The following is a 144,179-nucleotide window of genomic DNA, read 5'->3' as shown; positions in this document are numbered from 1 at the left end:
AGGGACACTTATCCGTATAATGCTCCGTCATTGCATAAATGTCGCATACCATCAATTGTTGACCACTTCCCACCACCATTTGACTTAGCACATTAGTCAAATATAAGGGCTTTGATTCTAAGTGTTGAGTGTTGCTAACTTCACCAACCATTTGTGGAGAACTTCTCTTGATTTCATTTCGAGTCCCAAAGTTCCTTTGATTTTGAGAAATGGTGCCAAAAAGTGATCGGATTGCATGAGGTGTCTTGTTGAAGATGTCACCACCACTTGAAGCGTCAATCATCCTTTGATCTTTTTCATTCATACCCTCATAAAATTCTTGAAGAAGTAGTTGTTCGGGTATGTTGTGTTGAGGACAACTTGTACATAAGTTGTTGAATCGCTCCCAAAAATCATGAAATGTCTCATTCTCCCCTTGACGAATCCCCAAAATGTCACTTCTTTGGCTTGATATTCGGGATGTGGGAAAGAACTTGCTATTGAAGGCCTTGAGTAACTCTTCCCATGTGTGAATAGATCCCAGTGGTAACTTGAATAACCACTCTCTAGCTTTATCTTCCAAGGTGAGCGGGAAGGCGGTTAACTTGAAATCATCCAATGTCACATTTTCGGGCAACATGCTAACACATATCATATGTAATGACTTCAAATGATTTTGAGGGTCTTCTCTATGCAAACCATGGAACTTGGTAAGTTGATGTATGAAACTTTACTTCAATTCAATTCTTCGGCAGTTTGCGGGATAAACAATAGCAAGAGGTGTATGAGTAACATTTGTTTCCATCATTTGTCTAAGTGTCAACTCTTGAGGGGGATTGAGTGGATTGGGGTTGTTGGGATATTGTTGCAAGTAATTGGGATGTTTTTGGTAAGGTGGATATGGGTATTGTTGGGGATTGTAGATTGGTGGTGGATAAGGTTAGTAGTTAGGGTATTGGTTGTAGAGAGGTTGTTGTTGTGGGTACATTGGGTTTTGGTACATTGGAGGGTGTTGGTAATTGGTTTGATTTGGGTAATGTACTTGTTGAAATTGAAAAGCATTGTTTTGAGGTTGGTTTTTTTGGTGGAAGTATGGGTTTTGTGGTTGTGGTGGTGGTTGATAATTGGGTTGGTTTTGAGGAGGGCTTGATTCCAAGGTGGCATATCAATGAGAGGTTCTTGTGGTTGTTGTCTTGGTTGATGGGGGTGGGGTATTAGCATCTTGATTATTTGGGTTTGGGTTGGGATTGTGAGGTGGAGTGTGATTCATGGATATGTAGTTTTCAAAAGGAATGTCTTCAAAGGATTGACCAACATTTGGAGAATTCGGCTCGGTGTCGGTATCACTTGAAGTATGAACTTGATCTTCTATGTTGATTAGTGGAGATGATGAATAAGCTTGAGCAAGTTGTTGTTGCTTTGCTTGTTTTGCTAACTTTTTCAACCTTTTTGCTTCTTTTTCAATTTCCGGATTGTAGAGTAGTTCACCGGTTCTTGTAGACCTAGGCATAAACAATTAAATAACAATAGCCAATCTCCCCGTCAATGGCGCCAAAACTTGATAGGATGTCAAGCTCACCAAGCAAATTACACCCTTTGTTTGCAAATAAAATGTAATATAATGGTAAAAAGGGGTATCGATCCTCGGGGAAATGGTTGTATTCAATCGCCAATGCAATCTAAAAGAACTATTGTAAATAAGCTAATTAACTACAATTAAACTAAAAGGGGGGGGGGGGTGTTTGATTACTTGAAAACTAAAAGACTTGAATAACTAAAAACTTGCAATTAAGCAAGATAGTGAGATGCTCAAATATTAGAGAGAGTTGGTTAACTAAGGCAATTCAACACAATGAAATTTGTGTGTTTATCATTAGGATTCAACATGAAGCTTATCATTCATCCCAAATTGGTTATAGCAATCATGAAGCATGATATGCCAAGATTCCTCTTAGGTAGTATGGAGGTTGGGGATGCCCACAACACACCTTCTTAATCAAGATCAAGGGTTTAATTGAAGCAATTGAACCCAAGAAGTTAATTAGCCTTAAGAAAGAAGGAGCTATGATTCATAAACTAGAGATGATTTTTCCCATCATAAAGCCTTTGTTCTAAGTTAATTCAATGATTCAATGCAAAACCAAAGAAATAAACTAACAATAGCTCATTCAAGTGCCAAGCTCATGATCAAAGCATTAAACAAGCATAAGAAATATGATCTCGAACCATAAACATAAGATAATTGATAATCTAGCATGAATCCTTCAAAAACCCACAAACATTCAAAGGTTTTAACCATAGTTAACCAATATAGAGAGTTTAGCCACTCATGGCAATAGAAAAACAATCACAAAAGTCTAATTGCATAAAGAAACTAGCAAGCTCTTGGAAAGGTGAAAAGAAATGAGTCTTGAGCTTCAAAATCGCCTCCTTCAGATCTCCAATGGCGAAAAATCGAGAATGTAGCTGATGGATCTCATCCCCCCAAGGTTATGGTGTGCCAAATGACCAAAATGCCCAAACTGGGCAGTTGCGCGGGTACCCGCGCGACAAAAATTTCACCCGCGCAAATGTTGCCATAATGCTATTGGTCCTTCATTCCTCCACTCCACCCTTCCACTACTAAAGATTCCTTTGGTCCCCTCCATATCCATGTGATTTAAACTAGCCAATCATCTTTTAGCTACAAAAAATGGATGCTCCAAGCCCAAATTAATTATCCAGGATCCATCTTCACAAGCCCACTTTATCCAAGCCTTTATCTTTTTAAGCCCAAATCTCCTTTTATGGATCCGCCAAACCCAACAATGCCTCGAGAGCCCACTAAGTCCGACTCCAATCAATTCGCAACCGCAACGAACATCAAAACCTGCAAAATACCTTATGCAAAATAAAAAAGCACCCGACACGATCCATAATAAAGAAAATAAAGAATATACAATGCATTAATAATTAAAAACGAGCTAAAAATCTAAAATAAACTAGTAAAAATAAGGAAATAAAATAAGCTATCAGAATTCTACACTATATATGTAATCCCTAAACCCTCAAATCATGACTTGTGTATTCCATGATGATTATAGCCGATTTTTGGTGTGCCTAACCTCTCTCTCTCTCTCTCTCTCAAAGTCCTCCATTTGTTCATGGTGTGTTGTGATTCCATTAGAGGTGCAACATTTGAGGCATTAAGCTCTTGAAAGGCAATGTTCTACATGGTACAACTGTGAGGTATTCTTCTAACTAGTTTTTTATGTTTCAAGTATCAAAGTTGTATGCTAAATATAGGTTTCATGCTTTGGATAACTTTTTGTTGCATGTATAACTAGAGAAAACTTAGATCCAAATCATTAGGATTGTATGTGCACCATAGGAGTGTTATAGTACATAAAACACAACAAATTAGACCTTGGCCTCGGGCCAAGTTAGATAAAGAGTAAAATGGTCTTTTACCTTAGTTATGAGCCTAGTAGCTTAGACTCTTAGTTATGGGTCAGAATCCAGTTATTAATTGGATGATATTTTGATAATGATAGTGTAGGGATTTCTGGACCAACAGTCAGAGATTTATTTGAGTGATTCAGCAGCTTGAGGTGAGTTTCCTCACTGTATTTAGCGGGACGAAGGCACTAATGCCGACCCATGGTTTATTATGTTAGGTTGCTAGATGTATGCGTGACTCTTTCATGTGTTATGTGCTTGTATGCTTACTGGGAAAGGCCCGATGTCGGGCGGGGCCCGATGACTATCATGTATCCTGTTATCTTTATGATTATCACATGTGTTGGTATGATTATATGATTATATGTTTATATGTATGTCGGGCGGGGCTCGATGCAAGGCGGGCCTGATAACTGACAAATCTATATACCAAGCGAGGCTCGATGATGGGCATGGCCCACTATGTGTTTATTATGTATGGTATGTGGTATTTTGGGGAACTCAGTAAGCTTTGTATTTACGGTTTAAAGTTTATGATTCATGTACTTCTGGTTCGAAAGAGAAGAGCCCGGGATGATTGCAGTACACATACCGCCTCGTTCCACATTTTTGTGACTACTCTGATGTTTCATGATGTATTTGATACACTTTAATCTATCTTGGTTTTATGATGATGTTTGGATTACAGTTTTATTAATTCAAAAATGAATGTTTTGGTCTTAATTTTTGGGACGTTACAAGTTGGTATCAAAGCCTTAGTTTGAGGGATGCGGACGTACGCTTGGGTATGTCTGAACTCAGACTGAGGGTTTGGTAAAACTTTTCAAAAGAAATGTGTTATAAAAAGAGTTTCTAATAAAAGAAAATGGTGTGGTGCATACAATCGAACGAGCTTAAGTAAGTTTTCTCAAAATACCCATATATGATTTATGATATGCTTTGATTTATGAATCTATGAATCGCATGCTAGTTAGGGCTAAGGATCTTCTCAGGATTTGCATGATAGAATGGTAGGAGCGATGCCTTTTTATGCCTACTGTATGAGCTTGTAGACTTGCATGCTAGTACTGATCATTCATTGATAGGCTGGCCTGATTAGTTTATGCTTGAATTCGATTACTCGATGCTCGAATGTTTCTTGCTTTGTGCTTTTTAGGAGTTCTTACTAACATCTGGTAACTTATAAACGAATATGTTAAGTTACATATTGCAGAAACTAAATAGTTTTAGAATTTAGGTTTTAACTTTATTGCGTAGCTCTTGTTTGAGTCCAACCTTTGTAGTGTGAGACCTTTCATTTGAAGAATTATCTGGTGCCAGTGATATATAATTGTACTTGTGAGCTAGTTAGAGGGTGCTGGTAGGAGTTCCTTCTGCAACTGATGGCAGAAAGTGGTGTGGCGGTTGTCATACGAAAACCTAGGAAGAGATCTTGTGTTAGGAGCCTTGTTTTGTGGAGATTATGTGTATGGGTAAGGAGTGACTTGGAGGAATCAAAGCTACATCGAGGAAACTACGAATAGATGTAGAAGGTAGTATCGGCCCGTACTACTGGAAGAAGAGGATTCGTACTCATTTCATGGAGAACTGCGATGAAACCAGGGAGCTAGTAAAGTATGAGACTCTGTGATATATATATATATATATATATATATATATATATATATATATATATATATATATATATATATTGATGCGTATTTTGATGGTTTATATGGTTTATTTTCAGTATGGTGAGTCTTTGAGGCATACCAGTTGGTGGTTCTGGTGATGGTGAGGGCTCAAGCTCAGGTTTTGGAGTCGGGCAGTTGGATGATCAGATGCGGGAGTTCATTTTGTTTGAGATTACCGGCATCATACTTAAGCAGACTCCTTTGATCTTTGGTACGATCAAGGAGGGTATCACGGAGGTGTTAGAGGAGCGTTTGGGCTCTTTCCATTCTGAGATAGTAGCTTTTATTGGGACACATTCACTGGCCTTTAGGGAGTTCCAGGCATGCGGGTTCCAGATTACTTTGGGGAGAAGGACCCGATTGCAAGCAGACGTTGGTTAGCGGATGTCGCTAACGCCTTCCGCACCAGCAGTTGTCCCGACAGGAGCAAAGGTCAAACTTGCTTCCTATCTTCTGAAAGACAGAGCTCGGTACTGGTGGGAGGAGGTTGGGCGCTCTGTTGGTGATGAGGTTGTTGATTCGATGACACGGGATGATTTTATGACCAAATTTCGAGCTATGTTCGCGCCAGTAATTGAGGTGCAACAGCTCGCGAGGGAGTTTTAGGACCTTCACCAGACTACTGAGTCGGTGGCAGAGATCACCGCAATGTTCTGTGAGAGGGCGCTACTGGTTCCACAGTATGTGGCAGATGAGGAGATGAAGAAGACGAGATACCATGAGATACTGAGGAGTGACATTCAGCAGTTTGTAATCCAATCCAGTTGTATGACACTTTAGGATATGATTGTGAGAGTTAGCGAGAGAGAGATTGATCGTGAGATGGAAAGGAAGAGGAAGCCAGATCAGGCTCAGTTTTCAGGGGGTTCAGGCAAGAGGGCCAAGGTATTTGATTCTAGATCGAGAGGTCAGCAGGGCCGTAGCCGCTGTGGCGAGTGTGGCAAGGCGCATGATAGGGCGTGATACATGAATTATAATCAATCTCTCAATCCTAGGTTTTTTTCTCGATTTTAGATTTATGAAAACAGATATCAGACTACTAATTGAACGCATCAATTCATTCCAGGCTTGCCCAAGCGCTTTAGATGTCATCATCAAATCATCAAGGGGCCCACATATATTGCTTTTCCCGTTAGAGCAAAAGGAACAGATAAACTTCGACTTATATGCTTGTGCTATTTACTCATTAAATCATGCACAACAATACATTTTATAACATCAAGTTATAGATGCATTTACGTTTTATCAATGCATAACTGGCTCGTAAACGAGAACTCATATATCTTTGTTTCAAGAATATAAGATTTATTGTCTTAAAATTACTCATAATAGAATCCATGAAGTAATTCTTTGAGTGTGGTTTAATCCAATACTTCAATCCCCATTTCAAAAGTACTCATGAATACTGAAGCAAACAATTACTATGTCTAACCCCTTATACAATCTACCGTCTGATTCATGACAGTCTTAATTCATTACTTACTTCCAAAAGTATGATCGACTATGGATGTTTGAATAATCCATTTATTCGGGATGTAAAACATGCGAAGTGAAACACAATAATAACCTATTAACTATGGTCTCAAAACTATTGAATATAAATAAAACAATTGTTATTTAATGACCATATTAATTAGACTTTGTTAATTGTATAATGTTTCGATTAATCAACTAAATACTTGAATTAAACATCAGTCATGCCATGTTATCAACATGCATATTATGTCTCTCTATGGTCCTTCCTTTGTGAATAGATCAATTGGACATAATTCCAATGATGCTTATATCACAATTCCAAATCCTTATTACAAGTGTAAGAATTCCAAATTCTTGTCACCACAAAATGTGTTAGATTCTAACCTTGCATGCAATATCCTTTTGTGATGATGTGGCGTCAATGTTACAGAGACTTAGCCAACGATGTCACAAAATGCTTCATTGAAACTTTGTTACTAAAACAATTTCATGGTAATGAAGTATCAAATTCAAGGTAACTCCTTGAACACCTTCTTTGCGTTAAGGTTTCTAACTCACATGTAGATTTCAATTCTGAACAAGAATCACCTCCACTCAGAATTATGTCAGCATGGTTTGTCCAAATACTATACTTCCAACTGTCCATAACCAACCAATCTTTTGGTAAACCTCAGACTCTTCTTAACAGTTGTTTAACAACTTTAGTCACATCTTGTTCTAGTCCTTTTTCCCTCTCAATACCCTAGGCATTTGGAAAAATCAAAACAAGTGAGTATTATAGCATATGTAATCGATCCTACATACGAAGCATATGGGATCCGATACATAATGTCTGACATAAACACCTGACAGTTTCTTGCTATAATATTTTCGTATATCGAATTTCCTTTGTTGAATTATTTCAACACGATATTCATATAGGACTAAGTTTTATTAAAACTTCAATATAAACTTTTAGATTTAAAATGAAGTAAAAGCGCTTTCTCCCCTAAATCTTTCTATAGCGAAACAATTTCCAAACTTTGCAACTTGCAAATTTGTAAACTTTGTTTCCTACAAATAGAATTGTCAACTTGCAACACTTAGCATAACAATTATGCTCCCACTAGTATAACAATTATGCTCACACTAGCTATGACATGTATCCAAAAATCAACTGGACTTCGAGAAATCAATACTATTGAGTTTCTTACTAAATTAGATTTCTGATACGTGGTGCTTCGATAAGTCTTCATCTAGACTTCTCAAGCTCATACACCTTCATTAGATAGCATATGTGTATGTTTAAACCCTTTCAGAACTTATAGCAATAAGTCCCGATTGTTCAAACTATTTCTTTCCATTTCTCACAATTTGAACTATGAAAAGGGATGTTGTAATCATATGCGAATTGGAGAACGCAATTACCACAACTGCTAAACATAATGATATTAATCAGATTTAAATTCTACTAGCAAAAGTGTTTCCTCATAATCAGTTTTATGAATTATCGAGAAACCTTTTCCCACTTAGATTTTATGGTGTATGTGTTCCTATCCATGCGAATTTGTCATTTCCAAACTACAATAAGAAGATAAGGTTGAGGACAAAACCAAAATCAAATTTAGGTTTCATGGACTGAACTTTTCTTATTCTTAATTTCTCGTCATCTGGTAGCACAAAGGCCTACCAGCACTTCCAAGTTGTCAAGCAGCTCACTTCCATTGACCAATGTACTATCATTGACCAACGTGATATACCTTTTGCAGTCACATGAGAACCATAGAACTTATAAGCATTGCCAACTCGATAGGAAGGTGCACAGAAAAAAGAGTATGCCAACTTAACACAACAGGTTATCAACCTCAGGTCGTGTGCTAGTGATAACTAAAAGGTTTATTCTTGATTGACTCTTAAAACTCTTCAAAATCAAAAAGACTTCCACTGACATCTTGACATATAAGTTTTTCTGTTACGGAACATTCCTCGACAAGCAAAAAAACAAGTATTCAAAAGTTAGTGTGGATTTCGACAAGAAAAACACTTCACTAAATTGGTCTTAGTTTATCCTTTGTTTTAACCAAAACATCACAACGGTAACGCCTATGTTTCCGGGCTTGCCATTTTTAGCAATGTAATAGTATAGGTTAACCTTTGTAACCCATTTTGAAATAATAGAAGTGTATTATTTGAGTATTATGTGTTTTGTGCTTAATTGCTTAATTATGTGGTTTGATTAATTAAGAATAAAAATAAGCGTCAAAATTTAAGTGTAAAATAAACTTGATATCTTTGGTTAATGTTGTAGTAGTTGAAACGAGGTTTCCGAATATATAAAGAACGCCCAAATCTGACTTCGTATGAGGAAGTTATGATTTATCGAAGTTTCGGCTAAGCGGTGTGCAGCCCGAAATACTCGATTTGAGATCGAGCGGTTTTGAGCCGAAGCAATCTAAACGAGGATCGAAGGTCTCGTTGTTGGTATCGAAGCGATAAAAAGTTAGGCGAGAACGGACGTCAAACGAAGAAGTTATGAATTTATAACGAAGTTTTTCTATCCCGACCTATTAAAAATAAATAATAAAAATAAAGTTAAAATTTGCTGACGGAGTCTAAACGAAAGTTGTAGAGCGTAGTCTCACCTTCGCGTGGATATAAAGAACATCGAAAACGGAGTTCGTATGAAGAAGATATGAAATTCCGAAGTTTATTAAATATTTTGTATTTAAATTTAATTGAAAAATCCGGTATTATCCGAAGGGGAGTCAGCAATCCGATCCGAAGTACGCCCCGCGTACACCAAAGATGTCGACACTCGCAGCAAGTGGCTTCAGATGCGTAAGCAGTGACGTTTTTCGGACCAGTACGTCCCGCGTACTCCGAGGCTCCAGCCTCCTATAAATAGGATCCGAGGGCAGCCAAATTCTTTTGCTATTTTCTCTCTTCTCTCTCCCGTTTTGCATCGATTTGCGTGCCAGAAATACCCCGAAGCCCCGGTATTATTCTCGAGCCCCGAGGCAAGTCCCGAGATCCCGAAGATCCCGAGAAGTGCGGTTCCCGAGCCAAAGCTCTGCCCGCGAGAAGTTCGATTTTTGTGAAGATCTTCCAGATCTGCTGAGGATTACTACTTCTGCAAGTCGTAGTGCTGTCCGATCATCTTCTGATCAAGTGAGTGTATACTACCTTTCATAAACACGATAATAATACAAGTATGGTTTGATTGTATTAAGTATATTGTTGTTTATATGTGTGAATGTGTATTCACTTTCTTCTATCTCATAGATATGATTTATTCTCTATGAAATACGTGTTATGTGTGTGTGTGCCTTATCTGTTATGTGGAATATGTATTGATTAAAGCATGCTATGCAGGTTTTTAAACTATGTATAAAAATGTATATTTTTATCTACTAATATGTTGGGTAGAACATGGGTAGATAGTTGGTGTGTAATAAACAGATGAGAGGCCTCGTTGTTGTTTGATTTAGTCATCTAGCGGAGTTTAGATGACGACCACGAACTTTTCTAGACAGTCTTGTGGAAACATTAGCAGGTTCGCCACCTGTAGGTGTTAATGAACTTGGGTGTTCATTCGTTGTACTCCATCCCCCTCATGGTTGCCTTATTTGACTTATATTGTTGAGGAACCCCCGAAGCATGTGTTGTCGCCCCGATGAAATATTCTTAGACTAGGTCCCTTATGTTAGTTGTTTTAGGGACATAAAGTGAGAATAACAGGAATGGGTAATTGGGTTATTGTTGGTTGGTGGAAATTAAATATAATTATTTATTGTGGGTTGAAAACCCTATATGCTCACCAGGCTCCCAAGCCTGACCCACTCAGTTTTATTTGTATTACAAGAAGTGGCGCGAGGGCATAAGATGGATGAACCATCAAGTTGTTTTGTTTACAAGTCTGTATATGTATATATTTGTTGAATGACTTGTAATGTTATCGTTTATGCTTATTGGTCTGTATCGGAACATGACACCCCGAGTTTTGATTATATAATGAAAAATACATTTCTTTTATGAAATGCTTTGGTAAACATTGTTTTATCATGTTTTGTTTTTGGGAACAAATTCCGCAACTCTTTCAAATCAAAAGGATTTACTCTGAAAATATTTTAAAAGCATAAATGAAAATCGGTCTTTTCTGGCCGAGATTTTGGGGATGTCACAACAACTACCAATTCCAAATGTGCTAGAGTAAGAAAACATTTCTACTCCACATTTCATGAGGTGTTATATACTTTCTTCGTTTGAAGTAATCCTCAAGATACAATTGGTAGTTACTAGAGTATTACTCTAAAACTTGATTGGAAATGAAGTATGACGCATCTCTCGATTAAAACATTTCAACAATATTTGATTCCTCTTCTTAGTCGAAACAATTTCACTAAGATGTTATTCGAGGATCAATTGTGACATGGTTCCATAATCATTAAGATGAGCATAAAACACGATACCAAAATATTCTCCTTTCCTTTCATATTGGAGAAACCTTTATCTTTCCACCTAATAGATTCTTCATATTCGTTTTGACACTCTTTGAAACTTTTCAAAGAATCAGAATTACACTTAATCTTTGTGACATCCCCAATTTCACGGCCAGAAAAGACCGATTTGTTTATGCTTTGTTTTATAAATCAGAGTAATCGTTTAAAGAAAACGGTTGCGGAATTTGTTCCCAAAACAAAATGTGATAAGAATTTATCAAAACATTTCTTTAAAGAAATGTATTTTCATTAAATAACAAAATCTCGGGATGTCATGTTCCGATACAGACCAAAAGCATAAACAGTATAAAATAGACCTTACAACAGTTATTTATAACTACTGATCTATAATCCAAAATCTCTCGTCAAGTCCACCAACTTATACTCTTGTGCCATTACCTGTAATGCAAAGAAAACTGAGTGGGTCAGGCTTGGGAGCCTGGTGAGCATATAAGGTTTTCAACCCACAATAATATATTTATTATATTTAATCATCAAACAATCAACCCAATTACCCATCCCAATTATCTCCATTTATCTTAAGGATCTACCCTAAGAATCATCTATCCTTCATTCTTAAGGATTGACCTGAGGTATAGGCACGAAGTCACATCGTTGCCAGGGTTTACTCAATAGGCGCTAACTCCATAGTCACCAAGGTTTATACAATAGGCACTAACTCCATAGTCACCAAGGTTTATACAATAGGCGCTAACTCCATAGTCACCAAGTCTTATACAATAGGCGCTAACTCCATAGTCACCAAGGCTTATACAATAGGCGCTAACTCCATAGTCACCAAGGCTTATACAATAGGCGCTAACTCCATATTCACCAAGGTTTATATAATAGGCGCTAACTCCATAGTCACCAAGGTTTACTTAATAGTAGGCGCTGACTCCATAGTCACCAAGGTTTATACAATAGGCGCTAACTCCATAGTCACCAACTATCCAATCTACCCATGTTCTACCCAACATTTTCGTAGATATAAATATACACTTTTATACATAGTTAAAACCTGTATAGCATGTTCATCCAATACACATTCCAAATAATAGATGAGACACATACACATAACACGTATCTCATAGAGAGTAACTCCTATCTATGAGTTAGAAGAAAGTAACTACACACTCACACAAAACATATACTTAATACATTCAAACAATACTTGTATTAAAAATGTGTTTGTGAAAGGGACTATACACTCACTTGATTAGACGATGCTCGGACAGCACTACGGCTTGTAAAAGTAGTATTCTTCGGTAGATCTGGATGATCTTCACAAAAACTGGGCTCCTCGCGGGCAGAGCTTCGGCTCGGGAATTTCACTTCTCAGGATCTTCAGGCTTCGGGACTCGCTTCAAGTCTCGGGATGATACCGGAGCTTCGGGGGTACTTCTTTACACGTAAATCGAGGTAATATGGATGGGAGATGAGAGAATGAGCAACCAAACTTGGCTGCCCCTTCAAATCTATTTATAGGGCAAAATTGGCCCTTGCCACGTCGTGGCACCTTTTTCCACGTCGTGGGCTTGGTTGTCAATGCATGCGTCATCGCAAGATGCATTTGAGGGAATCCCGGAGATGTCAGAAGACTGGCCACGTCGTGGCACTGCTTGCCACGTCGTGGTATCTAACAGTTTTGGGGTTTCGCACCCCGAACTTCAGAAATTCATAACTTTCGCATACGAACTCCGTTTTCGACGTTCTTTATATCGACGCGAAGGTGAGATTATGCTCTACAACTCTCGTTTAGATTCCATTGGCTTTTTCACTTTATTTTTAATATATTATAATTATATTACTTATATATTATTTTTAGTAGGCCGGGACAGGAAAACTCTGTTATAAACTCATAACTCCTACGTTTGACGTCCGTTTTCGTCTGTTTTTCCGTCGTTGCACTACTATCGATGAGATCTTCAATTCTCATTTAGATTGTTTTGGATAAATATCGCTCTAATGTAAATTCACTATTTACGTCGCGTTGTGTCGTGCCGGTTCTGTCGCGAAACTTCGACAGGTCATAACTTCTTCGTTATAACTCAGATTTCGACGTTCTTTATATATTCGGAAACCTCATAACATAAACTACATCTTAGTTAAGATTACTTCTTCTAAATAATCTTTCCCAAATAAGTCATTTTTGACGCTTATCGTCTCTAAATTAACTATCCCTGATCGACGGGCATTACAATCTTCTAAGTATAACCATATTTACTAAACCATCAGTAAATCATGATGAATATACTTATTGTCCTTAGTGGTGGATCTGACCGATGCATATCAGTATGTACTAGATCCATTTGTCCTTCAATTTGACTCACAGAAATATGTGATCAATGAATTAATTTTAATGTTTCAAAGATCAAGATTATCACACATCACACAATTCCAATTGTATGATTCCATGTTTTTATCCAACTGAAACTTGGCTGATGAGAATTCCTTTTCACTTGGTTAATCATGAAATTACCACAAACGATATAATTAAGAATCAATCCACATTTAACATTGCTAATAATAGAAATGTAACCACCAATTTTCATAAATTCCATTGTAAGGAAACATAAAGCAAACCAAATAAAAACAAAAATTCACTTTATTGATAATGAGCTGAAAATTTTGTCCTTACAGTACAAATATATGAAAACTAAGTTTCTAGATATTTCCTATGCAATCTATCATAATTCCTAAGCAGCAGCTCAAAAATCTGATCATCAAACTTTGCGACCGAAATCCATCTCTCACGATAAGATTCAACTTACTCTTCTTAAGCTTCCTTCTTTCTCTTAGATTCGGAAAAACATCAAGATGTAACTATCACATCATGTATTAAGAATCTATTAATAGGAACTTAATAAAATAATGGAGTTATATAGTGGATGTACCTAAAATAAAGTCACACAACTTAAGTTTACTATCTCTAAGATCTTTCAGGTAGTCTGGGCAGCTTCGCATCCAATGTGCCTTCAATTGGCAATAGAAACACATCTACCTTTTGGGAATAACACATAGAACTATCTCAGAATTAGCCTTTCTATTTACCATATGGTCAAACGGTTTGATCTTGGACAATCCTTTTCCATTGGGAAGAGAAACATTTTCTGGACTACGAATGTTGCCATTGTCAATGTCCATGGAAATTTTGGAGACAAATCCTTCAAAAAAAATTTGCTTGACTTGTGCTCTTAAGCATTTCTACATCAATAGCAATCAACATATATGTTAGATCAATTAGGGTCACGTCGTGGACCCTCATACAATAGTCTTTAATGAACTGACTATATGATTCAGGAAGCAAAACTAAAACCAAGTCAATGGCCAACTCACTTGGGAAAACGACACCCAACATCCCCAATCTTTCAATGTGCGATTTCATTTTCAGAACATGCGCACATATAGACTTTCCATCTTGATGTTTACATGCCAATATAGCTTGAGTAGTTTCGTACTTTTCAACTTGAAAAATACATGACTTAAGCAAAGTCACTGGAGGAGGTGGAGGAAGAGTTGGAGAAGCACGATTTCTAGTTCCACCATTGCTTGAAGAATGGAACATTCTTTCACCTTAATCAACATGTGGAAGATCATCTTCAGATAGAGAATGAAAAATATTTCCAAAAGAACAAGGAAGACCATTGTTGTCTGAACTTGACATCTATAAAGGGAGAATATAGAATTCAAGTTAGTTGATTTTAATCCTTAATTATTAACCCAGAAAATTAAATTAAAGCTAGGATCCATATTTTCGATTCGAATTCTAAAGAAGGATGTCGTTATCAAATTCGAATATATTTGAGCTAGGTAAAGCATTTACCAATTTCAATCTTATGAAACTCCTAGATCTTTTGAGATGCATTGAACAATTCAATGGCATGTTTAATCTCCATTATGCTCTCACTTTGTGACTAGGATGTCAAGGATCACAACCGAGATGTGAATAACCATGCAAATTAGTTTGGTACTCTCTATGTCATTTATCTTCTGAAATTAATGTGCCGGTTAACCACATGAGCTCCATTAATTCAATGATAATTTACGAGACACCCATTTCCAATAATATTAGTCCTATATTAGTGTGTCGGTTAACCACACACGCTCTACTAACAACCAATAAGGTGCAATGTATAATTTCATGGGTTAGCATCAAATTCACACATTTTCTAAAGTAACTAAGAATGCGGTTTTAGAAAATGGTTTAGTTACTTTATCATTATACTTTTAATGAGGATTAATTGTCATATTGAACCCATTCGGCTAACGACCCTCTGCCACACAAGAGAGCGGTGAGTAAGAATGGATACCCAATGACGGTCATTTTACAGCCACTTCCTAAAACTCTCATTATAATATTGTTGGAAGTGTGTCCAAGTTCATTAACTAGTTGGTGATATTTCTAATAATAGAAAGCTCCTCTTGGGTTGCCCTCAAGACTCAAAATTGAGTTGAATAAATAATAAGAGTACTTAGTTTATTAATTATTATGGTTTAATAATTAATTAGAAACTAATTAGAAAACAATTTGGGAATTAATTAACAGTTTAATTAATAGAAGGGTTGAATGTGAATTAATCAATAGTTGGTTAATTAGGGAACATTCCAGAACCCTAGAATGAAGGGGGTTGGACGAAAATTCCCTTTGGATAAAGGGAATTTCGTTCTTAGCCTATCCTATCCCACATGGATGGAAGGATAAAACCCTAGGAGGTATCCAAGGCTATAAATAAGGCCTTAGGGATTCATTCTTTCTTGCTCATTTGGCTTGAGTATTCACCACCTTCTTTCTCCCTCATTGTGGAAGAACTTTCTTTTAGTTCATCCCTCATAGTTTAATATTTGTTTCTACTCTTTTGGGTTCATTGGGTGTGAACCAAGAGAGGTATTCTAGTTTGGATCCTCATCATCCAAACAAGGTGGCACGCACAAGGAGTCAAGCTCGAAGATCATTAGCTGCTAAAGAAGTTAGTATTCTTCCTTGTATTTTCGGATTTCATAGGGTAGAAGTAATAGTATGAAACCATAGATCCATAGGTTGCGAGTACACTTAGGTAAATCGTTTTGTTGTTTCGATTCATTCGCTGCCTAATTATTAAGTGTATTTGATTCATATATTACCCAACAGCGACATCAGAGCCATTGGTTCATGGTTACTATCACCCTACATCAATATTTTCTAAAAATAAATGTTTGGAACTGAATGATGAAAGAGTAATTGAAAATTTCGTAATGTAAAAAAAACCCTAATTGTAGGTCACGACGTGAACCTGTTGTTCACGACATGAACTCAGCAGATTTGGGATTTTCAATTTTTTCTTCATTTTTCGAATTTGAAGTTTTGATAAATATGGATAAATGTCAAATTTTAATTGTGTAAATCTGAAAATAGATAAATATCATTTAAATTGTTTATTTGAATTTGAATATTTATTTATTCTTTAAATAGAGATTTAAATATTTTAATATTATTTATAATAGAGTTTTATATATTTGAATACTAACCCCTCATGTTTTATTAATTATTAAATTGCATCCTTGTAATTAATTTGAATTAATAAATAGACAACTAAACTTGTATATATGTAAGATCCATATCTATTATATGTATAAGAGAATTGCAATATGCATCCTTGCATATTTTAAATATTGACATTGTCAGTTTTATCTCGACTAGGCGCACCCGTTCTAATGTAGGGGTTTAAGGAGGTCTCTATGATTCCTAATGACGTCGGTTTTTAATATGCTTCATGCTTACCACCCTCACCGCCCTATTGCATTTTGAGAATGGAATTACCGAAAGGGTTTGATAGTGATGATGGACAATCTAAAAGTATTCTAAATACAAGTATAAAAAAAATCTCATTTTATTTAAATAAAAGTGAATCTTATGTTATCCATAAAAATTGCACATTCTCTTTATAACTTGTTGATGGAGCTCGTGTGGTTAACCGGCATGTCAATTTGAGAGTATAGGTAGAGAATGACGTGAGACTCGTGAATCTCAAGCGTAACTTGAGTCGGGGACCACGTAATTTTGTATGGGTGATTCACAATCTATTCAATGATCTGAGGCATCCCCATCATTGAATTTGAGATGAACATAATCCGAGATTAACATGCCTTTGATAGTCAACGAATCTCAAAGATCTAGGAATTTCATAGTGATTGAAACTGACAAAGAGTTTTGTCTACCTAAATAACTTCATGGTGTGTTTACGGCATCCCTTTACATATGATGGAGCCAAATATGGATCCTAGCCTTATTCTAGTAATTTGTTTTAGGGTAATTGCTAATTAAGGATTTGTATGAAACTAATTGGAATCTTATCTTTTGTAGATGTCGAACCAAGCCAACAACAACAACAACAATCTTCCTCCTCCTCTTACTTAAAACTCAAACTTCTCTCTAATGTCGGTTCTTAATACGGAGAAACTCAAGGAGGATGGATCCAACTATCTTGATTGGATCAGGACCTTGAGGATCATGTTAAGATATGAGAACAAAGAGTATGTTCTTGACGAAGATGTTCCCATACTTGGAGAGAACCCTGCCCCAGAAGAAGTTACTGCCTACAACAAGCATTACGATGAATCAACCAAAGTGGCTTGTCTAATGTGAGCGACCATGGCTTCTGGTCTCAAGAAGAACTTTGAAACATGGGGTGCATTTGACATAAACTAGCAACTCGAGGAGATGTTCCAAGAGCAAGCTAGGCAAGAATGATTCGAGATCGTTACGTCCCTCATGGCATGTAAACTATAAGAGGGAGCTTCTGTATGTGCGCACGTCCAAAAGATGAAGTCGTACATAGACAAACTTGGGAATCTAGGTGTCGAGCTACCTAAGGAGTTGGCCATAGATATGGTTTTGAACTCGCTTACTAGTTCATTTTTGCAGTTCATCATGAACTTCAATATGAATGGCCTTGACAAGACCTTGACGGAGTTGCATGGCATGCTCAAAACTGCTGAAGCGAGCATGAAGAAACCCAACAACTCTAACCCTACTACTCTAGTATTGGCTATTGATCGTAGTTCTGCTAAAAGGAAAAGGGCACCTCAACCTAAAGGAAAGGATAAGGCTAAGGTCGGTGTAGAGTTTAGATGTTGTAAAAGTCGAAGTGTTTGTTTTCTTTAGTTCTGCATGTTAGTTATTTTACTAAATCTTCATTTGTGCGAAGCGTATAGTTCAAGACTTAGCATAATTTTTGTACACTCAGGTTTCCTATAAATAGGGACTGAGGTTAGAAGTAGAGAGATCGAATACACGAGTGATTCATTAATCATTCGCAAGTTCTCTCTGCTTAAGTCTGTAATCAGTTTCTTCATCAATATAAGATCTGATTAATATTTACTTTCTGTGTTCTTACTTTTCATTCATATAATCATGATTGCTTTCTAAATCTCGATTACAATTCTCTTCAATTGGTATCAAAGCAGGATTCAAACTACATTGATCTGATTTTGGTTTTAGAATCATTTGCTTTTTGAGTAGTAACTTTACTCAAAATTTTCCGCGCATTTTGGTTTTGAAAATCTCTCTTGATCTTCAGATTTGAATCGATTATGCATTTGAATTGTTTAGTCGAGTGATCGATTAGCCATCGGTGATCAATTCATTTGATCAATTCACAAAATCATCAAGTTTTTCAAGCTTTCAAAAAATTATCGTCTTCATCAATGGCGAACTTCAACATGAATACCGTGACTTCTTTCTCTCACTTACTTGGTTCTTCAACCAAAATTCCAATGTTAATCCCTAAATACTATGATCAGTGGGCTGATAGGATGGATGATTACTTAAATGGAATTGATGAAGAGCTCTGGAATTGTATCAGTAGAAAAGGTCTACTTCCTGATAATGCTCAATCAATTGGACAATCTGCTTCTTCAGAAGAAGTTGCTGATCAACAGAATCGCATGAAGAAAAATGAGAAAAGGTGTATGAGAGAACTAAGAGGTGCTTTGCTTCCTGTGGTTTACAATTACATTCGTAGTTGTAAAACAGCCAAGGACATTTGGATCACACTAAAAGAGAAGCATCAAGGTAGCGAAAAGACGAAGATTAATTCTGTTGAGCAATGTCTTATTGAACTTAAGGAATTCAGACAAAAGGATGTTGAAACTCTTGAAAACTACTATGATCGTCTGAATGAGCTTGTTTATCGTTGCAACAGGTATGGAATCACAAGGTCTCTCATGGAATTCAATCTAACATTCATCATGGGTCTTCGCAAAGAATGGCGTAGTGTGAGTATGATGATAAAGAACCAACAAAGTTTTGATACACCCAACTTGAATGATCTCTACAACCAGCTGAAAACACACGAAAGCGAAGTTATAGAAATGTTTGAAGAATCAATACAGAGTCTAGGAGGTCCTTTGGCTTTGGTTTCAAAGATTTCTGAAATTGATACTGGTGAAAAGGAAGGATCAGACAATGAAGGTTTCTTAATGAATTCTGATGATGAAGCAGTTGCATTCTATTCAAAAAACAGAGTTAAGAAATTTTTCGAAAAGCCTTTCAATCCAAAAGGAAAGCCAAATGATGCAAAGAGTGGTTTTATAAAAGCTGGAGGTGAGGAAAAGAAGAAATTGGAAAAGGTTGAAGAAAAGCAGAAAGATGCGAAGGCAGAGAAGATATTAAAAGGTGACTCTGGAATTTATTGTCATTACTGCAATGGTGCAAATCACTTTGCAGCTGATTGTATGCTGAGAAAGAAAGAGGAGAAGAAAAAAAAAATCAAAGATGAAGCCTACTACTCAGAGAAGCTTGAGGAGGTATGTGCGAAGGCAAAAGGATTGTCATTAGTTGCGAAAGGAGAGTCTGATGAAGAAGAAAGTGGAACTTATCAGATCTAGTCTTCAGGATCTGATGATGAAGAAATGAGGCACCCAACTCATGGTGCAATGTTTGCAAGTTATGAAGATAATTGCGAAGAGAATGTTTCTGGACGATGCTTTGTGTCCAAGTCCACTGATAAGTGTCCAATGACAACCAAGGTACGTGCTATTCTTGAATCATTTAATATTCATTTATCTACTTGTGATGCTGAAATAACTTCATTTGATGATACTGTTGCTTATTTTGATTTTGTTATTGTGTCTGCTAGTATAGAAGCACAAAATCTAAAATTGCAACTAGTTGAGACAAGAAGACAATTAGAAATAAAATGAAGCAAAGTAGATAAACTTAAATTACAAATGAAAAATGTAAATTGTGATAGGAACAATCTAGATAAAGATGTTAAGTTGTTACTAGCACAAAGAAACATTTATTGTAACTCTGCTAAACGTTTATATGCGAAGTTAACAACTTTACATCATTCATCTGAAATAAGCAAAGAACAACATAGGAAATTGTTACCTTTTCTAGAATATGAACACGAAAAAGTTGATGTTGTTTCTTATGACTGTGAAAACAAAATTGCTCAATTTGACAAAATACCTGATGATAGATTCGCATATGGTATTGTCAAAATTGATGAATTCTTGAATGCTGATGAGTTATTTAGTATTGTTAATGAAAGTTTGACAAAGAATGAACAAGTGAAAATCTTAAAGAAAACTAAAACTTCAACTCTTGATTCTCAAGACAATTATGTTGATGTCGATGACAATTCGGATAATGTGAGTGAAATCAGTGAGATCGAAGAGGAAGAAGAGGTCGATTGTTCTAAATTGTCTATCATTAATATCACATCTAAGGTCAAAGGTAAAGAAATTATAGTTGATTCGATAGTAAAGGATGACAATGATAAACCCTCTACTTCGCAACATTGTGACTTTGATAATGTGGAAGTTGAAATCTGGAAGACTGATGACACTGATGAAGACAAAGAAGAAGTGAAGGATTCGCATGAAACACCTCAACGAGTTGTTGTTAATCAAGTGTTTGGTGATACAAAAGAATTCGACAAAATTCTTTATGACAAAGGTGCACATTATTTGGAAACTAATACTGTGGTTTATCCAAATTCTACATGTACAGATAACACAATTTTTCCAAATCAAGTCTTTGTCACAACTGGAAATGTTGAGAAAATTAAACCTGAATTCAACAAAATGGTTGAAAATGACAATCAAAGGTCAACTACTGAAGGTTTCTTTGCAAATCAAAATACAGTAGAAAACAATTTAACTCAAAATTCTTATGTTTTTCAAGGTCAAAAATCATCACAAAAATGGGTGGTTAAAAGTGAAAAAGAAAACAAAGTTTTTGAAAGAGATGAAAAATCAAAGATGGAAGTGAAATTAAATTCTCATGAATTTAAGTTGATGGTTGGATAGTATTCAACAGAAAACAATGTTTCAAAAAGAAAAGCAAGAAAAGCAATCTTTTGGCAAGTTGTGTCTAATGATAAACCAAAAGTTGAAAAAACAAAAATTTCAAAGACAAAATCATCAAAATTTTAGAGAATAAATAAACAAAAGGATACAAGTTTTTACAAACCAATATATTCTGTTGACAAATTTCCAATGAAAAATAACGATAAATTTGTTCGGAAATATGACAACATTAGAAAATTTGAGACTTCGCAAAAATTTGTGAATGATCATAAGTTTCAAAATGTTGGCAAATTAACGAATAATTCATCAACTTTGAATGTCAAAACTCAAGCAAAACCAAAATTTTCATCCAAACAACCAAATTTTCCAAATCCTTCAATCTCAAAACCGACCAAAGTTTCGTATACAAAAGGAAAATCTGATGTATATACGATCAACAATTGGCTTGAAGGGAAAGGAAAACAATACCAAAATGGGAAGTTTTCAAAGCAACAGATAAAGATTGCATTTGACAAGTTTGTGAATGAGTCTTCTACTAGTAGTTCATCATCTCATTATTCGCAAGTCCCGGTACAAAAGTAGAAACCAGTTATGAAAGTTTTGAATGTTGTGAAGGATGAGATGAAAGTCAATGGAAATCCAAAACTATCGAACAACAATATTTCAATATCTAGATCTGTTGATGTTGATTTAATTGATAGTGTCACAGAAAAAGTGAAAACATGGTTTTCAAATTCAAAGAATTTGTTCAATACTACTAATAAAGGACCCAATAAGTCTTGGGTTCCTAAATTCTTTCAATAAATGCAGGTGATATGTGACGAGCAATATGATGCGAAATGATATATTGATAGTGGTTGCTCTCGTCACACGACTAGAAGAAAGGAAAACTTGCGAGATTATAGAAGCTTGGAAAATGCTAGAGTAGTCAAATTTGGAAATAATCACAAGTGTCAAGTGAAAGGCTATGGAAAAGTCACAAATGGACAATTCACAGTTAATAGGGTTGCTTATGTCGAAGGTCTTCAACATAACTTGATTAGTGTTTCGCAACTTGTTGTGGGTAATGGAAATCAAGTTGTGTTTAATGAAGAAGGAAGTATCATTTCAAAAACAAAGACAAATGAAGTACTTCTCAAATCCAAAAGATATGGAGACATGTTTACACTAGATATCAAACCAATTGTGGGCAAACCTGTAGTGTATCTACTATCAAAGGTCTCTAATGATGTTAGTTGGCTCTGACATAGAAGATTGTCTCATTTGAACTTTCGCAATATTAACAAACTTGTCACTGAAGATTTGGTTCGAGGTTTACCTATACTAAAATTTGACAACGATACTTTGTGTGCAGCTTGCGAACAAGGAAAACAACATAGAAAAGGTCATCCAATTGTGATAGATTCAAAGATCGTGGAACCATTGGAACTTCTTCACATTAACTTATGTGGACCATCGACTGTTGCTACAATCAATAAAAAGCGGTACATTTTAGTTATTGTTGATGATTTTTCTCAATTTACATGGGTATTTTTTCTCAGGTTAAAATCTGAAGTTGCTCAGACGATGATTGATTTTATCAAAAAGATTGAGATTAGTCTTAAAAAGAGTGTTCGCAGAATTAAAAGTAACAATGGTTCTGAGTTTAAAAATCAAACACTGGATTTATTTCTCACAGGCAAAGGCATTTCGTATAATTTCTCATCACCATGTACTCCACAACAAAATGGTGTTGTTGAAAGAAGAAATAGGTCTCTATGCGAAGCAGCCAGACCCATGTTAACATATGCGAACTTACCTCAATATCTTTGGGCTGAAGCTGTATCGACTGCATGTTTTACTCAAAATCGTTCATTCATTCATCGAAGATTCAATGTCACTCCATATGAAATACTCAACAATTGAAAACCTAATGTAAAAATTTTTCATGTTTTTGGTTGCAGGTGTTTTATAATGAATCTAAAAGATAATTTGACCAAGTTTCAAGCTAAAGCTGATGAAGGCATATTCTTAGGATATTCGCAAAATTCAGTTGCATACAGAGTGTTAAACAAGCGAACAAGAAAAGTTGAAGAAACTTTTAATTTAACCTTCTATGATTACTATCTTAAACAAACGGATAGTAAATTTGAAAATAAATCATTTCTTGTTGATTCAGATACTCAAACTGAAAATTCAGATATAAATGATTTTGATTATGACTTAATTTTCGGAATTCCTGACAGGGCAATTGATGCGGAAGTTCATGCTCCTTATAATCAAACATCAGAATCCTCAAACCATACTGATGATTCAACAATAACTACAAAGTCAATATCTTGCAAAAGTGTGCCTGAAGTTCGTATGGAGGCGGAGCATACGATCACCAATATACAGAGAGAGCAAACTTTCGAGGGGGAGAATGAAACTCTGAATCATCAAGTTGAGTGGGAGCATTCGCAATTTCAACAGGAACATCATTTTGAGGGGGAGCATCAAGATGAACATCATGTTGAGGGGGAGCATGATGCAACATAGAGAATTAATCTTTATGAAAATAATGAATTTCATGAATTAAATGATAATTTTTCTGTTGCAGGATCTGAAAATGAAGATATGTACGAAGACGCACCATTGGAATTTCATCCTGATTTTCCACCACTTGAGAAATGGACAAGGAATCATCCCAAAGAACAGGTGATTGGGAATCCACAAGATGGTGTGTTAACAAGAGCTCAAATTCATGCGAAAAATGAGGTACTGAATGCGAACCAAGAATTATGTATGTTTAATGTTTTTATTTCGAAAATAGAGCCAATGACAGTAAAGAATGCTATGGAACACTCAGATTGGGTTGTTGCTATGCAATCTGAACTGGCTGAATTTGAACGAAATAAGGTTTGGAGATTAATTCCTAAACCTTCTGATGTTTCGATTGTCGGATTAAAATGGATTTTTAAAAATAAAACCGACAAAGATGGCAATATTATTCGAAATAAAGCTAGACTAGTTGTTAAAGGCTATTCACAACAAGAAGGAATAGACTATGAAGAAACATTTACTCCTGTCACAAGACTCGAAGCAGTTCACATATTTTTAGCTTATGCAGCTCACAAAGACTTCGACGTTTTTCAAATGGATGTTAAGTTTGCATTCTTAAATGGAGAACTAGAAGAAACAGTTTATGTTGAACAACCACCATGATTTACAAATGAGGATCATCCTGATCATGTCTACATACTAGACAAAGCAGTTTATGGGTTAAAACAAGCACCAAGAGTCTGGTATGCAACAGTTACAAATTTTTTGAAACAATCTAAATTTAAACAAGGATCAGTTGACCCCACATTATTTCGCAAGAAAGTTGGGAATCATCTTATGCTTGTTCAAATTTGTGTTGATGATATTATTTTTGGCTCAACTGACCCTACATTGTCGATTGAATTTGAAAACCTCATGAAGAGTCAATTTGAAATGAGCATGATGGGAAACATTAATAATTTTCTTGGTTTAAATATAAGACAGAACATGGATGGAATTTTAATCAACCAAGAAAAATACATAAAGAACCTGCTTGAAAAGTTTGGAATGACAAACAGCACGAAGCAGAGAGTACCAATGGCAGTGGGAACAAGACTAACTTCTTCATTAGATACTCCTGCAGTTGATTTAACTCTTTATCGAAGCATGATAGGGTCTTTATTGTACTTAACTGCAAGCAGACCTGATATTATGTTTTCAGTATGTAATTGTGCTAGGTATCAATCTAATCCCAGAGAACCTCATTTAACTGCAGTGAAAAATATTTTTCGCTATCTTAAGGGGACAATTTCGTTAGGACTTTGGTATCCTTCAAAATCGGGATTCTTCATTCAAGCTTTTTCAGATTTTGATCTAGGAGGATGTACTTTGGATAGAAAAAGTACAAGTGGTGGGTGTCAACTATTGGATGGGAACTTGGTGAGTTGGCAGTCGAAGAAGCAAACTTGTGTTGCTATATCAACGGCTAAAGTTGAATACATTTCAGCTGCCGCTTGCACTTCGCAAATCATTTGGATTCAGAGTCAACTTCGTGATTATGCTATAAATATGAAAAAGATTCCCTTGTATTGTGATTCTCAAAGTGCAATTCGCATTTTTCATAATCCAGTATAACACTCAAAGACAAAACACATTGCTCTTCGATATCATTTTATCAAAGATCACGTGGAAGATGGGAATATCGAAATACATTTTGTTAAAACCACTGAACAACTTGCTGATATTTTTACTAAACCTCTTCATGAAAAATCATTTGTAAGAATTTTAGCAGGTTTGGGGATGATTGATGCGAATTCAGTGCCAAAATCAATAACTCAAGAATGAAAGGTCCATTCAGCAGCTCTGAGTCAGAATCATTCAGAAGTTACTGTGCGTTAAGAGGCTTCGCATTGCTTCGCATTCGCACATTTGGTAACTAAGGTTCAATTTAATATTTTTTTTTTGTTTTTTGCTTTGCGAAAAACTTGAAAAATCAAAAATATTTTCATTTGTTTGTCTATTTTTGAAAAGTTTAAAAACAACAAAAAGATTTTCTTTTCTTTAGTCTTTAATTTTTGAAAAATACAAAATCACAAAAATATTTTTCTTTTTAACTTTTTTCTTTAAGTTTTGTGTGTTTTTAGTTTTAGTCAAGAGCATAATGCGAAGAGGTCATGCTTATATGTTTCTATGGGAAGGTATCATTTCTTTCAACTTTGTACTAGTTAGGATGTCCGTAGAAGCATGCTGCAGCATGTTGACACAAGCCTCATATGACTCTATGTGTGAGAAACGAAAGCCTTAATGAAATTATCTAATGAAACTTTCTTCCCAATCAGGCTTATATTCACATTAGTCAAAAGAGCTACCTTACTCTTCTCATATGAGTAAAGAGTTTTCTGTTTTGTCCACAAATAACAGAGGTACATTCGATCTTATAACCAATCTTTTTCATCACAAAATTTCTTAACACGATGCACAAACAAAGACACATGTCCAAGAGATCATTTGATCAAACCAATCGTGATTTAGACATGTCATCATTTTGTGTTAATGATCTTGTTTCATGAGTCTGTGAATTAAGTGAAACCCAAAAACTTCGCAAGTTAAGGAATTGACGGGGAACTATGTTCCAGACTTTTACGAAAACACTTGTTTCTGTAGCTGATATTTCATATACTCCAAATTATATTCATTCTTATGAGTGATCCTGATCAAATTTTCGGAACCCACGAATTTTGTTTCTCAACAAGATCCAGCACTTAATTTTTCTTTGAATATAATTTCCGAGTGAGTATATATCTGAAATTCTTGTCGCTTTTCAAAATAATTCAAAGCAATCTTGTTCCTGAACACAATGTTCAAACAAGTAATTTCGGTTACAATTACTCACATTATGTTTAGGATGATATGTAACGAAATTCGCAAACCACCATATTAAGCCGATAAAAGAATGTAACGCCTGTGTTTCCGGGCTTGCCATCTTTAGCAATGTAATAGTCTAGGTTAACCTTTGTAACCCATTTTGAAATAATAAGAATGTATTGTTTGAGTATTATGTGTTTTGTGCTTAGTTGCTTAATTATGTGGTCTGATTAATTAAGAATAAAAATAAGCGTCAGAATTTAAGTGTAAAATAAACTTAATATCTTTGGTTAATATTGTAGTAGTTGAAGCGAGGTTTCCGAATATATATATAGAACGCCCAAATCTGACTTCGTATGAGGAAGTTATGATTTATCGAAGTTTCGACTTAGCGGTGTGCAGCCTGAAATACTCGATTTGAGATCGAGTGGTTTTTAGCCGAAGCAATCTAAATGAGAATCGAAGATCTCATTGTTGGTATCGAAGCGATAAAAAGTTAGGCGAGAACGGACGTCAAACGAAGAAGTTATGAATTTATAACGAAGTTTTTCTGTCGCGGCCTATTAAAAATAAATAATAAAAATAAAGTCAAAATTAGCCGACGGATTATAAACGAAAGTTGTAGAGCGTAGTCTCACCTTTCCGTGGATATAAAGAACGTCGAAAACGGAGTTGGTATGAAGAATATATGAATTTCCGAAGTTTATTAATTATTTTGTAATTAAATTAAATCATTAATTCGGAAGCCTTATCCGAAGAGTAGTCACCGATCTGATCCGAGGTACGCGTTGCGTACTCGTGTACGCCCCGCGTACTCCGAAGGTGTCGACATCGCAGCAAGTGGCTTCGGATACGTAAGCAGTGACGTTTCTCGGACCAGTACGCCCCGCGTACTCCGAGGCTCCAACCTCCTATAAATAGGATGCGAAGGCAGCCGAGTCTTTTGCCAATTTCTTCTCTTCTCTCTCCCGTTTGGCATCGTTTTGCGTGCCAGAAATACCCCAAAGCCCCGGTATTATCCTCTAGCCCCGAGGCAAGTCCCGAGATCCCGAAGATCCCGAGAAGTGCGGTTCCCGAGCCGAAGCTCTGCCCGCGAGAAGTTCGATTTTTGTGGAGATCTTCCAGATCTGCTGTGGATTACTACTTCTACAAGTCGTAGTTCTGTCCGATCATCTTCTGATCAAGTGAGTGTATACTACGTTTCATAAACACGATAATAATACAAGTGCGGTTTGAGTGTATTAAGTAAATTGTGGTTTATATGTGTGAGGGTGCAGTTACTTTCTTCTAACGAGTAACTATGAATTATTTTATGCGATATACTTGTTATGTGTATATTTTGTGATTGTATGCGTGAATGGATATTCACTTTATTCCATCTCATAGATTTGAATTGCTTTCTATGAAATACGTGTTATGTGGTATGCCTCATCTGTATGTGGAATATATATATATATATATATATATATATATATATATATATATATATATATATATATATATATATATTGAATGAAAATGATATACAGGTTATTAACTATGTATGAAAATATATATTCTTATCTACTAATATGTTGGGTAGAACATGGGTAGATAGTTGGTGTGTAATAAACAGATGAGAGGCCTAGATGTTGTTGTTGTTGTTGTTGATCTAGTTATTCAGCGGAGTATGGATAACGACCACGGACTCCTTCTAGACAGTCTAGTGGAACGCTAGCAGGTTCATAACCTGTAGTTGTTGTGAACGATGTGTTCACCGGTGTACTCTATCCCCCTCATGGTTGCCTTTAGGATATCTATTGTTGAGGAAACCCCTTCGTAGTGATGTCCGTCCCAATGAAAATCCTAGATTAGGTCCCTTGAGATAGTTGTTGTTTTAGGGACGTAAAGTGAGGATAACGGGAATGGGTAATCGGGATAGTGATTGGTTGGTGAAATTAAATATAAATTATTTATTGTGGGTTGAAAACCCTATATGCTCACCAGGCTCCCAAGCCTGACCCACTCAGTTTTATTTGTATTACAGGAAGTGGCACAAGGGCGTAAGATGGATGGATCATCTTGTTGTTTTGTTTACAAGTCTGTATATGTGTATATTTGTTGAATGACTTGTAATGTTATCGTTTATGCTTTATGGTCTGTATCGGAACATGACATCCCGAGTTTTGATTATATAATGAAATGCATCTCTTGATGAAATGCTTTGATAAATATTATTTTATCATGTTTTGTTTTGGGAACAAATTCCGCAACTCTTTCAAATCAAAAGGATTTACTCTGAAATTATTTAAAAGCATAAATGAAAATCGGTCTTTTCTGGCCGAGATTTTGGGGATGTCACAAAGAAGCCCTTCGATACTTTTCTATAAGTATTCGATTGTATGTCACGGGAAAACACGAAAGTAGTTGATTATCTCTCTTGATAATTAATGAAGTAACCTTTGCCTGGGGTTTTACTGCTTTATGTCAATAAATTTTGACATCACAGAATTCCAAAAAAAATTTAACTTGCTTCTTATCTTATTTCTTTGACTCACATGCACTCACGAAATCCTTGAAGTTCTAAGTAATACCAACTTAGGCTGATGATTTTGCAAGTCTGGCAAATGACTTTGTTTAAAATCCCATGAACGAAAGAGCCCAACCTCGATACCGAAGGGTCCTTATTCACACAGTTGTACTCATGAACAGTCTCCAGTAACCGTTGGCCCTAGTTTCAAGGCACTTTATGGGGCATGATCATTACAACGGCTATTGATTGCAAGTTTCCAGGAACACGTAGCCTACTCTATTTTTGGAAACGGTTCATCTTTGAGATTAACATATAAAAGGGATAATCTTTTATGATAATCATTACGCGATTCAAATTTCTCAGACGAACAAAAAGCCCTAATTTTTCTTTCAAGAAATTTCTCAGAATAACAATGGCTGCTACTCAATCCAACACCGAAGAAGTTATCTCACAGTCTCTTATGAAGATTCAAAGCATAAACTACCAAGTTGATCCTAATGTCTCATCCTACCCAAAAGAATTGAAGATGTTGATCGTTGCACTGAAAAGGCCACCATTATCAACTGCTATGTTCAATTCTTTTCCTGTTCCTATGACTTGGTTGTCAATGGCGGCATCAACTGCGTCATACAAATATGCAACGGATGTCATTACTTTCAATCTGGTGAATAACAAGAGGGTTCGTCTTAACAAGAACATGTTCATTGACTTCCTGAACATTCCTCGTAACCCACCGTTCTTTAAACCCACCAATTCACAGATTATCTTCATGTTCAATGAGATGGGACATCAACCCACTCTTGAAAAGATAAGTGATTTCAGGAAATCCAGCTTACCATGTATTTGGAATTTCTTATTTGGTATCTTTCTAAGATGTTTGACCGGAAGGAGTGTAGGTCTAGACGGGGGACGAATGGAGGTTTATGCCATGGTTATGGGTCTTTACTATGATTTAAGTATTGATTATGGAACTCAACTTTGGAAGGAGTTCAACAAAAGCCTAGAAAATACAAGTGTTGATAAGGGGATTTCTTGTGCAAGGTACTGGAATTTGATTTTAGAAAAAGTATACCCAAAAGAAGGCATTCAAGTTCCTGAAGAAGGAGAAGTTGCAGAATTTTCTTTGTACCAGTTTCCCAAAGTTGTTGAAGATGATGAAAATATCTTCACAAGTGTCGCAAGAATTCCTGATGCAATGCTTCGCAAAGTTTCTTCTACTCACAAGGTGTTAGTTCGATACATGAAGACTTTTGATCCTAATGTGCGAACTGGAGTGTTATTTGAAGTCAGTGTTGAGTCATCAAAGAAGAAGAAGAAGACTCAGAAGGAAGAAAAATACGAATCTTCAAAAGTGTCAAAGGTTGAAGAGGTTGAGAAAGATGAGCTTTCTACTAAAACTATGAAGGAGATTATACCGACAAAGTCAAGGGTATTAAAGAAGCTTCGCAAATCATCACACATGACGACTACTTCTCCTACTATTCGCAAAACCGAGGTGAGTAGTAAGGGGGCTGTGTTTAGAGACGTTCTGGGATCCTGTTTCTCCAAGTTCAAAGAGAAGAAGAGCTCAAGAGGTTGCGAAGCATATTACTCAAAAGCAATACAAGAAACGGAAGATGATTATTCGCAATGAATCATCAAATGATGAAGCGGTTCCAGAGACTCCATCTGTTTCCCTTTCCACAATGGTAAATATTTCTCTTCCAATTACTTCGCAAATTTCCACTACCACATCCATTCCACTTGAAGTTGTTACAAACAAATCAGTTCATGAGGAGGAACTTATTTCTGATAAGGTTGTTAACGTATCTGATACGGGGACACCTATCACGAATATTGAACTTATAGTGCCAATCAACTTATCTACTTCATTACCACCATTTCCTCTTCCAAATACAAATACAACCACATCATCCATATTTGATCATCCTTTAAAACATCCCATTACTACATTGTTTCCATCTCAATCACCTGAAACACCACAACCTTTACCTTCGCAAGCTCCATCTGATGAATAAAATGAAGGAGGAGGTTTTGGAGGAATGTTTGAAACCTTACACTTTGATTCGGAGGAAGAGGAAATACCTTATCATATGCTTATGTCAGGTAAGCAATTTAAAATCCTGAATCGAAAGTTGAATGCAATTATTCAATCACAAGATGATTCTGGTACAAAGTCATCTATATCGGGTTTGGAGGTTGAATCCATGATCAAAGCTGCAGAGAAACGTATTACTGGCAAAGTTGATGATTCAGATAAGAATAACGAGCTTCGCATTCAAGCTCAAGGAAAATCTTTTGATGGCGTTATAAAAGATTTGCAAATTGTTACAAAAGAACGACATGTTCTTTTTGTACAAGATGTGAAGAAGGTCAAGGAAGATGTTAACTTCAAAATTGAGGAGTTAAAGAAAGAAATTGCAAAGGAGCTTCAAGAGCTTAATTCGCAAAATTTGGATGTACAAAAACGTGTTGATATTGTTGCTGAAGCACTGACCAAGCTTGCTACTGATTATCAACCGTTTGCTCTAATTATCGAAGCCAAGCATCAAGAGAATAAGGAGCAGTTTTCAAAATTAATTCAGTTGGTGACTGAATTAAAAAGTTGTGTTTTGCAGCCTTCTCAACAATCAATTCTTACTCCGGAATTTTTAACCCTTAAAGTCAACACTTTGGAGCAAGCTATTCAGAAAGCGTTGGCCCTGATTACCAATTTTACTTCCGTTTTGCCAAAGAATGCCCCGCCTGCTTTCACAGGGTGCAAGGGGAAGAAATAAAAGGAAGTAAAGGAGAGGATGCGAAAACTGTTGTGAAGATACATTCAACTCAGCTTAAAACAACTTTGCCTGTAATCATGAAACCAATTCCTTCAACAATAGTAACAACGAAGCCAATTTCTAAGGGAATTACAATTGGTTCAACAGAAGGAGGAAGTTCAAGTGCAAAACCTCAAACAGTGAATACTGGAAAAGGCAAATTGAAAAGTCAAAAGAAGAAAAGAAAGCTGAGGTTGAAGCTGAAATGGAAAAACAAAGACAAATTCAGAGCATACTAAGGCAAAGAGCAAGTGACCCACCAACTTTGAACAAGGCTGATCCTGCGAAGTTAAACTCGTTTGAAACCATTGAATCTAAAGTTTTGGGGAATCACTTGTACGAGTTTGATAAAAAGCCTAGAAGAAGTTATGATGTTGCGAACTCAGACAGATGCTAACTTGATTTTCCAAAAAACGAAATGATGTTTATTACGACGCAGTACAAGATCAGTGAAAAATTTGAAAATGCTGATGAATACACTTACTTGAAGATCATATTTCATGCTGTACTTGCGAAGGATCAAGAGGAAGTTTGGTCTTTAATGAAAATCAAGAAAGTTCTAACAATCAAGAAGGATGTAATGTTCGAGAACATGCTTCAAAACTTTCGATATTTCGTGGTTCGTGTAGATAACAAGGCATTTGATTTTACCATTGCTAATTTTCCCTTGATGAATGTAAATGATCTCATTCAAGTGGCATTTATCCTTAAAGACATGGAAGAAAACAAGCTAAAAGGATATGATATTAATGTGTTTCAGATTTGGTTTCACACATATCAAGATATTCATAGATAACTGCTATGATTGCTTGGCACTGACTGATGAAGAACTTGCATCAGGCCTTGGAAGAAAAGCTACAGTCTCTTGGGAATCAACTTTGCCTCAAACGGAATTAAAGAAGTATGCAGATGTAGAAATATGCCTTAAACCTTTTGGCATGGTTTTCTCAGGCAAAGATACGAAGGGGAAGCCTAAGAGGTTTTTGTTTAAAGTCTCAGAGATAGAAAGATACACCACTTCGCAATATACGAATTTCATTGTTCGTATGAATAATTGCACGAAGAATAATGAAGGAGACGGGAAGGAGCTTAAAAAGATAATCACTTGGTATTTAGAAATCCGAAGAAAAATGCACTCAGTTGTTCAGAATCACACAAACTGAATAGCTTCGACTGTTTACAAAGGGGGAGAATGTAGAGTTTAGATGTTGTAAAAGTCGAAGTGTTTGTTTTCTTTAGTTTCACATGTTAGTTATTTTACTAAGTCTTCATTTGTGCGAAGCGTATAGTTCAGGACTTAGTATATTTTTTGTACACTCAGGTTTCCTATAAATATGGACTGAGGTTAGAATTAGAGAGATCGAATACACGAGTGATTCATCAATCATTCGCAAGTTCTCTCTGCTTAAGTCTGTAATTAGTTTCTTCATCAATACAAGATCTGATTAATATTTACTTTCTGTGTTCTTACATTACCATTCATATAATCATGATTGCTTTCTAAATCTCGATTACAATTCTCTTCAGTCGGACACTCTGAACCTGCTCCCAAGAAAAGGGCTCAAGCTGAAATAGCTCCTTCTTCTGATCCAAGTGAAGCCATTTGTTTTTACTGCCAGGAAAAGGGACACTGGAAGCGTAGCTGCCCTAAATACCTCGAGGACCTTAAGAAGGGCAAAGTCAAGGTGGGTGGCACCTCAGGTATGTTCATGATAGAACTCCATAGCACATCTACTTCTAGTTCTTGGATTCTTGATACAGGGTGTGGTACTCACATTTGCTCTGATATGCAGCGACTAAGACAAAGTAAGAAGTTGAAGCATGGTGAGCTCAACCTAATCATGGGAAACAGTCACAAGTCAGTTGTTACAAGGATTAGGAACTATGAGCTCATGCTTAGTAGTGGTGTTTACCTTAGTTTATTAAATTTTTGCTACTCGCCTGATATGGCACGAAACATTATTTCCTTTCATGCACTTTATAAGGATGGTTGTCGTTTTTCTTATGATAATGATAATGGTAACATTTTGGTTTATAAGAATGGGTGTTTTATTTTTAAAGCTAGTCCTTGTAAAGGTGTGTATGAAAGTATTTGTGATGGTGATGTTGATAAACTAATAATAAATGTTGGTTCGTCTAATAGTGAATTAGATAAATCATGTTTGTGGCATTGTCGACTTGGCCATATAAACAAGAAACGCATTGCCAAGCTCCAATCTGATCAAATCTTGGAATCATTTGACCTCAAATCGGATGATGTATGCGAATCTTGCTTACTTGGCTAGATGACAAAAGCACCATTCATAGGTCATTGTGAAAGAGGAAAGGATTTGTTAGACCTCATCCACACAAATGTTTATGGACCCTTCAAATTTGCCACAAGACATGGAGAAAGATACTTCTTGACTTTTATTGACAATTTTAGTAGATATGGATATATCTATCTAATCAAGTATAAGTCAGAAACGTTTGAGGTGTTCAAAGAGCTTGAAAATAAAGTAGAGAACCAATTGGGCAGAAAGATGAAGATGCTCTGATCCGACAGGGGTGGAGAATATTTAAGTCTTTAATTCCATGATCATCTAAAGAATTGTGGAATAGTTTCACAATTTTCTCCTCCCAGAACACCGCAGTTGAATGGTGTGGATGAAAGGAGAAATCGAACTTTGTTAGACATGGTTCGATCTATGATGAGTCGAGCTACTGTAACGACCAAAATTTCAAAACAATTAAAACTTTTCAAAAACCACCCATTTTAATAACGTTGTTACAAAAAAGTTTTCAATACATTATTTAACAGAGTATTTTCCCAGGTTCATATCATAAAACGCCAACGCGAAGGACGGTACGATCACGCCTTTGCCTTGCCACAGACTCCTGAGAACCTGAAAACATAAAACCACAACTGTAAGCCCGAAATCTTAGTAAGATACCCCCAAAATACCAACCACATAAACGCCCTTCCAGGCCACGACCTTCCGGTCCAAAACATATCGCCTTCCGGCCCATAACATATTGCCTTCCGGCCCATAACATATTGCCTTCCGGCCCATAGCATATCGCCTTCCGGCCCATAGCATAAAATGCATACATAACATAACAGATCATAGAACAGCCATAAATATCGGGTCAAACCCCAGACCAAGCAACCTTGCACATAACATATAATCATATAACATATCACAGTCAGCAAATCGAGCAACAGATCACATAACATATCATCACCCTAACCAAGATACCGGCCTAACCGGTCACTAGCATAACATCACCCTACGAATCAATCAACATACTAATTACACACATACGCCTTTCCAGGCCATGACCTTCCGGTCCACATCGCAATGCCTTCCGGCCCACAACATGTAATGCCTTCCGGCCCACAACATATAATGCCTTCCGGCCCACAACATATAATGCCTTCCGGCCCATAACATAATTCCTTCCGGCCCATATTCCGCAATATCATAACAACAGACACTACCCGGATTTCCATCCGATAAAGGGTCGGCCTTGGTGCCGTAGACCCTGTCGATATAGTGAGGATAACTCACCTCGAAACTGCCGACTAAACAGATAACCCAAGCTGCTCCGATCACTGATACGATCTCCACCTCTGGACAGCCACCAATGCACTGAACTCAAACAATAATCAACAATTACCAAAATAGCCCTGGAAACCACTGGTCAACCCTTGGTCAAAGACAAGGTCAAAGTCAACCCCTGACTGACCCTACTCGCCGAGTCAACCCGATGACTCGCCTAGTTCCCATACTCAGAGCTCACTCAATCTGCGACCTAACTCGCCAAGTCACCCCGAGACTCGTCGAGTCCCACAACTTCTGAGTCCTCTCGCACACAACTCACCGAGTCATCCCTTGACTCACCGATTCTCGACTCAACCAGAGAATATCGGAACTCTTCGACAAGACTCGCCGAGTCTATGGCTATCTTCAACCTACTCGCCGAGTTTTTCATACAACTTGCCGAGTTCCAGGCCATCTTCATCCAACTCGCCGAGTCTCAGCTCATCTTCATACAACTCGTCGAGTACACCCATGTGACTCGCCGAGTACCACCGGTCTGAATCCATTCAGAAGCATTCCAAGCCATGCAATTGCTCCAAAACATAGATCTAGCCTCCTACCACTCATCCATCACGTAAAGTGGCAAACTTTACGTGAATCCAAAGAGATCTAGGCCATTTGCACATTGGTTTAGGGTTTGGGACATGTAAGCTTCACTAAACACTCCAACACAGGGACTTTCATGCTCTCTGATTCTTCTCCATTCCAGATCTGAGGTAGCAACCTCAGATCAAACCTCTAGACTTCTAATTACATCCATAGACAAGTTCCCACAAACCCCAAAATGAATAAACAACATAATAATATCCCAAGAACGAGATATTACCTCCAAGGAATGCCCCAACTGCAATGTAATTCGAATCCAAGCAAAGCCCCTTGCTCCAAGCCTTCAATCTCCCAAAATCCCTTCAATAATCATCTCCTTCAAGCTCCCAAATGAGATATGATCACTCACACACGAAGGCTAAGGGTTTCTGGACTTGGGGATGAATAAAGAGGCTGAGAGTGGGCTGTTATGTTCTTTATATAGGGCTCAACCCTGGGAATTAGGGTTTTCTCCACTCAGCGCCTACTCGCCGAGTCCTCCTTACTGACTCGCCGAGTCGGCTACTTAACACGCGACCCAGTCGCGACTCTACTCGCCGAGTCCATCCATGGACTCACCGAGTCACTTTTCCATAACTTACTCTTTTATCCCTTCAACTCTACTCTTGATATTTCGGGATGTTACAGCTACACTTCCGATATCTTTTTAGGGGTATGCCTTAGAGACAGTTGCCCATATCCTAAACCTCGTAACTACTAAGAACGTTGCTAAAACAACCTATGAAATGTGGAGTGGGAGACGTCCCTCTCTAGCACATATAAAGGTTTGGGGATGGGAAGCTTTTGTTCGTCGCGAGGCGAATGACAAGCTCGAACCCCGGTCAAAGAAGTGTTCATTGGTTATCCACAAAAGTAATTTGGATACTTGTTCTACAAGCCTTCGGAAAACAAAGTGTTTGTTGCTCTAAGGGGATTCTTCCTTGAGAGGGATCTCATTTCCAAAGAGGACAGTGGGAGCCACATAGACCTTGAAGAGCTTCAAGAGACAAATGAAGAAGAACCTTTAGTGCACACTAGCACACAGCTTGAGGTGCAACAACCCGTTGAGGAACCTCAACTCGGGGCTGAGCAACCTGTTGAGAAAAATGATATATCTCCACTACCCCTTCGCAGATCCAATAGAGATCGTTATCCTCCTGAGTTCTATGGTTTCCATATGAGCAAAAAATGAGACGTATTGATCAGTGATCATCACTACTAGAAAATAGACCTTTAATGACGCGCAATTTATGACACGCGGTGATTTATGATACGCAAAAGCACGTGACCTAAAAATAATGTCAGCTCTCTAGAAATTTTAAGGATTTAGAACGTGCAATTTTGCGTGCCCTAGAATAAGTGTTAGAAAAAAAACACGGAGGGCACTAATTATAAAACATGCGTCATCTAAACATGTCGCTTTATATTTTTTAATGAAACGCGCTCTTTAGTAATAAGCGGGAAAAAGAAAAACCCAAAAATTAGAAAAGCCCGCTTTCACTTCCCTCTTTACCTTAGCCCGCTTTCACTTCCCTCTTTACCCTAATCGGCGATACTTCTTTCCCCTTCCCACATCGACCGCTAACTACTTCCCCAATCGTTGACATCGTCGACCTAGCCTCTTACTTCTCCTAATTTCTCTAAGTCTTAGCTAGGGTTTTTTTATTGGAGACGTTGATCAGTGCCATATATTCCCTCGCCAATGATTTCAAAGAGTATTTGGGAATCAAACTTGGTATTTTATCAGCATCATATATTTTGCAATTTCAGAGATGATATAGAAGATGAACAATATTTATTAGAGGGTGTCAAGCTAACTGAAGCTGAACAACGTGAGCTAACGTAATCAATCTCCTCGAAAAATTTACATTAAAATCTTTACTTTTGTTTTGTACCTTACGTTTAAAAATCATATACTTGTGCAGATACAAGAAGCAAATATATGATCTAGTTAAGAAGCAATCTCAAGAGGATGATAATGTTAACTGATACTTATATCACCTGATATTACACAAAAGACTGATCTGAATTCTGAGGTATACACTTTTCTTGATTTTTCTTTTCGTCAATGTTGATTTGTTGAAACTCTATATATCGTAGATTACATATGGATCAGTATTGAATTTGATGCATGAAAAGACAATATTCCGACTTCATTCACATGATATGCCATATGGGTCAAGCAGTGGGTAGTAACCTGTTACAGGTTTTCCTAACGTAATGATGACAATAGCTACTGGGTATGTTAATGGTGTTTATAATTATAACTTTATATCCACATTTCACATGGTTAAAAAAATGACATAATTCTCGAGTATGCATGGAGACTCCAACCTCATAAAAAAGGGGCATGGGAATACATCCCATGTTCAATGACCACCAACTGTTCGATGAAATGCCCCACTCAACTATCATACCATTTCTAGTGAAATTTGTTACTTTTTGTGTAGGTTCAAAAGTGCTATGGACTTTCTGTTGAGTATGAAGGAAATCTTGCCCTAATAATTCGGATGAGCTTGGAAGTGTATTAACAAGTCAAGACTAAATCTTCAAGTGTTTATTTTTTAGAAATGCAATTGAATTTTTCTAATCTTCAATTGAAGTTTTAGTTATTTATGCCAAAAAACCTTGGAGTATATCACTACTCATGGTCGACCAAAATCCACCCTTGTAACCCGATTAATTCAAGGTTTTGAGACGGTGGCATTTAAGACTAATTTTGAGTCATGGCCATCAACAGCTGCACATCAAGCAGAGAATAAAGGAAAAGTAACTGGTAATAACAACCTACTTTCATTCATCGTTTGTATTTTTTTTTACTATAATTGGATGATTATTAACTTACTTTCAAGATGCATGCAGGCCTTGCCGACTTCAAATGAGATGGCGCAGGTGTATACATGTTGCGTCAATCATGAGTTGTCACCAGTTTTCTTGATCTTTATTCTAATACTGAAATGCTGATGCATGCAGGCCGTTTTTCGCTTCCTAGATTTAATGATTATCGATCTAACTTTTTGCAATTATTTCATTGTTTAAACTGTAGGTTATTACAGATTTTGACAAGACATTGACAAAGTTTTGGGTTGATGGATTTAAAGGACACTGTATTTTTGTGATTTATTAAAAAATTTGAATGAATAACACATTCGTTATTGTTAAGATTGTATCAAACCGGATGAAGTTTGACCAGAATGGTAACCTAGTAGCTTTTACAGGTAAATTCTTGATTCATGGTTTATATAATAAGATTGAATTGGTTTTGTTTCTTTAAAAGTATGAAAATTTATGGTTGTTTCAGAGAAGTTGATTCATAGTTTGAAAAAGAATGAGCATGCTCTTGATATTGCTTCTTCTTTACATGATAACTTGGGTGAAATTGATGAGCATGTGATCGATGGTGCCCCTGCGAAAAAGAGAACCAATGTGCTACTTCTTTGTGATCACATGGGAGTCAGGTGCTTCAATTGGTGTTTCCGTTATTGAAGGTTGCAGTCAGGTGCTTCAACCGATGGTTTGTCATTTTCTCAACTATTGTATCTTGGACAGAGACATCGTTCTAAAAAACGTGAGAAACGCACGCCTTAAGGCACGCCTTGAGGCGAAGCGACTGCTGATCGAACTAGAGGCGCCGCCTCTGTGGTAGGATTTGATATGTACGCCTCGTAATAGTGAAGCGTATAGGAATCGGTTGAGGCGGAACGATTTTCAGAAGCACACGCCTTCAAAATTTTAGTCTAATTTTTACTTATTTTGACTTAGTCTAATTTTGACGATCCCATCCCATGGCCAAATTCATTACTAGAACGTGTTTTTACCAAACAGAATTGCTTCAATTTGCAATTGGGATCGTCAATTTGGCTTTTGGAATGTTGAATTGGAGATTGACGGGAAATTGATTGTCGACTGAAATTCCAGTCTTATGCTTTGATACTTAGTCTTATGCTTTGATGCTTCGCCTAGTACTTTAATGGATTCAAGTGACATTCCAACTGAAATTCCTCTCTCTCTCTCTCTAGCTTTTTCAAAATCAAATTACCTTTTAGCATATTCATCCTTATATAGTTTCTATTTTTTGTAATTACAGACTGATCTGGTTGATGTTCGGATAACAATCCATCAGGGGAGGAATCCATTGCAGTTTTGTATAAGTAACTAGTTTATTCATATCTTGTTTCTCTCTCTCTCTCCCCCTCTCTCTCTCTCTCTCTCTCTTATGTCCAAATCACATTTCCTTTCTATAGTATCTCAAGTAGCAGCATAGTTTTAAGGAAAAAGCACAGCTGATGTGCTGTAGAAGAGATTCACAAACTTATATAATCTTTGGCTAAGCTCTCGTAATCTTTGGCTAAGTTCTCAAATTGTTAACTTGGAGTGGCTTCTTGTAATCTTTGGCTAAGTTGTCAAATTGTTAACAGGAGTTCCCAAATTTCTAATCTTGTTTTTCTATTCTCATCCAGATAATACTTGTCCACGAGAAGTCCTTTGAAGCTGATAAATATTCCTCGATGAAATCTATATTCTTTTCAGCTCAGGTAAGTTTTCTTATGGTAAAAAAATATGTTGCCTGGAAAAAAAAAATTGAAATCCATAAATACTGCAAAAACTTTTCTACCTTAGTAAATTACATAAATGGACCTTGTAGTTTGGTGGAATCCAATTTTGATTTTTGTTGCATGGCTCGTCCTTGTGGTTTCATTTTATGTGAAGCGTTGGTCCTTGAGTCATTGAATCGTTAAATCTAACTACTCAGCTGTTAATTTTATTAAATATTGCCATTTTGCCCTTGGGGCAAACTAATAAAAAACACACCATACGGTCCAAATTTGTAATTTACTATATGTATATGCATATGCATATCTATATATTTAATTATATCTACAAATAAAAAACACACCATTTTGGACCCTATGGTGCTTTGTTATTAGTTTGGTCCAAGGGCAAAATGGTCATGTTTAAAAAACTAACAACTGAATAGTTAGATTTAATGATTTAATGACTCAGGGACCAAGGATGCACATAAAATGAAACCACTAGGACGAGTTGTAATACCTTTTCTTAACGCACCTATGATAATATGTATTGGCTGTAGCTAAATGAGTTGTATTTGTTTGGATATAGGACATATGGTGGTCAAATGAAGTTGTGTACAAAATGTTATATGAAATGGATGTGGGAGTATTATGTGGATGCTACAACAGGTAGGTAAGCTTCAATTTCTACCTTTTAATTTCTCTCATAAGTTGAAAATTTGATTTCTAGTTTCCATGGATCCAACCTTAATGTTTTTCATCCTCAAAGGTAATACATGCTTGCTGAAGTACCAGACGACTACAAATAGATATAGACTCTACAAATGTTCAGGTGGGTATTTTTTTTCTGAAATTCACATAACTATATCTTTGATAGTCATGTTTGTTTGTTCGGTTGTGCAAGGACAATTAGATGGAGTTTGACAGCACATGCAGCTAGGGAAGTGGATTGGAGTGGGATAGCAAATAGAACAAATGTAGCTAGGGTAATTGTTTTCTGAATTTGGTGTGACTATATCTTTGATTTTGTTTTTCATCTTACCTTTTATGATTTGAGTATGAAATTTTATTTTATATTATGCAATGGATTGTATTTTTTGTATATGCTATTTTATTTCTATTATGAGAAATTAAATGCAAATTTAATTTGAAAATTAATAAATATATAAATTTATTTTTTTTAAACATTTAAATTTACGATACGCAAAAATGTGTGTCATCTTCATTTATGACATGACCTTTCTTGACAGGGGCTTTCTTGATACGCATTGCGTGTCATTAACACGCGCGTCGTAAGGTTACGACACGCGAATGCGTGTCATCTTCCTTTATGACAGGGCCTTCCTTGATACGCATTGCGTGTCGTAAACGCGCGTCGTAAATGAGCGTCGTAAATGCGCGCCGTCTCTCTTTATGACAGGGCCTTCCTTGACACACATTTGCGCGTCGTCTGAGCCTTTTACGACGCGCAATGAGCGTCGTAAAAGGCTGTTTTTCTAGTAGTGCATACACGGGTTGATATGGATGAACCATCCAACTATAAGGAAGCGATGGAAGGCATTGAGGATGCTAAGTGGGAGGAAAGCATGGAGAGCGAGATTCAGTCTATGCATGACAACCAATTTTGGAATTTGGTTGATCTTGCACCAAGCACTAAAATTGTTGGGTGCAAATGGATCTTCAAGGAGAAGACAGGCATGGATGGGAATGTGCACACGTTCAAGGCTAAGTTGGTAGCAAAGGGTTACACTCAGACTCAAGGAATTGATTATGAGGAAACTTTTTCACCAGTAGCCAAGATCAAGTCTATTAGGATATTACTTGCCATAACAACTTTTCATGATTATGAAGTATGTCAAATGGATGTGAAGACCGCTTTCCTTAATGGAAAACTCACAAAGGAAGTGTACATGGCACAACTTGAGGGTTTCATAGATCCAAAATATCCAAATAGAGTGTGTAAGCTTGAAAGGTCCATATATGGACTAAAACAAGCGTCTCACACCTGGAACCTTTGTTTTCATGAAAAGATCAACGAGTTTGGTCTTTCAAGAAGTGAAGGAGAGTCCTGCGTATATATCAAAGCTAGTGGGAGTAATGTAGTCTTCCTAGTGTTGTATGTGGATGACATACTCCTTATAGGAAACGATATCCCGACGTTGCAAGGTGTTAAGACGAGGCTTGGGAGTTGTTTCGCTATGAAAGATCTAGGAGAAGCTGCATACATACTTGGTATAAGGATCTATAGAGATAGATCAAAATGTCTAATAGGACTAAGCCAAAGTACATACTTGGATAAGATCTTGAAGAAATTCAAGATGCAGGACTCCAGGAAAGGTTATCTACCTATGCAACATGGCACGAAATTGAGTACGACTTAATTTCCTAGTTCTAGTGATGAACAAGAAAGAATGAGTCGAGTCTCGTATGCTTCTGCTATAGGATCGATCATGTATGCCATGACATGTACTCGTCTTGACGTCTCATTTGCTATGAGCATGGTGAGTCGTTTTCAAGACAACCCAAGAGAAAGTCATTGGACGGCAGTAAAGAACATTTCGAAATACCTAAAAAGAACAAAGGATATGTTCGTGGTATATGGGGTAAGGATGAGTTGAGAGTCACAGGTTATACAGATGCCAGTTTCCAGACTGATAGGACAACTCATGTTCGCATTCAAGATGGGTATTCTTGCTCAATGGAGGAGATGTCACTTGGAAAAGTTCCAAGCAGTCGACGGTGGCAGACTCTACGTGCGAGTCAGAGTATATAGTGGCTAGTGAAGATGAGAAAGAAGATACATGGCTGAAGAATTTCATTGATGATCTTGGTGTTGTTCCGAGCATCAAGGATCCCTTAGAAATCTTCTGTGACAATTAGGGTGCAGTGGCTTTGACTAAAGAACCCAAAGACCATGGTAACTCAAGACATATACTTAGAAAGTTCCACTATGTGATACATCAAGTCGAGGATGGGGATATTGTCGTGAGCAGAGTGTCGTCGGAGGTGAATCCATCCGAACCGTTCACTAAACCATTATCAAGGATCAAACATGATAGTCATACTAGATCTATAGGCATTAGATTTGCTGAAGATATGGTGTAATTGTTTAGTTATTTAGTTTGATAAAATATTGAAACATTTAGCAGTATGAATTTATAATAGAATTGGTGTTTATTTTGTGGAGACTTAATAAAGTGTTGGTGTTGCTATCATTTCTATTAATTAAATACTATGTTTCGCTTTTGCATGTTTAGAACCCACCACCCGAGTATTAATTTACTCAAACCTCCACAGTCGGTCATACTCTTGGAAGTAAGTAGTGATTCAAGATTGTCATGAGTTTTGGTAAATTGACCATTTTGATTGAGCATCACATAGTGATTGTGTCAACACTTATGAGTACTTAATAGTGATTTAAGTATTGGATCAACCCGCACTTAGAGATTACTTCATGGATTAAGTCATGAGTAATTCTAAGATGATAATATCTTCTATTCTTCAAACCGAGATACATGTGGGGCTTTACTCTAAGATTCTGTTATGCATTGGTATACTCCAATGCTATTCATAACTGGTGGATATAATGGGTGTATTCATGTGTGACATGATGAAATAGACAAAGACTATGTAGTCAAAGTTTATTCATCCCTTCCTCCTTAATAGGAGAAACGATATATATGGGCCCCTCGATGATTTGGTGCTGACATATTAAAAGCCTGGCCGGGTGCTGACTAGAATTGATGTGTTCGATTTAGTAGTCAAATGTAGTCGTCACAAATCTATATCGGTAAACATAATATTGAATTCTGAGATTGACCATTATCCATGTCTCAGAATTCACTTATCTGAGGGCTGAAACTGATTAGATCAGAGTTCGGCAGATGCATTGGATGGCATTCTCTCTATTGATTATTAAAAAAATATAGAACCATATATATACCTAGTTAATGACTTGTCCAAGTGGGAGACTGTTGGAAGTGTGTTGCCCTCAAGACTCAAAATTGAGTAGAATAAATAATAAAGTAATTAGTTTATTAAATATTATGGTTCAATAATTAATTAGAAACTAATTAGAAAACAATTTGGGAGTTAATTAACAGTTTAATTAATAGAAGGTTTGAATGTGAATTAATCAATAGTTGGTTAATCAGGGAACATTCCAGAACCTTAGAATGAAGGGGGTTGGACGAAAATTCGCTTTCGATAAAGGGAATTTCATTCTTAGCCTATCTTATCCCACATGGATGGAAGTATAAAACCCTAGGAGGTATCCAAGGCTATATATAGGGCCTTAGGGATTCATTCCTTCTTGCTCATTTGGCATGAGTATTCGCCACCTTCTTTCTCCCTCATTGTGGAAGAACTTTCTTTTAGTTCATCCCTCCTACTTTAATATTTGTTTCTACTCTTTTGAGTTCATTGGGTATGAACCAAGAGAGGGATTCTAGTTTGGATCCTCATCATCCAAACAAGGTGGCACGCACAAAGAGTCAAGCTCGAATATCATTAGCTGCTAAAGAGGTTAGTATTCTTCCTTGTATTTTCGGATTTCATAGGGTAGAAGTAATAGTATGAAGCCATAGATCCATAGGTTGCATGTACACTTAGGTAAATCATTTTTTTGTTTCGATTCTTCCGCTGCCTAGTTATTAAGTGTAGTTGATGCATGTTTCGTGAATGAAGCGTAGTAGCAGTTTGACTAACTATATATAAAGCAAATTAGTCATATCTTGAATTTTAAAAGGTACAAGATACAAAGCTTTTTGTACAAATCAATTATGCATAACAAAACCATTAATACTTACCAAAATTTTGAAGATTTGAATTAAGGAAGGTTATTAAAAAAAATTAATTTGGAGCAAAATAATAATTTTAAAATATTCAATATAAGTTAATTTATATTTCTTAAACTAGATATAGATAATTAATTTACATCAAATGTATAAACATACAATATAAATATAAGTTCTAAACATAAATATTTTAATTAAAATTGACATTTTTTATTATTACATAATAACTAATAACCAAATTTAATAATTATTTTCCTGTAAAAAACTATTGCTAAAAGAAATTATTTATCGTCGCTGTTTTGCGTGGACACACATCTAGTATGTATATATATATATATATATATATATATATATATATATATATATATATATATATATATATATATATATAGTATAAAATGGATTTTAAATATTTTGAAATTTTAAGGGTTTAATCTTTTAATAAATTAAATTTTTAATTTAATTAAATTTAAGCCATACATGGATTTATTCCATAAGAATGTAATTGAGGCTTTACATTTTAAATTTAAAAAATTAAACCTTTTAACTTAAATCTCAAACAACCCTAAAATTAACATTAATTATTAAGTCCAATTTATAATCAAATTAATTACTATTTAGTAACCAATTATGGATATATTAATTAACCTTTAATTAAACAATTAATTAAATTATTAATCATATCTATAATGATAATTATAATCAAATAAAATCAACATTATCCAATTCATAATTATCTTCTAACATTTAGGTTTTATTTAATTATCTAATATTACCAAAAATCGGATTATGGCAGATTTAATAAAAGATAATTACCAAATATTAACCAAATAAATCAAGTTAGGAAAGAAAATCCGAAATCAGGATCTGACACGCAAACATGCCGTGTTAAAGGACCAACACGGCGTGTTCCAGTCCAACATGTCGTGTTCGAAGAATAGAATGACGATTATGTTTTATCCTCCTTGTTCAAGTTCATATTAGTATCAATTCAATAGAAAACTAAACTTAGGCTCTGATACCACTGATGGGTTTTGAGCATAACATACAATCCTATGTGTGCATGCAACCCTGAATAAGATCTATATTTTCTCTAATTAAACATACAATATGAACAACCAAATGTAAACCCTAGATCTCTAAGGAATAATTGAAAATCATATAAGAAGGGTTATGATACATACCTTTAAGATTGTTATTCTAAACAATCTTGAATCCTTGCTTGAAAAACCTTTGGTAGCAAGCGCCACAAGTATCGCGCCTCTAATGGTTCACAAACAAACCTAGCAACCAAGGAAAACTATATATATATATATATATATATATATATATATATATATATATATATATATATATATATATATATATATATATATATATATATATATATATATATATATATATAGAGAGAGAGAGAGAGAGAGAGATGAGAAGACTAAATTTCGTCCAAGGCACTTAAAAAGAAGTCATGGCTGAAATTTTACCTTAAGGAGGGTTTATATGGGTGTTAGGAAGGTATTGGATTACACAAGTGTCTCCAAGATAACCTTAATCCCTTTACGTCCTTCCTAAGGCATCCAAGGCACTCTTAGAGCCCAAGGAAGCCCTAGGAGCACTCTAGATTTCGTTCCCCCATCTTTCGGGAGGTTCTAGAATTGCCCAATGCTCAACTATTGAACATTGTCACCTTTAGTCCCTGCACATTTAATTAATTCCTTTAACCTTAAAATTAATTCCAAATTAATTTCTAATTAAATATTAATTAGCCAATATGATTTCTAATTAATATATTATATCCATAATATATTAATAAATCATTTATTTTGATTTCTAGTTAATTTATTAACAAAGTAAAAAATTAATAAATCATTATTCTCTCTCTAAAAGCTATCATATTCAATTGTCAGGTTTGAAGGTAGCTCAAAAAGATTGTGCTACTATCAATTCAAGTATATACCAATTATAGTTATAAGCTTAGACACCTCATCCAACATATATGATTATATGTTTATATGTATACCGGGTGGGGCCCGATGCCAGGCGGGGCCTGATGACTGACAAATCTGTATACCAAGCAGGGCTCGATGTCGGGCGGGGCCCACTATGTGTTTATTATGTATGGTATGTGGTATTTTAGGAAACTCACTAAGTTGTGTGCTTACGATTTTAAGTTTATGTTTCAGGTACTTGTGGTTCGAAAGAGATGAGCACGAGATGATTGTAGTGCACACACCACCTCGTTCCATATTTTTGTGATTACTCTAATGTTTCATGATGTATTTGATACACTTTGATCTATCTTTGTTGTATGATGATGTTTGGATTACAATTTTATTAATTTAAAAACGAACTTTTTGGTCTTAATTTTTAGAACGTTATAAGATCGTCATGTTTATGTAGTTTTCAACCGAACCTATTAAATAAATGGTTAAACCTGAGTTAAGATATTTAAAAATTAAAAAGTGAATAATTTAATTAAATATTACACCATTTGAATTAGTTCCAAACTTAAATAAAATGTCAAAGTATAACAAAACCACTTAAATTAGTTTCTTACTTTAATTTCGAAGTAATTTTGGGAATGCGTAATACTCTCGGCGCCAAGAAAAAAAAAATGAGAATTCGGATTGCTTTTTTTAAGCATAAATAAAGGAGAAATCTCTTCAGAAAAATCTCAATATTTTGATCTAGATTATTAAGAAGTCATAAAATTTATTTTGTTAACAAAAAAGTTCCGATCATCGTATAAAAAATTCAAATAAACCCTTTTTTACATGTAAACTATCTTTTTAGCTCGTTATCTCCAGAAAAAAAATCACATTATTTTGGCAGAATTTATAAAAAACAGTCCCAAAATTTTATTTCAACTCTTTACTCTTTCATTAAAAATCTACAAATTTCTTGGTTCAAAGTATAAATAGGAATAAACGACATTAAGCTCTATAAAACTAAAGATAAAAATGCTCTATAACCAATTGCTAACCGCAAAACAATGAAGTTAACATCATTTTGAACTCATCATCATTTATATAATCCATTTCTCATACAAACTTATGTTACAAGTATTATAAAATATTCAAATTTCTATCGAACACCTTATTATAATCTACCTAAAAATAGGTTAAAGAAAAACCAACTATTATGTTCATATTAGAAATCATTTGACCGATGATAAACCAATCAATACAATAGTAGATTGGTGAGGTTTATGAATTCTAGAAAGAGCATGCGTTTTATCCTTAAATCTTAAGCATGTTGAACAATTTTTCCATAGATCAATTATTTCACATGTCATTAAATTTAAATTTTGAATATCCAAAACACCGAGACCATAAGAAACACAATGTTTGTTCCTTCCTGGATTCACTTCTATGATCACTTTTGGTTTGACATGTGAATGTTTAAAATGAAGGTATGTTTTAGATGTCGTACCAATATACAACATTGTGATTTTTATGCTATGACTATAACGTCCTAAATTTCAAACCAAAATTTTCTTTTCAAAATACATAATAATAGTTTGAACCATTTTGATAAAAGCTAAAGTATCAAATTGTTTCATCACCACAAAACCATATAATAAATATTGTATTAAAATCATCATAAAACAACGAAAGTCTAAAACAAATATCAGCCAAGTTGCATGTGCAGTACAGTTAAGTTGGGCTCTTCTGTTTGTCATAAAAACAACATCAATAGACATATAGGCACCAACCAATCATCCTACTGACCTGCAAGACTACCAACTCATAATCCACACCTTAGAGGGCCTATAGGTGCACAAAGAGGTGTCACATTGCGACCATGATCCTAGTCATGTTGCTACTTATTGGCCTAACTTGCGTCCCTAAGGTCAAGGCTTGCGTCGTGAATTCCCGAAAACCCAAAATCCTTAAAGTTGAACATGTAACCTAATAATTTATATCATGCCTAGAAAGTGGTGTTGCAATGGCAAGTGATGCAAATGGTTAGAACCATGCAAATAGTCCTGAAGGTATAACAAATGGTTAGAACCATGAAATTATTTAGAATCAATAAATTTCAAGATTTTTTGTGAAATAAGAAAAGAGAAGAAGTAAAATGAAAACTTAGAATGTTTTTTTATAAACCGACCAAAATAATGGAACTTTTCTAGAAGTAACCGAGTAAAAATAAGTTATCGGTAAAAATGACTAATTTGAAAATTTTATTCGGTAATCGTGACTTTTTTGTTAACAAGATAAAATTTATGACTTTTTCATAATATGGACCAAATATTAGAGATTTCCTAAATAATAATACAAAATATAATTTATAAATTAATATTTAGATTAACATACGATAATATTCAAATAATTATTATATCTAATATATAAAAGTTAAATTGGTTAAATTTTTTTTTACCAAACACACTATTTAAATAAATGGGTTAGAGGAATTGACCAATTTAAGTTAATGAGTTGGATATCTCAACTCATCCTGTTAAATTTGGGTTTGATTTCGGTTGGGTTAGCAGGTTTGATCGATTTTTACATGCTCTAATTATTATTATCGATTTTTTTGAAAGAATGATGATTTTGAAATTCCAAACATGTTAAAACATTTCCAAAATATCATGTTTTTATTGTATATTAAGGAAACATTTTTTTTCATTGGGGGTGGAAACACCACAACATGGATACGGTGAGGGTGTGATATTTCACAGCACGGTTCTTTTTCTCTTTTCTTTATAACTTTAATATTTGCACAATATAAACACCATGAGTATGCTGAGGGTATGATATTTTACCACAGAGTTCTTTTTCTCTTTTCTTTATAACTTTAACATTTGCACCATATAATATCCTCATGTTTGTATAATTGAGCGATCATCATTTTTTGGGTTTTGAAGAGTAAAAAGAAAGTGAGAGAAATATATAAGGTGAGATTGATGTGACATATAAAAAATGAACGGTGACACTCTCAGCCTAACGTTTTATCATAAACCTCTAATTAAACGGTTAAATAAAATAAACAACATATATGGCGACTTTAAACTTACGGGGATTTATAAAGTTAGTTGTTAGCTGAAAAGCTAGCTGATGGCTGAAAAGCTAACTATTAAATAAAAAACTAGCTGATAAAAAATAACATTTGAAAAAACTAGCGGAAATATATAAAATTACATAAAAGGACATGTAAAAATATGTGTTTCTATAATTAATTAAGGAGTGTATTTAGAAAATTTAAAAAAGCTCATAAAAAACTAGTCTAAGTAGCTTTTAAAAAAGCTAGTTTATAAGCTATTTTTTGGCTTACCAAACACAACAACATAAGAAAAACTTAAAAAATAAATTAACTTATCAGTTAGCTGTTACACGCCAAAAAATATTAATTATAAACCAAGTTAAAGTAAAAAGATTATTATTTTACAGAGCACCATGGAAACAATCGTAACTTTATTTACCGAGGAAAAGTGGAACAAAAAGAAAAACCACCTATCTAGGAAACACCAAAGAATAAAAACCAAACGCCCACAAATCTAGGAAACACCCAACACAAGATGGATGATTACACAATTTTTTTTTTTGAATATTATAGCATAGGGGGGATAACAGAAAGAACCCCTGCCACCTTCTACTAAAGCAAACCTTTATGTAAATTCACATCCATTTTCCAATAAATATTATACTATTATAATTATTATTATTATTACTATTATTAAAAAAGAACTATACTTTAAATTGTCAATAAAGTGCCAAGGAATAAAATGTCAATAAAGATGGTGAAAATAGAGGGTGAAAAGACTTTAAAACCCTAGCAAAAGTCAGTATCCCTCTTTTTCTTTCACAGATATCAAAGATGGTGTGTGATAAGCAATGCAACACAAAAAGCACTTCTCTTCTAAAAAAGCATCTTTTCCGTTGGTGATCCGTATATTTATAGATTATAGACAACTTTGTATTTTATATGTTCTCTTAAAGTGTGTATTGGTCAATACTCCTCACACCCCTAATCTTTTGCTGAAAGACAAAACGGTCCTTTAACTATGTTTTGTAAGAATCTATAGGCAATGTTAACATTCCATAGGTTTAAAATAAAGATTAGTCTTTTATCGAGCCCAACGCATTTTGCGCTTGATGTTACTGCTACACATGTTTGATACTTTGGAAATAGATGGATATATACTTTAGAAAATGAGAGATCGGTAGAACACATGTTTGATAATTGTGTGACTATTTGGGATAATGTTTGTTCCTACATATAATGTGCACCTAAGACAGCCGTGTTTTACTCATGTTTGTTATGATTCCAATCTTAATCTTAAAATCTTACAAGTCAAAATATTCCTAATCATACTAAAATCCATGAATCAAGATTTATTTGGGGATCTTCGAATCCAACTAGGAGTGACTTCATGATGACTTATGGTCTTCACATATTCTCGATGTAATAACTTTTTAGAATATAGTATTGCTTCATGATGACCTTCATGTTCTCATGCTCCTCTATATGTGCTAAGGAAGCTGGGGAAAGCTTGTGAAACATCAAATTGGAGGGAATGAGCTGAGGAAGTGTCTTAAATATTTTATATTTTCCAATTAAAAAAGACAAATGGATTTCAGATTTGTCTACCTCACGTACTTTTTCAATGTCCTTTATTTGAAATTGATTTATCTCCAAACTCTTAGGTTGCGTTTAGTTACGGAAAAACAGTTTTCATTTTCTGTTTTTCCTTTTTCCTTTTCAGCTTTTGTTTTTCGTTTTTAGTTTTCATTGGAAAATTTAGAAAACGCATTTAGTTAAAACTTATTCATTTTTCATTTTCGGTTTTAGAAAATTAGAAAACGCGTTTAAATGTGTATATTTCTATCGGTTTTTATTTTTAGAAAACGGTAGTTCTGGTAGGATGGGGATGGGGGGAGCAGCGGGGGGCAGTGGTGGTGTCGATGATAGCGATGGTGGTGGTGGTTGTGGCAACGGTGGTGATGACAGGCAGGTGGCGGTGGTGGTGGTGATTGTGGCGGCGGTAGTCATGCTGGTGATGGGGTGGTGGTGGTGGTGGTGATGGTAATGGTAGGTCAATGATTCTGATTGTGATAGTGGTGTTGGGTGTGTGTGTGTGTGTGTGTGTTTATAGGGGCAGGTGTGGGTCTGTTTTTGTGCGTATGTGTGTGGGTGTAGGTGTGAGTGGGGGTTGGGGTAGGTGTGTATTTGTAGGTGGGTGGGTGTATATGTGTGTAGGTGTAGGTGTGAGTGTGGGTTGGGGTGGGTGTATATTTGCCGGTGTGTGTGTGTGTGTTTGTGGGGGTGTGGGTATGGGTGTGGGTGGGGGTGGTTTGTGTTTGTGGGTGTGTCTGTGTGTTCGTGGGTGTGTGTAGGGGGTATGGGTGAGGGTTAGTGTAGGTGTGTGTTTGTGGAGGTGGGCTTGGGAGTGGGTGGGTGTGGACTGTGGGTATGTAGGGGTGTGGTAGATTGGAGGTGTAGAGGTAGGGGTAGGTAGCGGTGTGAGTGAGAGTGTTTATATTTTAGAAATTTTTTGGAATTAGAAAAATATGAAAAATAATAATTGTTGGGTTTCCAAAAATTTCCAACTTTTTTGTAATTTTAGAAAACGGAAAGTTTTCATTTTTCTGTGAAAAATTTAGAAAAATTGGCAAACTAAACGCTTTTTCAAAATTCTCATTTTTATGGAAAATTTTCAAAAAAAATGACCAATTTTTCTGCAACTAAACGCACCCTTAGTTATTTTATAAATGTTAAATCGCACCATTTGAGCTGCTCATGTCAGCCCACCCCAATACTCACGTAGAAGATCGATAGCGAAACACTAGCAAATACTTTGAATGTGCCATAGTTTGAACCATAGTTCTCATGTGTGACTCATGTATAAAATTTTACTCTTCAACCATTAGATTTTCATCATATCATGGGACAAAACTCTAGTTTTTATCAGCCTTCACTTTTGGTGGAACAAGTTGCCATCGATTAAAAATAATATATTGGCTTGGAGATTGGATTAATGTTTGATAAAAGAGGTATGGAATTATGTTTAGTTACTCTATCTAATACTATTTGATAGAGATTCTAAAAGTGGGGACCAAATTTTTGCTACAAGTCATGTGACAAATAAGATTTGGATGGACGCTTCCTCGTCTTTTCTTGAACTTTCGAAACATGTGAATTTGAAGAAGATTCAAAACAAATGTCTGGATATTGTGTTCAAAACTACATTTTGGATCATTAGAAAATTTCTGAATCACACAGTGGAAGACAATGCGAGATTCAGTGTTTGATTCTATGGTACCTTTAATTTTATTGACCAGCTGTTGGCTATTTTCTTGTATATATATGATTTTATTATGAAAAAAAATACAAGTTGATTAAATAATTTTTCATGTTTTGGAAAAGTAGAATATTTAAATGGATAAATAGATCACAGTCCCTTTTTCATATTTCATTTTCTGAAAGCTCTTCAATAATAACAAAAATGAAAGCATATATATCTACATCAAAGTAAATAGAAATCACATGTAATTTTGAATTTAGTTTACCAAACAGTTTAGGCATAAATTAGAAAGCGCGATATATAATTAAATATTAACAGAACTAGTAGAAGAAATTGAAAATCCATTGAACCATACAGTTTTTTTGGTTCATTTAGTAATTAAAACAAAGGTTGCAAACGACTAGCTTGTTTGTTTATTCACGTTCGTAAACATTCGTGATATTCATTTATATGTGTTTGTCTATATTCGTTTATTTGTATTTCTTTATCTTTTGTAGATATTTAGGTGCGACTAAGCTAAATTAGGGTGAATTTTTAGAAGGTATTTCCATAAACATAAAGATATTTTACCTTTACGATTAAATCATGAGAAAATACAAATTTAGCTATTTTTTTAATTTCTTTGCAGAAAATAGCAAAAAAAAAAAAAAAAAAAAAAAAAAAAAAAAAAAAACTCAATATTACAAAAATAATCATCAAAATTGCAGATGGATTATTGACATGTGATTTTGCCTATTCATCTCCAAAGATACAAACCTTTAAAACGTCTCTATGCATTAGTAGTTGTATGTTTGCGGAACCCTATAGAGAATGAAGAGGGGCCAAAGATCTTCTTCTCAAAAGTGGATTCTATCCATCTATGAACACCTGCAATTTCAACCTTGTCTGAATATGAATTACTAAATTTTTTTTGAAACCCTTATTTTTCTTGAATTTTTTTAGGAAAACTCTTTCAAGCCTTTCCGAGGAAGCTACGGATGAGTATTTAAAATCTCTCGAAAGAAGTAAATGTGAAACTTGTAATATTTTGCAATACCTTATATATGTATAATATGTTTGTTTCGTTGTCAAACCTATTATTTTCATAGTCAAAGTTATATAAAAAAAAAGAAATTATCACCGCAAAATCGTAGATGAAGTGAGATTAAATCGCAGATGAACTCACTTCATCTATGAATGTGTGTGGAAGGGAGATGTATTTATACCCGAAAAACTGGAAAAAAAAAAAATTAATTGCGAACGTACAAGCCTACAATGCACGACCATACTTTAAAATGTTGTACTTTTGCAGACGAACAGGTAAATCGTAGATGGTCTTAATCCATTTGAGATTCTGATGGTTATTTTTGTAATGTTGATTTTTTTTTTTTTTTTTGGCAAAAGATCAAGAAAATTGACTAAATTTATAATTTTCTCTTAAATTATTTATAGATTTTTAGATGTTTGTATTTGTGAATTTGCAAGTTGTTAATTAAGCAAACTAATGATTGATCATATTTGTTCATTTATGTTTTAACTCACAATTAAATCAAAAGTTAAATGAACAATTGTTCATGTTTATTTGTTTGTTTAAAAATATATGTTGATAATATTCTTCGTTAAGCGTTAAATGATCATAAATAAATATAAATGGACCAGAATAAACAAATATAAATTAACATAAATATATATTGACATCGAAACAAAGTAGCACGAAAATAAAACCATTGTACATAAATTCTACAATACAAAACATCTTAAAAATCCAAAAATATACAAATAAAGTCTTTTTTCCAAATATCTTCTCCAAAAGGAAGAGTTGCTTAACATGACATTTCACCTCAAAATATTTTAAGGGAAAATGACTCTTGAGGGTAATTAACTTTTGCGTTTGTACTCATTTGGTCCATTTTCTTTTTTTTGTATTCAATATATCATCGAACTTGTTGTTGGTGTTTACCATAGCCCTTTTGACCGGCTGTTGACCTGTGATAGCCGGTCAAAGGGTTATGGTGAACACAGACAACAAGTTCGATGGTATATTGAGTACAAAAAAAAAAAGAAAAGGGACCAAATGAGAACAAACGCAACAGTTGGTTACCCTCCTGATTCATTTTCCCTTTATTTATTTACAACAAATCCCACATCATTTCCTACTGATATTAATGACTTTTATGAGATTCATTCTTGCTTCTCTTCAAAACATAACCTACGAAAGGACATTATTCATATATGTACAACTTTGTAATGCACTTGAATATTTATTAGGGGAATCTTGACTAAGCAGGCGCATTTCATGACTACATTTACATTTCCAATCAAATGATTTATCGTATCATGGATTCTAGACAAGTCTACAAACGAGTGGAATCACAAGTGCTATGATTTTTGAGTTTACTTAGCTTTAAGATCGAACTCATGGGATAAGATACAACATCAGTATGTACAATACAATGGTGTATTGTACATACTGATGTTGTATCTTATCCCATGAGTTCGATCTTAAAGCTAAGTAAACTCAAAAATCATAGCACTTTTGATTCCACTCGTTTGTAGACTTGTCTAGAATCCATGATACGATAAATCATTTGATTGGAAATGTAAATGTAGTCATGAAATGCGCCTGCTTAGTCAAGATTCCCCTAATAAATATTCAAGTGCATTACAAAGTTGTACATGTATGAATAATGTCCTTTCGTAGGTTATGTTTTGAAGAGAAGCAAGAATGAATCTCATAAAAGTCATTAATATCAGTAAGAAATGATGTGGGATTTGTTGTAAATGAGTAAAGGGAAAATGAATCAGGAGGGTAACCAACTGTTGCGTTTGTTCTCATTTGGTCCCTTTTCTTTTTTTTGTACTCAATATACCATCGAACTTGTTGTTTGTGTTCACCATAACCCTTTGACCGGCTATCACAGGTCAACAGCCGGTCAAAAGGGCTATGGTAAACACCAACAACAAGTTCGATGGTATATTGAATACAAAAAAAAAAAGAAAAGGGACCAAATGAGTACAAACGCAAAAGTTAATTACCCTCAAGAGTCATTTTCCCATATTTTAAAGACTAACGCTGTAAGTACCTTTTCTTTTTTTTTTTTTCATCCTCCAATGATTTTTTTTGTTGTCTGAACTTATAATGGTGTCCGGATTTTATATGTTATCGAAATTTATAATAATAATAAGGGCTAATGTCATAAAAACCCTCAAGTTTTCAGAGTTTTGTCGGTTTTGCTCAAAGTTGAGCTTTATGTCCATTTTTACCCTAACATTTTCCAAAAATGTTCGGTTTTACCCTTTTATCGGTAATAACAGGTTACCATTATATTAACTTCGCAAAAAAACCCTTAAGTTTACAGTTTTTTTTTTACGTTTTTACCCTTAAGTTTATAATTTTTTAACACTTTTACCCTATGTATTTTTTTTATATTATACGTATTCAAGCAGAAAAATCATATTAATAAACGAAAAAAATTTAATTAAATATTGTATTTACATTTTTTAATGTTAATTCTTTATATATATATATATATATATATATATATATATATATATATATATGTGTGTGTGTGTGTGGGGGGGGGGGGGGTTATTGGATAAACCATTTAAGATGTAAAAAAAACAAATTAATATGCTTTTAGAACTACAAATACGTATTTTTATGTATTTAAAAATATACATATCAATAAAAAAAACTTGTTCATTCATAAACATGTTTATATAAGTATATACTAGCCGTCTACCCGCGCAAAGCGGCGGGCGACGAATAATTTGATCTCTTTAGAGTTAAAACCATTTTGCGTTCACTTCGAGAAATGAATATTAAATGACATCTATTTTTCAAGAGCATTACCATACCATATTAAGGGGGTGTTTGGCTAAGCTTTTTTAAAACAACTTATTAGGTTACACAGCACTATAAGTTAAAAAAGTGTTTGGATTAAAATAATTTATTCCGGTGTGGAACCTTTAATACGTCATTTTTTCATAAGTTACCCTACACTTACTTATTAACTTATAAGCTAATAAACTAATAAACAATAAGTTTTTTTGCCAAACACCCCCTAAATGGTTATTACTTCCATTTATATATACCCAAACCACTTGTACTGTTTATCGTCCTCTTTTTTTTTCGTTTTCCTTAATTCCTTTATAAATTTAATGTCCTACTAAGTAAAATGCTAAAATATATAAATAATAGTTTATAAAAATAAACCTTTAGAATATCAGGTGTTGTGATTCAAAAGTCGATAAATAGGCCTTTGAGAAGGCCAAAATACTCAGGTGTTAACTTGTTCATTGTGATTTTAAACCAAGTTTAGTCACAAATTAAAACATTTTCAACAATGGTGTGTAATTCAAGGATTCATATTGATTTAGGTTCTCGAAACCTTAAAATATTGAACAAAATCTATATAGAACCTTATAATAAAGAAAATAATCACCGTAATCAGGAAGTCCATGTGATGAAACTTGATATTATAAGGACCAATGATGAAAAAGGTTTCATTTTTAGACTAAACAAGATGAAAAATATACAAACTACCTTAATCATGTCAAATCTTGTGTTTAACCGTTCTTTATTGCAAAAGTAAGATGCCAAAATATACAAACTAATGATAATACAATGCTCTAACTGGCCCTCTTGGTTGAGTTCTTTGAACCTACAAAGCCAACACATTAAAGAAACATAGTAAAAACCTTTTTAGGAACAAACCTGATATAATAAAGCCTTCACCCAATATATTTATAAGATAAAAATACAAAAAGTTAAAAATGATGAAATAAATTACAAGTAATGATTAAAATAAAAACATGTTAAGAAAGAGCCATCTGCAGGAGAGATATTTGAATCAACATGTATTTTCTGATGATTTCAAATTTTAAATTATCCGAAATTTAGGGAAGGAGATAGAATTTGTTGAGAAATATAAGGATTCAAAACACAGGTTGAAATTTAATATTATTTTATTGATAACTACTTGTACTATTAGCTTAATGATTTGAACGTCTTAAAAAATAATATTATTATATTCAATCTATTTTTAGAAATAGTGAGATTTCTTTTATAAGATAGTAAAGATACATATATTTTTAGAAGTGTAAATATGTATTTTGATATATGTTTTTTTTAAAGTATACATATATTTTTAGAAGTATCGATACATATTAATTTATAAAAATGTAAAAATATGTATTCTAAAAACTATATCTATAAAACACATATTCATAATTCTAAAAATATTATTTGTCTTTTTAAATGGTATAACCAAGCAAAAACACAAATACACACAAATAAACAAATATATATATATATATATATATATATATATATATATATATATATATATATATATATAATATTAAAAAAAATATAAATACAATATTTAATTAAATATTTTTTCGTATATAAATACGATTTTTCTGCATTAATATGTATATTATGAAAAAAAATATACTTAGGGTAAAAGTGTAAAAAAAATTTATAAACTTAAGGGTAAAAACGCAAAAAAAAATGGTAAACTTAAGGGGTTTTTTTGCGAATTTAATATAATGGTAACCTGGAAAATCTGTTATCACCGGTAAAAGGGTAAAATCGAACATTTTTTCGAAAATATTTGGGTAAAAACGGACATAAATTACAACTTTGGGTAAAACCGACAAAACCCTGAAAACTTGAGGGTTTTTATGTCATTAACCCTAATAATAATAATAAAAGAAAATAAAAAACAAAAAAAAAAAACAAAAACGGAAAAAAAGAAAATAAATGTTGTCAAATCAAAAGTAAAACCTTGACAGAAGTAAAACATTGATTGATGTTAGAAGGGATAAAATTGGTTAAGGGGTATTTACAGCACAACCCTTTAAATCTTTACCATTTAACCCTCCGATACAAATCCTCAACTATCATGGAATCATTATAAAACACTTTAAAAACTGATAAATAACAACTAAGCTAAATGAATTAACTTTGAAGATAATAGTTGAACAAAAATATATCATAACGACTGTTCACGAATATATATATATATATATATATATATATATATATATATATATATATATATATATATATATATATATATATATATATATATATGGAAAAGTTCAATAGAGAATTATAATTATTGGTTCTTCAATTAATCAAATCTTTTTTTCAATTTTTAGAGCTTATTCTTTATCGGAAAAAAAATCTAAAAATATCTAAATTCATATATTAGCATTTTGAATGTGAAAAATATTTTTCGGATTCACCGTGTGAATCCGGATTCACGTTGTGAATTTTCAAAAATTCACATTGTGAATTTGACGTAAAAAAATCGAATTTGATATCGTTGGAAAAAGGATAAAAAAAATATGAATGTCTGTATTTTTACTTTTTTTTGATAAAAAATAAGTTCTAAAAGTTGAAAAAAAGATTTGTTCCTTGGTTAATTATGGTTCTTTATTGAACTTCACCCTATATATATATATATATATATATATATATATATATATATATATATATATATAGAGAGAGAGAGAGAGAGTTAGGTTCAAATGTTTTTTACTAACTATTGTGTGCCTGTATGATTGATTCTAGACCAATCATTTTAGTTATTTTAAGAAAGTAATTAATGCATATTAAATGCTGAAGATGTAATTAATACATATTATATCTTCAACATGTAATATGCATTAATTACTTTCTTAAAATAACTAAAATGATTGGTCTAGAATCAGTCATACATACACACAATAGATAGTAAAAACAAAATAACCTAACCCTATATATATATATATATATATATATATATATATATATATATATATATATATATATATATATATATATATATATATATAAACAAACAAGATCAATGTTTATGTTTGTTCGTTAAACTAAATGAAAAGAATAATATTGTTCATGTTAGATGATTTTTTTAGATGTTTATTTTCAATGGAGTTTGTTCTGTATATTCGTTTATCATCTTAACTGACAAGAATAAACAAATACCGAGAAAAAAAATCAATTGCTTATGTGTTCATGTTCATTGAAATTAAAACAATCAAACACAAACAAACTATTTTTTGTGTTTGTTGGTTTCAGTACTTGTAAAGGTTTAGGAAATGATACATGAATTATAACGTGCTTAAAACGATTAGGGCTGGATTGATCAACCTATCTTTTTATACTCATATTTTAAAATATTATAAATTATGTATCTAATAAACTAATAAATATGTAATGGTACAAATTTCTAAATTTTTAAGAATAGAAGGTCTTAACAAGTTTAGTTAATTTTGGATGAGTAAACATTTTTCTCGATGAATTTTAACATTTTTTTGAGCAAAATACACACGTCACAATAGCCACCTCCAACACAACTAAAACCTAATATTTTTCATCTTATAATAGAGGGGAATAAAATCGTTCTCTATTTGGTAAGTGTTACCGTCACATTACCAAGGGCAGTTTGGTCATTTTACATAGAATAGTTTTGAGCAGTTTTGTTATACGGTTTATAGAAGTTAGATTTGTCTTTCCTTATCTTGTATATATATTTTGAATTGTTTTTAGGATACGATTAACACAATTTTTCAAGTGAATCATTGAATTTGATTCTTCAATCTCTCATTCAATATTATCTTTCATTCAAATTGTTACATGGTATTAGAGCGGTTGATTCTGTGTTAATCTTTGACATCTTCGTCTCAATTTCTTGATCTTTATCTCAATTTCTTGTTGTCATCATGCCTGATGTCAATAACTCATCCTCAAATTCCGATTCCGTCAATTCTGAAAATCCTTATTATATTGGATCTTCTGATAACCCAAGCTCTGTTTTGATTTCACATCCTTTCAACGATATTAGATTCAATTCATGGAAACGATCCATGATAATTTCGCTTTCCGTTAAGAACAAAGCTGGATTTGTTGACAAAACAATTCTCGAGCCTGAATCTTCATCTCCCGATTACGCAAAATGGAGCAGAGCAAATTCAATGGTTATCGGTTGGATTTTGAATTCATTGTCTACATCAATCGCTGATAGCGTCCTCTTTCTTCCAACCGCTCATGAAATTTGGTCAGAGTTACACCAACATTTTGAGCAACCAGACGACGCTTCCATTTACCAAATCCAACAACAATTGTATTCAACTTCACAAGGGTCCGATGACTTTACAACTTACTTCACCAAATTAACGAAAATCTGGGATGATTTGCGCCTTATTCAAAATTTTCCATCTTGTTCATGTGCTGCTGCAACACAAATTATGAAGATTCTCGATGAACAACGTCTTGTTCAATTGTTAATGGGATTGAATGACTCTTACATGATGATTCGTGGTCAACTTTTAATGATGAAGCCATTGCCATCTGTTTCAACCGCCTACTCCATGATTCTTCATGAAGAGCGTCAAAGAGGAATTCATTCTTCATCTACCTTCACCCTAGATGCAATCGCCATGAATGCTTCTAAAGACCCTGTTTCTACTCAGATGAAGAAAACCATGGTTTGTACACACTGTAAGAAGTCATGTCATACCAAAAATCAATGTTATCACATAATTGGTTTTCCTGCAACTTTTAAGGTCACTAAATCCAAGAAGGAGGATGTCAAATCCACTGCCCACAATGTTACTGATGCTTCTTCATCATCGCTTTCAACTGAACAATATGAACATTTAGTTCAGCTTCTTTAGAACAACTCGTTGACTTCTACTCAAGCCAATAATATCATTACCAGTGATTCAATGAACACTGAAGGTAATACCATATCTCATCAACGATTTGCCTTCAATGTTACAAAATCTGCATCCCTATTACACAAACACTTTTCTTGGATTATTGATTCTGGTGCGAATGATCACATGTGTTCTAATAAGTCCTTCTTTGTTTCTTTACACAAACTTCCCTATCCTCATCTAATCGGTTTACCCGATGGTCAAACAACCTTCATCTCCTTTATTAGAGATATTCAACTTCTTGAAACAATTTTACTCAAAGAAGTGTTATATGTCCCATCTTTCAAATATAATCTTCTTTCAGTTGCTAAATTAATCAAGCAGCTTCTTACTTTTCTTCTTTTCAATGATCATGCTTGTATGATGTAGGACCCTTCTTTGAAACATAAGCTTGCACTTGGTGTTCTTGGGACAAAACTCAACGACTTATATGTTTTTGATCATAACTACATCCAGTCTCATTTGTCCTATAGTTTTTCTGTCTTTAATGTTCAAACTCAATCAAAGTCTGTTGTTTGTAATGTTTCTTCTAAAGCACTGTTATGGCACTGTCGTTTTGGACATTTACCATTGCATAAACTTCAAACTCTTTCCTTGATTCATCATTGTAACAATAATGATATTTGTCCTTGTGTTGTATGTGCTCAAGCAAAACAGTCACATTGTTCTTTTCCTTTAAGCCAATCTGTCTCTCAGTCTATTTTTCAACTAATTCATATTGATGTGTGGGGCCCCTATAAACATTCCACTCATGATTGTTATAAATATTTTATAACCATTGTTGATGATTTCAATCGACACACATGGATTCATTTGCTAAAAAATAAAGGAGATGATTTTTCCTTAATCAAATCTTTTGTTAAATTTGTTCAAACACAATTTAACAAAACTATTCAGAAGATTCGAACAGACAATGCTTACGAGTTAGGGTCCAGTCATGAAGGCATCACTTACTTTCAATCTCAAGTCATCATTCATCAAAAATCAACTCTCAATACACCACAACAAAATGGCCTTGTTGAATGAAAACATAGGCACATTCTTGACACAACATGGGCCTTATATTTTCAATCTGGTATTGGTGTTCAATTTTGGGGAGAATGTACAAAAACTGCTGTCCACCTCATTAATAGGATGCCATTTGAACTACTGCAAAATAAAACACCTTATGAGATGTTTTTTCAAGTGAAACCTGATTTAACTTACCTCAGAAGTTTTGGATGTCTTTGTTTTGTGAGCACAACCACAGTGGGAAGGGACAAATTCATGCCTAAAGCACATCCATGTGTCTTTATTGGTTATCAATTTGGACAAAAAGCTTACAAGATGTACAATTTGGTCACTAAGAAACTTTTGGTTTCAAGAGATGTTCGTTTCTTTGAGAACATTGACCCTCTTCATGCTCTCACCAACAACCACTTAACACCAACTTACTCCTCTATATTCCTTCTTCTATCTCATATGACATTCTCACATCTGCTCCTGTCATTCCTGAGTTTACTTTTACTCAAGAACAGTTTAATGACCAAAATACCCCTTCTCCTGTTTTTTCTCCACAAAACAGTCCCTCTTCTTCATCTCCTTCTGTCCACCATTATGTTCAGCCTCAACCTCAGCTTAGACGCACCACTAGGGTTTCTGTTCCCTCTAAACGTTTGGCTGATTATGTGTGTAATCATGTTCATACCAACACCAATATTAGTGAATGTGTCCACACATTGACAAACCTCTGTGTTGCTACACCCTCTTCTGTTGTCTTTGAAAGTGCTAACCCAAAATCATCATTTTCTTTTTCATACTCACGATTTGCCCGTGGAACCAACCTTCTATCATCAAGCTCAAGGTAATCCTAATTGGGAAGATGCTATGTCCAATGAATTAGCAGCTTTAGACGCAAACAAAACATGGGACAACGTTAAATTACCAAAGGGTAAGAAACCCATTTCTTGTCGGTGGGTTTACAAGATTAAGCATCGCTCAGACGGATCAATTGAATGTTATAAAGCGAGACTGGTCGCCAAAGGTTTTACACAAAAACAGGGGATCGATTTTCATGAAACTTTTTCTCCTGTGGCGAGGTTCAATATCGTCTGATGCTTAGTTTCTCTTGTTGTTAAAAAGGGGTGGAATATACAGCAAATGGACGTTAATAACGCCTTTCTTCATGGTGACTTGTATGAGGATGTTTACATGAAACCCCCACCTGGTTTCCACGTTTATTCTCCCTCGCTGGTTTGCAAGCTTAAGAAATCACTATATGGTCTAAAGCAGGCATCTCGTCAGTGGTCTTCTAAGCTTTCACAATCTCTACATGATCAATGTTATATTCTCTCATCCAATGATTCATCTCTGTTTTTGAAACGAAATGACTAATCTATCATTATCGTCGCTGTGTATGTCGACGACATTTTAGTAACTGGCAATGATTCTGATGGTATTCAGCAACTGAAAACTTATTTGGACAATCGTTTCAAAATAAAGGATCTCCGACAAATTCACTTTTTCTTGGGTCTTGAATTCAATTCTACTTCAGACGGTATGATAGTTCAACAACAATAATTCATCAAGGATTTGTTATCTCATTACTTAATTGATGACTACTCTACCGTCTCTTCTTCACTACCATATGATATTGCAATTTTGTTTAAGACCAACAATCTCCTTCAAGATGCCACAATCTACAAACAATTGATTGGAAAATTGAATTTTCTCATTCATAATCACCCCGATTTGGCTTACACCGTTCAATTTCTTAGTCAATTTAATCAGAGACCTTGTCAAGAACATTTGGATGCAGTTATACGTGTTCTCCGTTATCTTAAGGGTACACTCAATCATGGCTTATTTTTCAATAATGATCCCGTTTTTAAAATCGAGGCCTTTTGCGACAGTGATTGGGATGCCTGTCCTCTCACACGAAGATCTATTAGTGGGTATTTTATTCTCTTTGGTGGACTTCCAATTTCATGGAAATCCAAGAAGCAAACGACAGTTTCTCTTTCTTCTGCTGAAGCAGAGTACCGATCCATGCGACGCGTTTGTGCTGAACTTGCTTGGTTAACTCGCCTTCTTCATGAATTTGGAATTGATGATATCACTCTCATTCCCTTGAAATGTGATAACCTAGCTACCACACATATCGCTCATAACCCTGTCTTCCACGAAAGAACAAAACACATAGAATTAGATTGTCATTTTGTTCGTGCAATCTTGTTTAATTTCTGTGTCTCATGTTTCCACTGAAAAGCAGCTGGCAGACTATTTGACAATTCCCTTGCATGACTCTCCCCATCAAGAATCTATTTCAAACTTGTGTCTACAACCATACCCACCAGTTTGAGGGGGGGTGTTACCGTCACACTGCCAAGGGTAGTTTGGTCATTTTACATAGAATAGTTTTGAACAGTTTTGTTATACGGTTTATAGAAGTTAGATTTGTCTTTCCTTATCTTGTATATATATTTTGAAATGTTTTTAGGATACGATTAACACAAATTTTCAAGTGAATCATTGAATTTGATTCTTCAATCTCTCATTCAATATTATCTTTCATTCAAATTGTTACAGTAAGTCTATGTAAGGAAATAGACACTTGGCTCACATTAAATAACCATCGTCTCCCTTATATTCGATGTTTTCTCCTCCCATCATTTTTGCTCCGCGCACCAAATAGAACTCTTTCTAACCGGTATCAAATATTTCCATTTATTTTTCCTTATTTATTTATTTATTTTATTATTATTATTATTATTATTATTATTATTATTATTATAGACGGTCTTTTGTTGATCCGGTTTGGTCTAGATTAGTTCAGTCCGACAATTTTTGTGGTTGCCAGACTGTCCAAGAATATTAAACTTCCAAATTATACAATATTCAACTTCCAGATTATACAATATTCTGATTAGCGAAAAGAATATATAAACTTGAATCGAATAACTTATATCTTAGAATGAGAGAATACAAGAGAGAAAGGACAATTTATTGGGAAAAAAAATGACTAGGAGGATTAGTCCAAGACAGACTTAAATTTAAAAGACCGAATGAAGACCAATTTGAGACCGGTCAGAGATTGTTTGAAGTATGAAATTGCAGACCGATTGGGAGCTATCGGTTTAAACCGGACATACACCGTTTGGTCCTAGACTGACCAAGTTTTTTTTTTTTTTTTTTTTTTTTTTTTTTTTTTTTTTTTTCTGAAACCGATTCAAACCAGTGTGAATGCTCATGTCTATCTTAAAATCTTGGACGCATTATCATTTTTTTTTTGGTGAATTTATAACAAACCAAACTGTAAAAGCATTAAATCAAAGAGGCCCTTTTGCTAATGATAAGTTTTGGGGCAGACTTATGGGTCTGCAAATGAGCGCCTGTATTCCAATATAAGCCCACATACGCTTTGGTTTAATTATATATAGTTTCCATTACCAAATTGAAACCAACATTAAAGAATTTTACATCGTCGATGACTGGATGTATTCCTTTGAAGTTGCTATATATGAATACTAATTATTGAATATTCAAGATATGAAATTTTACACAGTTAGACAAGAAAAATATAATTATGTAGCGAGACATACCAGGGGATCAAGTTTGGGGATTTTTATTTTATTTTTTATTTTTTTTCAAATCTCTAGAAAATAGAATATTTCTGTGATATGAGAATTGAGATTACCTTAAATGGCAGTATTAGTATAGATGTGTCATTCTCTTCTTAATGGGTGAAGGTTCAAATTATGTGGTGGAAAAAGATATAAATTTAAAAATAAGATTAAATAAATATATACGTTAGTTGCTCTAAATTTTTTCGTTGATCCACAACATTATACTAGATAAAATGAATCAAACATTTTTATCTGTTAAGGACGATGCTTTCGAAAGATCCAGAAATGCATGGGAAACACGTGAAAGAACTACATTTTTAGCTTGAATTTTAATTTTGAAGTAAACCTAACATTAAATTATTAGTATTTACAATGATTATTGATAAATGATGTTTACAAAAATACATAAGACCATCCACAATTCTGAATGGATTTTGTCTATCAATTACTTCTTGCAGATGATATGGATTGCCATGTCATTGATATTCATTCAATTTTAAATATATTGAAAGTCTATTTGCAATAAATATATATATTAATCAAAAAGTAATAATATAATAAGATGTCCCACTTATATGTTTTGAAAGGATTGCAGTATATGAAAGAAGAGTGTATATGTAGCATATAAAATTGAATATGTGACATTGCAAAAGAAATTGAAAGGTGGCCATGTTGGTGCTCTAACCTTTAACTTTATGTATGATTTCTGTTAGGAATTAGATCGGTCCCAGAACAAAACAAAATTGACTTGGAACCGAAAAAGCTGAAACTGAAAAAATGAACAATTCAAGGAACTAAAAACCGAACTGGTTTAAATATCCGGTTCGTATACAGTTTTGGTTTCGGTTCTATGTTTAACTTCCTTTGTATTGGGAGGAGATCGGTTTCAAAACGGGACTAAACCGACCAGGAACCAAAAAATTTGAAAATCGAAAAATAGAAATTTAAGGAACCGAGAAACGAACCAAATACCCCTATATGGTTTTTATTGTTTCCGGTTTCGATTCTTTTCTTTGGTTAATTCACACATCCCTAATTTATGTAGATAAACTTTTCATATAGATAAGATTGTTGGTTATCTTGTATCATGTATTACTACTTAAAGGAATATTGAGAAAGATTCATCGTTATAGCACTTTAATGATATCAAAGTCTCTTGAACCCTCAGTCTTTGCACTGCCATCACAGTTGTTTCTTGATCCGTCATCTTGATTTCTTTTCTATTCAACAATTGATATCAATACTTTGGGAATGTATTAGATTGTGTTAAATGTGATGAATTGATTTGTGTTTACCCAAAAATGACACTACTTTGATGTATTGTTAAACACTATGTGCGTGAACTCATATACAACTAAAAATTAGAGGAAGAACCTGCAAGAAAAATGGGTTGTTGGAAATTGGAAACGCCAAGGTGTTCTTCATGGCATCTAGGACGTCTCCAAGGACCGTTGTCAAATGGCCAACATTTTGGGTATATCACGGAGCAAAAAAAGCAATAAGACCTCAGGTGTCCTTAATGAGGTCAAGGACACCTAGCCGTCCTTGCCTAGTTTCGTGGGGGAACAACTACTTACGGAAAACGTTGGACCCTCTCAGGGACACCCCCAGGCGTCAAGGACATCCCTAAGGATGCCTACCAGTTTTAGGCACTTTTTCAATGTAAATTAAGGGTTATGAGGAGCATGCAAAACGCCTTTAAAATGCCCATGTGTCCCTCTCCACGTTAAGGAGGTTTGGCATTCCAATCTCCCAAATTTACATCATTTGAGGCACATCATAAATAGAGACATGAGGCAGTCGTTTTTAGGGTTACCGCTTCCGAAATTCTGAGATTTTATTTGCATTTTTAGGCTTCCAAACCTTCGGAAACACTTCTGAACGCAATTCACATCCATTCTAATCCGAATTCAATACATGATATCATCGTATTCATCGTCAATCAACATTTAAAGATCATTCAAATGATGGATCTTCATCAATTCCATCAAGTTCCATAAACTATACTTCTTCCTTAAGGTTTTATTGTTTCATACCTTCTATAATCCTTACGATTCATTAGTTTTATGATATTACGTTTGTTTATCGATTTTAACATGCATTTCATTGTTTTTAGTCAAGTTGCGTTTTTATGAACTTCGTGGAAGGTTAAATCGTTAGGTTTACTTCCACGGATGCTTAGGAATGTTTGATAAATACACTTCATTATTACTTGATTCTAGTTAATTTTAATTATTGTTTTATGTTTCATGCGATGATTTTTTGGAAATAATAATCAAAATTGGGTTTTATGAATTTTTTTGATGTCATAATTAAAATAATATATTGTTAATTAAATGATTGTTTTAAGCTCAAGTTGTAAAAACCTAAAATTTTAAAAGATTTGACTTTTACTCAAATATTGACCAAAATGACAAAATGGTCATTTATGCAATGTTCTAAAACCCGGGTTTTTAGTTGACCCGGTGTGATGACCGGTTCACGGGTCAACTGGTTTAACTGCCGGGTCAACCCGGTTTATGGTTTTTTTTCAAACCTGTCATCATGCTCTTAGTTTATCTGATTAGTGTATGCCCTATTTTATTTGAACTTCATAATTACACCAATTGGTTTCTAGAATTAGGCTATAAATGCAATTGTTGTAATTGATGAAATTTTTTCATAATTGTTTCCTGTTTCAATTGATGTAACTGATGAAATCTTTCCAGATAGGAGCTTACTAAGATGTAATTGATGGTTTTAGTTCTACTGTGCATCATTCTTTTAGTTCTATTGTGCATCATTCTTTCCAGAATTATTTCCTGTTTCAAGAATTAATGTACCTACTTTTCCAAAATCTTTTCTTCATTTATTGATTGACATTGGAATAGAAGGCCACACCACAATTCCTGAATGGTTTTGGTAGGATATATTGCTCTAGTCAATTGGAGAAGAAAAGAAAACAGATTTCAAAAGATGAAATCGGTAGGAAAAGTCTAGAAGAACAATTGTCGTTGTTTTGCAGGAGAAAGATGAAACAGGAAACTCACCTTCGATAGAACCCAAGAACCGAAGTCGTTGGAGTGGAGAAGAATCGATGTCGCTGCTCGGCTGCTGATGTCGTTGTTTTGCAGTCGCTTCTTCACCTCGTTGCTTTCTTTTGCTGGAGAAGAACCGAACTTGTTTTGCCTAGACTCCTGGAGCGCGTTACTCACTTAACTATCAAGCCCTAATAAATGGGCCAATCCGGGTTTTACCGGTTCGAAATACACGGTTCAACCGCGGTTTAGGATAAACCCAGCCGGTTTGATCCGATCCATATTTTTACAAAAACCCGTTCTCACTTGACCCGCCTTTTATCCCGGGTCACGGTCCAACTGGTTGAACCGGCCGGGTCAACCCGGGTTTTAAAACATTGCATTTATGAGAATAAATATGAGAATATGAAGTTGTGACTTCATGAAAATGGTCAAGATAAGCTTAAGTCATTTAGAAGATGATAGATGAGTAAGTTCAAGATAAATAATACATAAGACATATTTTTGGTCAAAAGGGTCAAATGGGAATTTTATGCTTTTTGGGCCAAGTTTCTGATTTAACAGATTAAGACCCATATTAAGTCAGTGAGAAGTGACTTAAAAAAATTGTAGAGTATGTTCCCACCTTCATTTTATATTAATATCAGAGAAAATAGGTTAGAAACAAAGAAGTTGTGCGTGTTAGAAGTTGGGACAAAAGTTGTCCCAAATTTGGAATGGAATCAGCCATAGAGCAAAGCAGGATGCTATAAGAAGAGTTTCCATGACGTGGGAAAAGAAGACCACAAGGTCACTTAAGCAACGACTGTGCGGTGAACCCCTCACCACGGTATGGTAATCGTATTGATGAAAAGGCCGTTAAGCCTTCATTCTCGTCATAATGCACTCCTACGCCCTATAGGGTTGAGTTACGACAATTTGGAGAAGGAAGAAGTAAAACATGCGATCAAGGGTGTTTATGTATTGGATTGAAGGTGGAAAGCTTATGAGGTAATCATCTTCTCTATTTTTAAGCTAGAAGGGATTTAATATTGTTTTCGTAATTTGAGCTAATAAAGTAAGATTATTTTAAGAAAGTTTGTTAGTAATGTTTAATCAAGTATTTAGATACCTTGTGTAATACTCCAAAAAAATAAATATATAAAAAAGTTTAAAATCAACCATTAACCATCGTTGTTTACAAAAAAGTCATTGTTTCAAAAGTAAATTCACATCAGAGTGTCCCAAAAATCCATATCATAGAACTAGGAAGATGTGCACGATCAGGCCTTCATTTTCCCATGATCCTCAGACGTACTTGAAACAATAAACCAAAACTATAAGCCAAAGCTTAGTGAGATTTGTTGAGAGAAAAACTTGAACAAACGTTAGTACAAGATAATGTTGCGGAATAATAAGTTAATCTCAAGGGATCTTGTTAGCTCAACAATAATAAGTTAGAAGTGTAAAGGAAATATAAATGACAACAAGTTATATCAAGTGGACACCAAGTTGATTCATACCAAGGATTGCATGAAAACACAAGTTAGTAAATGTAATCAACTTAAAGTGAAGAGAAACTTGGGATATCAGTTAAGATAGAATAGAGATGAATGATCTTTGTATTTCGATAATAGTTCTGGAAGTGGGTAAGTGTTACATGAAGAGGGAAGCTCTATTTATAGAGTCCCGAAAAGTTATATTGGAAATAAACAAATACTAAACTACTGACTTCAGTGACCATGCAAGGTTCACTGGACAAAACAAAGTAAACACGCTAAGTCAGTAAAGTAACATAGAAGTCTTCATGCAATCATTCAACTATGCGGTAGCTCTCCAGTTCTGCGGTTCACAAAAGATAAAATCCATCTTCGGTAGTCATTTTCTTCTACGGTAACACCATAAATCGAGGTATGCGGTTCCATAGCTAAAGAGGGTCACTTTTTGTTTCTACAATTTCCCCCAAAGTGACATCTTAGCTATTTTTCTTCACTTGTTCAACTTAAGGAACTTGATGAGAATCCACCAAAATTTTCTAACTTCAAACAACCACTAGATTCTTCTTGATATTTTAAGCTTAACTTCATTAGTAGTGTGCTTTGATCGTTGCACCGAAGCCATAGTGATGTTCAGTTGCTTCTTGGTTAGTCGATGGATTACGGTCATAGAAATGAAGTACGTGGGACCATCTTGAGCTCTTTTGTATACAACTCCTAGCTCAGGGTAGCTTGTTGTACCAAGTGACATTTCTTGAAATCCTTCAGTGTAGGTTAGCACATGCTCAAAGTTAGGAAAATTGAACTTCTTGGCAACGACTGGATGTATTTCAGCATCAATCTTTCCAAAGTCGCATACCGAAGCCTTAAGAGATTCACAAGCTCTTTAACAAGCAATATTCATCTTTGGATATTTGTCAGCCTTTAGCTGAAACATCCTGGCTATCAAGAATATCTCTTCGGGGTTTATACACACAAAATTAGCCTGAGTTCTGATATATTCATCTCCTCTTCTGGTCAAGGTATATTGATAAAATTTAGTTTTCATGAATTTTCTCACTTTGTAGTACCTTACCCCTTATGGCCTATCATTGGACCATATTTTCTCAAACTCAGAGCCATGCTTGGCATGAAAGAGACTTAAACGTTCAAACTCCATTGGGAGTCTTGATTCATCCGGAAGACTGAGATCAAATGGTTCGGATACCGGGAAAAACTTGGAGTTTGGGGAGATGGGTATGTCCCAGTAACCATCTGTTGGTGGTTCAGCATAGGTGAAGATTGGTCGATAGTCATCATCCAGTAGTATGTAGGTAGGATTTACCCAGGAGTTGATAACGACTCATCCATCGTTGTGTCGAATCTATGAGCTCTCCAAATTTGTTCTGCAAACTTAGCGGTCCTTCAGTCACGTTTCTTTTGAAGAGTGGTCGGGGAGTCATTAGAATGATCAGAGGACATTTTTGGTGCTAAATTTTTGAAGTGAGGAGGAGTTTGTTGTGTAGAGCCTTGAGAAGTTGATTTTCGTGGAGACTTTTGCGGTGAAGACCGTGGAGTTGGATTCTTAAGAGAAGACCTGGGAGTTGGTGGTTTGTTGAGTTCTTCGGTAGGAGGAGGTTGATCCCGTGGAGGAGTTTGTTGTTGATGAACTGGGGGAGTCTTTGATTTTGAAGGATCTTGTTCTTGTTCTCTTCTTGGATTACTTTCACTTCCCCCTTTTGAGGAAGCAATCTCTTGTTGCTCCTCAAACCATTGCTTCAACCCATCAATTTTCTGAAACGTCTCATTGAAATGGTTCTTCATTTGTTCACAAACTTGTTGATTGTTTGGGATCTCATTATTGAAGAGTAGTTGATAAATCCCTTTTGTAAGGCAGAGGATTTCATCAACACTCGAATTTACAGTGAGTGGTCGCCTTAACCCGTTGATGGTGTTTTGGAGGACCGCAAGCCCTAACTCGTATACGGTGCGGGTGTCTTCGACAAGCTGCTTGGAGTGACTTGCTAGTTTTTCAAGAGTTTGTTTGAAGTCATTCTTTAGTTCAATTACCTCCTTGATGAGTTTTTCAGTTGTTGATACGAACTCTTTGTGATCTACAGTTCTTAAATTATCAAGATCCCTGATTCCCATTTCAATTCTGAGAATGATTCTTTGAGCATTCATCCATTCTCTTTTCTCCAGGACATCAACACGATCAGGAATCGACTGCGGTGCAGGAGTTTCAATGTTCTGCGGTTCTTGAGTGGTTACCGTAACTAATATTTGATCAACTTTGGCTTGGAGACTGAGAAATTCTTTCCTGGAGATTGTTATCTTTTTCTTGTTCTTTTTATTTTTCTTTGAGGTGGAGTGTTGAGATCCACTCGATTCTTCATCATCAATCTCCATTATGAAATCGTCTGAGGGAAGGGGTTGTTGAACATCATCATAGTTGTCATCATCGAGACCTAACATAGGAGTTGAGCTTATTTCAATTGTTGTTCCATCTTCGTTTGAATCATGATATTCTTTATTTGGAGGGGGCTTTTAAGGACCATCACCATCCTCCATGTTTTGAACTTGTTGAACAGTGTCTTCCACCGAGGTCATCCATTGCTAAATTGCCATGATGTCGTGAACAGTTTTGGCATTGTGGATCATGGAAGACCAATATTTTTCCACAAGTTGAATGGCTTCCTCCTCCTTTTTCTGTTGTTGTTGTACCTGTTGCGCCTTTCATGCCTACAATGCTCTTTTGAATGCTTTAAATTTTCTCATTCCAGACTCTGAAGTTGGACGATAGCGAGTCCAAGAGTCATTTGATGCGTAGCCATCAAATCCTTGATTCGTTGAGGTGTCCCTCGGGTTCATGGTTATGATGGGCATACATGGCATGTATCATGGGTGTACATTGTGTGTAGGTTGGGCGTACTCATTCAACTCCTAGACCTAAAATTTTGGGTTTTGGGCCCAATTTAAAGACCTTAACCCCTTGGAAACCCTCCTTATCTTCAACCTCCATTCTCTAAAGAATTCCTCTCGAAACCCTAGCCCTATTTGTGAGATTTTGGAGCCGTTTTAGTTGTTTTGTTTGTTTTTGGTGCATATTGAAGAAGAAGAAGAAGCTCATTGGAAAAGTGTTGGTTGGCTTAGAGCTTGTAGATCCAGACCTTGTTCATCTTGATTATTCTTCTGGAGGTATAAAGTCTAAACCTTTATGATTCATTTCTTAGATCTAGTTTCAATTATGGTTTTGGCATATTTTGGTCCCATGGTTTTATTCTTGTGAGTAAAAGCGACTCTAGAAGCTTAAAATAGCATTTCTGGATGTTTTGGAGGTCCCTAGTGCATAACAATGGAATCATGTTGAGTATATAGCTTCCATGCATGAATTATTGGTCCTTTAGTGAAGTTATGAATCTAGGGCTTTGGTTTGGACTCCATTAAGCGATGTAAAGTAATAAATTCAGGAACTTTATGATAGGTTTTGTAGGTTATAATTAAAACATGTGGCGGAAAAACTTAACCCTTAAGTTCACATGCAACCTATTTGGATCTAAGTTTTCCCTATTGTTAGCTATAATCTATGAGCATCAAAAAACCGTAGGAAAACCCTATTATTATCAAAATTTACAGGGGATTGGGGTTTACATACCTTTTGATTATTGTTGTAAATAATCAATAAAATCCTTCTTGAACAAGCTCTAGAAAGCAAGCACCAGAAATCTCGTGCCTCTAATGGCTCGCAACCAAAATGCTAGAAATCCTAGAATGATGAAGAGAGAGAGAGAGGAGAAGAAAATTTTGTTCTTGATACTCTTAGGAATGACATGAACAAAAATTGATGGCCTTAGGGTCATATTTATAGTTTAGGTAACTTACACGAAAAACAAGATTTTAATTGATTAAATAATAAATTTAATCCTAATTCAAATCCTTTCCTTTTATGCAACCAGGATACTTCTGGAAACCTTAGAAAGACTCCCAATTTCGTTCACCCCTTGGATGATTCTAGAATGTTTTCATTTGTTTAACTATTGAACAATTAGAATTCACCAATTGCACCTTTAATTAAATCCAATTAATCCTAAATTAATTCCAGGTTAATTCTGATTAATAATTAATTAACTCTAATCAATTATTTATTAATTTATTAACCATATAAACTAACAAATCAATTATTTAACTATTGATCTCATGTTAATTTATTAATCACATAATAAATTAACATATCAATTATCTATTCCCAATTAATATATATTAACAAAACATTTCTCTCTCTCTCATAATATCATTTCTAGCTTTTTCTGGTTATGAGGGAAACCCAAAAGGACTTTGCTTTTTAATTCAAGTGTATACCAATTTAGTTATTGGCTTAGACACCTTAATCCAAGATTCTCCAACTTGGATTAGTCTGTAACTGCAATTGCAAGTATAACTTCTAAATTAAACAGCAAAGAGTGTTTTCCAAAGCCAATGTCGAACTCTGATTTAATCAGACATTTTCCTTAAGATAAGTGATCAAATATTCCTTCGTTCTACTAGATATTATATTGACATGAGACATGGACTAGAATCAATCTCATAGTCCAAGATTCTGTATCTCGATTTCCTGATTTATGACGACTGAATTCAGACTACTAATTGAACACATTAATTCTGTCAAGGCTCGGCCAAGCACTTCAGATGTCGACATCAAATCATCGAGGGACCCAAATATATCGCTTTTCCCGATAGGAAAAATGGAACAAATAAACTTCTACTTATATTCTTTTATCTTTTACTCATAAAATCATGCATTATGCTACGTTTTATAACATCACGTCACTAATGTGATTTCATAACATCGATGCATACTTGTAAATTACAAATCATACATCTCTATTTCAAGAATATAAGATATTATCGACTCACAATTACTCGTGATATAATTCATGAAGTAATTCTCTGAGTGTATGTTTATCTAATACTCAAAATCGCCATTTTTAAAGTACTCATGAACATTGCAACAACCATTTCAATGTCTAATCTCCATAGACAATCTACAATTCAGTTAATGACAATCTTAATTCACTACTTACTTCAAAAAGTATGAGCGACTGTGAAATTTTGAATGATCAAATCATTCAGGAAGTAAAACACGCAAAATGAAACACAATAATAAACTAATTAACTATGGTCTCAAAACTATTGAATATAAATAATCTCTATTATTTAATCACCATAATAATTATGACTTTATTCAGTGTATAATGTTTCGAGTAATCAACTAATCACTTGAATTAAACATCAGCCATGCCATGTTCTGAACATGCATAGTATGCCTCTTTATTGTCCTTCCTTTATGAACAAATCAACTGGACATTATTCCAATGATGCTCATTTCACAATTCCAAATTCTTATCTCTATCCAAGATGTGATGGAATTCCATCTTAACATGCATTAATCTCTGATATTTGTATATTTAGTTATATTTTTATGCTGGATTTTCATTATTTATTGGCTAATTAATTGCATAATATGGACAAAAGATACTTAATATTGTTCAAATTATATTTTCATTCCAAAAAAGAAGCTCGGAAGCAAAAGGAAGCAGGAGATATGAACGGAAGCTCGGGAACGAAAGAAATAAGAAAAAGGCTTAATTTTGAAGCTACTCGGCGAGTAGACACGAAGGTTCGCGAAGCAATATGTGGAGTCCTTGCCGTATACGGATACCTCAAGGGGGACTCGACGAGTCAGTTGTCTACTCGATGAGTAGCCCCTGTTTTGAGAAAACTATAAATAGACTTCACAAACCCAAATTGAAGACTCTCTGGATTTTTGGTGGAAACACTTGGCGATCAAGGAAGCCCTTGGAGCTCTGGAAAACGTTGAAGAACCCCTAATCCTTCATTCTTAAGAGATTAAGGCACTTTAGGTTTAATTTTCCACTTTACCTTTGAATAGAATTATGTTAGGTTTATTTGAATTCGTTTTTAAGCTTTCATACACTAAAATCATGAACTAATTTCGTTAGTTTCTGTTTGGGAAGACAATTTTGCTCCTATGGTTTAATTTACTCTTTTGATTAATTGTTAGTTGGTGATATTGTTAAATTAATCTTGTTAAAGACCCTTATGCATTAACCATAACTATTTTCTGTTAATTTCTAAGTGATTAAGCTTCATGGACATCTCTTAATTGCTTATCTCATATAATTTATGCGAACACAATACTATATGCCTAGGAATAATGAACATGAAACTACGATTAATTAGAGAATGGGTAAATTAATGTGTGAGCTTCTGTGATACACCATCAACAAGAGGTTAATTGAATCACCAAATTTAATTAGCTAACTACAAGTCTTATTTAACCTGAATAATTAACCTAGGAAATCTATTAGTTTAATCAACGAACCACTGCTTGAATTGGTATGTTTTCTAAGGATTAGTAATAGTGAATGCGAATCTAATCACCAGAGTGGGTAACCAATAATAATTAATCTGTTATATTGTCATAAACATTAACCCTATGAGTAAATGAGTTGAACCTAAATAAAAACCCTTTTTGATCATTGAATTTAGTTCGTTTTTACGTGTTTTCAGCTTTTAGTTGAGTAGTTAAGTTTTAGTTAAGTTTCTAGTCTTGCAAAACTAGAGAAACCCCTATTTTCTATTACTTATTTTAGTTAATTCTAGTTTTTAGTTTTAATTTTCCGTTCTCTGAGTTCGATGCCATACTTATTTAGCTACTCCACAATTAATAGGTCCACTGACTTCGCGTGTCAATTTTATAATTAAAAGTAGGATTAAAACTAGTTAAGTTTACACACATCAATCTCCTATGATATCAAGATTTCAAAGTCTCAAATACTGAGTGTTTGATATTACAGAATATCCTATTGGAACTATCTTACTAGAAATAGTTCCATGGTAATGAAGGTTCTAATTCAAGGTATACTCCTTGAACACTTCTCTTGCATTAAAGTTTCCAACTCAATTGTAGACTGTTAAAGTATCTCCCATTATGGAAACATTTCCATATCTCCATATGATCAACAATTCTAATCAAGAAACATCTCAATCCAAAATCATGTCACTATGGTATTTCCAAATTAATATCATATTTGTAACTGTCCACAAGAAACCAATCTTTTGGTATAACCTTAGAATGTTGTTAACACTTGTTTAATGAATTTAGTCACACAAAATTCTAGTCCTTTTTCTCACAATGCTTTAAGCATTTGAAAAATTAGAATAAGTAAGTATTATAGAATATATAATTGATTATATATCCGAAGTATATGAGACTCGACTCATTATATCTTATATAAGGATCTGATATATGTTCAATTTCTTGCTATTATATTTCCATATATAGAATTTCCTATGTTGAACCATTCAACATGATAATTTTATATGTCTATGACTAAGTCCTATTAAATTATACAATTTAAACCTTTAGATATGAAAAGAAGTATGAGTGACCTATCCCTTAATTCTACTATAGCGAAACAATTCTCAAACTTTGCAATTTGAAAATTAGAAACATTGTTCCCTACAAACAGTAATGTCAATATAAAATACTAGCATAACAATTATGCTCCCACTAGCTTTGACATGTACCCAAAAGTCAACTGGACTTTTAAGAATCAATACTCTTGACTTTCTTTGTAACATCCCAAAAACACAGTCTGAAAATTTCCTTTAATTTAATAATAAAAACCATAGTCAATAAACCTCATATAAAAATCATAAGCAATGTATCTCAAAATATTATATCAACTGTCAAGTATATCAGAGTATAAACATCCCAGGCTGAACAAATGGTGTGTGCACTGCAATCTTCCCGAGCTCCTCTTTCGAAAGCTGAGTACCTGAAACCAAAATTGAAACTGTAAGCACGAAGCTTATTGAGCTCCCACAAACTACCACATACCATATAATAACATATAAAGCACGTAATGGGCCTTGCCCATTGCATCGGACCGAAGTCCGGACTAACTGGGGCCTTGCCCACTACATTGGACCGAAATCTGGACTAACTGCGGCCTGCCCACTGCATCGGACCAAGGTCCGGACTAACTGGGGCCTTGCCCCCTGCATCGGAACAAAGTCCAGACTAACTGGGACCTTTCCCCCTGCATCGGGCCGAAGTCCAGACTACTGAACATAGCATAACATGATCATAACATATAAGATAAGCACATATACTACATATTGCATCGGGCTGAGGTCCGGACTAACTAACACATAAACATGCCTGAATCACAAATATATCAAGCAAACTGAACTACTGCATCGGACCAAAGTCTGGAACTACTGCTATCTAAACGGGCCGACATTGTGGCCGTAGACCCGTTCCTACTGGAAGGAAAAACTCACATGTACTGCTGAACTTTGCTGATAACCCTTTGGTTACTGATCGACTATTCTCTAAAGCGCTGCTCTCCTAGCTCTACGAGCTATCAACACCAAATAATAGAACTTTTCCTAAACTGTCCTCCAGAGGTCAACTAAGTCAACTCTGGTCAAGATTCTGGTCAAAGTCAACTTTCCAGTTGACCTGAGTCGTCGAGTTGTTCTACCAACTTGCCGACTCCATGCCCCTATATCTCCAAAACAACCCCGACTCCACTCGTCGAGTTTGGCAGTAACTCGACGGGTTCTCCTTCAACTAACCCTTCGGGACCATCTCCAACCGACTCGTCGAGTTCTTCTTCGAACTCGTCGAGTTCATCATCATCGCATGAAAGTCTAGGCTTTGACTCGCCGAGTTGTATAAACAGCTCATCGAGTTTATCTTCATAACTAAGAAGATTATCTTGGACTCGCCGAGTTCCTCATTGAACTCGTCGAGTGCTATGATCTTCATAACCAATATGGGTCCTGACTGACTGAATCCTCCTTAACCCCACCCACTGATCCGACTTATAAACACAAGGATTTGGGTTTGCAAACCGACTCGCCAAGTCCATGAACTGACTCACCAAGTCCTCCTTGAGACATGTCTACTCTGTCGATTTCAGTCCATCCTAACACCTCCAACTCATAGATCTAGACTCCTTATGCTAGCATTGCACGTAAAGTTGCTAACTTTACGTGCATGTAATGTGTTATGAGGCTAGAACACCAAATCCAAGCTAATTATGAAGATCAAGGTCAAGCAATGGAGCCCTAACTAGATAAATCCAACCACTTTGAGCTTCCAAAGCTCAAAGTGTCCAGATCTGCTGTCCAACCCATCCTTAAAGGCTTATCACCCGAATTCTACTTGGAAATGGTCCAATTGTGACAAAAAGGCAAAGCTAGAAAGAGATCTGTCAATTGAAAGCTCAAGATTCATACTTTTACCTCCTAATAGTTGCCAAATCGATATGGAGGTTGGATCTGCTCTTCCTTCCTTTCCTTTTTCCCTCCAAGCTTCGAAGATGCACTCCAATGGCCCTTAATCTTCTTCAAAAGCTCAAACAATGGAGTTGGGTGGCTAGGTTTTTGGGTTCTGGACGAGAGAGGCTTAGTATGAACCCTAGGGAAGAGAATAAGACGCTTAAATAGGGTACCAAGTCCTGGAATTAAGGTTTCCCAACCCAGACCAGACTCGCCGAGTCCACTTGCCCACTCGTCGAGTCGGTCACTTACTTTTCCACGGAGCTCGCTCCGACTCGTCGAGTTCTTCCTTGAACTCGACGAGTTGAATCCTTTGAATAAGGGCTTTTTTTCCTTTCTTGGTCTTTCAGATTCTGGGTGTTACAACTCTCCCCCACTTAAACTAGACTTCTTCCTCGAAGTCCGCTACGTCCAACTGTTCTGCAATCTGCTTTCAACACTCCTGTCGGAAGAATCTAACTCCCGCTGGCCACTTCCATTGACCTTTCACCCGATCATTCAGACTAAAACTAATCATCTCAGATAACAATCCTCAAGTGCACTCTAATTCTCCCAACGATCATGAGAAATCAATTTACTCAACTGAGTATCCTTCACAAGGCCCTAACTCTTGCAGATGAATGAATTCGTTGCAACAAGATCACATCTACTCCGTCCGAATTTGTTGTCTCGAGATGGTCTGATTGCAACAAGATCACATCTACTCAGCAATCTGCCTGAAAACACTGAACTGCCTAAACTCTGACTGCCTGAAACATTGACTGCCTTAAACAGCATGCTACTACATGGCTGCTTTCCAAAATCTATCGAGACCTTCCTGGTCTCAATTCATTCGTCAGTCATCTGAAATATCAGGTTCAAGCCCGGCTGCGGAGCAAAAGGACTCCCTCTTTAGCCGCCTCACATGACTTTTGAACAAAATCCTTCTCTAGAACTAGTTGCCACTAGTTATCATGTCACTGAGGCTCTAACAACCTCCTGATCCAACCGATTGGGTCCGTGCGTCAAATCCTGATGTTACCAGACCACTACTAAATGTGACTACTACATGACCAATTGTAGCATTATCTAACAAGTAACCTGAAACAATCCATTGCTTCCTCTATCTCAAAACTGCAGTGGCATTCCTACAGTCTTATCACTGGCTCAACTAGGTCTAATCCATCCAAATAATTCCGAAATCCAATCTGTGGATTTCCATATCCTTACTGCTATGCCCGAACCGGTGGGTACTATTTTCCTTCCCGCGTCCTAACAACGCACTCACGCTATCTACCAACCTAGTGAATGTTGCGGCTACACCCGCAGACTTACAACACTCTATCACTACCTGGCTGCTAGTGAATGCTATGACTACTCCCGCAGACTTACAACACTCTAATACTATATGGCTGCTAGTGAATGCTACGACTACACCCGCAGACTTACCACACTCTAACACTATCTGGCTGCTAGTGAATGCTATGGCTACACCCACATACTTACAACACTCTAACACTATCTGGCTGCTAGTGAATGCTATGGCTACACCCGCAGACTTACAACACTCTAACACTATCTGGCTGCTAATGAATGCTACGGCTACGCCCGCAGACTTACAACACCCTAACACTATATGGCTACTAGTGAATGCTATGGCTACACCCGCAGACTTACAACACTCTAACACCATCTGGCTGCTAGTGAATGCTACGGTTACACCCGCAGACTTACAACACTCTAACACTATCTGGCTGCTAGTGAATGCTATGGCTACACCCACAGACTTACAACACTCTAATACTATCTGCCTGCTAGTGAATGCTACGGCTACACCTGCAGACTTACAACACTCTTCAAGGTCCTCCCGACTTCCAACACCCAAGTCAACTGAGTATGACTCCTCACTTTTTCCCAATTGTCCTGAAATAAGTGCTTGCTTCCTTTTACCGCACTGCCCATCCCAACCAATCTCCTTCTCCCGAGCTACCCCGACTACCTCATTAATCGATTGAGTAGTCGCTAACTGACCCTGAAACTTAGCTGCTAGCCCAATATTGTCGGGTAGTTCTTCGTGTACTGCTCGCGACTCCACTGCAAACAACTGAAAAGCCCTACTTCCCACTGCAGGCGCCTCTACCCGGCCCTGAAGGTCGTCGGTGATCCTTAAAGTGGCAGGGACAGGTGATATCAGCGGTACTGTCGGAAGCAAACTCGGACACTAGTCCTTCCTGTGGCCCCACTGACTGCAAAGGAAACATATCAGATCTGACCCCCGAGTGGTGGTAACAGGACAATCTCTGCTAAAATGACCAGTCTGGTCGCACCTGAAGCTTCCAGCTACCACTCCTATACGCACCCTCGTGCGTCCTGCCACACTTTCCACATCGGCTGCGACTTTGATAATCCCTCGATCTCGAATCTGAACCCTTGGGCCTTTTTCCCGAACCTGTGGTTACATGAACCTCATCCGGCTTCCTCTTCCTGATCTGCTCCACATCAATCTCCCTCTCTCTGGCCCAAGTAATCATATCCTACAGCGTTTGCAGCTGGACCTGCTCACAAACTGCCTGATGTCATATCTCAGTATTTCATGATATCGAGCTTTCTTCATCTCCTCGTTCGCCACATACTGCGGAACCAAGAGAGCCCTCTCCCTAAACTTGGCAGTGATCTCCACCACCGTCTCAGTAGTCTGCTGAGGATCCTGGAACTCTCGTGCGAACTATTGCACCTCAATAACTGGTGAAAACTCATCCCTGAACCTAGCCGATAAATCACTCCATGACATCGCGTCCAACACGGCATCATCCCCCAAGGCATGAACAACCTCCTCCCCCCAATCCCGCACTCTGCCCTTCAGAAGACAGGAGGCGAGTCTGACCTTGTCCTCCTCGGGACACTGGCTCACGCGGAAAGCTTTGGCAACATCTGCCAACCATCTACTTCTAGCAATGGGGTCCCTACCCCCATGATAATCTGATGCTCCACAAGCTCTAAACTCTCGAAATGTCAACGTACGCGCTCTTATCAAATCCATCATCTCTGCGCGAAAAGCTCCAAGCCTCTCATCCAAAATCTCTAGTATACCCTCCTTGACTGTGCCAAAGATGACATACGTCTGGTCTAAGATACTGCGCGTTATCTCAACTGATACAAACCCTCTCATACGCTCCTCGAGCTGCTCGGTCCCTGAACCCGAGCCTGATCCCTCTCTGGCGCCTGATCCGCCCACTGGCCATTCACGCAACGTCACCATGCTGAAAGCATATCACAGTAACTATCAAAATACACTGCACTTCCGAGGGATTACACATACATGCTACAAGTTCCCTGGCTTTGCCTTGGCCCCTTTTGAATCGAGTACGAATCCTCTGCTTTCAGTAGTACGGGTCCATACTACCTTCCACATCTATCTGTACTTTCCTCAAGAACTGCCTTGACTCCACCAAGTCCCTTCTACCACCACTGTTGTTCTCATGATAATCTCATCATAGGCTTGCCCTAGGGAAATCTCTCACTCCACCCAACTAGTCCTCAGCTGCTGAAGGCCTCCTTGTAATGCTAATTAGCCATCATCTGAATACCATCCTATGTGACGAGGCTCAGATAATCCTTCGAGTAAAAGACTCGTCCCTACAACGGTTAGACTCAGATGAGAGCTGCACAATAGGGCCAAATCCAGCACTCTGAGATTATTCAACCCTGATCACATGTGACGTGACGTATTCACCAATAGGCTAACTCCCATCACTCAGAGTCCCACCAAGCACAAAGCAAGCAGCATTCGGACACAAGAAACTACTCATTCAAATCTATCCTCATAACAAGAAACTGTACTAGCATACAATGTTAAGCTCATACTATCAGGTATAACCTAAACAGGCTATCATACTACTGTCTACTCAATACTAGCATGCAATTCTCATAAAGCTGGAACACATATAGCAGGCACATAAGGCATCTTCCTAGATCCTTAGTCCTATTCTAGCATGTTGTTCTACTGAAACTGAAACTGATAATCATAACATAAACTTGCATTGGTAATTTGGGAGTACTTACTTGAGCTCGGGTGATTGCGTGTACCACACCCTTTTTCTCTTTTCAATGTTCTTTTCTTTCTAAAAATTCTTTTTGCTTTTCTAAAACTCTTTTCTTTTGAAAACTTTATACCATATCCTTTGTTTGAGTTCAGACACACCCGAAAGTGTTCCTGAATCCCTTAAACCAAGGCTCTGATACCAACTTGTAACATCCCAAAAATACAGTCTAAAAATTCCGTTTAATTTAATAATAAAAACCATAGTTAATAAACCTCATATAAAAATCATAAGAAATGTATCTCAAAATATTATAACAACTATCAAGTATATCAGATTATAAACATCCCAGGCTGAACAAATGGTGTGTGCACTGCAATCTTCCCGAGCTCCTCTTTCGAAATCTGAGTACCTGAAACCAAAATTGAAACTGTAAGCACGAAGCTTAGTAAGCTCCCCCAAACTACCACATACCATATAATAACATATAAAGTAGGGGTGGCAAATATGTACCATGGAAAACCAACCAACATGTGTACCAACCGAACCAATTATGTTGGTAGTCAATATGTTTGGTAGCCAACATGTTTGGCTGGTAGTACCGTACCAATTAATTAATAATGGTACGGTAATTGTATAAGGTTTTAAATGCCACAGTATTACCGTACCAACCAAGTTATTTTTCATATATATAAAGTATTGTATATTTGAACTTTAAATATATTTGATAGTTAAGAGTTCAAGTGCTTTGATATTAGCATTTACCGTCTAGTAGCTTTTAAAGTTTAAACTCATATTAACATATCCCATTTACTCTATTGTTTGGTTTAAACTCATGGTACAAAATTATAAAATCTTTTTTGTATCGAATTTCCAATCCAACCATTCAGAAAACTCTTATTTACAAAACCTACATGTATCTTTTAAGTGCACAATAACACATAAATCTTAATTCCTAAAACACCCATACATGTTGCTATATACCATTACCAACATGTACCAACCGAACTTACTGGTAGCCAATTAAGTTGGTACCAACTGTACTTGGTACGGTAGTGGTAACTAAAATTACATACCAATTATAATTGGTACGGTACATGGTTTGGGAAAAAAATACCTGGTACCGTACCAATTCCACCCCTAATATAAAGCACATACTGGGCCTTGCCCACTATATCGGACCGAAGTCCAGACTAACTGGGGCCTTGCCCTCTGCATCGGATTGAAATTTGGACTAACTTGGGCCTTGCCCACTGCATCAGACCGAGGTCAGGACTAACTGGGGTCTTGCCTCCTGCATCGGACCGAATTCTGGACTACTGAACATAGCATAACATGATCATAGCATATAACATAAGTGTTGGATATAGTGTCTAAGTTCATAACTATATTTGGTATGTACTTGACCCGACCCGGCATGGTCCATTTGGGTTGCACTTCACCCGAACAATTTATGGATAATATTTGAGAATAGTACAAGTTATGATTTACTAATATATTATAAGTTCTAATATATTAATAAAAGATCATATTATTTAATTAGTAGTGATCTATAATTAATCTAGGATTAATTTAGAGATCAAAGATATTACCAATTAAATATGGGCTTCTATATTTATATAGTGTGGGCTAGTGCTTATTTGGAATGGGCTAGGCTTGCATGGAAAAGTCCATGGATACTCCATGGAGCTTTAACCCATGGATCTCATGGAAATGAAGAGACATGGGTATTAGGGATGTAACCCTAATCCACCACACTATATAAAGGAGGCTTTGGTTCTTGAAATGATACTAGTTGACACTTGTTGAGGTGAGGGCAAATTTCAAGATAGTAGTGACTATTCTCTCAAAGTTCCAAGTTTGTGGTGATTTGTGATTTCCACTTGAGGCATCCACACTATTGGTGCTAGGCTCTAAAACTCCAAGCAATCAACTACAACTTCAAGGTAAGTATTTCTTCTAGCTTTATTTGATTCATGTTCCCCATGCCATGCATGCTAGGATATAAACCTTGGAAAAATAATTATTTGCATGTATCTTAGACAAACATAGATCCAAGGTTTACTAGGGTTGCATGTACACTTAGGAAGTGTTAGAATGCTCAAAACCCATCAATAAGAACATATACTACATACTGCATCGGACCGAGGTCTGGACTAACTAACACATAAACATGCCTGAATCACAAAGACATCAAGCATACTGAACTACTGCATCGAACCAATGTCCGGAACTACTGCTATCTAAACGGGCCGACATTGTGGCCGTAGACCCGTTCCTAATGGAAGGAAAAACTCACCTGTACTGCTGAACTCTGTTGATAATCCTTTAGTTGCTGATCGACTATTATCTAAAGTGCTGCTCTCCTAGCTCTACGAGCTATCTGATGGGTTTTGGTCATAAGACATCCTATGTGCTCATACAAACCCTAATGCTTGGATCTAGGTTTCTCTATTGTACATGCTTTGAATCCAAGACTATAAACCCTAATTCTAGCATATGGAAATCAATATTAACATATAATTAGGTTTAAGAACATACCTTGATTGCTATATAGCAATAACAATCCAATTCCTCCTTGAATTGACCTTGGAAAGCTGAGAGTCACAAGTGTCACTCCTCTAATGGCTTACAAACACCATAAGCAAGTGGAGAAGGTATAAAGAGAGAGGAGGGAGGTTAGAATTCGTCCTTAGGACCTCTTGGGAAGGGTTGGTCGAATTCCTAAGCCCTATGGGGTTTATATAGGTGTAAAGATTAGGGTTTTAGTCCTTATCCTTATCTAGTTGCTTGTCCACCAAGCAACCATAAGATAAGTCTTAGAAACCCTTATCCTATTCGAATTCTAAGGGATTTACACCTCAAATTCATTCACCATATATATAAGATAATCCTTACCTTATTTTGTAACTATCACATAATTACAATTCAGCCCCTCTAGTTTAATTAATTACACTTGATCACAAAATTAATTCTTAATTAATTATTGACCAATATTAATTAAACAAATATGATTTCTCCTTTAATATATTATTCTTATAACATATTAATAAATCATAATAACCTCTCTCTCTTTATTTATTTCTCCAATCAAGTTGCTTTGGTGAAGGCAACCCAAAAGGACCATGCACCATCGGGTCAAGTACATACCAAAATAGTTATGGACTTAGACACTAATCCAACAGTCTCCCACTTGGATAAGTCTAATATCTATTATGCGTATGACTTCGGATCCCGATCTGCAATCGTAGCTTTCCAAAGCCGCTGTCAACTCTGATCCTATCAGATACGCGTGTCCTTAGATAAGGGATCATATATTCCTGCATTCTAGATATCGTATGAGATATGATTTCAAATCATTCTCTTTGTACTATATCTCGATTTCCGATTTATGACGACTGACTAATTGAACAAATCAAATTAGCCCTAGCCCGGCCGAGCATTTACGTTTGTCATCACTAAACCATCGAGGGGCCCAAAGATATCGCTTTTATCCTACTTTGAATAAAAGGAATGGATAAACTTTGATACAATGCTCGCTTGCACTCACGCACCAAATCACACACAATAATATGTTTTATAACACCAAGTTACTGGTGCGTTTACAAATTATCAATGTGCAACCGATTCGCAAGATACAACTCACACATCTCGGTTTCAAGAATATAAGATGTTATCATCTCACCAATCACTCGTGATACAATCCATGGAGTGATCCAAGTGAGCGTGGGTTTAATCCAATGCTCAAATCACATTCATAAGCACTCATGAACGTTGCAGCAAACATTTTCTTATGTCTAATACTCTTTTAGCCAATCCACACACCAATTCACGACAGTCTTCATTCATATCTACTTCCAACATACGAACGACTGTGGCCCGTTTGAATAATTCGATTATTCTTAATAAACTCAATTATTCTGGAAGTCAAAACATGCAAAGTGAAACACAAGAATAATACTAATCCCATATGGCCTCAACCCTTTGAGCATAAATAAAACACCTTTTATTTATCACCATATTGATTACTCATTATTTGTCGTTTCGGTTAATCAACTTCTTACTTGAATTACAATACTTGTCCCATGCTCCTAGCATGCACACAATGTTCACTTATGGTTCTTACTTTGTGAAATAGATCACATTGAACACATTTCCAATCATTCTCATTTCACAACTCCAAATCCTTTTCATAAGTGAAAGAATATCAAATTCTTGCTACTTATAGAATATGCTAGATTCTAACATTCTATGCAACTTATCCTTTCGTAATGTCACTGCACCAAAGTCACAAAGACTAATGCCAATGATATTACAAAGTCTTCTATCGGAGATTGTTACAAGACAATTCCATAGGTGTGATGTCTCTCACTCAAGGTACTTTATTTGAACATCCTTTTGCATAGAAGTTTCTAATCTAGTCATAGATTTCTCAATATTCAATTCCCAATATGGACACACTTCCATATGTTCCATATGACAACTCATTCTTAATAGAATCTTATCTATTCGTAATGATGTCGATATGGTCCATCCAATACCATGCTTCCAACTACTCACAAGCAACCAATCCTTGTCGAACTTTGGATTGTCCTTTGATAGTTGCTTAATTATTTTAGTCTAAACCGATTCTTGTCCTTTTTCCCTCTAAATGTGCTCGACATTTGGAAAATTTTAGAATGGTCAAACACTAAATCATTTGCAATCGATCCTATACCCGAAGCGTATGGGACATGACGCATAATGTTTTATTTGCTATGTTCTCAAAATTCGAATAGTGAAGAGGGATGCCGTAATCACAATCGAAATTTTAAGAACACACTTTGTACCTTTGACTAAATTTATTAACATTTCTCAACCTAATCCTTTATATTTGAAATGAAGCATAATATTCTCTCCCTTAATTATAGCAAAACAACTTTACAACCCTTACAACTTTGCAAGGTATAACTCTTGTTTTCTATAATTAATATTGCCAACTTGCAATACGTGCCTTAATAATCATACAATCATAACTTTTATGCTCCCACTATCTTGATGATTATTATAAAACATAACACTTATGCTCCCACTAGCTTCGACATGTATTCATAAACAACTTAACTTTCAGAAAAACAATGCTTATTGAATTTCTTAAGTTCATGTTTCTAATACTTAGTGCTTTGATAATCTTTTATCAAGGTTTCTTGAACTTATACACATTTGCCTTCGATAGTTCATATGTGTGTCTAAACAATTAAGACTAATTGCCAAACCTCACAACTCAAATTATGGAAAGGGATGCCGTAACCATAATTGAATTCGAGAATGCAGTTTTACAAGCACTATCTTCTTAAAATCTTTCTTAGTGAAAGCATTTTCTCATAATCATTTTCATGAAGGAGGAAATCTTATGACACTTAGATTTAAACGGTGTATTTGTTCCTATCCATGTGAATTTGTCAAAACCAAAGTTTACGACAAATTCAAACTTATATGGTGTGAACTTTCTTAATCTTGATTTCTTGCCTTATGGTAGCACAGCTGCCCACCATGTCTTCTAAGTAGTTAAGCAGCTCACCCTTTCCTATCAATGTACCTTTCATTGATTAAGGTGCTTTGCCTTTTATGCGTTCAAAATGAGTACTCATAGAACTCACATGCATAATTAACTCGATTGGATTGGCACAGAATCAAAATAATGTCAACACGATAGGTTGTAAACCTCAACTCGTGTGCTAGTGATGATCGATAAGGTTTATTTGATTTGTTCTTGAAACCTTTCAAGACCATTAAGACTCCCAGTGACTCCTTGACATATACGATTCTCTAGTCAAAACATTTCTTGACAAAAAAATATTCAAGAGTTAGTGTAGCTTTTATCAAAACTCTTCATAAATTGGTCCTAGTTGGTCTTTGTCTTATCCAAGACATCACAACTTTCCACATTTAATGAAAGTTACAAACCTTCTTAATACCTTTCACTCAATGTCACAACCTTAACTTTAAGACTTGTTATTGGAACGAAGTATGATTGACTTATTGATTTAACCATTTCTTCAATTCTTGATTCCTCTTCTTAGACATACAATTGTACTAAGACTCACTTAGAGGATCAATTGAGGTATGGTTCTTAATCATTAAGACCTATCATAAAGCATAAAAGGTACTCTCCCATCTTCTTAGAATGGAGAAACTTTTATCTTTTTGCCTACTTGATTCTTCTTATTCGTTCTGCTATTGATCTAAACCCTTTAATCAATTCAGAATTACACTTAATCTTGTAAGTATAATCATATTTACTAAACCTTTAGTAAATCATGACGAATATCATTGTTACTCTTATGGTGGTCTTGATCAACACGCAACATTGTGTGCTCGATCTTTTAGTCCTTCACTTCACACTTTGTCAATGAATTTGTCTAATTTCCAAATATGAAATTTCTCATTCATCGTGCAACCAAGTTACGTGATTCCAAATTTCTGTCCAATTGAAACTTTGGGCGATGAGAAACTCTCCTTATTTGGTAAATTCTCGACTTTCCATAAATAACATAGTAAGAACCAAATCCATTATTGCTAATAATAGAAACATTTTAACGTCAATTTTTCATACACGCCATTGTGAGGATAAATAAATAAAATTTAAAATCAAAATTTATTTTATTGCGGAAAAATTTGTCCTTACAATGCAACTCATTGAAAAACTTATGCTAATACATCTTTCTTAGCAATCTAATTCTAACTCTAAGTAGTAGCTCAAGAATCTAATCTTCGAGAAACGCGATCGAAATCCATTCCTTCACGGTTAGATTCTGCTCACTTCTTCCCTTAAGCTTCCTTTCTTTTCTTCGATCCTATAAAACATCAATTGTAATCTTATCACATTATGTATTCAGAATCTAGAATGAAGCTTAAAAGAGTTAGTCAATGGATTTTACCTAAATTAGAGCCATACGTTTCGACTCTCCCATCTCTTAGATCTCTTAGGTAAATGGGGCAGCTTCGTCTCCAATGCCCTTTCTCTTGGCAATAAAAGCAAATTGACTCTTTTGGAACATGACATGGAACTACTTCAGACATTGTCTTTCTCTTGTGATCAAACATTTCGATCATAACATGTCTTTCATTGCCATTGTCTATATCCATAAAGGTCTCGAAGGCAAATTCACCAATCAACTTTGCTTTTCTATTGCGCCAAATCATTGTTGATTCAGCAGCAATAAGCATATAGGTGGGATCTATAAGGGTCACGTCATAGTTCATCATATAGTACTCTCTTACGAACTCACTATATGAGTTAGGAAGTGACTGAAGAACCCAATCAACAACCATTTCCTCACAGACAACGGATCCCAACATTCTTGACCTATCAATGTGTGACTTCATCCCTAGGACGTGTGCACACACCGACTTTCCTTCTTTATGTTTACTTTCCAAAAGGGCTTGAGTGATCTTGAACTTTTCAAGCCTTTGAACTTGTGGGTTAGAGAGAATAATTGGAGGAGGAGGAGGAAGTGAAGCATGATCTCTTGTTCCTCGATTGAATCATGGAATATCATCTTCATGTGGAATGCTTGTTCCACGGGATTTGAGAAGACCATAGTTGTCAAACTTTGACATCTACAAAATGGGAGAAAACGAATTCAAGTTAGTTGATAGATTGAGTCCTTGGTAGATCACCCAAATGAAATTCCAAGGCTAGGACCCAACACAATACGCTACAACCTAGAAAAGGGATGCCATAATCTAGTTGCAGAATATTTGAAGGTAAGCGAATGACGATTCACTAATTTCCACCATGAAAAACGAAAAAAAATTTAAGTTTTAAATCTATGAAAACTCCTAGATCTTTTGAGATACATTGAACTTTCAATGGCATGTTTATAACTCGATATGCCCCTCTTGTTTGTGACTGGGATGCCAAGGATCACAAAGCGGGTGTGAATAACCATGCAAACTACATGGTGCCCTCACATGTTACAGTCACCTATTCGATGTGCCGGTAAACCACACACACTCCACCGAACTATGCCAAACATTGAGTCACCCTTTGCTACCTTTGCTTAGACCCATTTAGTGTGCCGGTTAACCACACACGCTCCACTAACGTCTTCGCAAGGGCACAAAGTGTAATTTCATGGAATTGCATCAATTCACTTTTGCCTAAGTAACTAAGATTGGGAATTTTATGAAAACATTTAGTTACTTTAGTAATTCATTATACTTATAATGGAAGGTTTCGTCCCATCCTACCCGTTCGGCTAACGACGCTCCACTAGTCAAGAGTGCGGTGGGTAAGAGTGGATACCCATTCAATCGCCATTTTATAGGCAATTTCCTTAAACACCCCTTATAGACTAGCTTTGTGAATGAGGCCTACTAACGATAAGACTGACTTTTACTCATACATATATATATATATAATGTTAGACTTTTAATGTTATATATGTAGTATAGGGTGTATTTTATACTTTTAAAATATTAGGTGGTCTAATTTAAGAATTATACTTTTAATTCAATTAAATTGTAAGCCTAAACTTTTATGGATTTATTAAATCTCTTTTAATTATACACCTTAATTAATTAATAAAACCATAAGGGTGTGATTTGAACTTTTTCAAAACTATACTAGAGTTTTAGAATTTAACATTCCTAATTAAACTTTTAATCAACTTTTAAATTCCAAAACTTGAGGGCAAGTTTTGAAACATTTCATCACATTAGGGTTTAGAATTTAAATATGCATCAAAATTTTAACTTTTTAATCAAAATTTAAATTCAAAACTTGAGGGCAAGTTTTGAAACCTTTTTCAAAACATTAGGGTTTTAACTATTTAAATTTCAAAACAACAAAACTTTTGGGTTCAAATTTAAACTATAAAACCTAAAGGGAAAAATTGAAACTATTTCACAAGATAATTCAAATCTAAATTACAAATAATCAAACTTTATCTAATAAAACAAGTGATTATCTAAATTTTAACAATTATCTTCTGTTTAGGTAAGGATAATCACATAATAATGAAAAAATTCGGATTTTATCACAAAAACATGTTTATGGTAATTATCCAAAGGCAAAACAGGAAGAAAATCGCGAATCTGAGCTGTCAGACCCTTTGACTCGTCGAGTCTAGACCTGGACTCGTCGAGTACAGCTGACTCGGCGAGTTCACCAAGTGACTCGGCGAGTCAAACATTCAGAAACTCAAAAAATCGATTTTCAGTGCTTATTTCGATCAAATATGCATCAATACAATAGAAACCAATCAAGGCTCTGATACCACTGATGGGTTTTGGTCATAAGACATCCTATGTGCTCATACAAACCCTAATGCTTGGATCTAGGTTTCTCTATTGTACATGCTTTGAATCCAAGACTATAAACCCTAATTCTAGCATATGGAAATCAATATTAACATATAATTAGGTTTAAGAACATACCTTGATTGTTATATAGCAATAACAATCCAATTCCTCCTTGAATTGACCTTGGAAAGCTGAGAGTCATAAGTGTCACTCCTCTAATGGCTTACAAACACCATAAGCAAGTGGAGAAGGTATAAAGAGAGAGGAGGGAGGTTAGAATTCGTCCTTAGGACCTCTTGGGAAGGGTTGGTCGAATTCCTAAGCCCTATGGGGTTTATATAGGTGTAAAGATTAGGGTTTTAGTCCTTATCCTTATCTAGTTGCTTGTCCACCAAGCAACCATAAGATAAGTCTTAGAAACCCTTATCCTAGTCGAATTCTAAGGGATTTACACCTCAAATTCGTTCACCATATATATAAGATAATCCTTACCTTATTTTGTAACTATCACATAATTACAATTCAGCCCCTCTAGTTTAATTAATTACACTTGATCACAAAATTAATTCTTAATTAATTATTGACCAATATTAATTAAACAAATATGATTTCTCCTTTAATATATTATTCTTATAACATATTAATAAATCATAATAACCTCTCTCTCTTTATTTATTTCTCCAATCAAGTTGCTTTGGTGAAGGCAACCCAAAAGGACCATGCACCATCGGGTCAAGTACATACCAAAATAGTTATGGACTTAGACACTAATCCAACACTATCAACACCAAATAATAGAACTTAGCCTAAATTGTCCTCCAGAGGTCAACTAAGTCAACTCTGTTCAAGGTTTTGGTCAAAGTCAACTTTCCAGTTGACCTGACTCGCCGAGTTATTCTATTAACTCGACGAGTCCATGCCCGTCTATCTCCAAAACAACCCCGGCTCCACTCGTCGAGTCTGGAAATAACTCGACGGGTTCTCCTTCAACTAACCCTTCAGGACCATGTTCAACCGACTCGTCGAGTTCTTCTTCGAACTCGTCGAGTTCATCATCATCGCATGAAAGTCTAGGCTTTGACTCGCCGATTTGTATGAACAACTCGTCAAGTTCATCTTCATAACTAAGAAGATTATCTTCGCCTCGCCGTGTTCCTCATTGAACTCGTCGAGTGCTATGATCTTCATAACCAATATGGGTTCTGACTGATTGAATCCCCCTTAACCCCACTCACTGATCCGACTTATAAACCCAAGGATTTGGGTTTGCGACCCGACTCGCCGAGTCCATGAACTGACTCACCGAGTCCTCCTTGAGACAGCTCTACTTTGTCAATTTCAGTCCATCCCAACACCTCCAACTCATAGATCTGGACTCCTTATGCTAGCAGTGCACGTAAAGTTGCTAACTTTATGTGCATGCAAGGTGTTATGAGGCTAGAACACCAAATTCAAGCTAATTATGAAGATCAAGGTCATGAAATGGAACCCTAAGTAGATAAAGCCAACCACTTTGAGCTTCAAAAGCTCAAAAGTGTCTAAATCTGTTGTCCAATCCATCCTCAAAGGCTTATCACCCAGATTCTACTTGAAAATGGTCCAATTGTGACAAAAAGGCAAAGCTAGAAAGAAATCTGTCAATTGAAAGCTCAAGATTCAGACTTTTACCTCGTAACAGTTGCCAAATCGATATGGAGGTTGGATCTGCTCTTCCTTCCTTGCCCTTTTCCCTCCAAGCTTCCAATATGCACTCCAATGACCCTAGGGAAGAGAATAAGACGCTTAAATAGGGTACCAAGTCCTGGAATTAGGGTTTCCCAACCCAGACCAGACTCACCGAGTCCACTTGCCGACTCGTCGAGTCGGTCACTTACTATTCCACACGGAGCCCGCTCTGACTCGTCGAGTTCTTCCTTGAACTCGACAAGTTGACTCCTTTGACTAAGGGATTTTCTTTCCTTTCTTGGTCTTTCGGATGTTAGGTGTTACATTCTTACTGAAGTACAAATTTTTGTTACGCGATGCTTCGATTGGTCTCCATCTCGACTTCTTAAGCTTATACACCTTCATTGGACAAAATATATGTGTGTTTAAACTCTTTCAGAACTTATAGATATATGTCTTGAAAGTTCAAAACAATTCCTTGTCATTCATCACAATTTGAAATATGAAGGGGGATACCATAATCATGTTATGAATTTGAGAATGCAATTAACACAACCAATATCCATTTTAATCTTTATCAGATCTTTAAAATCTACTGGCAAAAGTCTTTCCTCATACTCTTTCTCATGAATTCTAGCGAATCTTAGCCACATAGATTTCAAGGTTCATATGTTCCCATCCATGTGAATCCATCGTTTTCAACGTACAATAATATGACAAGGTTTAGGACAAAACCAAATTCAAATTTAGCTTTCCTTCATGGGCTAAACTTCGTTATTCTAAATTTCTTGCCTTCTGGTAGCACAAGGGCCTACCAGTGCTTCCATGTTGTTAATAGCTCACCCATATTGATCAATGTACTTTCACTGACCAACATGCCTTTGCTTTTGCAGTTAACTGAAAGCATATAACTCATAAGAATTTGTAACTCAACTAGACGTGCATATAAATAATAATGTGTCAATAAAATACGATAGTTTATCAACCTCATGTCGTATGCTAGTGATAACTAAAATGTTTATTGTTGGTTGACTCTTGAAACTCTGACGATCAATACGACTCCCACTGACTTCATGACATATGAGCTTTCTCTCAAGGAACATTCCTTGACGAGCTAATTAAAATAATTATTCAAAAGTTTGTGCGGATTCGCGACTAGAAAACACTTCATAGAATAGGTCTCAGTTTATATTTTGTTTCTCGATTAACAAAAACATCACAACTATATGTGCTAGAGTAACAAAACATTTTTACTCCATATATTTCAAGGTGTTTTCAACCTTCTTAGTTTGAAATGAGTTTCAAGATATGATTCATAGTTACTAGAGCATGGCTCAACAACTTGATTTGGAATGAAGTATGACTCATCTCTTGATTGAACCATTTCCAACAATATCCAATTCCTCTTCTTATTTATACAATTGCACTAAGATGTTCTTCGAGGATCAATTGAGATATAAATCCACAATCACTAAGATGATCATAAAACATGATACTAAAGTACTCTCCTTTCCTTTCAGATTGGAGAAACTTTTATCTTTCTACCTGATAGATTCTTCTTATTCGTTCTGCTACTCTTTCACAGTATTAGAATTATGCTTAATCTTATGACAACAACCATATTTACTGAAACATCAGAAAATCATAATGAATAGAGTTATCATCCTTTATGGTGGATCTGAATAGTGCATATCAACATGTACTAGATCCATTAGTCCTTCACTTTACTCACATAAACATGTGATCAACAAATTAGTCATAATTTTCCAAGGAACAAGATCCCCATGCATCACACAATTCGAATCGTATGACTCCAAGTTTCTGTCCAATTTAAAATTTGGTCAAGAAAATTCTTTTCACTTAGTCAATTATAACAATACCACAAGCGATATCATAAGAAATAAATTCACAATTAATATTGCTATTATTAGAAATGTAATCAACATTTTCATAAATTCCATCGCAAGGAAATATAAACTAAGGTAATCACATAAACCAGAATTTCACTTTTATTGAAATAAACGAAAAGTTGGAACTTGTCGTTACAATGCATAAAATGAAAAACTATATTTCTAGACATCTCCTAAGAGTAATACTCCCTCCATACCATAGTAATAGTCCATGTTTCCTTTTTGATTTGTCCCAAAATAATAGCCTACTTCTAAATATAAATATTCCTTTTACCAAAATACCCCTCATTATTAGTTAAACTACCATGAAATTCAGTGCAACTACCATGAAATTAAATGCAACAAAATGGTAAGAATGTCATTTCATTTAATAAAGTTAGTGGTAATTAATGTTTCCATAATGTGAGTTTTTTTATATGTGGACAACAATTTTGGGACAGAGGAAATAGTAATCTATTAAATTATCCTAACTCCTGAAAAGTAGCACCAAACTCTGATCTTTGAACCATGTGACTAAAGTCCATTTCTCACGATCAAATTTAGCTCACCTTCCTCAAGCTTCCTTCTTTCTCTTAGCTCCTTTAATACCATCGAAATGTGATCATCACATCATGTAGTAAGAGTCGATGAATAAGAACTTATAAAAAATGGAGTCAAATAATGGATATACCTGAAGTAGAGTCACACAACTTGACTTTACTATCTCTAGGATCTTTCAGTATTTTGGGCAGCTTCGTTTTGCAATGTCCCTTCAATTGGAAGTAGAAACACATGCACTCTTGAGGTCAACAGATGGAACAATCCCAGATCTATCCTTTCTTTTTACCATACAATCAAACGATTTGATCTTGGACAACCCCTTTCCATTGGGAAGCCAAATCTTTTCTGGACCACCATTGTCAATGTCCATGGAAACCATGGAATTAGACCTAATAAGAATTTCTGATTTAGATGTGCTCTTAAGTAATTCTTCTTCAGCAACAATCAACATTTGGGTCAGATCAATTAGGATCATGTCAATATTCCTCATACAAAAGTTCTCAATGAACCGATCATATGAATTTGGAAGCGGAAGAAGAACCAAATCAATGGCTTGCTCTCTTGGGAAAACGACACTCATTCTATCCAACTTGTCAATGTACAATTTCATTTGTAGAACATGCGCACACACAGAATTTCCATTTTGATGTCTACATTCCAATAGAGCTTGAGTTATCTCGTATCTTTCAACTTGAGGAAAACATGACGTTGGGAGAGTCACATGATGAGGAGGTGGAAGAGTTGAAGAAGCATGATGTCTAGTTCCACCAATTCCCGAAGAAGGGAAAACATTCTCACCTTGATCAAAATGTGGAAGATCATCTTCATAAGGAAGAGGAAAACCATTTCCAAAGGAATGAGGAAGACCATTTCTATCTTCATAAGACATTTAATATTAGGAGAAAAAAGAATTCAAGTTAATTTATTTTAATCCTTACTTATTAAACCAAAATTTAAATTAAGGCTAGGGCCCATATTTTTTATTCGAACTTTGAAGAGCGATGTCGTAATCAGATTCAAATATACATTAGGTAGGTAAGGCTTTTACCAATTCCAATCTTATGAAACTCCTAATCTTTTGAGATTCATTGAATCTTATTAATGACAGGTATAATCTTAGATTATGTCTCTCACTTTTGTGACTAGAATGCCGAGGATCACAAACGAGATGTGAATAACCATGCAAACCCGTTGTACAACCTCGGTGTCATTTATCATCTCACATTGATGTGTTGGTTAACCACAAACGCTCCATCAGCAATGATAATTATCGAGATGCCCATCATATCTCTCTATAGTCCCTATTAGTGTGTCGGCTAACCATACACGCTCCACTAACGACATATAAAGCATGATGTACGTTTTCATGGATTAACATACTTTTCACATTTTCCTAAAGTAACTATAGTGGGATTTTTTAAAGAAGGTTCTAGTACTTTTATATCATTATACTTTTAATGAGATTATGTCCTATCAAATTCGTTCGGCTAACGACCCTCCACCATACAAGGAAGTGGTGGGTGAGAGTGGACACCCAATGGTGGTCATTTTATAGGTCGCCTCCTTATACCCCTCTTATAATATGGATTCCTGAATGAGGCGTGCTAGCGATTTAATTGACTTATCTTATACATATAATATATTAAACTTTTAATAGTATATATATATATATATATATATATATATATATATATATATATAAGGTGTATTTTAAAATTTTCAAAATACAAGGTTTAAATATTAATTATCTAAATTAAACTTTTAATTTAATTAAATCTAAACGAATTATGATTTAATCTTTATCTTTTAATTAACCTTTAATTAAATTAATTTAAATCATTCATGGATTAAATAATTATTTACTATTAAAAAACTAATTAAATAATTATTTACTATTAAAAAATTAATTAAATAATTCAAATTTAGTCCTAATCCAGAAACCTATCTAATTTTCAAAATTAGGGTTTAGGGTTATCGAATTTTAATTATTCTAATTTAAGGCTATTAAAACAATTATTAAGGAAACTACAAAACCCTAAGGAAACCCTATCATTTTCGAAATTTAATGGATGGAGGCTAGGGTTTCAGGAACCCTAGCCACTTACGAAAATTCAAGCCCATTAGGGTTTAATTTCTTTAAACCCTAATTTTGATCTATTGACTATTATACACATTCAACTAGAAAACTATGGCTCGGATACAACTTATAGGTTTTGTATGTTATAATTAAAACATGTGGCGGAAAAACTTAAACCTTAAGTTAACATGCAACCTAGTTGCATCTAAGTTTTCTTTATTGATAGCTATAATTTATGAACATAAAAGAACCCTAGGAAAACCCTTTTATTATCTAAATTCTTAAGGGATTAGGGTTTACATACCTTTTGATTATTGTTGTAAATAATAAAAAAAAAATCCTTCTTGAAATAGCTTTAGAAAGCAAGCACCAGAAATCCCGTGCCTATCATGGCTCGCACACAAAACCCTAGAAACTCTAGAATGATGCGGATAGAGAGTGAGGAGAAGGAAATTTAATTCCTAATACTCTTAGGAATATCATGAACGAAAATTTATGGCATTGGGGTCCTATTTATAGTTAGGTAACGTGCAAGAAAATCAAGATTTGAATTGTTTAAATAATAGATTTAATCCTAATTTAAATATTTTCCTTTTATGCAAGAAGGAGGCTTCTAGAAACCTTAAAAAGACTCCTAATTTCGTTCACCCCTTGGATGATTCTAGAATTGCTTCTTTTGTTCAACTATTGAACAATTACAATTCACTCATTGCACCTTTAATTAATTTCAATTAATCAAATTAATTCCATATTAATTCTTATTAATAATTAATTAATTATGGATACAGTGGAGCTTCTTAATAAAGTACAACAGATCATGCATAGCAATGTTATATCCCCTAGATCTATGGATGTAGTCTTCTATAGAATTGGCTTTACCATACAAAAAGGTTTAGCGGCGCAACTTGTTGCCTGTTTGCCTTCACATTCGTTGTATGATGATAACTAAGATGTTAATTGTTTTTCAAACAATATAAAATTGTTCAATTAAAAAAATTTATTTAACTATTGCTCTCATGTTAATTTATTAATCACATAACAAATTAACATATCAACTATCTATTCCCAATTAATATATATTAACAAAACATTTCTATCTCTTCTAATATCATTTCTAGCTATTTCTGGTTATAAGGGAAAACCAAAAGGAATTTTCTTTTTAATTCAAGTATATACCAATTTTTTTATTGGCTTAGACACCTTAATTGTAACATCCGGGATTTCCAGGTATTATTATTATTAATCATCTTAATTGAAGAGTGGAATGGTTTGGTTTGGGCTTTGGCCTTTGGGCTTTATAAGTGGGCTGAGGAAGCTTCGTACGCGGGGCGTACATTGCCATGTAAGCCCAGCGTACTCGTAAGAATGAACCGCGGAGGCCATGTACGTACGCCCAACATACCAAGAGTATGCCCAGCGTACATGTGCAGCTCTTTAAACCCTAAAACATAGCGTTTACTCCCTATATAAAGAACATAACCCCTGTTGGTTTAGCCTCCCTTCACCCATAGCCAGCGTCCACGAAAACCCTAACCCCTTTTGTGTGTCTTTGTGATTTGGAAGCCATTTGAGAGTACTTTGGTGTGGTTTTGGTGTTTTGGAAGAGAAATGAGCTTAAAGAAGGAGCAAGGATCCACTAAGAGCTTGTAGATCTAGATGATTGGCATCATTTCTGACTCTTTTGAGGTAACAAGTTCCAAACTTGGCCATTGTATGTTTAGATTTGTTCATTTAGGTATTTTATGTCACCTTTTGACCCCATTGTTGAGAATGCTTGATTATTGAGGGTTCAGAGCATAAGAGCTATCCTTTTGGACGCTTAGAAGCATATATGGTCATAAAAGTCGGATCTTGATGGTTAAGCCACAACCATGCAAGTGTTAGTGGGTCTTAAAGTTTGTTAAAAGGACCAAAATCATGTTTTGATCCCAACCATGCATGCAAGCACATAAAGTTTGTGCCTTCATGGTTTAGGAGGTCTTAAAGGACCTACATCTGCATTTTGGACGTAAGGACTTATTGGATTAAGTCGCAAAGGATGTCCCAAGGAAACTGGCCAGTACGCTGGGCGTACTCCTTGGTACGCCGCGCATACTGGGTCAGCTCCCCCTTTTGGTCAAGGCCAACATACACTGGGCGTACGTGCCAAGTACGCCGCGTGTACGCATACAGAGTGGATGTTTTGGTATTTTGGGCCTTAAGAGAACGGGCCTGGAATTTTGGGCCCCATGGCCCACTGTGAAGTATAATTTGGGACTTGGGAATCTGGAGCTAGAGTATTGGGCCATATGAAGCCACTCGAGAATATTTATTTTGGGCTAAGGACTTATTAGACTGTGATAAGGACCATTTGAAGAGTTGGGCCCAATTTAGAAAATTGGGCCATTAGTGGGCCCTTAGGGAGCCTTTAATGGGCCGTGGGTGCATTGGATTTAATAAGTTATCATTGGGCCTTATGAACGGTTTAAGTTATGCCAAGGGGGTAAAATGGTCATTTTACCCTAAATAGTGTTATGGATTCTGATTGAGTGTTATTATGATTATGGTAGCCGGGAGTCATCGGAGCAGCTGTTAGAGATTACTTCTTGTGAGATTCGACACTTAGCTTTTCAAGGTGAGTTACCTTCTAGTAGAAGTGGGTCTAAGGCCACAATGATGACCCATTATTAGGACATTACAATTAGATGATTGTTTGTGTGATAATTGTCTGGTATGCCATCATCTGTTATGTTCTATGTGCCAGTATGTTATGATTCTATGTGGTAGTAGTAGGGGTGAAATAGTCCCCGATATCCAGTTGAAATAGACCGAAGGGGAGGCCAGCACCCAGATATTCTAGGCAGTTATCCAGTTGAAATAGACAGAAGGGGAGGCCAGCACCCAGATATGCTAGGCAGTTATCCGGTTGAAATAGACCGAAAGGGAGGTCGACACCCAGATATGCCTGGCATGTTATGTTATTGTATGGTATGTGGTATGATAGAGGAACTCACTAAGCTTTGTGGTTATAGTTTTCAGTTTTGGTTTCAGGTACCTCTTCGTCGAAGGGGAAGGAGCTCGCATGGTAGCAGCGCATCACACACATATATGATTCCGCATTTTGAGATCCATGGGATTGTACTCTGTTATTATTATTATTACTACTATTATTATTATTCCATGACATGTTTTACGATATTCGACTTATGAGATTCCGGGCAGATATGATATGGATGATGTTTTCAGTAAACAATTTTATAATCTACTAAATTTAAAAACAAAATTTTTGGTCATGATTTTTGGGGTGTTACAAGTTGGTATCAGAGCCTTGGTTTGAGGGATTTGGGCACACTCTCAGGTGTGTCTGAACTTAAACTAAGGACTTGGTATGAAAATTTACAAAATTTAAATCATTTTTATAAAAGGAGTTGAATAGAAATTGGAAAGAGAAAAGAACTTTGAAAAGAATAAGGTGTGTGATGCATGCGACCGGCCAAGCTCAAGTAAGTTTTCCCCAAGATACCCATACATTTATGTTATGTTATGATATGATGATGAGAATTGCATGCTAGATGAGGGCTTTGGATCTAGGAAGGATGCCTTTTATGCCTATTGTATGTGTATGTGAACTGCATGCTAGAATAGGGCTAAGGATCTAGAAGGATGCCTGATATGCCTGTTGTATGTGCTTATTGAGCTGTCTGATAGTACTGAGTAGTCAGTGATATGATAGCCTGGATAGGATATGTTGGTATGGGGTACTCAATTCCTGAATGCTGCTTGCTTTGTGCTTTTAGGAGTCCTGGTTATCTTTAATTAATTAGTAGACGAATACGGTATGTTACATATTATGAGGATGAAATAATTTCAGAAGGTCAGGTATCGCCTTATTTTGCAGCTCTTGTTTGAGTCCAACCATTGTAGGGAGGACCTCTCATTCGAAGAATTATCTGGTCTTAGTAATATGTAATGGTATTCACGAGCTAGTTAGGGAGAGATGACAGAGACTTCTTATGCTACTGATGGCGGAGAGTGGGTTGGAGAGTTACCCTAGGGTAAGCCTATGATGAGATTTGTGCAGCGAGTAGTAATAGTAGAAGGGACTTGGTGAAGTCAAAGAAATCCTTGAGGAAAGTACGGATAGATGTGGCAGGTAGTATGGGCCTGTACTACTGAAAGCAGAGGATCCGTACTCAAGTCAAGGAGGGTTGATATAGAACTAGGAAACTTGTAGTACATGAGGCTTTACGAGGATTATGTATGACCTTGACGATTATGTGTTTTGTTTCAGAATGGTGATGATTAAGCGTCATGGAGCAGGAGGATCGGGATTAGGATCTGGTTCGGGATCAGCACCGAGCCAGTTGATGAGGGAATACAGGATTTCATTGCTTCTGAGATCACGAGAGGCATCCTTGAGGCGACCCCAGTGATTTTTGGGTCGATCAAGGAGGGGATCATCGAGCTGATGGAGGATCGCCTCAGAGCATTTCGGAATGACATGGCATTCAGCCAGTCAGGGGCACACACACTATCCTTTAAGGACTTCAGGGGATGTGGTGCGCTAGACTTCCACAAGGTGAAAGACCCCATAGCTGCCAGGAGATGGATTGCAAACATGGAGTCTGCTCAGTTGATTAGGTTATGCCCAGAGCGGTCGAAGGTCCGATACGCTGCAGGATGTCTGAGGGATCGGGCTAGAAATTCGTGGGAGTCGGTTGGTGACTCATTGGGAGCCTCCGCCATTGAGGCTATGACCTGGTCTGACTTCGTAACCAGGCTTAGGACCGAGTTCACGCCAGCTGTGGAGCTCCAGCAGTTGGCCAGAGAGTTCTTGGATATGAGACAGATGACTGAGTCAGTGGTGGAAATTACCACCAAGTTCAGGGAGAGGGCCTTACTGGTACCTCAGTATGAGGGGGGTGAGGAGATGCGGAAGACCTGCTACCATGACATGTTGAGGGCTGACATCCGGAAGCATGTCAACTACTCGACATGCCCGACTTTGGATAATATGATTGCGAGGGCGAGGGAGAGAGAGATTGACATTGAGCACCTCCGGAAGAGGAAGGTGGAGACTGAGCAGGATACAGGGGTTTCGGGGAAGAAACCCAAGGGATTCGACACTAGGTCGAAGGGCCAGCAGGGTCGGGGCCGCTGTGGGAAATGCGACAAGTCACATGAGGGGCCCTGCAAGACAGGGGGATTAGGCTGCTACAAATGCAGCAAGTCTGGGCATTTTAGCAGGGATTGTACCACCCCTACCCCCACTATTCAATCATCTGAGTTGTTGTGTTTCCACTGCAACTAGCGAGGCCATAAAAAGTCCAATTGCCCGAGATTGACAGCAGCAGCAGCGCCAGTGGCGGCGCCAACACCAGCAACCCTGCGTGTAACAACGTAAATTTTCAAAAAAAAAATTCATTTCCGAACATAATAAATTTCATAAACAATTTCAAAACTCATTGTATCAAATGTTATCTCAGAAAACATGTCCCAGAATATAAAATACATAAATCTCTATCAGTGTGTATGGATCATGCCGGCGCCTTCCCGCGATCCTCGTTGGTACTTAAAACACATATCACACAAGACGGTAAGCATAAATGCTTAGTGAGTTCCCCAAAATACCACATACGCACATACGCCACTCAGGGCTATAACTCTACAAGACCTTCCGGTCAACGTATCTCAGGGTACTTCCGTCCCATAATCCTGGTAGACCATCTGGTCCCACTTCTCTGACCTTTCAGTACGTATCATCTTGACCTTCCAGCCCATACACTGTTGACCTTCCGGTCCATATCATAATACTCATAATGTAGCATAGCACATACATATCACATAATAGCATACATCACATACTCATTATAGCACATAAGACCTTCCGATCACACATAATTACCACTCTAGGTAAAGTATAGTGAGAAGACTCACCTCGTATGATGTCGGATAACCTCCCGTGCTTGATAACCCAACCTAGCCTTCTCCTATCAAAATGATAAGACCTCTAATCAATACTTTCACTTGTCCTCATCTCTAAAGAATGGGTAGAAGATAATTCTACCCTTCCCTGACCTTTCTTGAATCAGCTTGACCAAAACCTTAGGGTCAACTGAAGTCAACTCTAGTCAATGGTCAAACTTTGACCAGACTCGTCGAGTGCACTCGAATGACTCAGCGAGTCCATGCGTGTTCTCAGAATCTTCCTAAGGCCTCACTCGACTCATCAAGTTTGCCTTTCACTCGACGGGTTACCACTGGTCACGAATCACGGGGTAACCCGACTCGACGCGTCGAGTCCCCTTATGAACTTGATGAGTTCCCTCTATGGCAACACTCAAATGACCTTCTAAGGTCATATCTGCTTCTGTAACTTATAGATCTGACCTCCTAACACCCAAAAATTACGTAAAGGTTCAACCTTTAAGCTCATGCAACACTCATATGTCCTTATTTGATGAAATTGCTCTTAAAATGGCAACCAAGGTCCACAACTCCAAAGGGACTGCATAAAGTTGGAAGGTTGGGACTCTCTAGACCTCTTAAGGTCCAGATCTAATGCTTATTCCACATTGGGACTTCATATGCTCCAAAATCCTTTGAAGATAAGGTTCAAGAAACCCTAGATTCCTGCAATCTACACCATACAGAAAGAGAGGGCCGATTTGTTACCTCAAAGTGAAGCTCCTTGCTCCAAAATCTCATAATGACAACAACCTTTGGTCCTTCTTGCTGAAACCCTTCTTTTCCTTTGCAAAATCATACCAATAAAGCTCAAGATGGCTCTTCCCTCACTCTCTATGCTCTCTGGTTCGTAGGGATCTCTCAAGGGTGAAGGTGGCTGCCAATGAAGGCCATAAGGTCCCTTAAATAGGGCAGATGCCCAAAGATTTAGGGTTTCTACCCACAACGCGGACTCGTCGAGTCGTCTTGCCGACTCGTCGAGTCCATTCATTAATACATGAAAAATAAAACAACACACCCATACACGTGACATACACACACTAATAAATACACACAACCACCTGCACAGCCACCCACATATGGTGGCAGAAAACAGAAATGGCGGCAGACCGGCGATAGCCACCATGGGTAGCTGCCATGGTGGACTTTCTACTTGATTTTCCGGCCAACAACTCGCCTATCACGGGCAACAACACTGAAACACACTCACATACATCCATAGCAGCCCTCTTCGGGGGTGGTAAGATGACCAGAGCAACGGGAGAAGATTCGTATGAGCGGCGGTAGTGGTATTCGTCGTGTAGACCATTGCTTAACAGAAAAGAAACAGAGGAGGGTGAGTGTAACATCCCAAAATCCAAGACCAAAAATTTCATTCTTAATTTAATAATTCATAAAAAAGATTATTTAAAACATCATTAAGTCATCTCATATCATAAAAAACCATAAGTCAACTATCTTATAAACATATCATAGGAAAATAATGTCAGAGTACAAATCCCAAGAATCTCATGTGTAGAAATCGTGTGTGTGATCCACTGCTATCGTGCCGGCTCCTTTCCCTTTGAAGAAGAAGGACCTGAAACAAAAACTGAAAACCGTAAGCACAAAGCTTAGTGAGTTCTCCCATCATACCACATATCATATAATCACATAACCCCTAGCATATCTGGGTGCTGGCCTCCCCTTCGGTCTCTTTCAACCGATAACTATGGACTATTTCACCCCTACCACTACCACATAATACCCTAGCATATACATATAAATCATATACTGCCTAGCATATCTGGGTGCTGGCCTCCCCTTCGTTCTCTTTCAACCGGTAACCGGGGAATATTTCACACCCACTACTATCAGATAATAACATAACATACTAGCACATAAAGCATAACAAATAGTGGCATACCAGGCAATTATCACAAAGACGGTCATCTCAAATATAACCAATACTATTGGGCCGGCATTGGTGCCTTCGACCCACTCCTACTGGAAGGCAACTCACCTCGATAACTGGGAAATAGCTGCAAAGGATCCTACTCTGAAATCAACCCTTCTCAAACTCCTACACATAAGCATTTCCTTTAATTACCCTTTTCATACTCATAACCCCTTTAAGGGTTAACTTTGGTCAAGGTCAAAGTCAAAGTCAACATCCTGGTTGACTCAACTTGCCGAGTTAGTTTACCAACTCGTCGAGTTCCATGAACCATAACTCATGAAATCGCGATCCAACGCGTCGATTTCTTTCACAACTCGTCGAGTTCCTCCTATCCATAGGATCGGGGTTTCTCCAATCAACTCGTCGATTCATCCTTGAACTCGTCGAGTTCTTCTATGGACTCAATGAGTTCTTCAGTCTGTTGATCCATCTTAATAGATTAAGTTCCTATCCTTTAGATCTGGACTCCACACTTCTTCTACACACTGAAAATGTCCTTTTAAGGGTAAAGTTCCCAACTTTACCCATTAATAGCTTCCTTTAATTGATTTAGCTCAAACCCTAATTTTTCAAGATCTAGATCTCAATCCATAAGCCATATATACTCCGAACTAAGGCATACAAACTGAGATCTAGACCCTAGAAGTCATTTGAACATGTAAAGTTTCTGCCTTTAACTCCATGCATGGCCTTTTGGGGCTTAAAAGGCCAAAATAACATATTAGAGCTTGCATGTGGCTCTAATGGCCATAAAGTTTTCACCTTTATGCCATAATAGCCCTTCGGGTCCTAGATATAGGAGAATACCCACTTGGGTCGTCCATTTCCCAAAAGCTAACATTCTTGGACCAAAAACCCCCCATAAAAGTGAAACGAAGAGATCTAAGAAATCATTGAGCAAGTTTGAGACTTGCTTACCTGAAAATGCTGCAAATAAAGTGAAGTTTCTGGATCTACTTTCTTCTTCTTGAGTCCTCTAGCTTCCTCTTCTTCCGCAAGCTTCAAAAGCACAAGTTTTCTCTCAAAGGGGTCTCACAAACTCACACAAGGCTCTAGGGTTTCGTGGCTAGGGTTTTGGGACTTGGAGGCTGTAAATGAGGCCAACCTTTAGGGATTAATGTGTTTAAATAGGGTGCAAAACCCTGAAATTAGGGTTTCACTCTGCTAGCCCTACTCATCGAGTTGGGGCTCTCAACTCGTCGAGTAGGTTTCTTAACCCGCGTCCCAAAATAATTCTTGCGCGAAGAGTTTGGGGCCTCCAACTCGTCGAGTTCTCATATAAAAGTAAATAAATTTTATTTAAAATACATACCAGGAACCGGGCATTACAGTGAGTTGTGGTTTAGCCTTACCGAGAACAGATGCAACCACCTCAAACTTCTGTTCGTTCACAGCCTTCGTCTTTGCCGGCAGTAGGAGCAGCGGTGGCTGTTCGGAAAACGAATCGGAGAAGAGGGAGGTGCGCAAACCCGACTGAAGATGGCAGCAGCGGATATCTCAAGCCTTCAGCTCCTCCGATCTCCTACTGTTACGACGTCAGTTTGCGGTTCTTGTAGTCGTCGATGGCGGAACCACAGTGGGTCGCATGATGGTGCAAGCAGGTGATAAGGTGGCAGTGGCGGCAGGAGGAATGGAGGTATAAGGGTGGCGGCTGGGACGATGTTTAAAGTTAGGGTTTGTTAAGCTGCAATGAATGCCATGAAGAAGGTGACGGGTTATGACCCTGTCTAAAAACAACTTAAGAACAAAATTTAGTTTTAGTCCCTCCCTAAAAATTCCTTCTCAACTTAGGTCCATACTTTACCAAACAACCCTTGGTCACGAAATTCTTTTACATTTCAAGTCCAACTGATACAAATTAGACTCAAAATTCCTGAAATTATAACATTATACTCCCTGCTAACATGTATCAGTTATTACTGCTTTAGGGCTATTATTAATTTATTTATTTACTTATTTTATTTTATTAATTTAATTTAATTTATTTTTAAACAGAATGTTACAAGCTAACGCATGACTACACTTGCATCGAATGTAGTAATAATATTTTAAGACTTCTGCTAAAACTCTCATTTATAAATAAATGTATGACACCTGTTTTGTAATATATTGGGTGGTAAGAGTAATATTTGAATAAATAAATATGAAAATTTTATGTTGAAAATCGGGACATTACATGTAAGTCAAAGCATAGTAAGTTTTCCCCAAAAATATCACATATTACACAACATAAATAAACAACTATGAGTTATCGATAACCCTAGAGTTATCAGCAACCCTGGGGACTATCAGCAGTCCCGAAGACTATCAACAGCCCATTTGTCTTACAGCAACCATGTGGGTTATCAGAAATCCTATGGGTTATCAACAACCATGCGGACTATCAGCAATATTCTTGGAGTTATTATCAACTTAGATATACATGTAATAGCAATCAGAAAATAATACCCAACTTATCTAGCATGCATACATTGTGATATAAGTAATACAGTGAGAAGACTCACCATCGCATACATGACCTCATACAGCACTCTACACTACGACTGACAGATCACTAATGAATGCATAGCTATATGTAATCATAGGTGAGATAGAAAGTCGAACATGTGATCTCACTCTAAAGCCACAACCAAACAAAGAAAATGCAAAAAACCCTAGATCAAGAGTTCTCAGGTTATCCTACATGACTACATACAACCCTAGGGCACCCAACCAAATGATCACCGACCTTCTAGTACTCTAACCAGCGCACTACTACTCGTATATCCTATCATACAATGATACACATACACACACATTGTAAAATATGAGCTCAGAGCAACTCCATAGGTTATCAGCAACCCTACGGACTATCAGCAGTCTTGGAGTTATCAGCAACTCAAACATACACATAACAATAATCAATAAGCAAGACTCATCTAGTCTAGTATACACACATAAGTAATATAGTGAGGAAACTCACGAGAATCGAAGACCCTCCCTGCATCGATTGCTCCCATGAACCGACTAGCACCATTAGGGGTGCAAACAAGCTGAGCCGAGCCTGATCAGGCTCAGCTCGGGCTCGTTTAAGTTATGTGAGGCTCGATTCGAGCTCGGCTCGATTCGAGCTTCTTGTACTGAGCTCGGCTCGAGCTCGTAAATAATTATACAAGCTCGACTTGGGCTCGGGCTCGGTTCGTTTTTTGTCTGACGGGCCTAAATAAGCTTAAGCACGGCTCGAGCTCGTTAACAAGCTCGTTTACTAATACCCTAAATCCTTTATCCCCAAATATGTTTTTATTTTAATATATAAAAATAAGAATAAATTATTTTATATAAAGGCTCGCGAGCCTAATCGAGCTTAGTGACATAGGCTTAAGCTCGAGCTTGTTTAATAAACGAGCTTAATATTAAGCTCGAGCTCAGCTCAGGCTCGTTTAAAATTGGTTTCGAGTCGAGCTTTTAACGATCCGATCCCGAGTAGCTCACGAGTAGCTTGGCTCATTTGCACCCCTAAGCACCATTTACAGATAGATCCTTAATCAACAACCCAAGTCCTTCAAGTTTTACCTAAAGTCAAACTGGTCAAAATCAATAGTCAACAGTCAACCAAGTCAACGCTCACCACGATATGGAGACCTTTTGGCCACGCCGTGGGCATGTCAGGACAACATAATCAACATGCATGACACCATCATGTCATAGCAAGCCCTTGGCCACATCGTGGTTCCTGGAAGAATGCATTATTCTTAATTAAGAGCTTAATCCTTACAGATATAAACTAATAACTTCACATCTAGTCCTTTTTTCAATGACTTAATCGATAAAGTTTCCAACTTTATCCATTAAGACTCCTCCACATGGCAAGATCTACAACATTAAGTCCATTAACTCCTCAATGAGACCAAAATTTGAGCATGGACACTAGATGACTACAAACATGACTCTTTTCTCAATCACTAGAAGCTTAAAGACCACAAAAGGACCATAACAAGCTCTTGAGTTCCTCAAACTCCAAGAGCATCCATGAAAGGGACCAAAACCATCCAAAAATCACCCCAAAATTAAATTTAGAAAAAGAAATGTCAATGTATGAACTTTGTACCTCAAATAGCTCAGAAATCTGAAGGCAAATATAGATCCAAACCAACTCCTTGCTTCCTTACACCATTGTGAACTTCCTTATTCCTCAAGATTCACCAAAATCCAAAGAATAAGCTCCAGTCAAGAAAATGAGCTCTCAAACATGCATGGAGGCTAGGGTTTCGTATTGAAGGATTTGAGGCTGAAGAGGATGTCATAATCCTTGAGTTTAGGTGCTTAAGTATGAAAGAAACCCTAAAAAAATCGTGGGCTTGTGTTACAGCAGCTGCCACGTCGTGTTGGCCATCAGATGTGCGTTACATGCAATTGACATGTAATGTCTTGATAATCCATTCACCACGTTGTGGCATAAGGTTTTTCTCAGAAATTTTACATTCGATCCCTTTAAGTCTTCAATTGATCCATCCGGAAAAAAAAAAAAAAAAAAAAAAAAAAAAAAAAAAAAAACTGTTACGCCCCCCCCCCCCCCCCCCCGCCTCATATAAATTAATAATTTCTTTTATACTACATCTATATTATGAACGATACACGAGCTTACATAATTGAGTATTAATAAATTATCTTATTTTTTAACGATTTATTAATTTAATATTCTATCCTTGAATTGGGACTCACCAAAAATATTATCCTAAAACTTTTATTAAATAATTGTGTATGAATTTATTGATTTTTTATTTTATATAGTTTTATTGTATTAAACAATGATGAAATGAAAGAAAATCTAGAAAAAATTTCTAAAAATTGATCATATTCAAGACAAAACTTCAAAAATGGTCCCTGTGGTTTTCAGAAATATCAAGTTTAGTCCCTAAGTTCAAAAAACCTCACAGCTGGTCCCTGTGGTTTCAAAACTTTTAACAAATGGTCCTTCCGGCTCACTCCGTTAGCATTTCACCGTTAACTCATTTTTTAATGAAATATTGCAGGGGTAATTTCGTCATTTCAGTTGTAACCTCCTCTCTTTAATATGAAATGATTACTTGCTTGCACATCACTACCCGTCCCTCTCCCAAGAAGATAACCAGTTACAGGTTTAGTCATCGGGTTCATTCCCATCGTAGAAGCAAGAACAGCAATTGGGATTTAGGGTTTTAAGCTGCAGAAATTGCAATGGTGCTATCAATATGGTGTTTTCGAGAAAAATTTGTAACCGTGGAGGACTTAGGAAAAACATACGGTACAATACTACAACAAAACTTGTTTTTTCTTGGTCTATTGTGTTGACGTAAGGAAATCATTGATTTTACTCTTTCTTTTTTTTGTGTTTACAGAAGGTTATGAGAACTATTTCACGTTGAAGATACACTACCGTGGTGTCTTCACCAAAGCACCTGGAAGGAAATACGTTGATGGTGTTGTAGCATATGTAGATTATGTTGACACTGATTTATTTTCAGTTCATGAGCTTGACGACATGGTTCGAGAACTAGGGTACAAAACTGAGCAAACCCTTTACTACCATTTATGTATCCCTGAATACCCTTTGGACTATGGCTTAATGCCTTTAGGTAATGATCAAGATGTACTTAAAATGGTATCATATGTCCCTAAACACAGACTTATTAGGGTGTATATTGAAACTGGTCAGACAAGGGTAGGTAGTTATTACAAGTCTCCTTCTAAAGTTGTTATTGAAGAGTTGGAGCCTGATAGTGTGTCACCTGAAATGAATAGAAAGAAACCTTGTAGGAGAGAAGCAGGCTCATGTAGTAGAAAGCTTGATCTAAACAAGTCTATGAACCCTGATTATGAGCAGTCACAAGTGTTAGATGTTGATGAAGGCCATGATTACTCAAAGAGTATTCTACCATTTATAAGGTCACAAGGTAAACAAAGTCATGTCATTCAAAAGGAAGTGGTGAATCATGAAATTGAAACTCAAGAAGAAGTGATCACTAGTGCAGTTGAAACTGAAGAACAATTGGGAACTTACCATGTACAGGAACCAAGCTGCCAAGCTGATAATGGAGCTAATACTACAACAGTTGATGACTATGAACCATTTGTAGAGGATTACTCACTTTATGCTGATTATGATGCTGAGTTTAATGTTCAAACTTCATTTGAAAAACAACCAGAAGTGGATTATCTAGAGGGTATGGTGAGTGATGATAGTGGAGATGCTTTCTACTCTGAGAGTGGCCATGGTTCTGAGGATAGTGGAGATGATTCTGATGACAGTGAATACAATGTGGATGAGTCTAACATACAATTTGATGTAGATGTAGACATGAGTGAATTCCATAATGCTGTTGATGTAGATGAACATGGAATCTTGAACAATCATTCAAAAGATGATGGGATTGGAGTGGTTGACTTTGATAATGAGTTGGAAGTTATTGCCACTGATGATTATCAATTTGCAGGATTTCATGAAGATGATAGGAAGAGACTGCTAAAAGAGTTGAGTAAGTCAAGTACATGCTCACATGGAGAGGTTCATGTTAAACCATTTCAGATTGGTCAGGTCTTCAAAACCAAGGTTGATGTTAAAAACTACATGAACTCACATGCTGTAGCAACAAGGAGGTCTTTATACCTAGCCAAAAATGACAAAATCCGGATTAGGGTGAAATGTAAAGGTGTTGTAAGTAAGCCTTCTACAGGAGTAGATAGTGGTGGGCCCTCAACCAGAAGTAGGGCAAAGTGCAAGGGTAAAGATGTAATTGCCAATAAAGGTACATGTCCATGGGCAGTCCAAATATCGAGGGCTAATGAAAATCAGGATTGGTTGGTGAAAACAGTACAGGATGAGCATAAATGTTTGCAAACAAGGGCGGTTAAAGCTTGCACTTCCAGATACGTAGCAAACTTAATTGTTCAACAAATACAGAGTAACCCTAAAATTCCAGTGAAAGCTTTACACGAAGAGTTGTGCAAGAAACTGGAGGTAGGAATGTCATTGCAAAAGGTCGCTAGGGTAAAGTCAATGGCTGAGCGTATCATTAGTGGGGACTACCAAGTACAGTATGGATTTTTGAGGGATTATGTGTTGGAGCTACTCAACACTAATCCTGGTACAACAGTTAGGATTGATGTGTATCCAGAAACCTCCTTGTCTGTTACCACAAGAACTTTTAGAAGAATATATGTCTGTTTAGGTGCATTGAAGTTAGGATTCAAATCTGGATTAAGAGATTTTCTAGGTCTGGATGGTACTTTCATGAAGGGCCCTTACCCTGGGCAAGTGTTAACTGCTGTAGGGTTGGACTCAAACAATGGCATATACCCTGTAGCATATGCAGTGGTAGAGACAGAATCAACAAGTAGCTGGACCTGGTTCTTGGAACTGTTAGGAGAAGATCTGGATCTGGGACCAAATTCAAACTTTACCTTCATTTCAGATAGACAAAAGGTGTGTACCACCTAACTTTTTTATTACCTTTACTAAATACATTTGGTTAACTAATGTTGATTACATTGACTTTTGTTTAGGGAATAATACCAGCAATGGAGAAAGTATTCCCTAGTGCAGAACACAGGTTCTGTTTGAGGCATATCCAGGAAAACATGAAGAAGCAATGGAAAGGAAAAGACTTAAGTGACCAGCTTTGGGAGTGTGGTAGAGCAACAACAGTCAATCATTTTAACAGAGCAATGGATGAGTTGAAGAAGATCAATGCAGAGGCTCATGCTTGGGTGTCTAAGATCCCAGCAAACACTTGGGCTAAATCTCACTTTAGTGGTAAGTTTCTAGAAATTTATTGAGAATTGTTAATCTTCCCTTTTGTGTGTTTACTATATGTCTAATTGTCTTCTGTTAATATATATTATTCAGGAAGGGCACATACTGATTGTTTGTTGAATAACCTTTGTGAGGTATTCAATTCAAAGCTAGATGAAGGTAGGGATAAACCTATTATCACTTGCTTAGAGTATATTAGAGAGTATCTCATGAAGAGGTTATGTGTGGTGCAAAAGGAAATAGATAAGTGTGAAGGACTTCTAACCCCTACTGCAACTACACTGTTTGAAAAGATTAAGGCTGATGCATCAAAGTATGTGGCTAAATACAATGGGGCAGGGAAGTACCAAGTGGCAAGCACATGGCAAGACCAATATGTGGTAAATTTGAATGATCACAGTTGCAGTTGTAGGTTTTGGGAGATTACAGGTTTCCCATGTAGACATGCTGTTTGTGCTATATGGGACAAAATTGAAAATGGTGAAAATGCCCCACATGTTGATGAATGGGTCCATCCTTGCTATAGGTTATCAACATGGAAAGCCATGTATTTCAACAAAATTGATCCATTAAATGGACGTACAATGTGGCCTAAAAGTGACTGCCCATTCACTTTACTTCCACCAAAACATAAGACACAGGTTTGTATTTAAAGTACACAAAATATATAGTATACATGTGAACATGGAATGAATTCAATTTTAACTATAGTATATCAACATGTGTAGGTTGGGAGGCCTAAGAAGAAGAGAAGAAGGGGTGTTGATGAGCCAAACAGCCAAGCTGGTAGATTGAGCAGGAAATATTTGGCAGTCACTTGTTCAAAGTGTCATAACAAAGGGCACAATTCCAGAACATGTAAAGGGCAGGGAGGCAGTGGTGAAGTTGGAGGAGGCTGAAAATTGACTTTTTAGTGGTTATTAGGATGTTGGTGTTGTAGGTATTTAGAAACTTATGTAATGTGTACTTGTTTGAAGATGTGTTAAGAACTTGAAAACTTTGCATGTAATGGTGTGTATGCACTTTTTGGATCATGGTTGTGTTAAGAACTTTATAACTTTGAATGTAATGGTGTGTATGCACTTTTTGGTGATGAATTAATATGTTTTGTGTACTACCCTTCACTTCACAGATCAATTAATAACAATGTACATTTGAATTGCAAATGAAAACCATCTTCAAGATGCAATTACAATACACTTAACAATTACATTTCAAAAACATTCAAGAAATTGAACAATGAACTATAACAAACTACATTCCATTACCATTACCATTACCACTGCATTACACATTAATCTGATACATAAACCAAATACAACACCACCAATTCCAAAACCACCTACATAAACTGAAAGCAAAAAAACCCCTATCCGATTAAAATAAAAAAAACCCTGCAATGGTTACAAACCAAAAACCAAAACTCCATTACCATCCAAACCTTCAGAAGATATTTAGAGATTAAAATAATACCAAAAAAAAAACACCCATGAACAAAACAACATCAGCTGGTAGTTCCACAATTCTGCAGTTACAATGGCGACCCTCTCCTCCAATCGATTCATTGATCTTATCAAACCTGGAATCACCACCAATGCCCTAGCACACATAGGGGGATCAGACCATCGAATGAAACCACATCTTTTACAGTTCCAAAATTGCCTTCCAGGGTTACGATCCGTCCATGAAGTGATCTTCGTTGCTTCATTCCCACATCTGCAAGTCACCATCTTTGAATCAGAAGCGATTGGATGTCGTGAAGGGTGCAACGGTCGAGCAACAGTGGAAAGGAGGAGAGATGATCGACTGATGAAGCTAAAGGATTTGCCCAAAAATCGGACATGCAATTTCTTTTAAAGAGAGGAGGTTACAACTGAAATGACGAAATTACCCCTGCAATATTTCATTAAAAAATGAGTTAACGGTGAAATGCTAACGGAGTGAGCCGGAAGGACCATTTGTTAAAAGTTTTGAAACCACAGGGACCATCTGTGAGGTTTTTTGAACTTAGGGACTAAACTTGATATTTCTGGAAACCACAGGGACCATTTTTGAAGTTTTGTCTATTAAAAAGAAAAAAAAAAAAAAAGTCAGCATTGATCGTTATTTACAGTCAAATCTAAAAAAATAATATATATAAACGTTAACCGGATATAAGACATTTTATAAATATTTACCCGTATTTTGGGCTTAAATGCAAGAAAAAAAAAATTAAGGATGTCATTTCTATTAATGAGATCAAAGTTTATGGGTTTTTTTCTTAGAGATTTCTAATTAGGGAACAAAGAAATATGGAGGAATGGAACGCGTTTCTTAGTATAAGCACTCAATTAAATTAAATGAAAAATAAAGATATTGTTTTCGTTCGATTCATTTTTTTTTCGTTTTGTAAACGTGAAAAATTCATATTAATCCTAAAATTTCTGTTTTTAAAAAATCAAACCGTTGGTCGGTTCGTTTTTATTATTATTATTATTATTATTATTATTATTATTATTATTATTATTATTTTCATTTGTTGGTTTGGTTTTGGTTATTTACATATCGTATTTAATATTTAACGGTGATTTGATTTTATTTGATTTGATTGTTATGGTTTGTAAAAACTAGTAAAACCAATCCACTTTTAGGATAGCTATTTTTTTTAAATGGCCATTAATAGCTTGTAAAAACTAGTAAAACCTTTCCGCCTTTAAGGATAGTTAATGATTTGTAAGGATTAGCACTTCAAAACACGTCATTTTACATTTAAGGTTAGTTGATCAAAAATTAAAGATTGATTTTTCTTTTTCATTTAACAAATTTATTTCTCTTTTAACAACCATGCAATACAAATAAAATTGCAATAACTATAAGAGTAAAATCAATATTGGTCATGAAATCAAATTATTAAGAAATCCACTTGTACATCAATTACATGACATCTTGACATAATTTGTCGAAATGAAACTATTTGTTGAAAAAAGTTATTCACCGTCTGTTATATTTCCTAGGTATTCTACTAGTGTTTTTTAATTAAAAGAGATAGAAAAAGAGATCAAACTTTGTATATGTATTTGACGATCCACTGGTGGTTTTAATTAAAAGAGAGAAAAATAGATCAAACTCTGTATTTGACGAGAAGATCACGAATCAGGCTCTTCACGTCTCATTAGTGTTTTTAATTAAGATTCGAAACAGGCTGCCATTATTTAATCAAATATAACATTCCTCTACGCAACTATTGTACTAAATTTGTGATAAGGGGAAACTAAACGAGTTAAGTAAACGCTTAAAACGGATTCGAATAAAAATTATTGATAAAATAATAATGCGAATTGTTTTGAGTGACGCGAGATGTTTGATAATATGTTTTATGTTATAATTTTAGTTTGACAAAATTACATAATGGTCCTTCTGGTTGACACAATTGACCAACACTGGTCATTATGACAAATTTTGTGCATAGATGGTCCATTTGGTTTTAAAATCTTGCAAAGAGAATCATTTTTGCTAATGGTGTTAACTTTTTCAGTTAAATCCCTTGTTAAATGACACATTTGGCGTTCCTACCATAGGGACCATTATGTACTTTATTCCAGCCACATGGATCATCTATTATTTATTATTATTTTTATTTAATTTATTTATATTACTACGATTAAGAAACATTCTTTGACTTTTTGTTTCAAAATTTCTTCTAATTTTTTTGACTTTTTGTTTAAATATATTTTTTAATGTTTCTATCTATATTTTGTTTGTTTGTATTTACTAAAGATTTATTGGTCATTATAATCATAATTCCTAATGAAATTCACTTGCAATCATTTTTTTGTTCTTTTGATATATATAAGGTTTCATAAGTATTATTTTATAATTCAAATAAATTAACTATATAACAAATACAAGGTTGTATAATTATTATTTTTATAAAGTTTTTATAAACATTTTTAATAAAATATATAAATAAATTTGTTAAACGTAAATATGATTAATATAAATTAGGTACACATAGGCTAACCTAAAACTGTCGTAGTCTTGACAACAATGTCCATGTCATTCACATTGAACTTAAAGTTAGCATTTGCGAGTTATTTAATTCTTTTAAATTTTTTTTTTGATTAGCATATACGTTCCGATTAGCCTATTTATATTAATCATATTCACATTTAAAAAAGGTTTTTATACATTTAAAAAAATTGTTTATAAAAAGCTTTATAAAAATAATAATTATACAACCTTATATGTTTTATATAATTATATATTTGAATTAAAAAAAATTAATAATTATAAAAACTTATATATATATATATATATATATATATATATATATATATATATATATATATATATATATATATATATATATTAAAAGAAAAAAAATATAGAAAAATATGATTGTAAGTGAATTAAATTACGAATTATGACTATGATGACCATGAAATCCTTAACAAATATAAACAAACAAAATATAAAAAATCATTAAAAAGTTATATTTGAACAAAACGTCAAAAAAATAGAAGAACTTATTCAAGAAAAAAAATCAAAATAAATATTAATAAATGTATTCAAATAAAACATCAAAAAAAAATTATACGAACAAAATATCAAAAAATGCAAGTGAAAATTCAAAAAAAAAAAAAAAAAAAAAAAAAAAAAACTTCAAGAATATACTAGAACAAAACGTCAAAAACATTCTAAATCATAGAAATATAAATAAATTAAATAATAAATAATAGACAAAGTTACATAAATGGCCCCTGTGGCTGGAACAAATTACATAGATGGTCCTTATGGCATGAAGGGCAAATGGATCATTTTACAAGGGTCTTAACTGAAAAAGTTAACACCGTTTGTCAAAAGGACTGTCTTTGCAAGATTTTAAAACCATAGGGACCATTTACGCACAAAATTTGTCTTAAGGACCAAAGTTGGCCAATTGTGTCAACCACAACGACCACTTATGTAATTATGTTTTCTAGTTTTGTTATAGAAAATGAGGGTACCATATATTTTCTTGTTCATTTACCCACTATTTCTAGGCAAAAATTTTATATTTTTGATGTAGTCCTAATTAGACAAAATTACACATGGTCCTTAAGTTTGATAGAAAAATTAAAAATCATTTTTCGTGCGGTGTCAAAATGCATTTTCAATTTCTATTTTTTTTAAATTAACTCGGACCGTCTCTTGTTTATATCAAAATTGCATGCGTCATACCTCATTAGTTTAAATTTGCATGTTGTATCCTTGTCAGACATAAAATGAATATATTGACCTTATTACTTTATTTTTAATTTTATTATAATTTATTTTGTATTAAAAAAAATTCAACCTCACCTGGCCACCCCACCCACCTTAAACTATAACCTAATATATTTGTGTCCCTCTTTTTCTCTAGATCGGCTCCCGAAAGCATCAACACCACCAATGTCCTACCACCATCCTCGGACCACCAGTCGTTAGATACGGTGACCTTACCGGAGCAGAGAAACACAAAACACACACACACACACCTTATGTGTATGCTGGTGCAATACCGATATGGAAAGCAAGAGATTCGAAGACCATTGACTATCGCCACCACCAACCTCCAGAAAATTATGAAAGCCACCACCAGTCACCGAACATCCACCATCATTTGCATCTCCTCCATCTTCATCTTTAATGTCAATGATGTCAGATCTACAACTATCTCTTTGGAAAAAAAAAACCGTTAGATCGTCAACTATCCCTCTACCACTATGCATCGTCGTCGAGATTGTCGCCGCGTAGGGTTTCAGATCGAGTTCCACCATCGAAATCAAAGCCTTCCCTTTATCTCTCCTTCTCTCTACGAAATATAGTGGGTAGAATATGATACTCAGTGGTTACATGAAGGTGATAGTTGGATGATGGCAGGTGCAAGGTGGAGAAGGCGATGAACAAGGTATATGAGGAAGAAGGCAGGTGCAAGGTTTTCAAAATACAGTTTTGTTAGATGAGGTGTTAACAGTGAAAAGGGGTAGTATCGGAGGTGATGACGTTAATAGGTAGTGGTGTTAAAAGAGTTGTCGGTGATAAGTGGGGGTGTCGAAGGTGCTTGAAATGATAGGTGGTGGTGGGTAATCTATGGATAATAAGTGGCTATGGTCGAATCGTGTTGTATAAGTTGGGGAAATAGAAGGGGGAGGGGGATGTGTGGGGATATGTGTTTTTTTAATTTAAAACTAAAAAAGGAATAAAAAATGAAAATAAATAAAATACTAAGGGCAAATAATCATTTCATGTCAATAGGGATGAAGTGTGTAATTTTATAACAAAAGGGGACCGTCTGAGTTAGATTTTGAAAATAGGGACTAAATGTTCATTTTAACAAAAGGGGACCGTCATAAGTTGTATCACTAAGGCCTTCAAAAATAAGTGTTAAATATTTTTGAAATGATAAATCTATCTTTTATAATATGTTTTTTTTTTAATAATTTGTAATTAAAGAAGAAAAAAGAAAATAGGTCTCTCTCTTTTTCTCTCTCTCTCTCTCTCTCTCTATATATATATATATATATATATATATATATATATATATATATATATATATATATATATATATATATATATATATAATCACTTGAAAACCTTGCAATTCCATATTGTTTTACTAGATTTTGTTTCTTTTTTGCATTTTCTTCTTCTCATAACTAAATTTGTATACTTTTGTAGTTAAAAGCAAAGTCCTTTTTATATTGTCTTTATAACCACAAATAGCTAGAAATGATATTAGGAGAGAGAATTATAATTTATTAGATTACTATATGATTAATAAACTAAATGGAAATTATGGAAAAATGATTATTTAATATATTATGTGATTAATATATTAATTGGAAATAGATAGTTGAATTGTTGATTGATTATGTAAATAATAAATTAATATTAGATCAATTGTTAACTAATTGATTTATTAATTTATATGATTAATAAATTAATGTGAAATCAATTAGAATTGATTAATTATTCATCAGAATTAACTGGAAATAATTAAAGGTGCAATGGATGAATTGTAATTGCTCGATAGTTGAACAAAAGAAACAATTCTAGAACCCTCCATGATATGGACCGTTTTGGAGGGTTTCCTAGGGTTTTTCGAAGCCTCTTAGTTGCATGAAAGGAAAAGATTTGAATTACGATTAAATCTATTATTTAATTAATTCAAATATTTTTTTGTCTACAAGTTACCTAAACTATAAATAAGACCCATTGGCTTGCAATTTTCGTTCATGGAATTACCTATAAGCATAGCAATGAAATTCCCTTCATATCTCCTCTCTCCTCCTTATTCTAGGGTTTTTGGTTTTGGGTGTGAGTCATTAGAGGCATCATCCTTTTGGTGTTAGCTTTCCAAGACCAAAAAACACAAGGGATTGAAATGATTTGTTTACTACAACAAATCAAAGGTATGTAATCCTAATCCTATGTATATTTCAATTATAATAGGTTTCCCTTAAGGTTCTTGATGTTCATAGTTTAATTCTATCAATTAAAGAAAACATAGATCCTTTATAGATTGCATGTGAACTTATGGGTCAAGATTTTCGCTTCATATGTATTTTAATAACCTATATATCCCACTAGTAGTATTAGAGTCATCGTTTCTATTGATTGTGTATAATATGAACGGATCAAAATTAGGGTTTATTGAAAATAAACCCTATCCCTTTGAAAATTTTGACTTGGCTAGGATTTCTTGAAACCCTAGCTTCCACCCCTTATTTTCGAAATTGCCTTAGGGTTTCCTAGGGTTTCTAGTCTCCTTAATTATTATATTAAATGCCTTAAAATCAGAATAATTAAAACTTGGTAACCATATTCCCTAATTTTCGAATATTAGAAGGTTATAAGATTAAATTTGAATTATTTAACTAATAGTTATAATTATTTAATCCCTAAATGATTTAAAATTATTTAATTAAAAGATAAAGATTAAATCAGAATTGGTTTAAATTTAATTAGTTAAAAGTTTGATAATTAACTTTAAATCTTGTTTTTTGAAAAGTTTTAAAATACACCTTTTATATATATATATATATATATATATATATATATATATATATATATATATATATATATATATATATATATATTAAACGTTAATTACTATATGTATAAGAAATTCAGTCAAATCACTAGTAAGCCTCATTAACGAAGCCATACTATAAAGAGGGTATAATGAGACGACCTATAAAATGATCGTTGAATAGGTATCTTTTTCACCCACCGCTCTCCTATGTGGTGGAGGGTCGTTATGAATGGGTTCGATAAGATGTAATCAAGATTAAAAGTATAATATATGAAGTACTCGAACCTTCTTTTAAAATCGCACTCTAGTTACTTTAGGAAAATGTGAAATGTATGTTATTCCATGAAAACTCACATAATTTCTTTATGAATCGTTAGCGGAGCGTGTATGGTTAATCTGTTCATTATCAGAGTAAACATTCCCAGGTTGACTAATCTATGGTGTGTGCCATGCGATCACCCCGAGCTCCTCCCTCCACTACCGGAAGTACCTGAAAACAAAACTGAAAACCGTAAGCACGAAGCTTAGTGAGTTCCCCACCTTACCACATACCATGCATAATCACATACTGCACATACTGGGACACGCCCGCTATCTGGGGCCTCGCCCGCTACAACGGCCCCGCCGCTCCAGGCCCCGCCTGGCTTCGAGCCCTGCTCGGATACAGATCTGTTTCACTTAGGCCTCGCCTGTCACAGGGCCCCGCCCACTAACATATAATAGCACATACACATATCACATAACATCACATAAGCTAAACGTATGCTAACAACTCTTGCTCTAAGGCCTCGCCTATCTCTGGGCCCCGCCCGTGTCCTGCTACTGATGAGTCATGGAACCTCGTCCATACTCCTGCTGATAGTGAGATACGGGCCCAGTCCACTCTCACTCCTTTCCTAAATTGGGCCTCGCCCCTGGGCTACTGCTACTGAGACGTGGAACACCATCCACACTCTGCTATTGGTGAGATACGGGGCCTCGCCCACACTCACCTCCCTACCAGGCACATACAAGTATCACACAGACAACAAGTATAAACTATCACATAAACCATCTCTTGGGCACCCGCCCTCAATCATTAGACCTCGTCCGGATATCATACTAGCATACTGTGCCCAGGGCTAACCCCTAGGTCTTCTACTCATAACTACATGGGCCGACATTGTGGCAGTAGACCCATTCATACAAAGGGAAACTCACCTACACTGGCTGAACTTGCTGATGATCCCACTAGCTGCTGCCTGACCACTCACTGAACTCCGGCTCTACTAGCTTCCCGAGCTATCAATATCAATGCAACACTTAGTCTAACTGACCCCCGGCAGTCAACCAAGTCAACTCTAGTCCAAGTCAAAGTCCTGGTCAAAGTCAACCTTCCAGGTCAACCCTACTCGCCTAGTCCACCTACTGACTCGCCGAGTTCTTATGCTCAAAGTCCTTCTAATCGCGACTTGACTCGCCGAGTCAGCCCCTGACTCGCCGAGTCTACTGATTCTCGAATCCTGACCAGATCAACTCACTAAGTCCTGGCTCGACTCGCTGACTCGAGTCTTAACTCGAAGGGTTTGGGACCACGCGACCTGACTCGTCGAGTCCAATAACATACTCGCCGAGCACAAGGCAATCTCCAACCAACTCGTCGAGTCCAATAACCATGGCCCACCGCCTGCGATCTGCCTCCAATATCCCACCAATTAATCCAACACCTGCTGCCTACTTTCGCTGGCCATCAGCTTGGTCATTCCGACTAACACCACCTCCTCTTCCTTGCGCGACTCCTTGCCTTCACAAGGCAACGCTCCAAACTAACTATTTCCTCTGCCGCTGAGAAGGTCCTAACCTTCGCCAACTTCATCCCTCCTGCTACTGCCCACACGGGTCATCACTGCCAATAACCACTGACACTCCTCTCTGCCAAAACTTGGTGCCGAGCACCTCGCGATCAACCAGCTGAATTCCCACCATATGCTGCATACTCGCACTGACAATGACTGGTAATTCTGTTGTTCCTCATCTGACTCCCAGATGCACTGAGACCACCCTGGTCCTTACCAAGCCTATCAATAGCTGGTTTACCGGCTCCCATCGATTGCTGACCCAACACAACCCTTAGTCGCTCTCAGCGACTCCTGAAAGAACTTCAACCACCTAGCACTGCTCAATCTATCACGCCATTCCGGCGTCACAATCCCGGGATCCTCGATCCCCTACCTCGACACTAAGATCCTACCAGGTCCCACCTGTGCTGCCAAAACTCTCAGGCCTCGCCCACGGGTCCCACTCGCCTCTAACTTTCCAGTCCCACTAGTCTAACCACTCTCCCGCTCGAGTCTCACCCAACCATACTACTGAGCAACCTTGCCCTCAAGTCTCACCTACACTGCTAATCTCATACGGGCCTCGCCCATGGGTCTCACCCAACTATATCCTGAAGCGGCCTATCCCAAGGTCTCACCTCTCTAGGGCTATACAGGCAACTCCCTATCATTCTCATCCACTACCCAATCCTGATCCCTACCTGATCACTAGGAGATAAGGGCCTCGCCCCAACTCCACTAACGAAACTACTAAGGAATGCTACGGCTTACCCATAGGCTTACATCACCATCCATTGTTGACCGCTAGTGAATGCTACAGATGCCTTGTAGTCTTACAACACTTCCACTACTGACTGCTAATACGAAGGCACCCATGTGCCACTAGCTTCTCAAGATCCTTATTCCAACTCCCACGAGTCCTTCGGGCGATCCTCGACCTGAATTCCCATCCACGCACTAACCATCACCATCGCACGCGCTAGCTGCCGAAGAGTTTCCCAAACTCCCAATCATGAATCCTCAATCCATCAAACGCTGAACTACTTCTTTTCCTCCTCGGAGGTCATGTACTCAATTTGGGTTTGCATGCTCCTCCCTGGGCACACTCGGAGGATTCTCCCCCACTTCGATCCTGCTTACCCCTTGCTGCTCAATACTCAAAATAGATCCTGATCATCACTACCATTCCATAATCCATTTACTGAGGAACCCAAGCCAGCCATAGCTAGGCATTTCACTAATCCATCTCTATCACTGAACCACTCTGAACTAACAATACGCACAAATCCCTTCCACGCATGCTACAGCCACTGCTTCCTTTGAAACCTTCTTCAATAGAGCACATCCCCTACTACCATACAAATATCCAAGGTATGCAGATGGCATATATCTCGATCACAATCAACCACTCAAAACAAATTACTCATACCAATAATGATGAAGGACCATAACAACATAATCATGCACAAAATAAAAGAACTGAAAATGGAAATTGCATACCTGCAACGTCCGACGTCGCTCGCGTCTCCAAGGTCGTCATCTGAAAAGCCCTGCTCCCTGCTGTAGGTGCCTCCACCCGGCCCTGACGGCCATCCGTGATCCTCAAGGTTGCAGGGGCGGGTGCCATCACCCATCCTGCCGAAAACAAACTGGGACACTGGGCCTTCTTGTGGTTCCGCTGATGGCAATGAAAACATAACAAATCGGATCCCTGTGCGGTGGTAGCAGTATAATCCCTACTAAAATGACCAGTCCGACCGCACTTGAAACAGCCAGACTCACCACCGCTACCACTCATGCACGTGCCCCCATGCGTCCTGCCACACTTCCCGCATCGACTGCGGTCCTGATAGTCCTTCGATCTCGAATCCGATCCCTTGGGCCTTTTGCCCGAATCTGTAGCTACCTGAACCTCGTCCGACTTCCTCTTCCGGATCTGCTCCAAATCAATTTCCCTCTCTCTATCCCGAGAAATCATATCTTCCAGCGTCTTACAGCCAGACCTGATCACGAACTCCCTGATATCGGCTCTCAACATCTCATGGTATCGGGCCTTCTTCATCTCCTCATCCGCGACATACTACGGTAGAAGAAGAGCCCTCTCCCTGAACTTGGCGGTAATCTCCGCCACAGTCTCAGTAGTCTGCGTCAAATCCTGAAACTCTCGCGCCAGCTGCTGCACCTCAATAGTCGGTGAGAACTCCGCTCTAAACCTGGCCGAGAAATCACTCCAAGTCATCGCGTCCAACACGGCATCATCTCCCAGGGCATGACCAATGTCTTCCCACCAATCCCTCGCTCTGTCCTTCAGAAGACAAGAGGCGAGTCTAACCTTGTCCCCCTCGGGACACTTGCTTGTACGAAAAGCGTTGGTAACATCGGCCAACCATCTGCTGCTAGCAATGGGGTCCCTAGCCCCATGATAATCTAGTGCCCCGCAGGCCCTGAACTCTCGAAATGTCAGGGTACGCGCCCCCAACAAAGCCATCATCGCGGTACGGAAGGCTCCCAACCTCTCATCCAAGATCTCCAGTATACCCTCCTTGACCGTGCCAAAGATCACAGGAGTCTGAGCTAGAATACTGCGCGTAACCTCAGCTGATATCAACTCTCTCATCCGCTCCTCGAGCTGCTCGGCCCCTGAACCCGAGCCCGATCCCTCTCCGGTGCCTGATCCGCCCGCTGGTCTCTCTCGCTACGTCACCATACTGAAAATATACCACAACCACTATCAGAATACTCATCACTGATGTGAGATCAAACATACCCTACCAGGTTCCCGGTCTTGTCTCGGCCTTTCCCGAATCGAGTACGGATCCTCTGCTTTCAGTAGTACGGGCCCATACTACCTTCCACATCTATCCGTACTTTCCTCAAGAATTGCTTTGACTCCACCAGATCCCTTAACCACTAATACTGCTCCCAGCACTATCTCATCCTAGGCTTACCCTAGGGAAACCTTTTGACTCAACTCAAACCAGTCCTCAGCTACTGAAGGTCCCCTTGTGATGCCAATTAGCCATCACCTGGATACCATCACATGCGATGAGGCTCAGATAATCCTTCAAGTAAAAGACTTGTTCCTACAACGGTTGGACTCAAACCAAAGCTACGCAATAGGACCAAGTCCAACACTCTGAGATTATTCAACCCTGATCACATGTGGTGTGTCGTATCCACCTAATGGCTAACTCCCATCACTCAGAATCCCAAAATGCACAAAGCAAGCAGCATTCAGACAAGGGAAAATCTAACCATAACATACTCAAGCAATCGCATCCACATAACAAGAATCTGAACTAGCATGCAACACAAACTCATAAACTCAAGCATAACATAAACAGGCTATCCTACTACTGTCTAATCAGCACTATCATGCAGCTCGAAAGCACAAATAACAGGCACATAAGGCATCATCCCTAGATCCTTAGTCCTATTCTAGCATATTGTTCTACTAACTGATAGTCATAACAAAGACTCGTATGGGTAGTTTGGGGTACTTACTTGAGCTTGGCTGATTGCATGCACCACACCCCTTTTTCTCTTTTCAAAGTTCTTTTCTTTCTGAATCATTTTTGCTTTTCTAAAATTGTTTTTCGTTCCCAAAATTCCTTTTTACAAAACTGCCTTTTCATTTTTGAAAACTTTTGTCCGACCCCTCGGTTTGAGTTCAGGCACACCCGAGAGTATGCCCGAATCCCTCAAACCAAGGCTCTGATACCAACTTGTAACGTCCCAAAATTCAAGACCAAAAATTTCTTTTAATAAAACATTACTTTAAGCAAAGACGTCATTCCAAAACATAATCTGAGTATAAGTTTTCAAAACACATGTTCATTATCAGAGTAAACATTCCCAGGCTGACTAATCTATGGTGTGTGCCATGCGATCACCCCGAGCTCCTCCCTCCGCTACCGGAAGTACCTGAAAAACAAAAGTGAAAACCGTAAGCACAAAGCTTAGTGAGTTCCCCACCTTACCACATACCATGCATAACCACATACTGCACATACTGGGCCACGCCCGCTATCCGGGGCCTCGCCCCCTTCTTCGGGCCTCGCCCGCTACAACGGCCCCGCCGCTCCAGTCCCCGCCTGGCTTCGAGCCCCGCTCGGATACAGATCTGTTTCACTTAGGCCTCGCCTGTCACAGGGCCCCGCCCACTAACATATAATAGCACATACACATATCACATAACATCACATAAGCTAAACGTATGCTAGCAACTCTTGCTCTAAGGCCTCGCCTATCTCTGGGCCCTGCCCGTGTCCTGCTACTGATGAGTCATGGAACCTCGTCCATACTCCTGCTGATAGTGAGATACGGGCCCAGTCCACTCTCACTCCTTTCCTAAATTGGGCCTCGCCCCTGGGCTACTGCTACTGAGACGTGGAACACCATCCACACTCTGCTATTGGTGAGATACGGGGCCTCGCCCACACTCACCTCCCTACCAGGCACATACAAGTATCACACAGACAACAAGTATAAACTATCACATAAACCATCTCTTGGGCACCCGCCCTCAATCATTAGACCTCGTCCGGATATCATACTAGCATACTGTGCCCAGGGCTAACCCCTAGGTCTTCTACTCATAACTACATGGGCCGACATTGTGGCAGTAGACCCATTCATACAAAGGGAAACTCACCTACACTGGCTGAACTTGCTGATGATCCCACTAGCTGCTGCCTGACCACTCACTGAACTCCGACTCTACTAGCTTCCCGAGCTATCAATATCAATGCAACACTTAGTCTAACTGACCCCCGGCAGTCAACCAAGTCAACTCTAGTCAAAGTCAAAGTCCTGGTCAAAGTCAACCTTCCAGGTCAACCCTACTCGCCGAGTCCACCTACTGACTCGCCGAGTTCTTATGCTCAAAGTCCTTCTAATCGCGACTTGACTCGCCGAGTCAGCCCCTGACTCGCCGAGTCTACTGATTCCCGAATCCTGACCAGATCAACTCACTAAGTCCTGGCTCGACTCGCTGACTCGAGTCTTAACTCGAAGGGTTTGGGACCACGCGACCTGACTCGTCGAGTCCAATAACATACTCGCCGAGCACAAGGCAATCTCCAACCAACTCGCCGAGTTCATGCCCATCTTCATCCGACTCGACAAGCTGTTCATCCCACTCGTCGAGTTCCTCCTCATCTTCAAGCTACTCGCCGAGTCCATTCGGTTCCACAACATGCAGAGGAATTCCGAGTCATGCAGGGACTCCAAACCGTAGATCTACTCTTCCCAAGCCTACTCCTCACGTAAAGTTGCAAACTTTACGTGTAGAGAAGGAGATCTAGGCAAAATGCACCATAAACTAAGGTTTAAGACCAAGAGACTCCATAATCCACTCAATGAATGATACTTTACGGGATTCTAAACCAAAACAAGCATGGATCTGAGGTAGCAACCTCAGATCTAGACCTCAAGCTCGAGATTGATCTTAAACATGGCTTAAAAGCCCCAAAACTCATAACCAAGGAAAATCTGGAGGAGAGAAACGACTTAATACCTTCAAATGCTCTGAAATGATCCCCAAACTTCGGATCCAAAGCCACTCCTTGACGCTTCAAAGATTCCCGCTTCTTCTTCTTCCTCTAAATCACTCAAAAATGGCCAAAAGCATGAATGATCACAATGGGGGCTTAGGGTGCGGCGTTCTGGGTGTGAGAGACAGTAAAGGAGCACTAGGAAGAAGAATGAGGCGATTAAATAGGCTCCAAGCCCCGAATTTAGGGTTTTCCTCGCACAGACCCTACTCGCCGAGTCGCCTTGGCCGACTCGCCGAGTTGGTCACTTATTCCTCGACTCGGATCCCGCTCGGACTCGTCGAGTTCCTCCTTGGACTCGCCGAGTCCCTCCTAAATTTAGGGTTTCCTTTACTTTCTTGGCTTTCAAAATCTTGGGTGTTACATAACCGGCACACTAATATGGGACTATAAATATGAAATGATGAACCAACTCGTGTTTATAATTGTTGATGGAGCATGTGTGGCTAACCAACAAATCAACGACAGATTATAAATCGATCGAGGGTGTTTTGAGCAGGTTTGCATGGTTATTCACATCTTAATTGTGATCCTTGGCATCCTAGTCACAATTGGTAAGAGCATAAACCGAGATTAAACATGTCATTGATGTTTCAATGAAAATATCAAAAGATCTAAGAGTTTCATATGATTAAAATTGGTGAAATTTTTCTACCTACCTAGAATAGTTTCGTGATATGATTACGACTTCCATCTTCATATTACAAAATGAAAATATGGATCCTAGCCTTAATTTAATTTATGGGTTAATAATTGAGGATTAAAATCAACTAACTTGAATTCTCTATTCTATGAACTTTAGATGTCTTATGAAGATAAAAATGGTCTTCCTCGTTCTTATGGAAATGGTTTTCCTCAATCTTCTGGAGATGGTCTTCCACATTCAAGTCAATGTGAATTTTTTTTCCCTTCCTTAGGAAATAATGAAATTGAACGTTGTCCTCCTTCAACTTTTCCACCTCATCCTTATGTTACTCTCCTAATGTTATGTTTTCCTCGGGTTGAAAACAACTCAAGCCCTATCGGCATGTAAACTCGAAGATGGAAATTATGTGTGTGCGCATGTTTTGAAAATGAAATCGAATATTGATATATTATAAAGAATGGGTATTGTATTCTCGAAGGAGCAAGCCATTAATTTGGTTCTTATCTCGCTTCCTAAGTCATATGGTCAATTCGTTAAGAACTTTCATATAAGGAATCTTGATGCGACCCTAATTGATCTTACCCAAATGTTGATGGTTGCTGAAGTAGAAATGCTTAAGAGGTCTAATTCCAAGGTTTTCATAGACATTGACAATGGAAACATTAGTGATCAAGAAAGATATTTCTCTTCCTAATTGAAAGGGGTCAGTCAAGTTTAAACTATTTAATCTTATGGTAAAGAGAGAGGCTTGTTTTGAGATCATTCCAAATGTTGACCCCAATGAGTTCATTTGTTTCTACTGCCAGTTGAAGGGACATCGGAAGCGAAGCTGTCCAAAATACCTAAAGGATCTTGAAGATGGTAAAGTCAATTTGTGTCACACCCCCAAACCAGAATGGCGGAAACATTCGGGGGTGGATGACTTCACGTAGTATCACAACCATTGAATATTGTAAAGAAAGTAACACAACCATCACATATATAATGAAAACGTTTGTTGTTGCGTTATACATATTAGCAAAAGAATATTACAATGAGATGATAAATGTTCAATAACAAAACATCCTTAGTGTTCCCTTCGCCAAAAGCTGGTGGTTACCTGTATTACTGATTCCCTGAGAAATACAAGTGTTTTCGAAAAAGTGTCAACAATTAAGTTGGTGAGTTCATAAGTGTTTTGCATTGAAAAGTATGTCCTTTTTGATAGTAAATCGATGAACGAGGTTTTCAGAAAATCCAATATTTTCTATAAATGATTTGAAAAGTTTCTCGTGTTGGAGTGCGTTTGTGTTTTCCATACTTGAATAATAGTGATGAAATTTGTATTAACAATAAGATGGAAAACTGAAATGCATATATGAATCTCGTAAATCAAACTTGTTTTTATACTTTTATGTGAGTTTTATAACCATGCTATTGACACTGATGGCCTGTAACAACGTTCTTCAGGCGTTGGAACTGTTATGACATTTGTCACCCCAGGCCCGCCGGCCTAGCTGTAGCTAACAGCTTAGGTGTGGGATTGTCAATCCCGTATAGATCTATACACAAGTATCACGCTCTCTCTCCAAGAGATTATGGTATATAATACAGGACTTGAAATGCATACATACGAGTACGTTGAAGTTTAAATGTCTCACATTACTTGGTATAAACAGATTTACGATAATAAAGACTTTACTTCTTTTGAAAACATTTCATTTGTCGAGATGTATATGTAAAATGTATGAATCACTTGAATACTACACTCATTATAGTTTCTCAAAAGTATGTTCCCATTTGGTAATAACAACTTGGTGATATAATAGCCTTTTAAACATAAAGTTATTTTAGTATCAAAACCCTATAAAGACGATAATTATGTTTATAAAATGATATTTTGATTTGTAATGTACTTGTATTCCCCCCCCCCCCCTAAAACGTGAAAAGAATTGAAAAGTAGGGGTATGAACTCACCCGTTAAGTTTGAAGAGAGAGGCTAGGGTTGAGCAGAACTTCGACCGCGGATGGTTGCGTCGTCGGGCTCTTCGGGGATCTCTGCAGCGTAAATCTTTCGTCGGGGCTCGAGTGCGGAAACCAAGGTAAGAAAATGGTCTCTGGAGCTGGGAGAATGGCTGAGAAATGGTGAAGGTGTGAAAAAACTCGAAGCTTATGCCTTCTATTTATAGGGCTGGAAACCCCCGTACGCGGCGCGTAATCTTGGAGTACACGGGGCGTAATATGGCGTCATGGCTTACGACTCGGGTCTAGCTAAGCGTAGCTTGGGCGGGCCGATGGGACTCGACTCTGGGTCTAGTACGCGGGGCGTAATTCCTGCTTCCGACTTCTAAATTCCATAACTTTCGCGTACGAGCTCCGTTTTTCGCGTTCTTTATATCCACGCGTAGGTGAGATTATGCTCTACAACTTTCATTTAGACTCCGTCGGCTAGTTTTGAATTTATTTTTAATGATATATTTTTAATAGGCCGGACCTCCTAAAGTTCGTTAAAAATTCATAGGTTCTTTATTCGACGTCGGTTTTCGTTTGTCTTTTTATTGTTTTATTACCACTGAGGAGATCTTCAACTTCCGTTTAGGTGGCGATAGCTAAATAACACTCGATCTTCAATCCGAGTTTTTAGCCCTCTACTACTGTTACGAAACTTTGAAAATCCGTAACTTCTTCACACGAGGTCCAATTTGGGCGATCTTTTTATGCACGCTCACCTTTCAACGAGATCTACGACTTTTGTTTAGATACTTAAGGCAAAAATGCATTTTATTGAGATTCTACTTTTTACGTCAAATAATGTTTTAACGTCGTGTCGTAAATATACGAGTGGTTATAATTTCTTCAATATAACCCGGTTTTGAGCGTTCTTTATGTTTTTGGAAACCTTGGCATGATATCTAATATTTGATGCATCCCAACTTAGATACTTGAACACTCTATTTTCGAGGTTAATTTCGTTGTACTTAGCTTTCGAGTGTTACAATGCTTTTGGAAAATATAGGGTTGTCACATCATCCCCCCGTTAAGTGAATTTCGTCCCGAAATTTAATCTAAGATAGTGTTTACAGTTTTAGGAAAAAGATGCGGGCACTTTTGTTTCATCTGATCCTCGCGTTCCCAGGTGTATTCAGGTCCTCGCTTGGCATTCCAGCGGACCTTTACAATGGGTATGCGGCTTTGTTTAGTCCTTTTGATTTCTCGATCCATGATCTCTACTGGTTCCTCCACAAATTGAAGGTTTTCATTTATTGCAATTTCGTCTAGAGGGACGACAAGGGTCTCGTCGGATAAGCACTTCTTCAGATTCGATACGTGAAAGGTAGGGTGTACGTTGTGGAGTTCCTGAGGTAGTCTAAGTTTGTAGGCCACTGGACCGATCCTGGCAAGGATCTCGAATGGTCCGATGTATCTAGGGTTCAGTTTTCCACGTTTTCCGAAGCGTATTAAACCTTTCCAAGGTGAGACTTTGAGTAGGACATGGTATCCAACTTGGAATTCCAAGGGTTTGCGTCTCTTATCTGCGTAACTCTTTTGTCTATCCCTTGATGCTTTTAGATGTTCTCGGATTTGAACAATCTTCTCCGTAGTCTCCCTTATGATTTCTGGTCCAGTGAGCGTCTTGTCAGTTGCTTGTCCTTTTGCTAGTTGCGTGTCCCCCACTTCGGCCCAGCACAAAGGTGACCTGCATTTGCGGCCATAGAGGGCTTCGAACGGGGCAGCTTTGATACTGGTGTGGTAGCTATTGTTGTACGAGAACTCGACCAATGGTAGATGTGTATCCCATGCTTTTCCAAAATCGATTACGCAAGCTCTCAGCATGTCTTCTAGGGTTTGTATAGTTCTCTCGCTCTGGCCGTCGGTTTGTGGGTGATAAGCGGTACTCATGTCTAGCCTTGTCCCCAAAGCTCTTTGTAGCGACTGCCAGAACCTTGAGGTGAATCTACTATCTCGGTCCGAGATAATGGATATGGGCACACCATGCAGTCGTACAATTTCTCTGAGGTATGTCCTTGTTAACTTCTCCAATTTATCCGTCTCCTTGATCGGTAGGAAATGCGCTGACTTAGTTAACCTGTTGACAATTACCCAAATGGTGTCGAGTCCGCTTGTTGTCTTGGGTAATTTTGTTATGAAATCCATGGTTATCCTCTCCCACTTCCATTCGGGTATTTCTGGTTGTTGTAATAAACCCAAGGGCTTCTGATATTCCACCTTGACTTTGGCACATGTCAGGCATTTGCTCACGTAGGTAGCAATTTCGGCTTTCATGTTTTGCCACCAGTACAACTTCTTGAGATCGAGATACATCTTATCGGAGTCGGGATGTATGGAGTATCGTGTTTTATGGGTTTCGTCCATAACGATTTCTCTGAATCCACCAAACTTCGGTATCCAAATTCGATCCATGAAATAACGAATTCCGTTGTTCTTGGTCTCAAGGTTCTTATCCATTCCCCTTAGGGCTTCTCCTGTCACGTTTTCGGATTTCAAGGCATCTACTTGGGCTTCCTTGATTTGCGTGGACAGGTGTGAATGGATCGTCATAGTTAGGGACTTCACCTGGCGACCTGAGTACTCCTTCCGACTGAGTGCATCAGCCACTACATTAGCTTTTCCAGGGTGGTATCGAATTTCGCACTCGTAATCACTTAGTAGTTCTACCCATCGTCTTTGTCTCATGTTGAGTTCCTTCTGATTGAGGATATGTTGGAGGCTTTTATGATAACTGAAGATGGTACATTTTGTGCCGTAGAGATAGTGTCTCCATATCTTCAGAGCGAAGACGACTGCTCCTAGTTCAAGATCATGCATTGTGTAGTTTACTTCGTGCGTCTTTAGTTGCCTTGAGGCGTAGGCGATGACCTTCCCTCTTTGCATTAAGACACACCCAAGTCCTTGGTTTGATGCATCACAATAGACCACGAAGTCCTCCGTTCCCTCTGGCAAGGTTAGGATGGGCGCACTACATAAGGCTCGTTTTAGTGTCTGAAATGCGATGTCTTGTTTTTCTCCCCAGTCGAAGGTCACATTCTTCTGGGTTAGGGTGGTAAGTGGCTTGGCAATCTTTGAAAAGTTCGGTATGAATCTTCGGTAATATCCGGCGAGTCCCAAAAATTGCCGGATTTCTGTAGGGGTTCTTGGAGTAGTCCAATTATCTATTGCCTTTATCTTGGAAGGGTCCACGTGTATTCCTTCTTTGCTTACAACATGTCCTAGGAAATCCACTTCCCGAATCCAAAATTCGCATTTGGAAAATTTTGCGTAAAGTTTCTCTGCCCTTAATGTTTCCAGTACTTGGCGGAGATGTTTGTTGTGTTCTTCCTGGCTTCTTGAATAGATGAGTATATCATCCATGAAGACGATCACGAATTTATCCAGGAAGGGACGACATACTCGGTTCATCAAGTCCATGAACACTGCTGGAGCATTCGTCAATCCGAAGGGCATTACTACAAATTCGTAGTGACCATAACGTGTTCGGAAAGCCGTTTTGGGGATGTCTCCCTCCAGTACTCGCAGTTGGTGATAACCAGATCTTAGATCGATCTTTGAGAAGTAGCTTGCTCCCTGTAGTTGGTCGAATAGACCGTCTATGCGCGGTAAGGGATATCGGTTCTTGATCGTGAGTTTGTTTAATTCCCGATAATCGATGCACATGCGAAAGGATCCGTCCTTCTTTTTCACGAATAGGACTGGCGCTCCCCATGGTGAGAAGCTCGGTCTGATGAATCCCTTGCTCAGCAGCTCGTTTAATTGACTGGATAGTTCCTGCATCTCGGCTGGGGCTAAACAGTAAGGTGACTTTGCTACAAGGGTAGCTCCGGGGATTAAGTCGATTCTGAATTCGATTTGACGTTCCGGTGGGATTCCTGGAAGATCTTCTGGAAAGATGTCTGGGAAATTGCAGACTTCCGGAATGTCTTTAATGTTTTTCGATTCTCGTTTCTTGTCTACTACGTGGGCTAGAAAGGCATGATATTCCTTACGAAGATACTTTTGTGCTTTAATACAGGAAATGATTTGTAAACTTGAACTAGGTTTGTCGCCATAAATGACAAGAGTTTCACCGTTTGGCAGATTTAGGCGAACAACCCTTTCGTGGCAAAGGATATCGGCATGGTGAAGGCTCAACCAGTCCATACCGATGATGACATCGAAACTTCTTATGGAAATGGGCATAAGATCGACTCGAAACAAGCGCTCGTTTAAATTTAGTGTGCACCCTACGTACAAATCGTTTGCGTGTTCTGTTTTACCGTTTTCCATTTCTACAGTGAATATTTTATTGAGTGCTTGGGGTTTTTGATTAAGTAGGTGTTTGAATTTATGACTCACAAAACTTCTCTCCGCACCGCAGTCAAAAAGTATGCATGCATAAGTGTTGTTGAGTAGGAACGTACCCGTAACCACCGTCGGGTCTGCTATTGCTTCATTCTGTCCTACTGCCAGCACTCTCCCCACACCGCCAATATTCCTTTCCTTGGTACAATTCCTCCTGAAGTGTCCAGTCTCTCCGCACCCATAACACGCCCGGCTTACTCCAGTGCCAGAAACTTGAGTGATTGGTCATGCCGGTGCTTTACAGAAACGGGCTGTATGCCCTTTCCTGTCACAGTTCTTGCAGTGCATCTCGCGACAAATACCATGGTGATGGTAGTTGCACTTGCTGCACTTGGGCAGATTCCCTGCATATGGTTTTGTTGGTGCAGAGGTAGCAGGAGTTGTGGTGGGGGTAGTAGCAGCATGAACTGCAACCATTTGTTTCTTTGAAGGTTCTTGCGAAGTTTGCCCCTTCCTTTTGTTCCAAAATTTCTTCTTGTTGTTGTTGGCATTGATTTCATTGTTGCTGTTCCCTTTGGTTGGTTCATCCATAATCGCTGCGACTCCTTGACAGACACCATGATCAACAAGAGATTGCGCTAGTTCCTTGGCGCTGGTGAAAGTCAAGGGTCTGGAAGCTAGTACACTTCCTCGAAGTTGGGGTGATAGTCCCCAGATGTATCTCTCGACCTTTTGGCTCTCCAGGGTTAACATTCCTGGGCAAAGTGTTATTAAGTCACTGAACCTGTTGGTGTAACCTGCTATGTCCGAACCTACCATCGAAAGGTTCCACAGTTCCTGTTCAAGTTTCTGAATCTCGCCTCTTGGGCAGTATTCTCGAAGGAGCATTCTTTTCAGGTTTTCCCAACCCATGGAGTTTGCCACCACCAGGGTTAGTGTCTGGACGTGGCCGTTCCACCATGTCAGGGCGCGTTCGGAGAAAGTAAAAGCGGCGAACTTTACTTTGCTTTCTTCAGAACATGCACAGATTTCGAATACAGCTTCTGTTTTCTCTATCCATTGAGATAGAGCCAATACTCCCCCAGTCCCGTAAAAGGGAATAGGTTTTCCGTTGGTGAAGTCTTTGTAAGTGCATACCCCTGAACGGCTTTGACCTTGGCCATTTGTAAAACTGTTTGTTCCTCCCCCCGATCCGTTGTTGCTTATTTGTGTCATTGCTGCGGTTACAGCAGCGGTTACAGCAGTCTGGAACATAACGGTGTCCATAATTGGAGGAGGTGGTGTTGAAATTGAGTTTCTGTGTGTTGTTCTACGAGGAGGCATGTTCTGGTAGAGAAAAATAAGAATGAATACTATAAGTTTCTAATGTTTTGACAATCGTGTGTTAGTTGTATCTTGTAATTTGTTTTGATTTTAGTTTATGGTTTCAAGGTAGGCATAGAAATTTAAAACTCGAAATTTTTGAGAGGTATATAAGAAATACTTCATATTCATATATATAGGTCACACCTGAGGTGTGTTACATTACATATCTTGTTCGGGAAAATTTGACCCTCCTAGAGGTCTCCGATTGCTGATACAAAAGGGAAATAAGGGAAAAACTTTTATCCGAAATCCTAATCTATAACAAAATTGTTGGGCATCGAACAAGATCTACTTGCGGCGTTTGGAGCTAGACTCGGCATCCGACCGTTTGACTCCCATTAGTCGCCTCTCGAGATCTGCTTGTTGTTCCTTCATTTCTCTTATTTCTGCCAGAGCCGTTATCATTTGGTTTTGAAGTGTTCCCGTGTAGATTTGGGTATTCTCGTGTAGTCCTTCCAGACGGCGGATGTCAGCGGCGTTACCTTGGGTAGCAGCATTGATTTCGCGAACTCTGGCTGCTTGTTGGTCCGCCTGGTAGTTCTGGTTAGCTATAGCATTCACGACGACAGGAAGTACTCGATCAGCTGAGCCTCCCCCACTGACGTTGTAAAAATCCCGACACATGCCGAATGGAGGGCGTACACCTTGCTGGCGGCTCCAGTAATAGAGGTGGCTTCCCCAGATGGGGATAGGTCCCGGTTGATCTGGTCTGATTACGGGAGGATGAAGGATGGGAGGGTCGTACACTTCTGGCTCGGAGTCTGTCCCGCTAGAAATCTCCACGATCTCTTCGTCGACTTCGAACTCCTCTCCGACTTCGACTTCGTATTCTTCCTCGACCTCTTCTTCGATTTCCTCCGGGTCTTCTTCTATCCAACCGCCGTTGCCTTGGTTTGGGTAGTAGGGATCTCCTGGTAAATGGAATCCGGCCATTTGTTTGTACTAGGGTAGATGTATGAGAATGTTATAAGAAAAGTAATTTCTATTTAGCGACTTATTATTTTTAACTATAATTTTTATTGTACAACTATTTTTAATAATACTTCTATATTATTTTAACTTGGCGAAACTAAAATAATTTTGTATTTGGTAAGTTTTCGGCTTGTTGTCCACTACGACCATTCCTCGACGTACGTTGGTCAAATCCAGGATAAATATAGTTGATCAGACTATATTTATTCTCGACATGATTACATACCCCGTGGCTCAATCGTAGTGTCGTAACTTCCCTTAATACTTTTTAGTAAAACTTGTTATGATACGAGATTAATGCATGCTTGTAAAAATGTATATCTTTAAAAGAATGTATTTTGTTCATGAAAATGTTTCATCAGAGGGTTTTTGGTTCCCTTTGCATTTATAGTTTGTATATCGTATGTGGTTCGATATACTTAGTTCACTATAAACAATGCTCTGATACCAATCTGTCACACCCCCAAACCAGAATGGCGGAAACATTCAGGGGTGGATGACTTCACGTAGTATCACAACCATTGAATATTGTAAAGAAAGTAACACAACCATCACATATATAATGAAAACGTTTGTTGTAGCGTTATACATATTAGCAAAAGAATATTACAATGAGATGATAAATGTTCAATAACAAAACATCCTTAGTGTTCCCTTCGCCAAAAGCTGGTGGTTACCTGTATTACTGATTCCCTGAGAAATACAAGTGTTTTCGAAAAAGTGTCAACAATTAAGTTGGTGAGTTCATAAGTGTTTTGCATTGAAAAGTATGTCCTTTTTATAGTAAATCGATGAACGAGGTTTTCAGAAAATCCAATATTTTCTATAAATGATTTGAAAAGTTTCCCATGTTGGAGTGCGTTTGTGTTTTCCATACTTGAATAATAGTGATGAAATTTGTATTAACAATAAGATGGAAAACTGAAATGCATATATGAATCTCGTAAATCAAACTTGTTTTTATACTTTTATGTGAGTTTTATAACCATGCTATTGACACTGATGGCCTGTAACAACGTTCTTCAGGCGTTGGAACTGTTATGACATTTGTCACCCCAGGCCCGCCGGCCTAGCTGTAGCTAACAGCTTAGGTGTGGGATTGTCAATCCCGTATAGATCTATACACAAGTATCACGCTCTCTCTCCAAGAGATTATGGTATATAATACAGGACTTGAAATGCATACATACGAGTACGTTGAAGTTTAAATGTCTCACATTACTTGGTATAAACAGATTTACGATAATAAAGACTTTACTTCTTTTGAAAACATTTCATTTGTAGAGATGTATATGTAAAATGTATGAATCACTTGAATACTACACTCATTATAGTTTCTCAAAAGTATGTTCCCATTTGGTAATAACAACTTGGTGATATAATAGCCTTTTAAACATAAAGTTATTTTAGTATCAAAACCCTATAAAGACGATAATTATGTTTATAAAATGATATTTTGATTTGTAATGTACTTGTATTCCCCCCCCCCCCCCTAAAACGTGAAAAGAATTGAAAAGTAGGGGTATGAACTCACCCGTTAAGTTTGAAGAGAGAGGCTAGGGTTGAGCAGAACTTCGACCGCGGATGGTTGCGTCGTCGGGCTCTTCGGGGATCTCTGCAGCGTAAATCTTTCGTCGGGGCTCGAGTGCGGAAACCAAGGTAAGAAAATGGTCTCTGGAGCTGGGAGAATGGCTGAGAAATGGTGAAGGTGTGAAAAAACTCGAAGCTTATGCCTTCTATTTATAGGGCTGGAAACCCCCGTACGCGGCGCGTAATCTTGGAGTACACGGGGCGTAATATGGCGTCATGGCTTACGACTCGGGTCTAGTTAAGCGTAGCTTGGGCGGGCCGATGGGACTCGACTATGGGTCTAGTACGCGGGGCGTACTCCCAGAGTACGCGGGGCGTAATCCCTGCTTCCGACTTCTAAATTCCGTAACTTTCGCGTACGAGCTCCGTTTTTCGCGTTCTTTATATCCACGCGTAGGTGAGATTATGCTCTATAACTTTCATTTAGACTCCGTCGGCTATTTTTGACTTTATTTTTAATGATATATTTTTAATAGGCCGGACCTCCTAAAGTTCGTTAAAAATTCATAGGTTCTTTATTCGACGTCAGTTTTCGTTTGTCTTTTTATTGTTTTATTACCACTGAGGAGATCTTCAACTTCCGTTTAGGTGGCGATAGCTAAATAACACTCGATCTTCAATCCGAGTTTTTAGCCCTCTACTACTGTTACGAAACTTTGAAAATCCGTAACTTCTTCACACGAGGTCCAATTTGGGCGATCTTTTTATGCACGCTCACCTTTCAACGAGATCTACGACTTTTGTTTAGATACTTAAGGCAAAAATGCATTTTATTGAGATTCTACTTTTTACGTCAAATAATGTTTTAACGTCGTGTCGTAAATATACGAGTGGTTATAATTTCTTCAATATAACCCGGTTTTGAGCGTTCTTTATGTTTTTGGAAACCTTGGCATGATATCTAATATTTGATGCATCCCAACTTAGATACTTGAAAACTCGATTTTCGAGGTTAATTTCGTTGTACTTAGCTTTCGAGTGTTACAATGCTTTTGGAAAATATAGGGTTGTCACAATTTGTATGAATCTCCTTCAGATACATCCATTATCTAACTCCGTAACTTCCTATTCTTATACTCTTAATACATAATATGATGATCACATTTTGATGGTATTGTAGGATCTAAAAGAAAGAAGGAAGCAAGCAAAAGTGAGCTAAATCTGATCCTGAGAAATGGACTTTTATTGCATGGTTCGATGCATAGAATTTAGAGCTACTCCTAAGGATTTAGGATAGTTTTAATATACTGCTATTGCTCTTTGGAGATGTCTAGAAATATAGTATTTCATTGTATACATTGTAAGGAAAAGTTCCAATTTTTATCAGTGTATATAAGACAATCTCCTTTTCACGGTGATGTTATTTCCAAAAGGCTTACAATATGGTCATTGGGTAGAATTTATGGTCTTTATGGATTTTCTTTAACGATTCAATCTTTAATAGCAGTAAACCAAAAATTGGAGAGCTATTTGTCTCATTGTATATAAGTGTAACGTCCCAAAAATAAGACCTGAAATCATTCATTTTTATATTAATAAAATGGTAAACCATATCATTGTCATAAAACAAAGGTAATCAAATTTTATCAATACATCAAAATTATCAGAGTAAATCACAAAATGCGGAATCGAATGGTGTGTGCTTTGATAATGTTGATGTATTGATTACCTTGGTTTTATGACATTGATATGGTTTACTATTTTATTAATTTAAAAATGAAAGATTTCGGGTCTTATTTTTAGGACATTACAAGTTGGTATCAGAGCCTTGGTTTGAGGGATTCAGACATACTCTCAGGTGTGTCTGCACTCAAACTTAGGGTTTGGTAAAG

This window comes from Lactuca sativa, chromosome 1 (assembly GCF_002870075.4).
Source record: "Lactuca sativa cultivar Salinas chromosome 1, Lsat_Salinas_v11, whole genome shotgun sequence".
Lineage (NCBI taxonomy): Eukaryota > Viridiplantae > Streptophyta > Magnoliopsida > Asterales > Asteraceae > Lactuca > Lactuca sativa.
Note: the sequence above shows the minus strand (reverse complement) of the source record.